Raw genomic sequence first — 114,135 nt, forward strand, 5'->3', positions numbered from 1 at the left:
GTGTATGTGTCAAATGTAGGACAAATTCAGGACCAAAGAGGATTCCCTCACCTAGATTTCATGTTTCACATGACCTTCATGTGTGATGTATTACTGCAGTTAAGGAATGCATCTGCATGGAGAAAACACTGATAATGAAAATTGGCTTATTATAAAGCTCTGATTATGTCAGGTTAAAATATTTACATTACACTGTTTATATAGTGTGGCTTGCTTGTATGATATCTTAATATTATGTGCTTCACTCAACAGACTCTCTTGCATTCCTACCCAGGCTTTGTTGCCATGGTGAACGCATGTGGTTTCCTGGCGTTGCCATAGGGATTTCCTCTCTGAAAACTCTTCAGCAATCATGCACTTGTCTGTTCATGATTTATTCTTATTCTCTCTCTCAATCACTCTGCCTTTTTCTTTTCCCTGTGATTGCTGGTCTCCCCGGTGAGGATAGTTGGCGTGATTGTGTAGGACAGCTGATGAGTCTTGATTCCCTTCAAATGAGGATGAAGGTTTTCTCAGAGTGACCTTGAGCAAGTGTGGCCTCATTGGCTTTAAGTCTCATCTCACATTTGGACACAGTTTTGCACAAATGAGAGTACACATTGATCAGAATTGGTCAGCTAATGGGCATATTATGGCACCCACTCTCCCTCCGCCCCCACATGCACATTATATGAGTTTCTTGTGCTTGTGTTTATCTGCTGTAGTGCTCTCATTATGACAGTGGCCTGATTTGATAGCAGCTACGTTAAACAACATGACATATGTCGTGATGTGTAATCTTTCTACCATTATTTCATATTAACTCTGAAGTTAAAAAAATATTCAGAAATTTCCTGTGGCTTTCACCTGAGTTTGGTGAATATTTGAATACCCTTAAAATAAGAAAATATGTATGTGTAATAATTTTTTTTTTTATTTTGTGTAAAATAAATTTGTATTTATTATCTTTAACCACAAATAATACAGATGTTTTATGTGGTTGTACAAATTATAAAAAATGTGGTGTGATTACTCATTTTATCAAATTTTTGCATTGGCAGATTGGCATTGGGATTCATGTTGTTGTTCAAGTTCTTGTTCTAAATAATAGTTTGTCCTTTTCTTGATTTTTCTGTGTTTATTTCTCAGAGTTTCGAAACTCCCTAGGGGGGGTGGGGGGTCTTTTTCAAAAAAAATTTTTTCAGTAAAATAATTCACATTCTAATAATAATAAAATCCTTATACTGCATTAACATTTTTTTCCCTCGTAAGCATTAATTAAACAAAAATGTTTTTTATTCTAATATGTTTAAATTTTTTAAAGCATTTCATACAAACAAATAAATCTTAAAGTACAGAAGTCAAAAGTCAAGAAAATGGTCAGAATATTATTCAGAACAAGTTTTTATACTTACAGTAATTTGTAATCATATTTTAATCCCAGTTGACATAATTGTGTTTATAAAAGACATTTGACAGCAAATTGCAATTTGGCTGTATCTGAAAATAACAAACAGTGTTGAAGTTGCTGAAAATCCTGTTTCAGGGCCATTGAAACATTTTAGATTTGATTGAGATATGTGTTAATTGGTAAATCTCAATTCCTGCAAATTAAAATAATTTGAAAGACACTATAGTGCACTGGTAATTTCCAGCCTTGTAGCGCCGTCCTTTAGCGTGTATGTTTATGTGTGTGATTTGTAAAGGCTCTTCACAGCAGGTGTTCTTACATAATAAACAAAAATAAACTTGTGTACCTCCCCCAGACACTCTGTATTTATACTGAGGAAACGCTGTCATGCCCGGAACTACAGTATTTCATTAGTCTCTAAATCAGTGTTATCTTTTTTTAGCTCAACTAGATTCTTCTTGCCAGACTGTTTCTGTCACAGGACAGTTCATGGTCTAAATGTGTTCACAAATACCTCTGAACATTGAACAGCCTTTGTGGTTGGTGTATATTTGTGTATTGAGTATGTTGATTGGAGTATATGTGAAGGCGCTGGCAATGCCAGATCAGCCGAAGTCCTTTCAACACCTCTATCAACACATACTTTCTCTCCTCCTCACTTTCTGTTTGTCCATTTGACCTCTGATAAAGGTCACTTCCTCTTCAGTAATCCCACAGTATGCAGTTTATGTGGGCTCAGGTTTTGTTTGCATGGTGAGTGTTTCCCTGCTGTGTCTGTTTAAATATGCATTTGGAAACAATGAATGTGCGAGTCAACAGTGAGGACAGATTTAAAAGTAAAAAGTCAGGATGATTTCAAGATCAGTGTTTTCTGACTGACTTACTACAGTCTATACTGTATTATTTACCAAATGGATTGCTCTGGTTGCCTACTGTTGCTGATAGGTCAATACAGTGTTTATAGTAAAAAAAAAAAAAAGTTATTTTATTATGTTATTTCTCACTTAAAATTTTGATTAGATGTGCCACATGACTCATTCATAGAAAAATGTAAATACACAATGTATTTATAATGACCAGTTGTAAAGTTGCTTGGCAATGATTATTATTAAACTTTTCCAAGTGTCTAAGCATGCGTATTAGGTTGAGTTGTCCCCTATTTTTCTCTGATGTTTGTCTTCTGTTTTTCTTTCCTTTCCTCCTGCTAAATATTTGTCTTTGCATGTTGGTCTTAACCCTGCTCTTCTCTCTGACCTGACCAAACACATTTGGCTAGCACACATTAATCAGGCTTGCTTTAGCTGACTCTCTCTCTCTCTCCATCTCTCTCTCTGACAGAAAAGACCAATGGATTTTGTACTGTGTTCTGCTGTTGTCAGCCACAATGTTTAATTTACCTGGCCTTTGTCATGCACACTTACACAGTGCTTTAAGTTGTTCAGAGATGTGAGAGAGTTGTGTTACATTAGCTTTGGGTCAGCAGGTTGGAAAGGCTTTGTTAGGGTTCTCATACTGACTTTCCACAGCCGCTCTTGAAAACTTCCCTGCCCACAAAGAGTTGGCCAGCTTTATAATTTCTACTCTCATTTTTACACCTCGTGATTATGATGAATTATAGAGGGATTAATTATCCAGTTAAAGGAGAGCAGAATGGCTGAGGAAGCAGAAACCAGTGCATGGACATTGATTATGAGAAATGCTTGAGCTAATAACATGCTAAGTATGGTGAAAGATAGCATTGAAGCACAGAGGTCACTGCCACTGGATACATTGTTAGTTGCAACTTAACAAAATGGGCATTAAAATATAATGGACTACTCATCCCTTGTCTCATTTTAGAGTCAATACACCACAAAAAAATAATAATCTGACTACATTTATAAAAAAAAATTAATTAAGTGCTTTAGTCATATACATGCACTATATTGAAGGCCCTTTCAGATGACTCAGGGCCAATTATTTTACTGCTCATTCATTTGAAAATAATATTTAATGTGTAATACTATGATGATTATTTGGTCAACCTCATAAAATCAATTTGACTTTATGTGGAACATCTCAATGTATCTAGATGTGCATCAACACAATCTCATGCCAATGACAAATTGGTGGCTACTTTGTATGATTTGTATGATGTTATTTGTGCATTTCCTTCCTATCTAGGTTTAGGAGTGGATTGTCTTTTTTTTTTTCTCCAAAAAAAATAAAAATAAATAAATCTATACGCTTCACATTGTACATATTCATACAAAACCAGCGCTTTGTAAAATAGTTAAATTTTCTAATGAAATCGGGTTGTATGCACCAGATAAGTGTTTGATCTTTTCTTTGATTCCTGCATTGGTGCATGAATTGTCAGGGAATCATTGGCTGTGCTTCAACAGGTCTGTGGTGAATGGGATCAGAGTTGAAGTTGTTTGAAAGAATAAACTGCATGCAGTGGGATAGTATTGTGATGTAGCTTAACACTTAGCACTGATTTCAGTGCTTTTAGGAGTGTTTTTGTGAATCATAAGAAAGAGTCTTGATGGCTCCCACGGTAGTGAACGGTGTATATCATGGCATTTACACAAGTGTTGGTTAAGTATTATTTATATAGTATTTATTGATATTTTGAGTTAGCTTTTATACCATAGCTAAAATTCATGGTCATTGTTATTAGTGCTTTCAGGGGATCCTGAGGTTGTATTTTATATAAAATCCCACAAAGACATTTTATTATGCAGCAAAGCAGCATAGTACAGATCAGCATGTTGGTGTTCAAAGATGTACCAAGTCTGTATGAACAAAAATAGTGATCACAATAGTGCTGACTAAACCTTGTGACAGTGTGGAACGGTTAGCAGCGGCTCTGATGTGAGGCAGCCAGTGGAACTAAAAAGAGCTTCTCACCGCTGTCTATTAGTGATGCCTGTTGCCACGGTTACCCATGACATCTCTTTTCCTGGAAATGCGAAAGCACAGTCACTGTTTTTTTTTTTTCTTTTTTAGCTCTCTTTCTTGCAGCATCAGATGTTCCAAAGGAGGTAAGAGCCATCTCTTGTTTTTCCTGACACTCTTTATGTGAATCTCGCTCCCTCTCACGGCTTGATGGTGCTAAGGGAGAATCTCACATTATTCACAGGTTCCCAAAAGCATACAAGTGTGCTGGCAAGAGAGTGTAACCATGGTGATGAGGTAATGGAGTGTTCACCGTAGCAACATGGCTTGACGGAAGGACTAACAGGCTTGTGATTATGCCTCTCTCTCTCTTTCTTTCTCTCTCTCTGTCTGTAATTGGCCAATCCCTGTCTCCCACTTAATCAGAGACTGCTGTATTTTAGCAGCACAAAAGGAAATGAGCCTATCAGCACTGATCTGCTCAGTATGCCCTCAAGACACATGAACACCAAAGTACAAGTACACTGTAATTTTGAACCCACAGTCATCATAGTACCACTTTAATGGCTCCTTGTTCTTATGCTATTTAGTGGAATCCAACTTCACATACTTTACAGCTGTTATCACATAATAAAGATCTATAACTTAATATTTGCAGATGAGATAAACAGAGAAACAGCAAGATTTGTGAACATGTACTAAAAAGCGAGTTCATAAGTTAAAGTGATATGTTTATGTGTGTGTTTGAGAGAGTCTAAGTGAGTGTGTTTCAGAGCTGACAGGGCACTTGAGCACTGAGGCAGAGCCAGACGGTCACTTTGGAAAATAAGCTCTGGATGCCCACACTCCCAGAGAAGGGCTGACAAAAGCTGAATCACATCACAGACGTTCACCGGAAAAGAAGTGTGCAGCACATTCAGACCCGTGCCCAGTTGTGTGACACAAATCTTGGACCCCCCACATGGGAATATTGAGGCAAGGCATCATGAAATATTGCTCATGAATTAGGACAATTTGGTGATTTTGGACAAGTGAACCATCTTTTTATTACAAACTTTATTTTAGGAAAGTCGTGGCCTAGTGGTTAGAGGGTTGTGGGTTATGGGGCTGGCAATACCACGAGTGAGGTACCCTTGAGTGAGGTACCCTTGAGCAAGGCAACGAACCCCCAACTGGTCCCCAGGCACCTTCATTTTATAAAATGTGTTTATATTTTTTATTCATATTTCATTCATTTTTAATTATTTAGTTCATTTATTACTTTAGAATTTTTACATTGAAAAAGTAAAAATTTAAAAAATGTAAGCTGCTATAAGCCTGTCACATTTAAACGCTTCCTGTTTCCTTTTTTGGTCACCTTCCTCCTAGTTTTGGTTAATTGATTCTTCCCACCTGTTTCCAGTTCCCTCATCACCTCCTGATAGTTTAAATACCCGTTCTGTTGAGTTCTTCCTCGTCCGTGATTGTTTGTATGGTTCCCTGATAATGCAGTTGTTTGTACGTTTGGATGTTTGAATATAGATGTTTGCAACCTATCCTAAATGTGTAAATGCTGTATGTAATCTAGTCTATTGTCTTTTTTCTCCTTCGTTGTCAGTATACTTCTCATTTATTCCAGATCTTCCTCTTGCACTGTATTTTACGTTCAGCACTACCTTAGTTTGTAACAAAGCCACAACATAAAAATAATTATCGGCTTTTTGGTGACAACTAGAATTTTAATATCACATCCTTACTGCTCTTCAGCAGAAATGTCAATCATGTACACTGTTCAAAAGTTTGGGCTTTGAAAGTTCCTTTACTCACCAAGGCTGATTTTTTTTTTTTTTATAAAAAAAAAACAGTACAACAGTATTATCATTAAATATTATTACAATTAGAGTAACTGTAATTTTACTGTGTTGGCAGAGCAGAGTTTTCAGAAGCTATTATTTCAGGCTTTAGGGTTATGATCTTTAGCAATCATTCTGATATGCTCATTTGTTAATCAAGATACATTTATTATTATCATCACATTTGAAAACACTACTTAATGTGCTACTTTTTTTGTGGAAACCATGATACTTATTTGTAACACTTAGGTCAATTTAATGTGTCCTCATTAAATAAAAGTAATAATTTCTTCTTTAAAAATAAAAGATTGACTGACTGCCAATTCTCTGTAAACACATGATATATTTGCCACTTTAATGAAGCTTCAATGCAGTGAAAATCGTTCCATAATATAACTATAATGTAACTGACTCATAATGCCATGAGAGGGTCCCTAGAAAGGGTCAAGGATCCCCATTACTGTTGATCAAGAGGATCATTCCAGATCATGATGTAGAGAGATAAACTGAGAAACTCAGATACATTTAGATGTAGTCTAGTGTTCTGAAGAGCTACAGTCGTGTGCAGTTGTCAAGCACTATTACAGACTGGGCTTTGTGTTGTGGTGTTATGCTGCTAAAAGCAGCTAAGCTGATTAATATCTGATGTTTTGCTTTGACCTCATTTGTTCAAGACAGGACAGAGACTCACTCTAACCCTGACTTGCTATGGCACCAATTAATTTTTCCTTTTTGAGCAGGATAATGTCACAAAGTTCATTTAAAATAAAGTTATTTCCAACTATAATGAAAATGTAATTGGACCTTTTCAAGACAAATGAGCTTTTTATGGCTTTGTAGAATTGAATATGTACGACAGTGAAATTACAGAATCTGAAGTCAACTTCAGTCCTAGTTTTGAACATATTAGTCATATTTGTACTGGCTCTTAAGGCCAGTGAACAACAGAACAGAGTGCCATTTACTTCTCTGATTAGTCACGTTGTCACGGCAACTGTCGATTGGGATGCCCAGGTGGCTGCACTGAGTGGGCCGAAATTCATGAAGCATTAACATACGGCAAAGCTTCCTTATGTTGGTATGAAAAGATGTGAACAGGATTAGAGTTTCTAAATGAAGGTTTTATTTAACAGAGTTCAGGCAAACACAGCACAAGCTATGAGAAAACACACACTAAGTGTGCATAACTGGCTTTGCTGTGTCAACACTTACGAATGACAGACAGTATACATTTTAAACATCCCAAGTTCTAGCTTGAGAGTCTTTTGTGTGACTTTCACACGGTGAGAACCGCTCAGAGAGATATGAGTTTTGTCCTGGATCTAAACATGCTGGTCACGTAACTATATTTACTTCCACTGACCTCTTACAGCTCCTGTTCCTTCTATTTATTTACTCTGTCCCTCTGTCTCATTTTATTCTCTCTTTTCTGTCTTATTTGGTCCAGAAACTCTAGGAATTTTAGCTGTTAGTATCACTTTGCTTATTTGTGTTCAAGCTTTATAGACAGACTGCATTAGTGGTGGGGATTTTTCAGCAAGTCTTTCTGTAGTCTCCATCGTTATGCCGGTGGGGGCTTCAAGTGAATATCCTTATGAGTGAGTCATAGATTCAACCAATTCGATCATCAACACTGATTCGTTCGAGAATGAAACTAATCTTCAATCATTCCGTCAACTGATTCGTTCAAAAACACTCATTCATTCAGAAACAAAACAAGTATTGTCTTTATAACTGAGACATTTAAATATCTGTCATTCAGCCGATTTGTTGATTCATTTACAAAAAAAAAAGACTTTCATAATCAAGTCGCTGGATCATTTGCTCAACTGATTCATTCAGAAACATGGATTCATCCATTGATTCAAAAAATATAAAAAAATTTGTCTAAAATTCTAAGCTGGATCTCTTATTAACTTCTATATTAATTACTGACCTAGGGCTGGGCGATATATCGAACGATATGATCATGCACATCTAGTCAGTAAATCTGGTTCCACGATGACAAGCTATGCAATATTGTGTTCATTATCGCAGATGAATCGCCTTCCATAATGAACGCGATATTGCGTAACCTGTCAGTAATCTACGGCTCTGTCTATTAAATGCCGCTCCATTTGAAAGCAGGTGATGGAGATTTACCGGTAATCAGGGAACCGGCTTTACTGACGAAATGCACGTGACAATCGACAATGTGTCATGTGATATATCGCCCAGCCCTGCACTGACCTATTGTTTATTGTGTAAAAGCAATAGCACGCAAGCAGTCGTGTTGTTGATCTCAATATCAGCACAACTGTGATTATCTATGGTCAGTTTGCTTGTGTGATATTTCTTGATTACAGATTTATTTTATAGTGTATTTTGTAAAATCATTATGTTAAATCATTAATCACAGTAACCATTAGTTAAATTGTTATCTGGCTGGTCTAGAAGGTTCCTGAATATAAATAGTTTAATGGACTGCCAGAATGTTGCCACACCACGCATTTCAACAAAAGAAAAAATCAACTCACGTGATCATTAATTATACAGTGAAGTAGCTGTTTGGGAGCTACACCCTGTAATTTGTGGCATGCTCAATCAAAACCACACAGACACCTGAAGAGCAAATATTTACATCTGCACACAGCAATACATTCGGTCATGTATTGTCACGTTTCCCCTGCCCCGATGTTATGTCAGAAACCGTTTGTTTGTAAGGGAATGCATCACACTCTGATGCTGGTCAGTGGTCACCAAGATTTTGCGTGGTAAGTCTTCAGGTCCTAAAACAGCATTCCTGTCAAACAAACCAATAACGATTTTTTGCCCTAAACCTAAACCCCAGAACTTAAACTAAACCTGACCCTTTAAACATCCCTAAAATCTGATGTTTTTCATGTTCAGTTTCTCATTGTCAGGTATGGCTTAGTTGGGATTTTAAAAACATACCGAGATGATGAAGTCGTATTATATTTTTGTTTATATTTTACAGTTACAATCCACAGATGGGATGCTTCACACTAAAGTGTTAATTGTACGTTAATTGTAGACTGCAGATCAGTACATGGAATGAAAGTCTCTGAGGCCGTTACAAGCTACTCTACAGCTCACAGGAAGCTGGTCACACTGTAGGACAAGTCGTTCTCAAAGAACACTTATTATTTATGGTGCTAACCACCAGAGGGCAGAACAAAGAGGCACCGAATTTGTGGGTGCTGAGTTTGTACGTGCGTCTGAGAGCAGAATCGATCTCTGCCGACTAGAGGTAGTTCCTCACGTCCCAGCAATAAGCTGTGTACATCACACACACACAGACACAAAGACTTGGAGACACACAGATAAACACATTATGAATTATTCATGAGAGAAGTGTAAGTCAGTCACAGTGCCACACAAAATCACTCACTTAAGCTCAGCGTCTTACAGAAAAACAGAGCTTGTTTTTTTTTTTTGGATGGTGGCGGTCAATGATGTGTGTGTGAAAGTGTGGGTGGAGTGTCTGTGTGTGTGAGTGTGTGTTGTCAGTGATGTACTGTATATGCTAGAAGCTTTAGCTTGGCCAAGCCCAGCAGTCTGTGACCAGATTACTGTCTCTCTCCTCATCCCCTCCATCCCTCCCTCTTTTTTTCACACTCGCTTACTCTCTCTTTCAATTTCCCTCCTCCCGCTCCCTCTCTCTTCTCTTTCCCTGTATTCATCGCTCTGTGTTGGTGATTCTGTTATTCAAATTGAGAGGAACAGAAAGAGAGCTGGCTGTGGGCCGCCATGTCTGTGCAAAAAACCCCACTATAATGAAACAGATAATAGTCACTACCTTTACTATGCAAAAGGCTGTTTTTAGTGTTGCCAATACATAATTGCACACTTTATAGTGAAATGAAAAATAATAATATTCTGTTAAATAATAAAAATAGAAACGAAAACATTTAAAAGTGATCTCATGTTTTTGGACCCCAATATAAATAAATGTATGCACATACACTACCGTTCAAAAGTTTGCTGTTTTTTTGTTTTTGTTTTGAAAATTGATAACAACAGCACCAAATCTACATATTATGATTTGAAAATATATAAAAAATAAGTTATTTGAAAATGTAATAATATTTCAAAACATTACAGTTTTATCCACATTTGTAATAAAATAAAATGCAGCTTTGATGACTTTAAACAATATTTTAAACCCTGAACTAGTAGTATACATATCTAGTACATACCTACATTGAAATATAGAACATATCTACAATGAAATAAAAAGGTAATTCTATTAATAAATGAAAAGTAAAAATAAAACTGTTTATCTTTCACTAGACAAATGTTTCCAATCTCTCTCTCTCTGTCTCTCTCCCTGTTAGTAAGCTGATCTCTTGGCACCGTGCTGTAAGAGTCTTCCTTTTCTGGAAGGACCTGATGCATGCTGGTCCAGCCCTGCACATACACACACACATGTACACACACACCACAGATGTGTCACCTTTAATATTTCACCCTGTGCACACATGGAAGTGCACACATATTCTCAGAGAGCATGTGAGAAAAGTATTGGCAGCCATCTAAAAAAATATGTTTACTGTGCGAGAATAAGAGTTTCTTTGACATTTTACACTTATTATTCGTCCTTTCATATCATTTAATTGCTCATCTACACCTCCTTGTTTTGTTTCACTCGTTTAATGTCTTCTCTCCCACATCTCTCTCTCTTTCTTTCGTTATGAATATTTGGAGCGTCTGTGTGGGTGTGCTTAACAGATCAAAGCAGGTAGGCTTTTCAACAGGATGACGCTCCTCTGCTTTTCTCCTTTTTCTGTTATAAACGAATCTGTCCATCAACATCTTGTTTCTCTATCCCTGTCTCTCTGTGTCCCCTCCTTCTCTCCCTCTCCCTCTCCCTCTCTCTCTCACTACACTATCTCTCCACACCCTTGCTGGGGAACACCAGACAGAAGAAGGCGAGTCTTCTGGAACACAGAGGGAGAGAGTTCACACAAGACAGCGTGTGCGCGTCTCTCAGCATCTCTCCCATAAACAAACGCCATCAGTGGAGCTTTAATGGACTTCTCTGCCTGGTCCATGTTGATCCTAGTGGATGTTGGAATAAGGAGGATCACTCAGGGAGTCTGACTGGATCAACTTTCCCAAAATGAGTGAAGAAGCCAAAGAAAAAAGTAGTTCCAAACCAGCGCACCGTAAAAAGAAAGGAAAGAAGGTAAGGTAGAAGGTACAATATGTTGTGTTATTGTGGTTTTGGCTGTTTTTTGTTCAATGGCTCATTTGCTCAGGATCGATGAAGATGCTTGAAACCCACTGAGAGCTAGAAAAGCTGATAAGGGAGGTGTATGTCAGGCTTTTGATTGGGAACTGTTTTTTTTAATGGTTCTTTTGTAAAAAATGTTTACTTGTTTTATATTGATCTGATGGATGCTATTCCAAAGCATTGATGCTGATGTCATTTGTGTAGGCTTTCAATAACAGCGTTTTTCTTTAAAATCATTTAATAAAATATATGTTTGATTTTATATATCTATATATAAATTATATTGTTATATATATCTAAACATACATTGTTGAGACTATTTTGCTTTGTAAAACCAAAACATAATATTTCAGTATTTTGTGTGCATGTGTGTGTGCATACGTGTGCATGTTCAACCACGAGGCATATTTTGCTAAATGATTTCTTGGTATGTCAGAAGATGGTTATTAGAGGGTGTGGTTTAGGTCAATAGGTCGATGGGCCTTTTCTTGCAGTTAAATAATTTGAACCATTTTTTTTGGACTTAATTTAAATGACTTTTTGGAGGTGTCTGTGTTAGTGAGATGAAAAGAGGACGTGCAAACGATCATGCATTCATGACAGCATGTCCATCTTACGAAGCTGTGTATGTTCTAAACTGGATGTCATGTGTTTGTATATATCTGATGTTATCAGGCTCTTTTATATGTGATGTTATCAGACTCCTAGAACACTTTTGTTGTGTGTACGACTGTTGTTCTTTTCAGGGGCGTATGTTTAGGATTTTGCGCCTGTGTGTAGAAGCACAAGTTTGTGCATGTTTGTTTGTGCATCTATGCAGTCGTGTTTCTCTATATCTGAAGTTGAATGTTGTGGAATGCTGAGTGATTGACAGGACATGTCATGCAGTTAGTCGCCTTTGTCAGAAGTTATGTACACCACAAACACACACAATGAAATGCAGCGAACATTTTAATATAATATACAAATCTGATTTTCAGCAGTGCCTGCCTGTTAATGTCAAACAAGTCTGACATCTAACATAAATACTTTAAAGCAGTTTGCCCTCAAGGGACAAACTACCCCCTCCAACACACACCTAAACAATTAAAGGATTTTCACTTATTGCCACTGGCCCCTCCATTTAAGGTTGTGTTCTGTGTGTGTGTGTGTATGAGTGTGTACTTGTTCTCTATGAGTCATGTCATGTGGTATGTGGAGATTCTTCTGTTGAACTAACATCTTTTAAAAATATACACAGCAGCTAAAACACACACACACACACACACATATATATATATAGATTTTAACAATTAACAAAATGATTTTTTTGTAGTGTAATACGGGTTCCAAGGATATTTTATTACCCCTTAGACAGGCATCATTTACCTCAGCCATTAGTGAAAGGTTTTGGCAAGGAAGGCATTTTGTCAGCATTTAAATGGTTTGCGCCTGTGTGTGCATGTGTCTTGGCCTGCTTTGTTACTACGCTGTGAGATAACCATGTGTTAATGATTGTAGTCATGGAAACAAGAGAAAGGAGGAGAGATCTAGACAGACTGACACAAAGAAGTATAAAAGCTGTCATCGAAACCGTATCTTTAAATAACATACCCTGACGTCATATGAAATACTTTGTATTGGAACATTCGAGATTGATCTCTGATGGATTTTCTTCTTCATCGGCCCAATCCACAGACAGTATCACACGCGTGACAGCTCTCACGTCACTTGTCGCTATTGTGCTATCCAAGATAGAGTGTCTAAAAGGGAGTGAGAGAGATGTTATCTGCTGTCACATCAAAATAAATGTCATATACTTGAAACTGTATTAAAAAACAGCATATATACAAAACTAACTAAACTGTCTTTGTGTGAAATGGATGGTTTCTGATTTCCTCATTTGCTCTGACTCCATGCATCCCCTTTGGCCACACACTACTACTACTATTTTCTTACATGGTGCATTTGTATGAGTTTGTATGTATGCTTTGACGTTTATGCAGCGATAGATGTGTCTGTGTGTGTGATTCTGACATGGGGCATGGTGCTCCAATATAGCCCTGCAGCCATCATCATGTCTTCAAGAGCTCGAGCTCAAGAGCATCGCAACAGAAATATCAGCAAGTAAGAGAGATCCGACCGCTTCGGCCAGCGAGATCAGATCTGTCAGGCGAGGGAAAGAAAGTTTGTTTGAAGGATGGGAGGAAAAATTTATTGTTGGTATGCTGTAATTAAGAAGAATGGAAAGGAGGAAGGGAAAAAAACATTGTTAGTATACTGGAAGTAATGAAAGAGAAATAGTGCTGCTATGGAAGAAAGGAAAGAAAAGGATTGTTGATATATTGGTTAAAAGAAAGACAAAGGAAGAAGGAAAGAAAAAGAAAGATAGGATACGGGACTTACATTTGGAAAGAAAGGAAAGATTGTTGTTATAGAAGTTTGGAAGGAAGGATAGAAGAAAGGAAAGAGGAAAGATTTATGGTATAATGGAAGGAAGTAGGGAAGAGAAGGAAGAATTTTAATATGGAAGGAAGAAATTAAGGAAAGAAGAATGGATTGTTGCTATGCTGGAAGGAAGAAAGATAAAGGAAGAAGGAAGGAAAGGATGGTTGGTATTGGAAGGAAGGAAGGAAAATGGATCGTTGTATGCTTGATGGAAGAAAGGAAGAGAAAAACTGGTAGAAATGAAGGAAGGAAGTAAGGAAAACGTTTAGAAAGAAATGAGCAAAAGATTGTTGGTATGCAAGCAGGAATAAATGAAAGTAGGAAGGGTGGAAGAAAAAAAAACATTTTAGAGGGAAGGATAGTAAAGAAGGAAAGATGAGCCCAGTGTGAGAGCAGAATGAGCGTGAGATGGCAAGCAGTGGTTCCTGAAAGAGTGGGATCAAGAGAACAAGCTGCTTTTCTTTTGATAAGGGTAGAAAGAATCCGATAGATCTCGACTTAAAGTGCTGACAGAAGACATGGGAACATAAACGTGTGAGATCAGGATATCGAGCAAGGGAGGCTTAGTCTAAATGGAGAGACGGTGTATTTAAAGGGGCTGAGGGCACTAAATCCTAACAGAGCTAGAGAAACTGTTGCCATGGAGCTTTTGGCAGAGGGGCAATCCATCAGTCTGCTCAACTACACATGCGCAGACACATATGTTCACATGTAAACATGAAAACTTAGATTTGTGCACTCAAATACACATGCACAAATAAATATTCATTAGAGCTTCCTAATAAAACACAACTGACCCAAATGCCACTGCATGTAATTTTTCTACAACCTGAAATTAATTTACATGATTTCAGAGAGGCTTTCAATTGGCTGGTTCATTTTCCAATCTAAATATTAGCATAATATATCAAAATATATCAAATACATATTTCATGATTAAAATTCAGGAAGGAAGAATTTTTCCCTTTATGATCTTTAAAGGGATAGTCTTCTAAAATTGAAAATCAGTTGTCATTCCAAACCTGTATGACTTTCTGTGGAACACAAAAGAAAATAAAAACACTGACTTTCACTGTATAGTCAAAACATTTTTTTTATATATATCTTGTTATATGTGTACAGGTTTGGAATTACACGAGGCTGAGTAAATGATTGCAGAATATTTGAGTGGACTGTCCCTTTAAGCTTCTCAACCTTATAATATTTTAAGATTTGGAATGAAGGAATGCATATTTAAAGCTTAAATTATCAATAATACATTTCTAAATACGTGCTGATGTTCCTCAGCCAGGCCAGCAGAAAATGTAGGTTAGAAAGGGAAGTGTGATTGATACTCGAGCAAATCTTTCTGTTGCTCTCTCTGTAACCTTAATCCCACTCCTGAGCAAACAGACAAATTTTCCCAGCCTCTCCGGTTTCTACAGGAGAATCCAACACACACGCAGTTCCAAAATATTTAGCACATGGAAGGGCACCCCAAGACAGATCCCTGTACACCTGTCAGGGAGAGAGACAGAAGGAGAGCAGTTCGACCTCATGCTGACTAGAGTAGCATATGCAAGACAAATCTTAGTCCTACTGGGGTAATTTATCTACAGGCTTTCAGGATACATTTTGACCCGACTTCCATTAATATTTATCACCATGACTGATTAGCAAATCCATATGGATAACCTTTGTCATCAGTCCTGTGGTGTTAAAAGTGTTTGCAGGATTATTGACATTAGATCTAGATATAGACGTCTGGTGCATTGTCGTAGTGATGTGCCGAGTATGTGTGCAAGTGTAAATCCATGTGTTAGGAGTGTGTAGTAGGTAACTGGTATAAATCTATCAGGAAAGAATCTGCAGCATTAGTGAACTTTAATAGAAGTGCTGATGAGCATTTGGCTCTGTGGTGATTAAACTCTTTGGCCCATATCACACATTCTGGACCTCCGATTGCACTGTATGTCCCTTTCACTTCTGAGAACATATTAAAACATGTGTGGTCATATGATGTGATTTCTAGTTTGCCTTTCTCTTTGGAGTGTTACAAGCTCTTTGTGAATAGATTAGATCCCTAAAGATTCAAAGACTAAAGTCTCAAACCCAAAGAGAAATTATCGATAAAAGTTAACACTCGTCCACGCCCTCCTAAAACGCTTGGTTTAAACACGCCCCCCATGTCACTGTGTGGGAAGATTTGCATAACGCCGCCCAAATGTTCATGCAAAGAAAGTGTACATTTTATTGTTGCTGCCGCCGCTGCCATGTCATCAAGACGCTGTGTGTTTCATTGTGAAAGCAAAGCTACTTTGTGTGGCTTTCCAAAAGAGGACACAACTAGAAATCAGTGGTTAAGTTGTATGTACAACACTGTTCTAGCTAAATATTCAGATGTGTGCTGTTGTCTGAGGTTTCAATACTTTTCGTTCAATGCGGTTACAATAACAGTAGTTAAACACTAGAGTATAATAGAGGAGTAATAATTTTACCTGGTTTTCCATTACACGCCCAGTTTACTGAAACTAACACTAATAATTACTGGGATAGTTGTTTGTGCCATATAATGAGTTGTTTTGATGGGCATTTGCTCCACCAGTTTGAAGACTAACTCATGCCTCACTTCAAATCAACTATGGGGCAAATGTATGTATTTGCTCATAAAACTTCTGTAAACATTTTTTTTTTCAGGAATCATGATACATGAATATTTTGTGCCTGAAGCCACATATGCAAACATTTAGAAACGTGTTAAGCCAAAATGTTTCTATTCAATGTCTTATGCAGTTATTCTCATTCAAGAATGAATCAGGCAAAATGTGAAAATTCGTGAGTGTGATTGTGGATGTTTAGGGTGTTATTCTTCATTTATATCTTCTATGAACTTGTAAATGAAACCACTTAAGATATGGCCTATTCATAATGCATACCTTAGTGTGCAGATTATGTGAAACTGAGTATGGCAGAGGCTGTCAGCCAAGACAGTTGGTAAATCTTGGGCTTTAAAAGACTGTAAAAGTGTGTTTTTTTTACTACATTTTTTGTGACTTTTGCACACAGTTGCAGCTATTGTAGTGGGTATGATGACATCTTATAAATATATCATCTTAATATAGTCTTTTCAAAAATTGTTTATTAATAGTAGTTAACAGTCTTGATAATAAGAGATGAAGTAAAGAAAATGTAGGAGAACATAATGAATTCAAAATGAGATGGATGCTAAACGTCCTCCTATGACAGTCAAAGATCTAATGAGATTAATAAAAGAACTGGAGCAGAAAAAAGACAGTGTCGTTTGAAGATGTAGAAGGGATTGAAGAGTTTCTGCTGATTGTGTGTTTAGAGAGCTCTGTTTCAGAAACATCACCAGAGAGATCTGCCTACATTTGCCTGTTCCGCCCTCTCTCTGTTTCGCTCCCTTCATCCATGGCTATATTCCAGCGCTCAGAATCACAGTTCAGAAATGCATCTGAGACCAGCGATCACCCTCACAAAGAGAGCGGAAGTTCAAGAGAAAGATATGGCAGTGCTAATGGTGTATTATGTTGGATTAAACGAGGAACTCCCACATGATTGAGAAGAGTTATATAAACATCGCTTGTAGATGGGATTGTGTGTATTCACACACAAATACACACGGTTTTACTGTGTGGCTGTGCCGACAGAACTGGAATAAAAGTGCAGTAATGTCAACTCGCAATGTCTTGTAATAGAAGTTTTAGGTGTGAAGTGCAAAAATCTGACAACTTATATCGAAGTTTGTTGGCGTTTTTATGAACTTGTCAGTTTGCATTTGCATTTCAATAGCCATGTTTAATATGTTGGAAATGTCGGTGTTTGTTACTTAAAAAATTAGCACCTTTTTCCTGATTCGTATACTGATTCCGATTTTTACAGAATCAGGTAGAATGGGATCTGTAGTGAATTCTGCATCTTTCATGGGATTTTGTTGTGCAGTGGTGCCATAAGCTTATTACAAGGGCAGTCTGCTTGTAGCAATTTAGGGTTAAGTGCCTTACTCAAGGTCACAATGGTGATGGCTAATGCAGATTGAACCAACAACCTTACAGTTCGTGTCACTGAACCTTAGCCTCTACACCACACTATTCATTTCTTTTTGACAACCTTTACTTCTAAGTCACACACTTACTGTACGATCTTTCTCACACACAAATGGAATATGGTGAAAACAACACATTATTTCCTCCCACTTTCACTTCATGAGCTGAATGTAAGTCGGATCAACTTTGGCCTTGAGCTTTGATAGAGACTTACTTGAGATCAGCGATTATAGGCTAAATTAACGCACAGAGAGAAGGATCTGCAATTAATTATCAAATCACCAAATGAAGCATAGCTAAGAGATTATCAGGCCTGTGTGAGAGTATATGGTTGTGTGTACAGAGTGTTTTGACAGAGCAGAGAGCTTGGAGCAGAAATGAGAACTGATGAAGAATTGCAGTGATGGGACACTAGCAGTAGATTTGCTCTGATGGGTGAGCATGTGTCTGATTTGATCTAGAATTGATTGTATTGTGAAAAGTCTCTAGGGGTCTTCAAGCAGCCAAGTAAAGACTGCTTTGAGCAGCATGTGCCAGGTCCAAAATCTGTGAAAAGTGGCAATATTTTTTGTTTATAATTCCATATTTGTATCCATAATTTCATGTTTCTGTTTTTTATTTTTGATTACAAAATTGTGCATAGAAAAGTATATATATATATTTGAATTAATTATTGTATTTATGTGTGTGTGTGTGTGTGTGTGTGTATGTATATATATATATATATATATATATATATATATAGAGAGAGAGAGAGAGAGAGAGAGAGAGAGATTATGTATACATTATTATTTTATGATCTGGGATATTGGGTAGATAGATAGATAGATAGACAAACAGACAGACAGACAGACTGACAGCGAACAGACAGACAGATAGATAGATAGATAGATAGATAGATAGATAGATAGATAGATAGATAGATAGATAGATAGATAGATAGATAGAGTAATAGATAGATAGATAGATAGATAGATAGATAAAAGAGAGATAGATAGATAGATAGATAGATAGATAGATAGATAGATAGATAGATAGATAGATAGATAGATAGATAGATCAATAATCCCCATATTACATCATGCTCCTTTATCTTGACAATCTGTCACTCATATTGTCACCTCAAACCACAGACTTGTGTTAAAAATGAATGACTTTTGGTAGCTTTGTCACTGACAATCACTGTCACTGTGAAAGATCCATTAATATTCATAGATCAAGCCACTGCAAGGGTCTCGATTCCTTCTTTACACAGTGCTATCTGACCCCGAGTACAGCCGTTCCAGGAATACACACTCATGCACACACAGATGTGCAAACTCGCATAGCTCACTCTAGGCTTCAGATTCATCTTCTTGGCAGGTGGAAGGAACGGGATGCTTTGAAGTCTGGGCGCACACATACACGAAGAAGCACAGACACAGATGCTGAAACAAGCAGTCTGTCATACATGAATAGACGGCTGCACGCTGGCAGCCATATTAAAGGATTAAGAATGTGTATGAGATGAGAATAAAAGGGCAAGTGTGTGAAGCGGAGACAGTCATGACCTGTTTTCCAGTTTGTAGCCTGTGTGTGTGTGTTTGCATCTACACGATCTTGAGATGTCTGGGTTGTGTAATGTTGTTATAGAAGGAGTGGGAAAAAGGGTCGGCAAGTGCATTATGATCTCTGCTTTTAAGCTGTTAATGAGTGTGTGAAATGTGCTTAGCTTATGGAAGGAGGGTGTGTATGTGTTGTGCTCTTTGCTCAGAGCGAGGGTGTCTTTCATGGTGCTCTATTTGTGTCGCTATTGGTTACTCTCCTGTGTCCGTTGCCTTGACGACCCCTGGGCGGGGTTTCAGACTGAATATCAGCCTTCGCCTCTTTCCTTTGCTCTTTCTCTACCCCCATCTCTCTCTCTCATATTTGAACATACTCACATGCAAATTACATACAGATTTTAGTACTGATGAATTGGTTTGTACACATGCATGTTTATGTGCGCTCGTATCACCCACATAAATGTGTGATACAATATATATATATATATATATATATATATATATATATATATATATATATTTATATATATAAAGGGGTAAGTTTAGGGTAGGGGTAGGTATGGACATTAAAAAAAGACTCAAACCACAAATAAGATGCTAGTAGCACAGTCTGATATTTAGTAGTTTTCGCTATCGATTTGTGCTGCCTATATTTTTAATGGGAGGTAGCACAATCTGAACAGGTAACACAGATGGTTGGCTCCATCCAATCAGGCGCCTTATTCTCTTCAATGGTCTTTTTGTTTATGATTTACATCATAATATGGAAGAAAATATCTTTCAATACTTTTATTTAATCTTGACATTACAATGTTCACAGACATCTGGAAATTTAGAGTATTACATTATTTTTTTTATTTTAAATTTTTTGACCACAAATATAAAAAAATTTAGTGGCTTTATCATAAAAGTATCTTAAACATTTGACAGTATCACTGAATACATAGATTTCCTATTGATATTCTTTCTACAGATAGATCTTCGTGTGCTTTTCTATCTCTGCCCTGATTACAGCAAGTGAAATTAATCCTCTGATCTCTTAAACTGATTAGCGATTAGCATGCTAACTGTGTCTGATCTCGCTCTGATAGCTGTTAGCGAGTATGCTAGCTCAGACTTCAGCTGTCAGTGAGTCATTGCCAGTGTGCTTATTTAAGCAAACTACATTGATCTGTGACACGGCAGAACACAAGATGACAAGTCTGACTCGTGAACTTGTTTAGTTATTCTCACACTTACAGCCAGAAGATACATTTGTGTGTGTTGAAATGTTTTTGAGGATGAGTGGCCATCATAATAAAATTTTACTTTAAAGTTGGGACCATTAGGAAACGTCAAAGTGATGTTCACGAGAAAATACCTAGCTGGACAAGCAAATGGAAAAAGTACTAATTTAAACCTGAAATACAAAGAATTAAAAGCCAAGAAATGGTGATACAGTCAGTTGTGTAAGCAGACATTTGTGTGTGTGTAAATTTCCGCTCATTTTGGTCAGTTTTTAAGATTATGCATCTGTATCACATAACAGTTTTGAATTGCATAACGTGTAGTTGGTGTTCATATTTTGCAATTCAGAATAAACATGACATATTTAATTATTAACTTGAGTAACTTTTAAGAAATATGAACTTTTAAGGCTTCATGAATATAGAGTTGTAAAAGTTATATAAATTAATAAATATATAGTATATAGATCGGTGTAAAAAGCCCACACGTTGCATTTAAATAAACGTGCGTTTTGATTGGTAATGAAGTTATATGTCATTTCATGGCGACAGACGCAACGCGGTACTGTCATTATTTTTAAGCCCTCTAGAGGGCACTTAACTTTAAAACGTAAATATAGGTCGTAATAAGCAGGGGGGTAGGGTTTCATATTTTTTTGAAGCACCCCTGGCACCGCCATTGGCTAGCGGACCCCCACGAGCTGTTAGCATTCCATTAATTGAAAAATTACCGTATGGAAAGGAGGAGAAGCTCGCAGGTAATCTTTTACTGTCTATGAGGTTATCGGGGGGATGTGGGGGCATGAAGTCAAGGGAGATAATTAATCAGAGTTCTTACCAAAATGATTCGGTGGGTGATTCAGATTTCTCTTGGCACAGCGGTTAGAAGAATTACCGGTTGCTCAAGTGACATTTACGTCGTCAAGCTCAGTTTGAGTCTGCGCAGTACGCCCGACCCCCAAGAAGTGCGTGCTTCTAATTGACTTCACTTGTCTCCGTTAAATCCAATGGGGTCGCTGTGTCCATTTCTTTTACTGTCTATGGTAATAAGGTGCTTGCACAAATTCACCTATCTGTATACCGCTGTTTTCACTGTCATAAAAACAGGCTGATGACTTCCTTGTTCTATGAAGTCCCTCCTTCAGAAATACGTAACAAGTTCTGATTGGGCCAGCGGTTCCTGTGCTGTGATTCGACAGCAGCTTAGAGCACGCGGCCCTCCTGTAAACGCGATTGGACTAGTTTTGGAGTAGTTTTGAGAAACAAGTGGGCAGGAGCATGTGCTGGAGATGTACTTATAATCACAGGAGCGTTTTTACTAACGAGATGTGCATTCGTTTTTTTCACAGCCCTAGTTAAAAAAGCTAAACAGCGTTGCCCTTTGTGTAATAAGTTACAGAAAATGTTAAACACACCAACTTAAATAATAAAATACACTTACCGGTTGTGGTCCATAAACAACACCTTCTCCAGACAAAGAGGGAATTGCTCCATCTTTCAAGAATAATCTTTGTGCGAATCCGGCATTAAACTGATTGAGAATGAGGAAGTTGTCCTCAGCAAGCTGTCCTCAGCTAAATGTGCTGCTTACATGTGGATTATAATTTTCGGGAACGGAGTTAAATATAAATTGTAATCATTAATCTCCAAGTACAGCATCCCTGGGAAGCCCAAACAAAGATGATTGGACTCTGAGATGAAAATAACAGCGTTTCAACGACATTGCGACAAACACGAACGCAGCTCTTCCTTCTTCTCCAGCGGAGCGCAACAAGGCCACGCCCCCTGTTTGTGAATTCATGTGGGCGGAGGTTAGTCAAAAAACTGTTTTAGTGAAGTCATTACTGCAGGAACTAGAGGGATGTAGTCCAAACGGGTCGTTTTTTTTGTAGGTGAATTCTGTTAAATCAAATATCTCGCTTGGCATTGAACTTTGAGCTTTAGAAATTTACAGATATTATTTATACTCTAACAACATCATTACACACTTACTAAAGTTTAAAACATGGGATCACGAATAAGGGGACCTTTAATCCTTTAAGTTTTTGCACATTTGTAATCCACCACTCTCCCTGATCAGATCTGTGTATGACGTGTCTAAATTCAGAAAATTGACTGTAGACATTAACTGCCAGAGGTATATCACTGTCACACAGATTTGTCTTTGAAGTGAAGATGATTGACAGTACTTAGCTTTCAGACAAGCACACAAGTGTGAGTGTGTGTGTGTGCATGTGTGTGTGTGTAATGTGATACTAGTTTTGACCCCCTATGACATATAGAACATAAGTTTGAAGCGAACTCACTCAAAACGTGCTGAACACACACACATACACGCATGTACAATGAACTGGAGAAGAGATCATACTTAATGTCAAACTACTCAGTGAGATTTCTTAAAGTTTCTGAAATTTGCTTGTAAAGCTTAAGCTTAGTCTGTGAAATAGCACCCGTGCAAGTGTGCAGATCAAGGCTGTAAAGTTGACAGCTTAGAGAAACTCTGTGCCAGCACAGGCAAGCAGATGGCATACAGACCCACTGATGGGCACACACATATGGTCACACACACACAAACACACACACACACACACACACACACACACACACACACACACACAGAGAACAACTGCAGAACTACATTCACAAATTCATTCTTATATTTATTATGTACTACATATATTTATATTGAACATACTAGGAGTGGAGCTTGGTTACATAATTTTTCGATCATCATCAACGACACAACCATGTTAAAAATGTTATGTCGTTCAAGTACCTCAGGTTTTTGTATTTCTGTATGCCCTCGCTTACTGGATCTTTTCACAGACACACACCCCTCTGAGTTGATCATTATGCACTGAAATAACCAGCTCCACTGAAGTGTAAATTTGTTACTTTTTAAAACTTTTTTCATCAGAATAATCAGGATGGAAAATTTCGACAGAATCACTTTTACATGCCCAGCTGTGTGTGTGTTTGTGTGTGTGTGTGTGTGAGTAAAGAGAGCCCGAGAGTTAATGTCACCTGTCATCTTTCCAGAGAGGACAGGAAGCAATACAGTGTGACCTGGATTCATTATAGAGAAAGAAACATAAAGAGAGAGAGGAGAATATAAGACATCTCAGGAGATGCAGATTTCATGTATTTTTGGATCTATATTTGAGATGGCTATCAAGTTTACATTGGGTTGATTTAAATCAGAAAATGATATAAAATCAGGATTTCAACAAGGGTTCCCTTTAGATGTTAAATGACTGTGCAACTACATTAACACCAGTTGACCATTCACCTCTGACTGGATGAGACCTTCACAGTATAAAATCATGTCCTAGCAGGTTTTCAGATTACTGCCTGTGGGCTTAAGACAAATGCTGTGATTGGCTGGGGAGATTCAGAGGCACGTCCACAACATTACATTACATGCTTTGAAAGCATTAGTTCTTTCTTGTTTAATGATTTTATGCATTGGACATTATCATGGATTACCTGGATTTATCATCTGTATGAAAGGTGAACATTTTAAAAATGTTTTTAAATGTGTATATTAGTGTTTCATTCTTTAGTAAGAGGACCAAAGTGCAATATTTCAAATAATCTAAAAAAGAGGCTGTTGTACATGTGTACATACTTGTGCAACTATGTATTGCTTTTGACTGCCTAAAGCAACACACATTCTTGGCTTTGTGTATATATATTTTTTGTTTAGCTTCAGTTTCTCTGTCAAACCACAAGAGGACAGTAGAGAACCACTGTTAGTGCAAGGATCAGCCTCATATTTGAATATTGCAGAATGCCCAACAGGTTATGGGATTGACTTGCATGCATATGCTGTATGTGTTGTGCATCATATTATTGTTCTCAGTGTCCAGATGTTAAAAATTGAAAGGAATCCAATCGTATCCTGGAGGTCCGCTGTCCTGCAGAGTTTTGCTCCAACCCTGATCAAACACACCAGAGCAAGCTAATCATGGTCTTATGGCTCACTTGATCAGGGTTGGAGCTGAACTCTGCAGGACAGTTGCCCTTCAGGACTGGATATGAGGAACCATGCTTGATTGTGTCTAAATGTGGACTGAGGACAGGATCGTAACTCAAATTCAGAGCAGCCAGGACAGAATTTTATAGGAGGGTCATTTGTTTTTCTCTGGGCCCAGCAATGCCATAAAGAGTGCTAAAAAACGCTAAAAATGGGCTTCACTTGTCTCAATTGAGTTCCAATGGGGTCGCTGTGTCCATTTCTTTTACTGTCTATGGCTGATATGCAGGAGAAACCAACATGGCTGCCGTCACTCCATACTCAGAATGTCAATGACATGAGAGAGAAGCCAAGAGCTGTTGCATGTGTGATTCACAATCATTTTTTACTCATATTCATTCATCTCTCATTTCATGGGAAACACATTGTTTTTTTTTTTTTTGTCCTTAAACATGAACTCACCCCAAATCCCCAAAAAATTGTGTTGTAATGTTACATTACCAATACACAAAATAGTGTGTTCATATCTAAATTTGTATTCCCTAAAATATGCATAAATATACCACCTCCTCTATTTAGAGTGGGTCAGCTCTTAACATAATGGGATTAGAGTAGCCTAGTAGTTGTACCCTCCCTCACATCAAATTATGTGTGTGTGTGTGAGAGAGAGAGCAAGCGAGAGATTGCACATGCATGAGGTAAATTGTTCGACATCCCTCCCCTACTTCCACCATGCATCCACACACACACACACACACACCCACAGTGCTGATGGGGGGGCAACACATATGCGCATATATTCACACTCACACACACTGATGCTGGTTGTCGCGGCGACTCATACACGGTTCAGGTCGGACCATTTGGGGATGGCTGAGGAGAGATCGTGGTTTCCGTAGTAACTACCCCAGCTGCCCTCCTCCACCCCTTTTCTTTCTTTCTTTCTTTCTTTCTCTCCTTTAGTCGTTCACTTGTGCCTGGTGATGATGGTGTCACCATCCCTCTCTCTTTCTCTCACCCACCCTCTTTTTTTCTTTCTTTCTCTGTATCTTCTTCTATCTGGATATGGTTCCTTGAGCAGCCAATGACAAAGGCTGGAGGAAAGCAAACGGAGTAGTCGTTTTTTTTTTTTTCAGGACAGAATCCCTCTCTTCCACTCTTTTTTTGGTGGAATTCTTTGGAATCTTTGGAGGAATTGGAATTCTTGTTACATTTTCTGGACGTTTGTCTCAGTGTGTTTGTTTGTGAGAGAGAGAGTGTGTGTGTGTGTGTGTGTGTGTGTGTGTGTGTATGGTTGCTGTGGGGACGTGGCTGATGCTTGATAATGGCTCATGCAGCGTCTCAGATTAAGAAGAATAAAGATGTGGATGTAAACGCACTGGAGGATGAAAAGGAAAGGAAGAAGAAGAGCAGGAAACACTCAAAGGAGCAAAAGAAAAAGGTACATGGGAATACACACGCACACATACATGTTATTAGAGGGAGAGTGATCAGGTTTGTGGGATGGAAACATCTCGCCTGTTACTGCTAGTGAGTTCAGCGTGTGTGTGTATGTGTGTGTTAAACCTGTGCTGCAGTGCCAAGGTTACACTTTACATTTACCGCTCTGCATCCTTCTCACATAATCACACACACATGTCCCATAAAACAACCAGCCATGACGTGTGTGCCTCTTGTTCTGCGTTCAGGTTAAAAATGAGAGCATCACACTGCAGCATGTTCTGAGAGATTTTACTGTCCTCTGAAACGTGTGTGTATGTGCGCAGACACTCGTGTATTATACATCACATACTGATTTATTGATGTTGGTTCTGTAGAGAGTGATGGAATGAAGCATGCAGATGCTGAACTGTCTATCATTTCTTATCATAGAGACACAACACACACATACACACAGCCTATGTCCACCACACCCAGACAGATCTTCTTCAGCGGTACCTCTGCAGTTCCCATTTGTTCTTATGTTGCTAATGTGTGATATTTTAAACCGGAATGTGTTGTGTGATGTGGTTTAAGATATGAGGAATCCCTGTTGAAGCAATGGCTGGCTGGCTGCCTCCTGCCTCTCATAACATGTGTCTTACCTGTGATCAACACACGAGCTATGATCACGTCTCTTGACCTTTACTGTTTCGTGATGTGTGTGTGAGAGCATGACAGAGAGAGTGAGTTTCACCCTCTGCTAATGTACTGTAATTTGTCAAACAATTAGAGACACTTAAAAAAAAACAAGGTTTGAGAGAGAAAGCTGGCATAATATTAATAAATTAGAGGCATTCATATATTAATAAATATGAATAAATTATTTTATTATAAATATTTAATTTGTATTATTGTTAGACATCTTTTAGTATACTAAATCATATCCTCATACAATGGGGAGTTTGGTTATTCAGAATTATCTTGGATTATTTTGCTCTATAATGTTATGGTTTTAAAGCTGTATCACACAATGTAGATTTCTGCACCCCAGGTTATACTGAAGGCCATCTGAGTGTCACTGTCCTGATCTCAGATCAGTCTCTGGGGTGTTTAGTCTGTTACACTAAAGAGAAAGACAGAGAGGACATTAGACAGAAAGAAAATTAAAAAATCACGAAGTCTGAAACTGTGTCTTTTTGATCTTAGAAATTCATCCTCCACTTTCATGGCTGGTATAATATCTGCTTCTTATATTACACAAATGGATTGAGCAAAGAAGAAAGTAAGAGAACAGAGAGAGGTGGAGGCAGAGAGACCAGCTGATTGCCATTGGCAGAGGTCAAATGAAGGTTAGCTGGTTTCACTCTTGTGCCCCAGGACAGTGTATCCTGATACAGAACTCAGTCATGGAGAAGTGGAGCTACTGGAACCTCCAGGACATCTGAATCAACTCGCTGACCATTTGTTGATATTCACAGTTGCCTTAGAGCAGATGAGAAAAATCCAGTTTTAAGAGAAAATCTATTCCATTTAGATATTAGGGAACAATGAATAAGAGATGAGAAAGAGAAAATTTAGTTTTTTTTTTCTGTCTGGTTTTGTGCGTTTCAGCCTTTTATATAAGCAGAACAATTTCAGCTCACAGTAATAAAAATATAGTTAATATTTATTCATGTTTTGGGAAAGATTAATAAAGATATGGTTTGCTATTTCTTTTATAATGCATTACAGTATAGTCTCATATATATATAATACTATTTTAACATTGTGAATACAGTCACATTTAATTAACTTAGCATTTGAAATATGTTTCATGCAATAATTTTAACACACAAACCAAACTTGATATTTTTACTGTTTCGCTTTTTCGCTTTTTCGCTTTCTAAAGGTGGCTGCATATCATGAGATTTTCACAATTATTTTATTCCTTAAATATGCAAAATATTATAATATTGTAAACATATCATAAATGTGTGAAAACTATAGTAAAATAATGTAAAATAAAGTGAATTTTCTTTTTTTTTAAATGTACATTTAGTGAACGATTATCAAAACTTTTGTCTATGTGCATATTTTATTAACAGCTGTTAACTGTTTTCATAGATTTTTTCATGGCTGAAACAGGCTGGGTTTTCTGGGTAGTGAATAGTAAAAAATAATCCCTGGTTTACCAGGGTTGTCCCTGGTACTCATGATCTGGTGAGCCCCTGTAGCAGAATTCACAGCCGCACAATGTGATGAACGAGCTTCGCTCCACACCATTAATGAGAGAAGCCATGTAATACTGTGTGTCTCTCTATTGCTCACACACACAAACATGAAGGAGTGATGTGGGGGAGGGGAAGGGGGTGATAGAGAGAATGAGAGAGAGACTCACACATCGAGGGGGAGATGAAGAGGGTGATTTTGTTGGAGCGGTGGAGAAAAGCCCATTATCCATCTGTTCAGATGCTTTGTTCTATATATATATATATATATATATATATATATATATATATATATATATATATATATATATATATATATATATATATATATATATATATATATATATATATATATATATATATATATATATATATATGTGATCATGTGATCATCAGTTATGAGATCGATCATCTCAGTCGTTCTCTCTCTCTCTCTCTCTCTCTCTCTCTCTCTCTCTTTCTTCTCTGTCTTGTGTAACCATATTTGATTGCCTGTAAAGGCAGGTTTGTCTTTTAATATTCAGCTGTTTCAGAAAGTTCTGCATCTGTCTCATTTGTGGGATTGTTTTTCATTCATTCAAAGCAGAAACACTTCAGCAGCTGACTGTTTTGGTGATTTTAATTGAGTAATGGATGATTCCAGGGCGTTTGGTTATTATTCAGTGATATATTAGCAGATGTTTAAGGTGTTCATGATACAGAACAGGTGTAAACAAGTACATTTATAGTAATAATTGTGTGTGTGTGTGTGTGTGTGTGTGTGTGTGGATCAGGGTTTGCTTGTACATCCTGGGTACCGAATGTCTCCACAAGCATATAGTAAAAACTCTCCCAATAATAAATATACCGGTAATGAAACATATAATGCAATATAATAAATAATACATTTTTGTATATGGGAAACTAGTTCTAATATTTTTCAATAGACTGCAATATGTGCATGGACCACGTATGGCTATATATTGATACATATAAAATACATAAAGCCATACTACATTTTTACATGTAATAGCTCTGTTTTACATTTTCTTTGTTTAAGGGTTATATTTGGGGATAAAAAGAAACCGAAATCCATGTCTGAGTGGGGTTCAATGAAAATGATAGCTTTTTATTTATTTTTAAAGCTATAGATAAATATCTTATTTATTATTTGACATTTCCTTGAGTGTGTTTGTGTTGGTTTGTGAGCTGTATCGGTTGTCTGTTAAAGGTTGATACATGCTTGAGGCTCCATACAGAGCTTCAGTTCCCTGCTGAGAACACTGTGTGTCAGAGGACAGATCACACACTCACACACACACCCAAACCTCCTCACTTACAGCCATATTTCCACAAGTGTAAAATAAGAATGAGAGTTTGAACAAAATGGCACAGTGTTGATGCTGAACTATTGAATTATCAGTTTATACACTGTTATTTATTTATTTAAAGAAATTCTTAAAACTTTTATTAAACCGACATACACTAATCAAAAGTGAAAAGGAAATACTTTCACATTACATCAGAGAATCCTAAAAGTATCACATGATAAACACTGATAATAATGGACCGACGTCATAGTTGGGTTAACTTGAAGAGCAGTAAATGGGAGACTACCAAAATATATAATATATATTTTTTGCATTCTCATTTGCTCAAATAGCAAAAGTAAATCTCCTCAAATGACTTTTAATATAGTGTTATAAATGTGCATACATTTAAAAGAGATTTATGATGCTGATGACCGTTAAACGTGCCATCACAGTCTTGTGAAAGGGGTCCATAAGTGCTTGTTGAGCTCCATATTTTTAGAAGTATTTCTAAAGGATCAAGTGACACTGAAGACATGGAGTAATGATGCTTAAAATTCAGCTTTGCCCTCACAGAAATAAATTCCATTTGAACATAAATTAAAGTCAAAACTTTATATTTCACAATATTATTAAACTGTGCTGAAAAATTATTAAAATGATGTACATATAAGACAAGACTCATATCAGTAAAAGTTTTTTGGTAACACTTTACAATAAGGTTCATTAGGTAACATTAGTCAACTACTTTAGTTACAGTGAACTAAGCATAAACAACATTTCTACAGCATTTATTAATCATAGTTAATATTATAAACTCAATATATTATATAAAAATAGTTAATAAACTTGTTGACATTATTTAATGCACTGTGAATTAACATGAACGGACAGTGAACAACCGTATTTTCATTAACATTAACAAAGGTGTGTGTCTCTGCAAGTGGGTGTTTTCTTGGAAGATGAGTATGTGTGAGAGAGTCGCCCTTCTCACAGTATTTTTGTTTCTGCTTAGTCAGCAACACCATGAAAGTCTCCCTTTGAGTGTGTGTGTATCTTTGAATAGACCATTACACAACTTGTTTGTCAATGAGTTCATCGCTATCCTTGGAAATATGTTCTTCAGTACGTTTGTCTGTAGGGGTGAATTACCTTTGTACACACTATTTACACTACATATTATGTTTATAATCTGCCTGCTTTTATTCAGTATACCATTCAAAAGTTTGGGGTCAGGAAGACTTTTTTAGTTTGATATAAGTCTCTTATTCTCACCAAGGCTGCATTTATTTGATCAAAAATACAGTAACATTTTTAATTTTATGAAATTTCATAATTTAAAATGATTGTTTTTAATTTTTATGTTTCAAAATATAAACACGACCCTAATATGATAATTTGGTGCTCAAGAAACATTTATCCATGTTAAAACCAATTGTCCTGCTTATATTTCCTATAAGCCATAATATATATATATATTTTTTTCAGAATAGAAAATTCAAAAGAATAGCATTTCGTTAATAAAAAATTAACTAATAAAAATCCTACTGACCCCGACCATTTGAATTTGAGTGTTTCTGTGTAAATGATTGACCTGGCCAAATCAACTTTTACCACATATTCATGGTCTCTTTATAGACTTTTTATATTTAGAACAGTTTATATTTTACCAGTCTTATTGGTTTTTAATATAGCTCTGTTATAATTCAGGAACCCGTTTATGATCAAATAATGACAAAGTGTTTCTATATATTTATCTCACGCTTTCTGTCCTTTTTATTATGTTTATTCTTTCTGCACTGTAATTCTTTTTAGATCACATTTGCATCTGTCGTGTAAATGCCAGTCAAAGGTACTCTTTCTGATAATGGTCTATTACCCAGCAGCTCTCTATTGATCTTGTTCAGAGTGTTGTTGTATCTCTGGTACATTCTCAGGGTAGCAGCCAGACTGTCTGCCCTTATAAAACTCCTTTACTGTAAACTCAACAGAGATGTGTGTGTTTGTGTGTATATCTTTGAAAGGCTACAAAAAGTTTCTGTTTAAAGTTTTATGATGTGCTGCCAGGTCCTCATAGTGCTATCAATTGGAATGACAATATTGTATAATAGGTTCTGGTTTGAAATGAAACCGTTTGAAAACTGTTTTTATAAATAAATATATTATATCATATTAATAATCTGCATCATCTCTTGTAGTAACTTTGATTTGTTATTCAATTCTTTAATCCAAAGGAAAAACGTAAATTGTGTAAATTTAGATTTTAAATATCAACTGTTAGCTTAAGGATAAAAGCGGATGACTGATGCAATATCTTGGTTTGTGGTCTGCAAACAGCATGTGTGTACATTTGAGATATTTTGAGGTGTGTATAATGTGTGTGTTTTTGGAGGGTGTTTGAGGGCAAGGGGGGGGGGGGGGGAGTTATGCAGGCAGATGGCCTTTCCTTCCTCGCTCATCTGCTACAGTCTGAGTGCCAGATAATATCTCACACACACTTTTAAATGGAAGAGCATGTGACAGTTACTCATCGAGCATGTGCACTGATTTGATCCTGCATTCTGCATTAGAATATATTAAAAACCGATCATATGGTTAGTAACCTTTAAGTACAGGGCATGAGACAATCTATAAACCATATCTCATGGTTTTCAGGGATTTTTGTAATAGCATTTGGCTTAATCTTACACACAAAAAGTAACTTTTTTTCTGTTTTAGATTCAGCAGCTAATGCTGATTTACTGCTCCAGAAACTTTTCTTATTATTATCACGTTCAAAATGATTGTGCTGAATATTTTTGTGCAAACCATTTTTCGACAAATATAATTTTTTTTATTTATTTCAATTATCAATCATCAATCATCATTATAACAAATGAAAATTGCAAAAAGCTAAAAGATGAGTAAACAATGCAATTTTTTTTGAGTGACCAGCTGCAGTATAGCTGTACTATACATACAGTATAAATGAACCACCACCTAATAATTTCTTAAATTTGTTTGTATAGGCAGTTCTTCCTGTGGAACTGGCGCTCAATTAAAATTAATATTACAGTAAGCATTAAATCATGTGTGTTTCTGGACATTTTCTGACCCTTTGAGCACAGTTTATTGGTATTATCTTTCTGCAGACTTGTATCATATAGGACACTGAGCACATGGTAAACTAAATGCAGAAATTTTACATGGCTATCTCTCACTCTCATTCTCACTTGCCTCCTCCATCTCTTACTGTCTCACTAATTCTTAAATGATTAAACACACCCACATTACATTACTGCCATGCTCTTGTCATTATTTAGTTCCATTATTATCTTCCTTAATCCAGATATACAATTCTAAGTAAGCCTGAAAAGCCCCTTTACCTCTTTTTGTCCTTGCTGTTCACTCAGACTCTCTCTTTTCTCTCTGACCTAAAGAAGGGGTTGGGATTATTCTTCAAACTTCACATCTGATTTTAAATCCAGGCATCCTAATCTCAATCCCACAGCTGGATGGAGATGGTGCTGAAAGTGACAATCTGTATGACTTGTTAAGAGATCTATTACATACCCTCTGTATACCATTAAACCAATTATAATTAATTCCAGATGAAGTATGAAAGAAGAATTAGACATTATAACAAAATGACAACATGTGAGATTTAAATATATGCATGTGTATGATATTGCATTCAACATCCACAGATGGTCTGCACCTGGGTGCTGAGGCCACACACACATTTCAGAAAATTAGTTTGAACTTTTTTTTCTCACTGTGTGTGTCAGGTGGGCTCTGTAATGATAAACGCCTAAAAGCATGATTCTGGGTCGCACACGACTGTTCTACCCCCAGAGACCCAAAGACACACACACACACACACACACACACACACACACACACACACACTCTCAAGTTCATGCATGCCGGCACACATTAACTGCTGCCCCTCAGAGAGAACATGAGAGAGTTTAAAGTGCTTCCAGCTGCCTGAACTCACATGAACTATTCACAACTTCTTTGATCTCCTCTTTATTGGACTGATCTGTTGATTGGCTGATTGTAGACCAGGTAAATAATTTAATTACTATTATTATTAATAATAATAATAATAATAATAATAATAATAATAATAATAATAATAATAATAATAATAATAATAATAATGTTATATTTCATTCATAATAATAATAATAATAATAATTATTATTATTATTATTATTATTATTATTATTGTTGTTGTTACTTTTATTTAAATAGTATTAAAAATAATAATAATTATTATTATTATAAAAGTATTATTATTATTGTTGTTACTTTTAAATAGTATTCATAATAATATTTATTATTATTATAACATATATACTAGATATTATTTTTATATATTAAATATTAATATTAATTAAGTAGTAGTAGTAGTTGTATTATTCTTATAAACTGACTAAGTGTTGGTGGTGGTTATATTATTTATTATTATACGTAATTTGAGCATAGACAGGCTTGAAGTCATCCTGAACCCATTTTACTACTGTTATATGACATATTTGTAATAATAATAAAAAAATGTTGGGGCAGACTTGATATTATCTGTTGTTCTTGCTGCTTAATCATTCACAAAATAACCAGTAACATTAAAGTAAATAGGGTCGGTTTTGTTTTCATGCTTACTTTAGCATTTTGCCATTTCATATGTAACAAAAAAGGAGAGTGTATGGATGTGTTTGTTTATCTGTTTCTGTGAACTAAGCAGTAGTGTTGAATCTCTCCACTAGGGTCCAGTGTGAGTCTGGATATCAGTCATATTCTGATGATGTCATCGTTGCTGTGTTTTTCTTTGCAGTCACTCTGTGTTTGTAATGCTGTCATTACAAACCTCATTTCCTGTGTCCATCATAGACCTTTTCCTGCCATGACTCTGCGTTACATGTTAAAAGACTTGCCGACGGGCATTAAATTTCACATTTTCAGCAAACACAGTTAACACATACAAACATAACATCAACACAAATAACAAACATACATCCAGATACAGTACTGACAACCTGTCAACCACACTAAGTTAAAAGTCTAATTTAAACACTATTCATTGCTACACCCAGAATCTGTGTTGGTATTTCGTCATGTAGGAGCGAAGCTCATTTGTCCTTCGAGAATGTAAAATTCTGCCCTATTTCTGAAAGCCTGGAAATCCTTCAGTGCCCATGGGTTTAAAGCAGGTGTAGCTCTTGTGAATACCTCTGTGTGTCTGACTGTATTTGAGAGAGAGAGAGAATGATGGTTCTCATTCAATCTCCATAAGTGGCTGATGAGGTGGAGGTCATTGAGGGAAATGATCATCACGGTTACCGAACATCTTGAGCTCCTTCAGATCACATTCTCTCTCCCCTCCTACTCTGTTGCCATAGCAACGCCACCATCCCAGAACGAGGAGACCTGTGATGCACCCCAAAGCATCATGGGATTCCTCTCTGCATAATCAGTCTGTGTATGTGTGAATGCCTGCATGAAGTGCATGTCTATATTTCTACATCTATGTTAGATAGAGTAACGGAAACCAGTTTGAAACTGGAACAACCACAAACATAAATTATTTTAGAAAAAAAAGAAGCTCTTGCAGATGTGTTATGTATCAATAAATATTTTTAAACAACAGTATTTTAGTGGTTTGAAGAAGAAGCTTCATTTGATTTATTACTATATAGATTTTTAGTTTTGAGATTATTAATCTAATTTTCGTTACTGAAATGCAAGAATGTACAAAAAATACAGTTTGGGGACGGTAAGATTAAAAAAAATTTTTTTTTGAAAGAAGTCTCTTGTTCTCAACAAAGCTGCATTTATTTGATTGCATTTATTTGATGCAGTAAAAACAATAGTAATTAGAAATATTCTTTATAATATAATTTTAAATAACAGTTTCCTATTTTAATATATTTTAAAATCTAATTTATTCAATTGATGGCACAGCTGAATTTTCATCCATTACAGTTTACATTACATTACTGTACAGTACAGTGTCACACGATCTTTCATAAATCATTCTCATATGCCGATTCCGATGATCAAGAAACTTTTATTATTTTATAATATATAAATATAATAAACTTTTATTATTTTATTTTATTATTATCTATGTCTGTGCTGTCACTTTTGATCAATTTAATGCATTCATGCTGAATAAAATAATATATTTTTTAATTACCAACCCTAAATTTTTTAAAGTTAGTAGCCTATATATTTGAATTAAATGCATTTTTTTTAATTAATATTCAATTATTAATCATTATTAATTATTTTGTAATTGATCCACACACTATGGTAGTACATTATATTTATGCTGATTTTAAATAAATAATTTTCTTTCTTAAATAACTTTTTACATGTTCTTTGAGAATGTTCTTTATGATAGTGACCTGTGTTAATAGTAAAAAGTTTGTTAGTATCTGTTGAAATAATTTACAAATGTTTTTTATGTTTTTTATATTTAAAATCTTTTGATGTGTGCTTTAAAATGTATAATGTTAAACACAGTCGTGTTAAAAAGCAAGAGAAAAAAAATAAAAAATAAATAATTTGTTGTAAAATCAATGGCAATTAGCTGTCCATATGTTCACACAATATGTGGCTGTCTGACACATGGCTCTAGGCCACTCCCCCTTTCCGCAAACAAATGGGCACAATACTGACGAAACACACAATGGAAAAAAAACAAACACCCGACAGTATATTCAGAAGAATAATATATTCAAACAGACACTAGGATACACAGAGCAAGCACAGTATGTAAACAGCCTGTGTCACTGTATAACGGGTGACACACTTGATCCCATTGTCAGAGCTACAGCTGGAGTGTGTATTTACATGATGGTGCGGTGGCCCTAATACTGGGGGAAATGCTCCTAATCCTTTTTTGAGCAGCACTATGAACTCTGCATTCAGCCTAATAAAGCAACCCCCAGCAGTGCCAAACACACACACACACACACACACACACACACACACACTCTCTCTTTTTATCCGGAAAGGGAGCAGATAAGCACTCTGACAATACAAACCATGCACATGAGGGTTTGCAGGGAGGGGGAGACTTCAGAACGGAGGGAAAGGGAGACCTATTAACAAATGCATTGGATTCAGCTGCTATATTTGGATCTCCCTTAGCACCTCATATCACTATTCAAAAGACCCCCACCCTCTGTGTTCACTGTGTATGACAAAAAAGAGAGAGAAAATCAGAGAGCAAAGCTCGTAAAAACATGGCAGCGGTTTAATTGATCCACATTCTTAAATGAAGATCGGATCTGTTTCCCTCTGGATACATAGAAAGAGAAAGGGACATTGTATAGAGAAAGAGAGAGATCGTTTTGACAGAAGTTATAAACTTCTCTTATAAATAGAACTGTGAACAGAGAAAGAAAACTGAAAAGTCGATTTAGTCTGACACAGAAGGAGAGGTCAAGTTGTAAAACAGAATAGATGAACAGAGAAGGAAGGATTCAAAGTGACTTTGTTTACTGTGGTACTGGGGATCATCGTATCCTTGTATCCGTACTCGTGCACACGTCATGTGGAAGTGTGTCTTTGAGCATCCTGCTGCCTGGGCATTTTTTCACACGTCACATGACTGAATGGCACCTTGCTGGCCGCAGAGCTAGAGAAGTAAGTGATCGGGTTTCTGTGGGACTGCAGGAAAAATGGCGGTGGAAGAGGCTGCTGACTATTTGTCACCCGTAAGTACTTTACAAACATGACTGGGAAGTGTGTGTTGTTTTAAATAGGCATTTTAGGAATGGTTGGGAAATGAAGGTTGTTGGTTGAGGATGCTTTGGGTCATTGTATGATCTTGCTCTTTATCTGCTTCAACCCCAGTCAGATTTTGTCCTTCAAAACTTTTATTAACATATTTCTTGAATTCTTGATATATTTGACACTCCTGGTAATTTTAAAATCATCTGCGGTCTAAAGGGCGCAAAGACTGATCTGTTGGTCTCGCTGGGCTCAGATTTATAGATTATGTTGCAGAATCCTACAGAGCTTACTGTCTATGTGAGGACCAGCGCAGTTGTCAAGGTTGTATCACATGCAACATTAGACCTGCTTCATGTGTGCTGGTGTTATTACCACCATTTTGACATTTATACTGGTCAGGCACTTCAACTCTACCTTTGCTCTAGTGCTTTTTTACTGACCTTGGTGTGTGTGTGCATGCATGGTAACACAAGCACACAGTGTCCTGGTGCTTTAAGGCTCTTTGCCATGTTCAATAATGTTCTAGACTACTTTATCTAATTTACCTAACAATGCACTATACCTTCATGACTGTATGAATCTACCTTTTTAAGCTGTTGTGACTATGGGGCTTCGATTTTATTGTGATGCTGAGGCTGGAGAGACGTTGCAGTTTTGGATCTATACTTATAGAGTGTTTAATTTTGCAATAATGTCTAGTTTAAAAAAAAAAAAAACTAGGGAAAGTAATAGATTATGACAAAAATGTAACCCTTTAGTAACACTCTCTCTTGAAGAGCACTTCTTCTTTAAAAAATTGCTGTGCTCATGCAATGATAGTGTTTAGTTTCTTTTCTTTTTAAAAACAAAGTAGTATAGATCAGTTATCAGGCTCAGCCATGACAATAAAATAAATTATGGACTTGGTATCAGCCAAAATTTCAACATGGGTGCATTTGTAATATTTTAAGCCTATAGAACATGGTAAATAATTTGGCTTACTTTAAATTAGGAACAATGGATATGAATCGGTTCGAGCAGGTCTATGTTGGGATGTTATGTTATAAATATGGTTGAAGTGAGAGTGAAAACAGACATGCTGAAAAGTGGAGGAGGGATTTTAAAACTAAACAATACCAAGCAGCTTCACTTTCGGAAACATTCTGTTGTGTGACGCCCATTATGTCTAACCCAGACAGTCTGAACTGACCAACTCCTCTGCAAAAACCAACCAGAAATGGTTCGATCTGGCTGTAAATTGCAACATTTTATTTTATTTTTTTATATTATTTTCAAGACTGTCGCATGTAGTGGTGCTGATGTTGTCTGTTCAGACTGAGTACAGGAATGTGCGTGTGTGTGTGTGTGTGTGTGCGCGTGCAGTCATTCTGTCTGCAGCCAGGGTAGCTTTGTTTTTTGCCGATCATGCAGTATTTGACCTCTCTGCTTATCTAGGACCTGAAGAGACACTGAGACAAAGAGGCAGAGAACAGGGTATTATTGGGTCAGCTGTTTAAATACTCTTATTCTTTTATGAACAACAGCTGTACAGACATTAACATTTAGTTTTCAGATGTAGTGTCATATCATTTGTATCAACTATGACCTTTTCTCTTCCCTTTCCTCGTGTCTTTCTTTCAGTCCAGTATCTCTGATATTTTAATAACAGCTGTACCCTAGATAATGTCTTATGTAACTCAACTGGGTGTGTGTTTGTGTGTGTGAGGTAGCACAGAGTGTTTCCACTATACTGTGCGTACTGTACATGCGGTGTTCACAGAATTTCCCACACTGAAATATTGATGCTTGCGATTTTAAAACAGAGAGGGCTTTCAGATCTCCATGCTTGAGATGAATTATACAGTGTGAGCATTTATAAAGATTCAGAGCTTGACACTGTACGCACAGGTTGTCACCACTAGGGTTTTTGTAGATGAAGAAAATTGTAGGAAAACAAAATCTTACAGACAGATGAGGCAGTGGGTAAAAACTGTTTGATTTGAGTAAAGAAGTAACCACCTAAAAACCACCCAGAACATCTTGGCAAGTGCAAAGCAAGATACAAACAGTTGTTCTAACTACATTGGCAATGTCCTGGCGGTGTAACAAAACTTGTGTTTAGTAAGTGATCCACTGTGCACATCTAAAACAAATACCTCTAAAAACTGTCAAAAAACTAATATAAACTGTTTTCCGAAATGTTTTCCAAAAATAACACTTAGCAGCAGTTTTGGTGCAAACTTAACTACACAATGGCAATTCAAGGCCTGTGTGTGTATCCACAGTGGGACTTCTTAGAGTTAGCATTCAGTAAAAATGAAGACGTTTTTGCCTAGCTTCTTTCTAATCTCCCATGAAAACCACCTTTATATTTTACTTAGTGAGAAAATGTTTAATTTCTGTGGTGATAAAAGCATGTGTGGTTTTTGTGTAATACTAAGGAGATACAAAAGATAAAGTAGGATCTGTTCGGATGAAGATAAACTTTTGAAATCGAGGTAAAGTGAAGACTGTGTTGACGTTATACTGTAAAGTTTAGAATTAAATATTCAGATGTTTTATTAAATTTTGTTTGCGTCCTGTGATACTGTTTTGTAGGTTGTATATGAATGTTTACATGTCATGGTTATTATGTCTGTGCATTGCCAATGCTTTAATATAGCAATTGTTTAGCATGTTTAGCATTAGTTTATACTACTGTGCAAAAATTTGAGGTCAGTATGTTTTTTTTAAAGAAATTATTATTTTTATTCAGCAAGGGTAAGGGAAAAACCAAGCAGACTTTTCATTTAGAGCTTTCGTTGTACTTATCGTACTGACAATTCCATTGGAGCAATGAGAGTCTTGCTCAAGGGCACAATGATAACAGGACAGGAGGTCATTCCTATTCACTGGCAACCCATGCTTTGGATAAACCTACAACATTTATGTTAGAAATTCAGATCTTATCCATTAGGACACAAGCACTCACATTATTGAATACAGATTTTCTTTGTGATGATATATATGTTAGTGGGTGTGAGTGGGTGTTATTTTTCCAGCTAGAATCCTTCAGGGAAGGAAAAACTCATTAACTCAGAGATAAGAGGGGGAGATGAATCACGAAAAAGACCACCATACACATACAACGTCCTTTCTCTCTCAGTCTTTTTATTGTGTGTGTGTGAGGGGCAGAATTTGTTTACCATAACCACTACCCCCTGAGAAAGGCATCTTTTGCATGTGCTTTTAATCCCTCATTTCATACCAAAGACTGTAGGAGTCTGATGATACAAGAACACTCTCACACACACAAGAAATGGGGGTTTTCCCAGTGGAATAGGTTGAGTAAATGACTAGTTAATAAGCTTTGAGTTCATTATGAGCTGTAAATCGTATGCTAGAATACAGAAACATACACACACCATTGCAAAAACACACATATGTGTGATATGTTCTTGAATGTTTTGGTCACTAGATGAATTTGCATGCCATTTATCTCCATAAATCTTCTTGTCAAACTTTTGGAAAGTGAATATTTCTTTCCAGGTTGTCTTGCCAGCGCACACACACACACACACATTGATGGTAGATATGGGAAGGAATTTGTCCTGGGTTTAGTGAGAACTAAATATAGCTTCTCATTTGGAGGAATTCCCCATGTGAGCGTGTCTCCAAGATAACCCTCTCCTATTCTTTATTAAAGTATGTGTGTTTATGTGTGAGTGAGGTAAAATGTATTGAAATTTTGCGCTGTGTCCTCTTATGTCAAGAGCAGCGTCCCAGAATCAAACTGAGGCTGACGAAAGAAGACACATAGGCACACACTCACACACACACACGTTGTGTATTCTCCCAAATCCTGCTCTCTTTCTTATATACGCATGAGAAGAGAAAACTTATTCTGAGAGAGAGACTAAAAAGATCTGGACGGAAAGTGAGTGGAAACCTGTGTCAGAATAATAACCATTATTTAGTGTTCTGTTCTGTATCCGTTGATGAGAGATGGGCTGTTTTTAGCTGGATCTTCAGCTGGAACGCTGGGATATCTGCTGAGAGATGGACTGCCAGTGTTTTTAGGTGCTCTGTGCAACTTTGATTCTCTGTCACACGGCGATCGTGGTTTCCCTGTAGGACATTGAGTGGTAGACTAAAGCTGATGTTTTCCTGGATATGTGTGTGTGTTTGTGGAGACAAATGGCACTGAGTAAATATGGATTTGGTATGATTTTTTTTTTTTTTTTTTTTGCATTTCAATGATTTTATGAGCTGAAATCTGTTTGGTTTGTTCGTATTTGATCTGGTTTTGACCTAAATTGTCCTGGATTTGACCTTTGACCTTGTCATTGGAATAATCAACTCCTGCATTTTCACTCATTACTTGCAGCCGGACAGCAATGGCAGTTACCTGCGGGCAGCGAGGGCAGGGAACCTTGAGAAGGTCCTCGACTACCTGAAGACTGGTGTCGACATCAACATCTGTAACCAGGTACAGATCATTTCTATTACCATGTAACAGGCTGTAACAATATCATTATCATTACTGAGAATGCTGGAAGTAAATTGTCAAATTTTTAGTGTGACAGCATGTTATTTCCATCAGTAGCTGTACTGTTAAACTGCTATTTTTACTTTCAGAATATGAATATGAATAGTTGATCTTTCATATATCTACATGATATCTATATACTGTATATACTTTTATTCAAGGATGGATTAAACTGATCAATAAAGACATTGTACAAAATATGTATATTTTAAATAAATGCTGATTTTTAACATTATATTCAAATAACTTTCTATTCAAATATTCCTGAAGATAATTTGTGAAGCAGCACAATAATTTTCATCATTAATAATAATAAGAAATTACTCAAATGACTCAAAAAGGAAATCGAACAAAAAATTTTTTTCAAGGATATCTAATTTTGTGTTAAAAACAATATTTGATAAAAGTATTTTAAGCAGTGATTTGCGAAAGTGCCTACATATGATATGCGTGTATATATTTCTATTCTGGTCCAGGCTAGTTGATACTGGACTGCCCCTGTCTGGCAGACAACCACATCCATACTGTTCACTAGCAGAACTTGCATTTTGTTTCAGAATGGGTTGAATGCATTGCATCTGGCGTCCAAAGAGGGGCATGTGGCCGTGGTGGCTGAGCTGCTCAAACTAGGTGCCAACGTAGATGCAGCAACCAAGGTCAGTTTGATGCACACAGACACACACAAACACAGGCACACACACACACACACACACTCTGAGCCTCCAGCTCAGTTTGTATTTCTGTTTGATATCACATGGTGTTCTCTGCTCCTGTGAGCATGTTCACACTGGGTATAAAAAGCCTCTAGTGCTGCATTCACTCAACAGGAATGGAGTGTGTGTGTGGAGGTAAATTACAGGCCAGCGGAAACAACACGTCTTTGGCTGAGGGGAAAGAATGGTGGTTGGGGGGACGCCAGTGGGACAAAAGCATCCATTAGATGGGGGTGATACAAACAGGTGGTGGAGTGATTAATCCAGAGATGCCAATCATTCTCTCTCACTGTTGTTTCTCCATCTACTCTAATCCAGAAAGGAAACACGGCGCTGCACATTGCCTCACTGGCAGGACAGGCGGAAGTGGTGAGAGAGCTAGTGACCAATGGGGCCAACGTCAATGCACAGAGCCAGGTACACACTTCAGACTCCACAAACTTGTATATACACACACACACACAATCATTGGGCTGGATCATCCAGCTTTACTGCAAGGCAGCTCACGTACACTCTTTAATCTGTTTCTATTTTAGATGACCAGCCAATGAACACCCAAATACACACACACACACACACACACACACACACACACACACACTGCTTTAAACCTGAGCTCAGTGAGTTATGAAGGCCAACTAAATTACTAGAGTGCCAGTAATAATACTATTTCCTGCACTGAGCTCAACACAGTGCATACAGATGTAAACACTGGTAAAAAGAGACACATTCTATACCTTTACAGCCATTTATTGTGTCAATTTTGTGGCAGATCAGATTATTTTGTGCCAAATAAGTCATAATTTGATTTTCCATTATTGTTTTTATCCTCTGTATGACCTTTAAAAATATATAGTTGATTTTTGCACATTGGATTGTTGATCAGTATCATTACCGGATTGATTTTTGTCCATGTGAGCAGTCATGTGTTAATGTTATTATGGCAATATGTCTGAATGATGCATTTTTACAGGTTTTTTTTCAGTAAATGAAATAAGAGTTTTATTTATTGCATGGGAGTTTGTCTACATGGCTTCAAAGGAGCAAGGAAGTTACTGTTCCCCATCACAAAACTAACAGCATTTGAATTGGACTTTTACACATTAAATGAAAAGAACCAGATTTTGAACTCAAAGATAAAAAGACATAGCATAGATAAAGGTGATGATGAAGGGAGTCTGTGTCTCTGCTTGATGCTCCATCATCACAAAGTATTGTCCTCTCCTACCTGCACTGTCAGCATCTCTGTGTTGCCATGGGAGCAGGGTCACTGAGGTTATGGTAGGGGGTGTAATGGGGGTCTGTCCTCTCTGGAGAAATCTCAGATGATTAAAAAAAATATTAAGAATGACAGATTTGCCATGACAACCTAGCTGTAGGGTTACCGCAGCAATGGTTCATGTTTCATGCCTACGAAGTAAGTCAAATAAAACTTCTGATTGATTTTTCTTTGCTGAGAGGAGGGGGTGGGTAGCTCAGCAGTGTAGCTCTGTCTAGTATAACATATGTGACTCTGAATTTTGTGAATTTAAAAATTGGTTAGATGGCTTCTAAAATATTTATGTTTATATATAATATAACATTTTTCAGAATTAAAATGGGGGATGAAAAGGTGGGGGGGATACCACCTCATTAGCTAGATATGCAGTTGTTGTTTTTTTTAATGTATTTAATATATGCTAGAGAATTGTGATAAGATTTTGTAGGTCTCACTGTACTATTTCTGTATCTGTTCCATAGCTAAATTAAAGAAATCATTCAAATGTATATATATTTTTAATGTATATATAACATTAATGTAATCTTTGTTTCAGAATGGTTTTACCCCACTGTACATGGCTGCACAGGAAAACCATCTGGATGTGGTGCGCTTCCTCCTGGAGAACAATTCCAGCCAGAGCATTGCAACAGAGGTTTGTGTGTGTGTGTGTGTGTGTGGGTGTGTGGGTGGGTATTTTATTGATTACTGAGGATAAAGTCGGAATGACCTTGAGCAGTTCACAGATAAGTGCTTCCTACTCCTCACCTCTCTTTTTCTCACAATATATACAATATACATAACTGTAAAAGTTTTGGGGTTAGATTTTTTTTTATTTAGGCTTATTTTTGAACAAAGATGCAGTAAAAACAGTAATATTGCGAATTATTGCATAATATGATTTAATATTATTGAAATGTGATTTATTCCTGTGACCGCAAAGCTGAATTTTCAGCAGCCATTACAGTGTTGCATGATCTTTCAGAAATCAATCTAATAGGCCTATACTATTTTGGTAATCACTTTAATATTATCAATGTTGAAAAAAGTTGTTCTGTTTCTTTTTTTGTATAAACCAATATAGGTTTATCAGTATAATAAAAAAGTATATGTCTTTACTTTTGATCAATTTAATTCATAGCTGCTGAATAAAAGTAGGCCTATACTTTCAGAAAAGTCTTACTGACCCCAAACCTTTAGTTTAGAGTAGTGTCGACAAATGGTATTGTTCATACTGTGAAACAAAATACAGTAATAAATGTAAAATGAGGCCTGATTCTCTTTCTCTCTTTAGGATGGCTTTACGCCGTTAGCCGTAGCCCTGCAGCAGGGTCATGATCAGGTGGTTTCTCTGTTGTTAGAGAACGACACGAAAGGTAAAGTCCGTCTGCCTGCACTCCACATCGCAGCCCGCAAGGATGACACCAAATCTGCAGCTCTGCTCCTTCAGAATGACCACAACGCGGATGTCGAGTCCAAGGTCTGTTTGAAAGACGCTTGCAAACATGCTCAGCCATTACTCACAAGTATCAATTATTTCAGTCCCAAGGTTCCTACTGAAACAGAATCATGCTGGTTAAATAAATGTATTTCTTATGCACACACCTTTTATAATGTAATCAAGAGCAGATTATCATATACTGTATATGTTTTGCTTTTAACTGTGATATATGTGTTATTTTCCCCCCCTCTAACTCACTCACCCACACTTAGTCCTGTTTTTAGATATGTGTCTTTTGTTTCTTTGCTTTCGTCTACCTGTCAGTGTTCACTAACTGCCCATTCTCTCCTTTACCGCACGTCTCAACATAGATGATGGTGAATAGAACGACAGAGGTATACCCACGATAAACATTAAGCTGTTGACCCCCACCTCCACCCTGCTTTGCCTAGAACACCCCCAGTGTTGCTCCCACCCATCTCTATATTTTTTTGTATAATTTCCTGTTTCATCCTCTCTGGGGATGGAGGAATGAGACCATGCTTTGGGTGGAGGGCTGAAGCATGCTTTGATTTCTGCAGCTACAGGCTGGGGTTCCACATCTCAGCATGCAGCTTTCTGATTGGTTATAAGAGTTTTGTGTCAGTGTTTTGTGTGGTTGCTGGTAATGATGCGGATATTGGTGAATATAAACTGTTAATTCAAATGTTTCAGTTTTTAAAGCCCATTGATGAGATACTGTTGTTTGTAGAGAGGTTTTCACAAAAGGTTACCTCAACAAATTAAGTAATATAACACTAGATCTAGGTTACTTTTTCCGGACAGTAGATCAAACATGATCACTGCTATAGCTCACGTTTATGTGGACATCATGATATCTGAATAGGAGTTTTAACTTTAGGCAACTACAACTACCTTTTTTTTTATTGATCTCGTCCTCCAAAATATATTTGTCCCTTTAGATTATAATTGCCACCACCTTCATTGTTTAATCATCAACTGACTGTGGAAGAAATACCTAGAATTTAAAGAGTCTATATTGCAGGAATTAAAACTTCATGAGTCTTTATAACATAATAAAATATTCATTTTTGCAGCAAAACTATTTTCTATTATAAAAATATACAGATTTTCTTATGCCAAACCAGAATAACTGCAGTACAGTATTTTGACTTTGTGAAAAGGTTTAAAAAGTTTGTGAAAGTCAATCTGGAATTTTAAAGATTCAAATTCATTGCAATTAGAGTATTAGAGCAAAGGTCTTCACTGGCACATCCTGCTACTGTAGAAGTGAGAAACTGGTACATTTTAATTTTGACCTATTAAAAAGCTTTTATTACTAACTGGAAGTAGGATGTTGTTCCTTTGAGCATTATTTTTGAGCATTAAAAATACTCAAAAAATTTGTATTCATTTGGCTTGGCTGTGAAAGCGGAACCCGGCTGGCCAGCTACAGAGATAAGATGGTCTGGTTGTTTAGTCCTCTCTCCCTGGGGCATGTGCATGGACCTTTAGAGAAACATCTACCCCGTTTTCAATTAAACAGCTAGAAATCTTGCAGTTTAGAACCGTTACAATGTTGCAAAAAGAATGCATGGTCAGGTTTGCTCACATGGCAAGCAACAGCACTTTGGCTGGATAGAATTTTAGTTCACAGTTTTGCATGAGAGAGAAAACTGCCAAATTGCTAACTAAGAATAACAGCCACATGTTAACAGCTAAGCACCATGTTCCAAGTCCATGAACTCATCCGAGGAAATAATTCTCTGCATAAACATTTAAAGGGTTTTCTGAGTGAATAGAAATGTGAATGTGTTGATCATGAAGACTGTATCGCGATAATCTATGAGAATGTTTATTCAGTTCTCCCCATAGGCAACATGTGTTGTCTGTAGTCAGTTCTGTGGAAGTGGAAATGTTTAAAGCCCTGCTGTTTTTCCATTTGCGCCTGCGGCTAATAATTGCAATAATTTCCCTAAAAATGGGTGGAGCCCCGTTCCCTTCAAGATAAAAGAGCAAACAGAGGTGGAGAAGGGTTATACTGAGCACCACTTGCTTTGTGTCAGATTATTGGCTAATTGAGATGAAAATCTCCATGACTGGAAGGCCTTTACTGCAATGTAGCCTGCAGGACACTACCATCTTGCTTTAACAGCTGCGTCTCATACATATTCAAAATGAGAGGATCATATTTTTTAGTAAGAGAACACTCACTGTCTAAGGATGCACAGGTAACTAAATGGACTCATAAATAATTGTTTCAACCATTCTGTTCTTTGTCTCTCTTTTCATCAGAGCGGTTTCACTCCTCTCCACATTGCTGCCCACTATGGAAACATCAACGTAGCAACACTACTATTAAATAGAGGAGCAGCAGTAGACTTCATGGCAAGGGTAAGATCACAGCACCATCTACTGCTTCGAAGGACCAATTTTAATAGATTATAGGGCAAACAAACTGTCCCCCATAATCTGTTAAAATTTTCCCTTTGACCCCATGCTAAATGCGTTAGAGTCCAGGTGCACTGATTCCCAATCAAAATGCAGCTAAACTTGGTTTCATTATGTCTGTGGTCATGTAGTTACTCTGAGCATCACATGGCGGCAGTATTGCATTAATGTTGTACAGTATTGTCACCAGACTGAAGCCTAAAATGCTCCATAAGTGTTTTAAAGAATGAGCTAAATGACCTGCCATAGGCTCTTTGTGAGCAAACATGCTCCCATCATGTATGTGTGTGTGTACATGTGCCAAATGCTCTCCCGGCTGAGCTCTCTAAACTGCCATTTGGCCGGCACAGTCCAAACAAACTCATGTATGAATCTGCTTCAGCCTGAGGGACACATGCATATGGTCGCAATGCGAATTTCATATGCCATTCAGAATATTTTGTATTTTGTCACAGAAATATATATTATTGTTTTTTCATAATTAGTTATTTTGATTTAATCTCTGTGAGGTGTGATTGTAACTTGTGATTATGTCACTATTATACCTGCTGTGTGTCTGTTGCTGTTTGGGTGGGTATCATACAGAATGACATCACTCCACTGCATGTGGCAGCTAAGAGAGGGAATGGAAACATGGTTAAGTTGCTGCTGGACCGAGGAGCAAAAATTGAAACCAAGACCAAGGTAACACAAACATACAACAAACATACTAACCGTAACAGACATAAACATATGCTGTACTACACATTAAATTACACTATCATTCAAAAGGTTTGGGGAAGAATCTTTTATTTTGAAAGAAGGCCGTATTTCTTTGATCAGAAATATTTTAAAAACAGTAATATTGTGATAACTGTTGTTCTATTTTAATATATAATTTATATGTATATTATTCCTGTAATGGCAAAGCTAAATTTTCAGCAGCCTCAAATCCTCTGTGTCACATGATCCTTTAGATATTATTCAAATATGCTGATTTGGTGCTCAAGAAACTATTTGTGTAGAAATAACAAGAAGAGAGTTGCTAAAATGAATCTGTGCTTCAGTGTGCTTCAATTTAAGGTAATTGTCAGGTGGCATTTTAGGATGTTCCTATATATATAGTTGTTCACTCTTAGTTTAATATAAGGGCACACAATGGCCTAATGTCTAGACAGTCTGACTTGCAACCCAAAGGTTGTGGGTTTGAGTCTAGGTACCGGCAGGAATTGTAGGTTGGGGGAGTGAATGTACATCTATCTGTCTTCCACCTTCAATACTACAACTGAGGTGAGACCCTTGAGCAAGGGACTGAACCCCCAACTGTGTGTGTGTGTGTGTGTGTGTGTGTGTGCATAAATAAATAAGTCTTCAGCATAGGCACATTGATAAAGGTAACTTTCAGTAAAGATCCAAAGAAGTATAAACTGCAATATATAATACTGCATAAAGTGAATAGCTTTGCAGGAAATATCAAACAGGTCAGCATGCAGTGTCATTGGAGCATCTGGAGGTGCTGAGGTTTGTCTGTGGTATCAGCTGTTCTGAAGTGTATGATCTCAGAGCATACTTTTTAATATTATATAACATTTTATCTTTGTGTTTGCTTGTCTGTGTGTGTGTATAGGATGGTTTAACCCCTCTGCACTGCGGCGCACGCAGTGGACATGAGCAGGTTGTTGAGATGCTGCTGGACAGGGGAGCACCCATCTTGTCTAAGACCAAAGTAAGACCACTGCTTTTCTGACCCCAAGAATAATTCTGCCCCTTTCATGTGTGTGTGTGAGTACCTGTATGTTTGATCATCAAATTTCCCATCATATCTGTGCATGCCTAAGACTGCCCCCATGTGGCCATTATTTCTACAGAAGCGACATGTTCATCAGGCACTTTTCTCCTGACTGCAGGAAACTGATATTTCACTGATTTTAGATTGTGGCTTAAGGTGCCAAAGCAATTTTATTATTTAGGGATTACAATTTTTTTATTAATGTGTGGTCACATTTACTATTGTTTGATGAATTTTCACAAGCAAATCCAGTAATTTCAATAGAACTGAATTTCATGTGAGAATGAAAGATTTCCCCAAGTAGTTGGTCAGGTGAATTTGCAGCATGAGCAACAAACAGTTGTTTGGTTTGAAAGTGACTTCTGTGTGAGCTGTGCTTTATTCATCACTACACTATTGATAAAAGACAATGGATCATTTATGCTCACCAAAATTCATTAATGTGACTGCACTTTTATTTTAATCGATTCCAATTATTCAACTCATGTATTGCCAAGGCTCATATTGATCGATATTTGTCATTTTCTAAATATCTTCATGTGTGATCATTATTTTCTCTTCGGCCGATGTGTTGGAAGCTTTATTTGAGATAGTGATTTTTCAGATAAGCTAAGAGAAGGTGCTAAAGCAATCTATTTTATATTTCAACTTTTTTTTTTTTTAAATAATTTGTTTAAAATTTTGTAATTATGTAAAACAAATTTACATTTAGTTGCAGCAGGGGACATTTTTATTTACCTATTTATTTTGTTTTCTATTTTAAAAACCCATTTTGATTAACCACTACCTGTTACCATTAATCTTATTAAATGTCCAATGCTATTTTTTGGTTTGGTATAGAACGGTCTGTCTCCACTGCACATGGCGACCCAAGGGGATCACCTGAACTGTGTCCAGCTGCTCCTTCAGCACAATGCTCCCGTGGATGATGTCACCAATGACTACCTGACGGCACTGCACGTGGCTGCTCACTGCGGACATTTCAAAGTGGCCAAAGTCATCGTAGATAAGAAGGCCAACCCTAACGCTAAAGCCCTGGTGAGAGCAGAGAGAAAAAGAGAGCAATGCACATTCAAACTCAGAAAATACCCTCACGCTGTTTCCTTTCTCTCTGCATTTCTTTTGTGGGGTGATTAGGTTCATTTTCCTCTTTTAACAGATGCAGCTGTATGAATGTTAATCTCTCGCTTTACAAAGACAAAAGCACAGTTGTGGCAGGGAGGATGACAAAATGCAAACATGTTGCCATAGTAATACTTAGACGTTCTCAGGACAGTTTAAAAATAATCCTGAACCTCAGAAATAACTTGATGTAAAGTTTAAAACAGTTCATTTGAACAGTGGCATGCACATGGTTTTTTACTGAATACCGTGGGTTTATTCAACCAGAGGAAGGTTTTTGTGGTTACTCACCTCTGGTAAAGGTGGATGTGGTCGCATCTCAGTCAAGAAGAACATGTTTGTGTCTACATCAACAGAACGGTTTCACTCCTCTTCATATTGCCTGTAAGAAGAACCGAATGAAGGTGATGGAACTGCTGCTGAAACATGGGGCATCACTGCAGGCAGTCACAGAGGTACAAGAGAAATATGAAATATGATATTGTACCACAAAAGTTTTGAATGGAGTTTAATGTTTACAGATTTAGTGTATATGCTTCAGAAATGTAATAGCAAAAGCGGTTTTCTGTTTGTTTCAGAGTATGTTTGTGTTTTGTTCGGATGTTTTAGTCGGGGTTGACACCCATCCATGTTGCTGCATTTATGGGTCATGAGAACATAGTGAAACAGCTCACGCATCACGGAGCCTCACCCAACACCACCAACGTGGTACGTTTCCTGTTCAAAGAGACATTATTTGTATTGTGAGACATTCTGTGAGACTTTATAAAATGCATTTCTGTCATTTTAAACATTCTGTCAGACATGGAATATATTCATTTGTTAATTTATGGCATTGTGCAACTTCAAGCGAAATGAACGCAAATGATATTATGTAAATAAATAATATGATGTATTATAGAAAACATAGAAAAAACACAAAATGAAAAAAATTATGTGACTGGGTGGACATATTTTGTTAGATTCATTTTATCAAGCATGAAAAAACACAACAAATGATGAATGTTACATTGATGAATGTTTTTTTTTTTTACATTTAATGTAACGTTTTGGTTAATTTTAGGTTTTTTTATCCATAATAAATTCATAGACTTCTTTGATTATTAATATTTTTTATAAAAAATACTCCATCACCCAATTATTACAATAAATTTTTGTATTAATATATTAAAGCTTACAACTCACACGCACTTCACCAAATGTTGTGTTGTAGAGAGGTGAAACAGCATTGCACATGGCAGCAAGGGCCGGCCAGATTGATGTTGTCAGATACTTGCTACAGAATGGTGCTAAAGTGGACATCAAAGCAAAGGTGGGACACACTTTTGAATTAATCACTGTCCACATCCCACCACACACATAATTAGAACATGACAGATTATAAATGATCTTTTCAGATTGGCCTCTCATCACTGTCTGTCTCTTTCACTCTCTATTTCCATAATGACAATTTTTAGGATGACCAAACAGCGCTGCATATAGCTAGTCGTCTGGGAAAAGTGGACATTGTGCAGCAGTTGCTGCAGAAGGGGGCGTTACCCAATGCTGCTACCACTTCTGGCTACACCCCTCTCCACCTCGCCGCCCGTGAGGGTCATCAGGAGATAGCAGCTATCCTGCTGGAGCAGGGAACATCCCTCTCTGCAGCAACTAAGGTGTGTGTCAGTGTGTGTTTGTTCTGTGTGACCACATACAGAGGGGCTCATAAGTCTGAGACCACAGTAAGCATTTGGAATTTAAAATCAAATTTAAATGTGGATGCTATCAAAGTTTTAGGACTTTAGGAAAAATAAATTAAAAACTGTTAAAATGTAACAGTTTTCAGCACTGATAATAACACAAAATATTTTGGAGCACCAATTAAGCATATTATAATGGTTTCTGAAGGATCATGTGACACTGAAGACTGAAGTAATGACTGTTTTTTTATTAAGTAAATAAAAAGACAAACTGAACATTAGAGACTTCTGTCAAAAACATTTTCTGGACCCCATATGTGTTTTTTGTACTGTCGTAGTTCTTTATACTTTAAACTGACTCTGTCACAATGAAAATAGCAAAACTATTCATCTTTTTTTTACCCTTTTGTGTTCTCTCTCCTTTTGTTCCTGCATATGCATCCACAGAAAGGGTTCACTCCCCTGCATGTGGCTGCAAAGTATGGGCAGTTAAAAGTGGCCAATCTTCTGCTGCAGAAAAAAGCTGCGCCGGATGCAGCAGGAAAGGTTGGTGAACAAATGCATCATAAAACATTATGCGCTCAACAACATCTACAAATATACCCATATATGCATGGTAGTTTACATTTGTTTGCACAACACATCTTGGTCCTGTCCCAAATGGTGATCTGGACTTCACTCGTGCTTGTTCATGGCATGTCCCATTAGTGATTATGATGGGTGGGGAATCCCAAATAGGGAATTGGTAAAACATTTACTATAATGAAATTAAATATGCGTTAAACTACTTACAAAAAATGGTCAGAGAGCATGTTTATTTTTGAATAGCCTTCAATAAAGGAACCTGATTTTTGTAGCCAGATGGTGTAATTACAACATCGACCAGCAGGGGCTAACTGGCCCATGCTAACCAGCCAAACCATGAAACCATTGGGACATGACATTAAGTCAGTTGTGCTGCCATTAGGGGTTTGGTTTTCTTAACATATATTAAGCTTTTTAATAAGTACAACAATACAGATAAGAAAATATGACAGAGCTTCAATGAGTACAATTTCCAAAAAGGTTTTTTTTTTATTTTCTTTGCTAAAAATGTACTTACTCTCAGGCAATCCAAGATGTAGATGAGTTTGTTTTGTTGTAAAAGATTTGGAGAAATTTAGATTTACCTCACTTGCTCACCAATGGATCCTCTGCAGTGAATGGGTGCCATCAGAATGAGAGGCAAAACACCTGAAAAAATCATCATAGTAATTCACACACACACACACACACACACACACACACACACACACACACACACACACACACACACACACACACACACACAAACACACACACACACACACACACACACACACACATATATATATATATATATATATATATATATATATATATATATATATATATATATATATATATATCTTGTTTTTAGCATTTTTAGATATTTTTATGGTTAATACAGAAAAAAAAAAAAGATTATTTGTATGATTTCATGGCTTGCATTTTCCCAGAGTTGGGGTATCTAGAGTAATGTTAAAGTAGTCAACATGGTAACAGGTTTGGAATTTGGGGGCGAATTAATAGCTTGGTTACTTCTTACAGTCTCCTTTTTACCAAATTTGAGAAATCCTGATTGGTTTGTGTAATCAAGAAAATTACTAGGGGAAAAATAAAACAAGAATAGATGATTGCATGCCTCTATAGTCTTTCTACAGTATTTTAAAAATGTTTGCATCTTGTTTTTCTCATTCTCTTTAGAATGGCTACACACCTCTCCATATTGCAGCTAAGAAGAATCAATTGGAGATTGGGACAACGTTGTTGGAATATGGGGCGGACTGTAACACAATGACCCGTCAGGGCATCAGCCCCCTTCACCTCGCTGCACAGGAGGGCAGTGTAGACATTGTGTCCTTGCTTCTTTCCAAACAGGCTAATGTTAATATGGGCAATAAGGTACATATACTTACATATGGTTATTACACATGTACAAAGCACACGGTTGAGAATACGTATTAATTTGACTCGCTGTGTGTGTTTATAAACAGATCGGTCTCACGCCGCTGCACCTGGCTGCACAGGATGACAGGGCAGGTGTTGCTGAAGTGCTGTTGAACCACGCAGCAGAAATTGATGCTCAAACCAAGGTCAGGTTTTAGGTCTTGTGGTGTTTCCATTGATTACATAACCACCACAATCTGACTGATACATTGAGAGGCTCATTGTGGTCTGTACCAGAGTCTGATATTCTCGTCTTTCATATTCTTCTGATAGAGTGGTTACACGCCGTTGCATGTGGCATGTCACTATGGCAACATGAAGATAGCCAACTTCCTGTTAGAGAATCAGGCCAAGCCTAATGCCAAAACAAAGGTGATTCTTTTTGTCACTTGTAAAGACTTTTAGATATAGATATTACCTTGTTCTGCATGTAAACTGACTGTCATTCTGTGCATAGAACGGTTACACACCTCTTCATCAAGCAGCACAGCAAGGCCACACCCACATTATTAATATGCTGCTTCAGTATGGAGCTTCACCCAATGAGCTCACAGTGGTGAGTACTGGGGCATGCTGGGAATAACTGCTTCCCTCAGCAAGCTGTCAACCTTGGTCCACAGTGTACTGTAGCACACTCACATATACACTCATACATAACCATTCAAAAGTTTGGGATGAGTATGAGGTTTTTTTTTGTGATAGAAGTGATACCTTTGTGTACCTATGACATAAACACACATCTCACTCTTTTATACTTATAATACCTACATTTATGTATATTAGAATATTACATATGAAATGCCTCATATACAGACGTAAAGTCCTTTTATTTGTGTGTGGCAGAATGGGAACACAGCTCTCTCCATCGCTCGCCGACTGGGGTACATCTCCGTAGTGGACACGCTGAGAGGAGTTACAAATGAAAACCTCACTGCCACGGTAACATACTCAACCTGCCCCACCATCTGCGTCATGACCTACTTCCCTCGACATTCTCTACAAACAATGTCCACAATTACCAGAGAAATTAATACCAGGCGATTTGTTTTTTAGGCAATTTGCATTCTGAATCAAATGCACACCAACCAGCCACATCATGCTGATCACTTCTGGGCAAAGAATCTAATTCCTACATAATTTTATATTTACAGTTTAAAACTGTAAACCATGTCCTTTTTTTCTTTATTATTTTTGTATTACACTTTAAATAGACTATTGGATAAACTGTATTTAACCAATATTGGATATTTAATCATTCATGCTCATTTCTTTTATTTATTTTTCTATTTAGATTGCCTTTGCCATCTTGTAACACTCTCTTAAAGTTATCTTTAGTACATCTGTGTATTAATATTTCATACTTTACGTTATAATGTTTTGATATATATATATATATACAGGTACATACAGTATCTCTAACTCATATTTTGCATGTTTTCCGTTTTTTGACCAGCCTACAACCGAGAAACACAAGATTAATGTCCCTGAGACCATGAATGAATTCCTCGACATGTCTGATGATGAAGGTAAAGCTGATTAAGTGCTGATCTAAAATCACTCACTCACACACAGTCACACACACAGTTTCACTCTTTCCTTGTGAACTATATTGGTTTTTACTGTGAAGAACTCTTTACAGGACTCTCTGCTGTGACTCTTTGCACACTGAGTTCAAATGTAGTTATTTGGATAGATTCCCCACTAGCTTGCACCATGATCGCTAACAATATGTGCCTTCATTATTTTGTGTGTGTGTTTGTGTGTGTGTGAGAGAGAGAGACAGAGAGAGTGTATATTTAACCAATTGCTGTGTAATGTATGTTTGACAGCTGTGAAAGATCATGAAGCTCAGGCTGATGGGGAAGGAGGTACACACTTCTGCAGTTTTGTTTTTTTTCTCACTTTTTTTTAATCATCCCTTGTTTCACGCACACACTCACTCAGCTTAGATACATTCCTCTCGTCTGGCTTTGCAGTGCACTGTGTGTTTTGTCTGTATGCACGTAAACAGAGTGTAATTGCTGTGATTTCCTGTGTATGCCAACTAGACCCACAGTTTTTTTTTTTCAGTTTTTTCAGTTTCAGTTATAAACACATATTTACAAATGCTCACACATAGAAACACAATAACAGATGCCCAACTCATACAGTTGCCTGGGATACAGTGAAGTTGACGTGCAGTGTGTCAGGATGAAAAGAAAACACTCCATGTGTTGTCTCTGATGCCAAACTCTCTCTTGTCTCCTGGTGCAATGATGAAATATTTATGAGCTTAATGTCCCTCATTGCACCCCTCTCCATGGTAACGTGGAGAGATGAGGGTATACGGTAACCATGTGTGTCAGCAGATATGCTCACAATCCTGCAGGTGACACTGACTTGGCCCACAGGTGTCAACCCTCTACTGGAGAGTGAGAGAGAGATGCAGAATAAAGAGAGAGAAACAATTTCAAATATAATAAAGCAGTAAAATGCAGAAATAGGATTGTTGAAACTGCTGTCTTAGCAGTATGCTGAGAGGTAAAGTGTGCATTAGTGCATGTACTGTATGTGCTTGTAGCAGCAGACGATAGATCCATAGGTTATCCTGTAAGTTATCTTTGGAATCCCATTTAACTGTGCATGTAGGTCTTAAGTCAGTCAGAAGCAATGAACTCTGCACCTTAAATCCCCAATCTGATTTTTAACTCATATACATCTATTTGTTGTCAAATTATGTTGGAGAGTGACACTGACTACTAATGTCTATTTTATTTTTATATTATTATTTTTGCTATACCCTAAAACGTAGTCCTTTCTTACAGAAACATTTTGCATTTGTAGATTTTAATTAAGATGATTACATGTACAGGGTTCCAACATTTTCTAACTAGTTTTATTTAATTATTATTTATATATTGTAAATTTTATTAATATTTTGAATTAGCTTTTATTTTGTTTTAATTTTAGGTTTATTTTTGCTGGTTTATTAGCTTTAGTTGTTTTAAAATATTACTATTTATCTTTATTTCAGTTTTAGTCTTAGTTGAGTTTTATGAACTAATTAGTCATTTTTAGTACTTTACCATATACTTATTTCAGTTATTTTCCAAAGCAACATTTCTAATTCTATTTGAATCTTTCAAACAATGTATTTTCATGATTTAACCAGTTGCTTGTGATTACTGGATAGGGATCATTTAAAATAATTAAATATTTTAGATCTCATTCTCAAATTTTCTTTTTTTAATTACGAATTATTAAAAGCAGTTTTTGAATAACTTTTAAATAAAACCATTATTATTATTCAAAAGCTTAGCTTTTTAAATTGTCGATATAATTTTATTGCCATTCATATTGATTGACTATAGATAACCTATTATTTATTTTTGTTAAATGTGTGTGTGTGTTTTTTTTTTTTTTTACTTTGTTTTTACATGACTATTGCAGACCTGGAAATCACACTTTCGAGTCTGGGAACCCTTTATTTAATCTATTTATTAAGCGGTTTTCATTATTTTATCACAGTGTAGGTAAGTTTAGTATCAAAATATGGATATTTCATGTATTTAATAGCAAAGCCTGATGTGTCCCACATGTGCCCAAGAGCACAAGGCCTGGTTCAGCAAATTACACACATGGTTTAATGTGATGTTGCGTGCCTGTATAGGGACAGTAGGCTAATTGAGAGGAAAGGGTGAACTTTCTTGCTGTTATGTAATGTTCTTTAGCACTTTATAATGAGTTTCATGAATGTTCTACACACAGTGACACAGGAGACCTTGACATTAGCTGATAAAAAAACTTTTAAATACACAAACTTATGATGACGATATATTAGTGATGTGAACAGTGAGGACCACTTCAAAAAGTCAGTTTTAAAACAGGTTTCTTTACTTTTGTGAGGACAGACCCTCAGAAGTAAGCTACAGCCAAACCCACGCACACACGTTAGAGTGATGGCACTGTTTCCCTTAATTTTCTTGAGAGAACTATGTCGCCAGTACTTGGTGTCTTATTACCACCTTGCACTTGATGCTAGACCTGCAAAATCTTTAGCAACACGCACACACACTGGTCTGTTTCTGCGCGCGAGTGTGTTGAGTATTCGTGTGCGCGCGCACGCGCGATACTGCATAGAGAGCAGCAAAGCTCCTCTTACATATGAGAACGCAGCTTTGGTAGATCCTCCTCTTGACCCAGGTTGCTTTGTGATTTAACTTTTACCGGGCGAATGAACGGATGTAAATCTCGCACATTCAGTGCCTCGAGAGTTCTGGTCGACTCGGGACGATCGACTCTCACATGACCAACCCGAATTGAGTCCGTATCATCAGTCTTTTTCTCGAAGGATAACTACAGGCTTCATTGAGAACTTATCAGACAATCGGAGGAATACGCTAATAACGGATATATCTGTATCGGAGTGGGATATGGCAGCTCTTTTATTATGTGAGTCAACGTACTGTCAGTGTCAGAATACTGCGGTGTTTGGGGCTCTGCTGCATAACGTGTTCAATGTTCAACGGCTGGATGCTGCTTGGATATCATATTTAAATATACAGTTTTAAAACTCCGAATGACGTCAAATACAGCGTCATTTTTTTTACACATAGTCATATGTCATGACTGTTCTCTGTCATTAAGTCGTTGATTCGGTACCGGAGTAGGACGGTATTAGGGAGCCGGTTAGGGAAACTGAGGAGTTCAGTAGCGGGAGGGGAGGGGCTGCAGCACGGAGAGAGAGGACACGAGTCGCGTTAAAGATGTTGGCTGTGCTTCATATCCTCGAGAGTTGCCTACCTAACGTCATTTTGCCTTAAAAATATAACGACTGTCCAAAACCTTGAGAGCTATAACTTACCTAAACTGCGTTGAATGTCTAACGTTAGGTGGACAGCCAGACACAGCTATTGTTTTTTATAATGATTTAGCTAGCTGTAACTTAGAAGTGACGGTTTGTTTGTTTTGGGGTCGTAGTTTTGAATATAACATATTTGTACACTGTAAAAAATTTCTTGTTGTTTTTACAAAAACTTTTTGGCAGCTGTGGTTGCCAGAATAATTTTGTAAAAATACAGAAAACTGTAAACACATTTACGTCAAAAACTGTTAATTTTACAATATAAAGCTGTAATTTACAAACAAGAAAATGTGAATATAAACCAGTAAATTCAACAACACACAAAATTAAATCTGTTTTGTACCTTGAAAATACTGACAACCACCATAATAATAAAGATGGTACTGTATAAGAGAAAGCCACATGAAGTATCAAAGCTCATCACAAGTAGCTTCACCACAAGCAGAAGTATATATTAACATATAGAAGGTGCACATTTATGGAAACACAAAACACCATCATGGTAACACACGTGATACTTAAATAATGCAAAAAACTTTCATTAAGCAACAGAAGATGTAACATAAAGCTCAAATGTACATAACTGATAACAAGAACTATTTAAAAACATGATTATTTAAACAAAATACTTTCAAACGTGGAGTGTCACGCAGGGAATTCTGGGAATATCAGTTTACAGTTTTAGACTGTAAATTATACATTGATTTGTTCTTTTTTTACTTCTAAAAGCTGTATAATTAACAGAATTTTACTGTAAATTTACATTAAATGCTTTGTTAGATCTTTTACAGTTTTTCCCTGTATATAGTACGGGAACTTACTGTTAACCTATTATCAGTTTTTTTCCGTAGCGTTTTTACAAAATTTTACAGTTAAAATTACACTTATTTTTTACAGTGTAGAGTTCGACGGAAACGAACATCAAAACTGTTTTGTCAAGCTTATCTGACCATCTGAAAAGTGCCCAAACCCCACTTAAAACTAGTCAACGGACCAGCAAACCGTTTTAGATTGATTCAAACTGTTTTTTTTGTTCTCATTAAACAATACAATCAGATACAGGCTATCATATTTGTGAAAGTTTTATTTGAAAACGTAATTTCTTACAATTAAATTGATTTATATTATTGTATTTTAATATTTAATTTATTTCCTGCTTTTATAAACAGCTTAATGAATTCCAGCCTAAGATAATGTACTGGGGCTAGTTGCATAAACTTATCAACCATGTTAAGACTGTGACTTGTGAACTTGACCAGCTAGCAGTTGCCATGGGGTAATCAGTCTTACTTTTTGCCAGTACAAATAAGAACACTACCTTTACATAAATTAATTAAAAAAGTTATGGCCAGTCTCGAAGAGAAAAAAGTAGGTGACTTACTTTTTAAGACTAGTCTAAACAGTTTATGCAAGTGGTCTAACTTGGTTTTAGCTGGCAAACAGACCATGCTGAGAGACTAGTAAAACCAGCCTTTGCTGGTTGTTGCTGTTATTTTGTTTAAGAAACTCTTGGGGGTGTAATGGAAACTTGTTTCATAGCAGGGGACGCACTGGTGTCCTGATGCAGCAGAATGTTTCTTCTACGTGTCAGTGAAATATTGCCACCTAAGTATCTGTTATTCACGATGGGACAAAAAAAAAAAGCAGGTGTTATGTGACATCAATTAATAATCTAGAAGCTGCAAGCTGGATGTTTGCGTGACGCAGGAAGGCCGGTGTGGACTGGTAGGTTCATTCCACAAGAAATGAACTACAATTTATTACAATTGTGCATTTGAACAAGACCCTTAACTTCAGATTGCTCTAACGGGACTATCTTGGAAATAAGTGTACTGTAAGCCCCTTTGGATTTTATTAAATTAGAGCAACGTGGGGGGAGCTAATTGCTGCAGCTACTGATAGGTCACCATACCAGTTCACCTTCAAGTGAGCTAACCTTTGGCCTGTCTCATTCCTGCAGGTGAAGATGCGATGACCGGCGAGACTGAGAAGTATCTTCGGCCACAGGACCTGAGGGAGTTAGGGGATGACTCCTTGCCACAGGAGGGGTACATGGGTTTCAGTATTGGAGCCCGCTCTGCCAGGTATTTGCAGTCATTTACATTTTCTGTATGGATGCTTGCTTTTTTGTGAAGCTGTTTGTTCCTTATGCTTGTTCTCTATGAGTAGCAAATTTATATGAAGTTGATATGGCACAAGTCGATGGATTTTTGGAGGTGTTTAGATGGAATGTATTAGATTTAGAATGATTTAGAAAGATTTAGATTTAGAATGTTGTGTTCAGGTGGTCTTCACTAAAAGTGTTAGTACTGTCTTTGTGTATTGGCTTTTAGTCTGCATTAGTAATAATGTTTCAAGAAAAAAAATGGTTGGAAAGAGATCAGGAATGAGAGATTCAAATCTCGGTCAGATTTATTGTGCATTCAGTGCTGTCAAACTTCATATCTTTTTGTTTACTGCAAATAAAAACTGTTCCCACTGCACAGATTCAACTCACTGTGTGTCATTCAAGTTAAAGAGTGCTTGACACAAGTGTTTTAAGATGACAGGATAAAACTATGAAAAATTGTTATGCAAATAATAGCAGAAAAACACCTGTTATACTGTTAGCGCAGACATTAATATTGTATTCATTATACATGCATTCATTATGCAGTAATCCCACTTCACCCAAAACTTCCACAGCTGGACAACTTTTGCAAAATTTGTAACAGTAATTGGTCGTAACAAATAGGGATGCACGATATTGGATTTTGGCCGAAATTCGATATGCCGATATTTTCAAAATAATTTTGGCCGATACCGATATCGATATATATACAAATATATACTGATATATTTAAACTTAAATTTTACTGAAGAGAAATCCATGTATCTCTTCTGTACTGATTCTACCAAAAATGTATTATTTTACAAATGTAGACAGACATTCACATCTGAAAAACAGGTCAATTATTTCACTTGGAGAATATCGGTTTGGCTCATCGGCAGAAATATTCATATCGGCCGATACCGATGATGGTCATTTTAAGCTTTTATCGGCCGATACCGATGTTGTGCCGATATTATCATGCATCCCTAGTAACAAACTCTGGTTTTTATCAAATATAAAATCATTGAATTTTTTTTAAGTAACAAAAGAGTACTATGTTGTTGTTGAAACAGAAATATCAGTACAATGCACAACCTGAAAATTTATGAAATGTAATGTAGGATTTACTGAAGATATAACGTGTAAATAGACTTTGTAAAGAGTATTATGTCTGTAAGTTCTTTAGAAAGCATAAGTGATGCCTGGATGATTAATTACAGGCTTAATATATTGTTAATGAAACATGATCAAATGGATCTTCATCATAACAAACACGATGTCCTTGTAATCATCATCATATGCCAAATTGGATCAGATCACAAAATGTTTGTATGAAATTGTCAGAAAAATGTAAAATGCTGTTGTACTCCTAAAGGAACAGTGTTCTTTTAAAACAATTCCTTAATGGTATGATTGTAAGTTAGGGCAGAAGATGCACATCTGTGGTGTTTTGTGTTGAAGTACATCCCATTCTCTCATTTAAGAGGTCATTATCTGTTCATCGTGGCTGATGGATGATGAATATAGCAGGTGAGGGAGAGGTGGGACACAAAGATGGAAAGGTACCATTCCTGTCATTCAAGCATTATGTGGCACAATGGAGCCTGATTTGCTGTTGTTGTACGGGACAGTGAGTTCTGATTGGTTGGCTTTTGTGTGCCAGTGGTTAGAGAGTTCGATGACAGGGAATAAATGACTGAAAACAATTACGTCATTACCGGGAAGGGAACACTGAGTGACGAATTCTGGAAAGAGCGCGACTCTGTTTGTGTGAACGTGAAGGTGGGATCTGATGGATGCAGACCTTGAGTCGCCATTAGTTATGATGGATTGATCGTTTAAATTTTGTGCTCAGAACTCTAGTGTAGCTCAGAGGGAATAATCAGCTTTATGTTTGCTGCATTTGGATATTGACACTGCGACTTGCTTGCACAAGAGCCATTAAATAGTCAAATGTAAGTCAAATTAGCTGTATAGATTATTGGTATAATTACATCATTTGCAAAATACCCAGTACCTCAGCTGCTTAGCCAAGGTAAGACACACCGTTTCATGTCTGAAAATGAGTTTTTATTTCTTGTTTAGAAATGTTAATTGTTATTATTGGAGTTTAGATGATGTTTGTATATCTAATGGATGATTTTCTTCCGAACAGAGCTTCATATTTTCTGCCTCTTTTGTTTTGTTAACATCAGCCTGGCATTGTTTGCTCTTACATAGTGCCACTAATGTTGGGTGTTTTTACCAAAAGCGCACCCAGTCCTGTCTAGGAGCACAACACATGCTGTGGCCGAGCCTCAGTGCCATGCTTAACTCTCACTGCTTCTCCGCGTCCAGTACATTTTACTGTCTTTTCTCTTTCTTGGCTTCTCTCACTCTCTCTAGCCCCAGGATAAGGTAAGAGAGATGTCTTTCTCTCTCCGTAGCTGTCGTTTCTGTCTCTGCCCCTTTCCATACGTACCCCGCTCCACTGTATCATCTGGTGCAGTGCGTTTCTGTGGAGTCTCATCCCTTTCATACACTGAGGCCTGAGCTCCTCGGCCTGATAGAACAAATTCATGCATCTGAACTGTTTTAGTCTATGAACTTCTCTTGCGTTGATGTTTTATTTGTTCTATCCAGCTCAGAAGCCGAGCAAGCTTCGTGTCGTTCACACTAAAGCCATCTAACCTTTTTGAAGGTGGTTTATAAATGCCAAAGATGTAAGGAGTGTTTAAGACAACAGGAGAAGTGGGCAGTAGTTGTGTGTTGTGAAAAATTGTGGTTTTAAATGTTATTAATTTCTAAAATATTAATGAATAGTTTGCTAACTATTATGTGTTGGTTCTTTATAAGATTTTGTTTAGTGTGGCATGGATTGTTTTCATATATGTTGTGTTTTGCTGTTGTTTCAGTTGTGTGATGCTTTATGTAACATCCAGGGACAAAAGCATTAAGCTGATCATTCAGCAGTTGAAGCCAATTACTCTGTCACATCGCTGACGGTAAATTTAATTCGCCATTACTCCCCACATTGATAACTTAGCCTGTAAGGGTGAGAGAACAAATATTCCTCTTAATTTTAGTTTTATGCTGTTTCACATGCCTGCAAATGCACACAACCATAGTATAGCCTTTTTATACAATGCTTGCTCTGTTTAGAGTGAGATCACATGAAAGAAGTGCATAGCAAAGAAAGAGAGTGCTGAAGAAGGAAAGGCAAAAGAGATGAGAGAAAATGAAAGAAGAAATAAAAGAGTGTGTGCTGCAGAGAAGGGTTAGCCTGCTGCTGTAATGTTACAGAACAATAAAAACAATGAAGATCCAGACAAATTAAGCTGAAGTGCTAGAATATGACAAAAAGGAATGGAAAGAGAGTTGTAAATCCATTCATACAAAAACTAGCTCACAAACCGACACTGTTTCTTTCGTAAACACACCCTCATGTGCACTGTGCAGTTCTGCTGTGTGCGCTACAGTGCTGTACCTTTAAATCCTGCTGATTGCTGCAGAATTTTCAATCTCTCATTCACACCGTGCAACCAACCCAAGACTGCTGTCCTGCAGAGATCCTGGCATTTCTAAGAGTACTGCAGAAGGGACACACTCACACAGTCGTAAATTTGAAATGAGCTGAAAAGTACTTGTTCAAAGTGTTAGTTTATTGGAGGTGCTTGCTAGAACTGTTCCTCATGGATTAGGGTTATTTCAAAACTTTTTGTGTGAAATGTTAAAGGGATAGTTCACCCAAAAATGAAAATTCTGTCTTTCATTACTCACCCATTATTGTTGTCGTTTCAAACCTGTAAGACTTTAGTTCTTAGGAACACAAATTAAGATATTTTTGATGAAATCAAAAATACAGCAGACAGCAATGCAACTGAAACATTTTATAGCCCAGAAACATAGTAAAGACTTCTTTGAAATACTCCGTGTGACATCAGTTGTTCAAAAATAACTACTCTAGTTAATGATATCTGCTCTTCCTGGTCATTCTCCATGGCTATTCACAAGAGTACAACGACACATGCGTGTGATCCTGCTGATGCAAACTGTGGAATGCATGTGTTGTGGTACTGTTGTGAATGGCCGTGGAGAATGACCAGGAAGAGAAGAAATCTTTAAAAAAAGTTGTTATTCTTTGTGCACAAAGTATTTTGGTAACTTCATATCATTATGGTTGAATCACTAATGTCACATGGACTATTTTACAGATTTCCTTACTGTGTTTCTGGGCCTTGAATGTGGTAGTTCCCTTGCTGTCTATGCAGGATCAGAAAGCTCTCAGATTTAACCAAAAATATCTTAATTTGTGTTTCAAAGATAAATGAAGGACTTCTAGGTTTTGAACGAAATGAGGGTGAGTAATTAATGACAGGATTTGGTTACACTTTATTTTAAGGTGCCCTTTTTACAGTGTAATTATACATATAAGTACTGAGTAATATTAATTATACTTATAAGTGGTAGGACAGTTTGCTGAAAAAAATCAAACCATTCGGGTCTCCACACACGGTTATGGCATGCGTTGAGACTGCGGTTCAGTTTAAGTCTGAAAAACATCTTTAATATGGTTTGCTGTAAATAACACGTAAAACAAACAGGGTTCAGCTAATATATATTTCTGTTGATGGATGCCCATTCTGGCTTCCCAGACAGTGATAAAAAAAAAAAAAACATGGACAAACCATTCACTCTTGTTCAATGCAAATGCCGTGTGGTGGATTATGAACAGTCAATTAATCCGTCATCACCCAGGTGCTGATAGCGCGTGAGACCTGAACAGCACACGTTGATATCTGTGTTTAAACTAAACTCATTTAAGCTTTGCCAGTTTAAACATTTAAGAGCCAAAGCATTTAAACACAACTTTTTAATAGTATGGTATCTGATCAAATCATTTAAATGTCACAGTTACAGTAATGTTGCCCATACAGCATCTGTTTCCTCTCTACAGTATCTATCAGATATCCCCTTCTCTCTTCTCTCCTCAGAAGGGTTGGATTTTGTTCTCCCTGGATGTTGCATGTTGTAACCTTTTTTTTTGTTTTGTTTGTTCGTCTGTCCCTGTTTGTGTGTCTTTCGCTTTATGTTTATGTGTATCTGCTTGTGCGTGTGCACATGTATGAACTTCTTACACACTCCAGTCTGCGCTCCTTCAGCTCAGACAGGTCCAACACTCTGAACAGAAGCTCCTTTGCTCGAGACAGCATGATGATTGAAGAGATGCTGGTGCCCACCAAAGACACGGTAAGAACCTCCACACTCTTTATCGCTTTCATCTGTGGCTTTCACTGTCTTGTTCTAATTCACTTCTGTAGCTGCTTTTCCACTGTCAGGCCAAACTGTTCTCGTTGCTTAACCCTTCTGTTTCGGGCCCAGCTAGTACAGATATGGTTTCATTTTCCACTGTGGGGCTGATAACAGAGCCTGTAATACAAATGCATCAGTCGTTGCCTTGGTAACACAAGTGTTTACAGATGGTATGAGATGTAAATGGCGACCACATTATGATCAAATAGTGCACTTGGTCAGCTACAGAGAAAAACTGGTAGCCAGGCAACACCAAATCTTGAGTTGCAACGTCACTATACACATCCTACCAGCAATTTTCAGCATTGTTAGCCAACCGTGCTGATAATTACGGACCAAGAATGGTTTGTAATCATGTTGTGTTGAACCAAGCTCAAGTGGAAATGTATTTATTCCATACTGTTTTTAGAATGGTTCACCCTGATGGTGGAAAAGCTGCTGTTACACACACTACAGCACTGTTACATACCCTAGAGAGTTACCTTCATAGGCAGCATTTTAAGGCATCATAGGTTTCAGAACCAAGGGAAATTATGCTGCTATTTAAATTTTAAATTTGAAGGTTTTTTCTTTATCCTTAGTAATTACGTCAACCCCAGAATGCATGAATACATCAAAGATGGATGAAGTAAAAAAAAAAAAAGTGGATAAAGTAAAGAAATTGTTTATAATAAGTCTTGTATTATTATTTTGTTTTATAGCATTTATATATATATTGAATTAGATTTTATTTTTAGGTTTTCATTTTAATTTAAATAAAATGTTTAGTTTTAATTGTGTTATTTTTTGTGCTTATTAGTTTTAAATATATATATATATATATATATATATATATATATATATATATATATATATATATATTTAAATATCTTTAAATATTTCTATTATATTTTCAACCTAGTTGTTTTATTTCATTTCTAATTTTCATTAAATTTCAGATTTCAAATAACAAAAATTATTTTAATAGTTATTGTTTATGTTAACAACATCTGTTTATAATTGATTATAAAGATACTTATTTGTGACCCTGGACCACAAAACCAGTCTTAAGTGTCAATTTTTCAGAAATTGAGATTTATACATCAACTGAAAGCTGAGTAAATAAGCTTTCCATTGATGTGTGGTTTAGTAGGATCGGACAATATTTGGCCGAGATACAACTATTTGAATATCTGGAATCTGAGGGTGCAAAAAAAATCAAAATACTGGAAAAAATCGCCTTTGAAGTTGTCCAAATTAATTCTTAGCAGTGCAAAATGCTAATCAAAAATAAAGTTTTGATATATTTACGGTAGGAAATATAAAATAATATCTTCATGAAACATGATCTTTATGGACATTAATTTGATGGTGTCCCCTGTTTGTAATATAGAAATATGCATTTCCTGTAAAGCTGTTTCAAATAAACGTACATTTGCACAGAGCCTGCTCAGGACTTTCCACAACAGAGCAAAATGTCTTGGAATATTTGTTTTGGGTCCCATGGGGTTTACGAAAGCCTGGTCCCCATCCACACAGACACAAACACACTATTCTGTTCTTTCCAGTTTCACATTCTCATTCTCAAATGTGCCTTTAAATAAAATCTTATACTTAAAACTCTCAGTCTAATAAGAATTTATTTAAAGGCACATTTAGATATCAAAATGCTTGACCTCGATCTATCCTTAAACAGTTGAATAGACACTGGGAAGAAGGACAAAGAGAGAGAGAACGATGGAAAGTCAGACTTGGACTCGGTCACTCTTTTCCATTGTGTTTTCCTGTTCAGAGTTCTGTTGCTCTTTCCATTTTCAGGAGCAAATATTCAGGCTAGAATCCTGGAATTACTCAATTCTTAAAGAAAACAGAGATGTAGTTACTAGTCCACTTATTTTATTTTATTAAAATTTTAATTGTATTGATTTAACATGCATATCAAGCATAACAGCCATTAGCCTTAACTAAAGATAACTGTTATGAAGTCAGTATTGTGTCTAGAGTGAAGTATAGGACTGTGTTTCTTGTTTATGGGAACGTAGAAAGAGATAGAGTGCAGTACAGCATACTAATATGTTTTTATTTTTGCTTCAGTTTCAGATGTTGTGTTCTAAAAGCAACTGAGCTGTCTGTCTTTCAAGTGTTCAGCTCAGATGCATTTAGGTAGTTTTGAAGAATATCAGAGAAACACTTTACATTATACATATTTTGTCTCTCTTTGTTTGGCTTCAGAGTGTATTTAAAGATATTTCCTACATGGTGGACCCTCAGAATAAGGTACAGGTCCTTGATCTTGACCATGTTAGATCATCTCTTTCCATCTTTTCCAGCCTTTCATTAGACAAAAATCCAAACATGCTTGTTTTTTTATTTTATTTTTTTGCTCTTCTGTATCTGTGTAATTGTTTGCAAATGCAAGCTCCACCTCCATCCACAGTGTTTATTCTGTTGTCTTTTCACTCATTGTTTTTTCTGCTTTTTATTTTTCTTGTTGAGTGTCCTGTTTGAGGCCATGTTTCATCCAGATGTATCAGTGGGATGTTTCCAAAGACATTGTGTTTCTTAGCTTTTTATTTGGCAGTGGTTTTGCAAGGCATCTCAAGAATCTTTAGATAACCGAGTCACTGAATTAAAAATACACACACACACACACAAACTCAGTCTGGTCAGCTATCCTTGTGGGGACTCTCCATAGTCGTAATGGTTTTTATACTGTACAAACTGTATATTCTATCGCCCTACACCAACCCTACACCTAAACCTAACCCTCACAGGAAACTTTCTGCATTTTTAGATTTTCTAGAAACTTCATTCTGTGTAATTTATTAGCTTGTTTACCCTTGGGGACCTCAATTTAGGTCCCCACCGTGACACGAGTCCCCATGAGTCTGTGTATTCAGGTTTAAGTCCCCACCAGAATAAACAAGCACACACACACACACACACACACACACATATGATCATTTCTGAATTGAATTACAACATGTTTCTGTTTCTAACAACCTTCACACACATTTTAAAGGTTACCCAGCTGCTGCTGACCCCGAAGTGTGTGTTTTTATATATGGATGTGTTTACAGCACCTTGCAGTGACTCGTGAATACAACAGTGAGTGTATGCGGCGGTACAGTTGGACCCCTGATACTGTGGACCACTCACATAACACTGTCTGCAGTCCTGTGCATTCTGGGTAAGAATATGTTTTTGTGTTTATGGTTGTTTAACTTTGAGTATGTAAACACATTAGTTACCACAACATCAATAGATTTTGATTCCGATTTATGATATATATATATTTATATGATGTATATATGCTATAGTTCAAAAGTTTGGGGTCGGCTAGATTTTGTTATGTTTTGTAATATGATAATATGTTGCTCAAGAAGCATTTCTTATTATTATACATTTTGGAAACTGTTATGCTGCTTAATATTCTTGTAGAAACAGTGATACATTTATTTCACATAATTGATGAATATAACTTCCAAAACATTCATTTGAAATATAAATAATATAAATCTTTTGTAACATTATTCATGTCTTTAATAACACTTTTAATGCATCCTTGCTAAAATGAAAGTATTGATTGCTTTAAAAAAATCCTACTGATCCTAACTGTTTAATGGTCTTCAGTCCTCCTTATTCTGCATATCTGTATTTCGTTAAAAAATTTATATCTAAGAAATAAAATGTGTAATTCTATGTATTAGTGGACCCAAATGAAGTGCAATTCAGTTAAAGTACCCATTTATCTAAATGCTAAAACGTACTGCTTTTGACCACCTGTATCTCCTAAGGGGGATTGAGCATCTCATTTGCACATTATAATGATACCATTTATGATTGGTGGGAGATGATTCAATCTAACTGTAAACATGATGCTGTTTTGGGCAAGCATGTGAAAAGCTTTTCTTTGGCTTCGTTGAGTTGTTTGCATAAAGCACATGTTTTCCTGTTGTTTTCCTTTAGGTTACCCCCCACACTTTCTGCTACATTGCACATAAGATCAGATTTTTGACATCAGCTTCATGTCTATCTTACATATATGTCAGCATTTTTACCATGACAACAACTTTAATAATGAATGTTGTTTATTTTTTTACCTCCTGCTTTCTGTTCTTTTTTTCTTTTCGTTAATTTTTCCTTTTGCAGCCCTTCCTCCCCGCTTCCTCAGTATGACTCCAGGTGAAAACTGAGTCCGGTGACGTCACTCTTTCTATAGCTTTCTGTCACGTATTTTCATCTGTCCTCTCCTGTTTACTTTCACTCTTTGTCTGTTTCCTGCTCTCTGGCTCTCTGTTTTATTCCCTGTTTTATCTCCTCATCTGTGTGAGCACTCCTCCACACTGTGTGTGTTTAGCCGGTTTTTGGGAAATGGATCTCATCTCATTCAGAAATCTGCAACTTCAGCATAGTCATAAAATAAACTGCAGACCACTCATTACACATACTAATTCCACCATCAGCACATTACACATTTTGTGATGAAAGTTTTTTTTTTATGTTCTTCATTTCACAGTTAGAAATTACTTGTTGAAGCAGCATCATTTCCTCAGTAGGCAATATTAAAATTAACAGTATGTTTATAATAATTTAAAATAGGCATTGTGAATTTGCAGTGATGTTTTGAATTGATTGAGTACTCTGATTCAAGAAATAGATAATTGTTTGCACCATCCCTCAATAATGTTACTTTATTCTTGTGGGTGGCATATCTTGTACAAAAAAATATATGTTTTTAAAGAAAATTAAATAATGCAGTGTGTTACTATTTATTGTTATACTAACTCATATAAAAGAAAATTATAAAATATTATTTGAGATTTAAATTTATTTATTCCTTGTAAATAGTGAGGAAAAACATGCCTTTATTATTTTTAAGATTTTTATTGTTTTAGTTCTTGCATAAAACATTTTAAATGGATATTTTGGTAAAATGGTTACTCTGTCAAGAAAAAAAAGCAAATGCATCGGGACAAATATAAAAAAAAATAATAATTTGGGTTAGTATTTGAAAAAAATTAATTGACTGAATGACAGTAAAAACGTCTGCATTTTTACAAAGCATTCTATTCAAAATAAAATGTTATTTTGAACTTTCTAGTCATCAAAGAATCCTGAATAAATATCAATCTTAAAATATCAAGCTTTGCTGTCACAGGGCTGAATGACATTTGAAAATATATTAAAATTGAAAGCAGGTTTTTAAATTATAATATTAAATATTACTGTTTTCATTTTATTGTGACCAAATGCAGCCTTGATAAGAATAAGAGACTTCTTTCAAAGTTAGTTTTTATAAATAGAATATCACCAACATGTTTTTTGGTTTATTGCCTAGCCCTGGTAATCAGTGTTAGGATCTCATGTATATAACAAACACACGGTGGCAATGCACATGCAAATATATATTGCATTCAGCTCACGTTAACAGATAAGGATGTTTTGGGTTTTCTATCCACCTGTGGATGTGCTTTTGGTCACACTGTTGACCACTGCTTCGAAACAATTGATCTTGGCAGTAAACGGGATATTATTTTCAGCTTTGGACACCGAGTCATGAGTACAGTGACTATGGTGATATTTTGGCAAGTCAGTATTGAAGGAATCGCTTGTGTTTCCTGTTCAGTTGTCTCTGCTGCTGTTGTATGAGGGACAAAATGCTGCCAGGTTTAACAGCTCGAAGCACTGTCACTCTTTTTAAATGTTTATCCTCTGTCTTGACTAAACTTTTCTCTGTCTTTCTCGCTTTAATGGTCTGTTCTCGCTTAATGTTTCTCCTCCTTTTCGTTTCTGTTTAGACCTTTCCCTCCCTCCCTCCCTCCCTCCCTCTCTCTCACCACGTGTGTTGGGTGTACAGTGATCCAAGCATGGGAATCGTCTCTCACTCGTTCGTGTCTGTGTAGTGGGTTAGCGTGGTGTCCCTCTTTCTTTCTTCATGTCCTTCCCTCTTTCTCTTCCATTAATCCTGTATTCTCTTGCAGGTTCCTAGTGAGTTTCATGGTGGATGCTCGGGGCGGGTCAATGAGAGGAAGTCGTCATGATGGGATGCGTATAATAATTCCACCCAGGAAGTGTCCAGCACCAACAAGAATAACTTGTCGCCTAGCAAAACGACACCGCCTGGCATACCTACCCCCTATGGTGGAGGGAGAGGGACTTGTGAGCAGACTGGTGGAAATGGGGCCAGCTGGGGCACAGTTTTTAGGGTAAGAATTCCTCCATGGTGGCTTAAATGATCTGTAGTTTCACAGTTAAAGCAGACAATTCATGAACAACATAATCTTGGCCTATATGCAATCGTTTTTAACTTTTTTGACAAAAATGTCAATGGGGAATGAGTTCAGATTGAGTAATGTCAGGATTTGCTTCTTTAAATTCTCATTAAATTAAGGCTCAACACAGTTTGCATTGTGCATTTCCCCATCTGCTTATTGAATTCTTCCCTTTTTGTCTTCACTTAATTTCAGGCCTGTGATAGTTGAAGTTCCACATTTTGGCTCCATGCGGGGAAAGGAGAGGGAGCTGATCATCCTACGCAGCGATAATGGAGAAACCTGGAAAGAACAGCATTATGACTGTAAAGTGACAGAGCTCACCTCGATTCTTAATGGCATGGATGAGGGTAATGTACTAATGACATAACTAAAACGTCAGACTAAAATGGTTCTCATTAAATACCTCACAGGTAGTTTTCAATAGATCTTTAAAATTTAGTTTATTTGTGTTATATGCAATTACAGAGATGGATAGTACAGCAGAGCTGGAGAAAAAACGTATCTGCCGCATCATCACAAAAGATTTCCCACAGTACTTTGCGGTGGTGTCACGCATCAAACAAGAAAGTGATTACATGGGACCAGAGGGCGGAGTCCTGAGCAGTGAGGCGGTTCCCATGGTGAAGGCTGCCTTTCCCCAGGGAGCACTTACGAAGAAGATTCGTGTTGGACTACAGGTATAAGTACTTATCAAGATGGTTTTCATCAAATTATGTTTGGTCAAGCTTTTGTATTTAATTATTTAATTCATTCATTTATTTATTTATTTTTGATTGCAAATAGTTTTGATTTGTGGTTTGAGGGTACTTTTTTCAGATTTTTTTCAATAAATAACTTTAACTGCTTAAAATATTTTGAATGATTTGTAAGCTAAATTAGTTTAAGTAATTTACATAAAACAGGCCTGACATGTCATCTCAAGGGACTCTGGGATCATTCATATTCACACACACACACACACACACACACACACACACACACACACACACATACACACACACACACACTATAGTAGAATATTTTCCCACAGAACACAGACATAATAGCAGATTAGCATCTGTTCTTATGAATGTGACTCTGTCTGTTAAAACAGTGGTCAGGATGTATTTCCTGGTAAACACCTCATGAACATAGCATAGAAACTGAGAGAATATGCATGTTACAAAAGAAACAAGTCAGAAGACTACAGCAATAAAAAGTTATATGCATAAATGGATGATTAATTTGTTTTATATGCCTAAGTTGGTTAAGCAAAATGGACATCGGACATGATAAAAAAAAACTGCATTAGTTCAGAAACAGTTTTTTTTTTCACTCCTGTATATCATACTATTTTTTTCTGTTTCTTTCTCAGGCACAGCCTGTGCCAGAGGATATTGTGCGGACTATCACTGGTCACCGTGCATCCTTCAGCCCAATTGTTACCGTGGAGCCCAGAAGGAGGAAGTTTCACAAGCCCATCACCATGACAATCCCAGTGCCACCCAGATCCAAAGAGGCTGTTGCTAATGGGCGCAAAGGAGAACATGCCCCCTGCCTAAGACTGCTCTGTAGCATTACAGGCACGTGAATAGTTTTGAGTGTGTGTATTTTAAATGAAATGTGGAAAATGTCAGGCTGTCATGCTCAAATGGTGCAACAACAACTGCACATTATTTGAGATGTCAAAATTTCATACTGCTATCGAATAAAAAGGACCAAAAAATTATTAAGCACCCAACAGAATGTTGTGATAAAAGTGATTCCCAACACCAATATTTACAACTGTTTTGTTTTTAGGTGGAACATCCCCTGCACAGTGGGAAGACATCACTGGGACCACTCCACTCTCCTTCGTCACAGACTGTGTTTCCTTCACCACAAATGTGTCTGCCAGGTGAGTCTCAGCTGATGTTGAGCTGAGTATATCCGATGCATACTGTAAATCATGTGCTTTAGAGTGGGGGAGAGTGGAGGATCTCTGCCCTAGATTAAATTATATTATTATAATAATTTTCATCTGCACATCCACAATGTCAAATGCTAATTGAACTCAAATATGATTGCAGACCGTGGACTGGAATAAAGAGTTAGTGAGGAAAGGAAGGTCCACCTAAGATCATTTGCTAAATGAAATATGCTAAATTAAACCATGTTTATTCTTGTTGCAAGTAAAGCTGTATTTATTTTAGACTTGATTGCATCTTATTTTATGTGTTACCTGCTTCATTTTGATAAGCATTTATTTTTCTAAATATGCATGCATCTGTAGTCATATTTTGGTTTTGAATTTAACTTATTTATTTAAAAAAAAAAATTGTCTATGAATATATCAGAAATGATTTGCAGACCATTTTTTGGTTCCAAGCAACCCACTGAGCTCCATTCATATAAACATTCATTGTTTTTGTAAGATTTCTATTTTTCTATTAGATTTTGTTTCCAAAACTTCTATCATGTAAACAAGGTTTTCTGTCCCATGGAGCTGTAACAGAGAAAGTAAATATTTGTGAAAATTTGAGAATTGTACAGGATTTTCCTTATTCTAGGTCAATTCTTTCCACTTTTTGTAGATTTTGGTTGGCAGACTGTCAGCAGATCAGTGAGACGGTGGGTTTAGCATCTCAGTTGTACAGAGAGCTGATATGCGTTCCATACCTGGCCAAGTTTGTGGTGTTTGCTAAAACGATCGACCCCATAGAGTCCCGCTTGCGTTGCTTCTGCATGACTGACGACAAAGTTGACAAAACTCTGGAGCAGCAGGAGAACTTTGAGGAGGTGGCAAGGAGCAAAGACATTGAGGTGTGCCACTGTAACTCACACGCTAGCTTACACACATGCATGCACTATACACACATTCACATAAATAATTAACGTTGAACATGCTCTCAGTGTCTGGAAACAGTGAGTCACGAGTCTGTGAATATTCTTGTATATACACACACATAAGAAAACTCACAGGCCATCCACATTTTCATATTCTCCCATATTCAAACACAATAACCATTATGATCATTTATTGACACCTTAGAGACATAAATGGAGAAATGCTTATGACTTACTTTGTTATGATTTCCTTTGTCAGATTCTCGAGGGTAAGCCCATTCATGTAGAATGCTACGGCAACGTCACTCCTCTGGCAAAGAGTGGTCAGCAACTCGTCTTCAACTTCTATGCCTTCAAAGAGAACCGACTCCCATTCAATGTCAAGGTTTGAGGGACAGTGGCCTATTTCTTTCAGCTGTATGCACTTACAGAATTTCAGTAAACAAGTATCCAGTAAATCGGCTATACAGTTAAATCTGAATATTGAAATGAATTGCAAAAAGTTATATTTACTCTACTGATCAAAGATATAAAGTAAGTTAAAGTTTTTGTCTGTGTTCCATGAGCAGATGTAGCAAAATGTCTTGGACATTATATTGTTACTTAGCAATGTGGATGCAGCATCCCACAACTGAATGTTCAAAAATACTCTACTCGCAGTCAGCCATAAATTATTTATTTCATGAGAGTGAAGTGTCCTATAACAGGTATAGCAAATGTATAGCATATTATTTGTATTTGGCTGGTCATGTGACCGCAATATAGCAGACCCCATGAGGCAGCTCAGCTCAATGTAAAATAAAGCAGCTTTTATTAGGATACTAGTATGAATGAAATTATATTTTAACACTTTTTTTGTCATTCTCTGTTGTGTACATGGATGTGCTTTGTAGGTCAGAGATATGGGCCAAGATCCATGTGGGAGAATCTCATTCCTCGGAGAGCCTAAAATTGCACAGAGTGCAATCTGCAACCTTAACTTTACACTGCCAACACACAGGAAGGTAAGAACAGACAAAAACATTTTGTGTGACATTTTCTGTAGTGTTATCTGGAGTTTATTAAACAATTTCACAGAGCTACTTATGCTGTAACTTTAATTTGCCTTTCTTTTTGTCTTGCTCTCTTTTAATCTCTCTGCATTTATTATCTTTTCTATTCCTTTACTGTCCTCTTTTCACTCCTTTTCTCTTATCTCCTCTTTCCAATACGATCTTCACTTACTCACCATCCTCGGCTGCTGCTGCTCCATTTTGTATTGCTGCAATGCACCATGGGAAATTTTAGGAAATTGAGTCGGATCCTGATGATGAGGTACTTATTTCATAATTTGTCCACCTTTGCCTTTAATGTGGTGCTTATGTGATCATACGCTTATTTATGTAAATAGTGAAAAGCTTTTGTATCAGCTCCCGTCACAAGTGCATGACTTCTTTTTGAGTTTATCAGTATATTTAAAGCATTGTGTTATTTTGTGGCTTGGTGGAAACATTTTTTACATATCTCTTTTGCAGATTTAAGTTTTATTTAATTTTATTTCAAAGTGAAGCAATTAGGCAGTCTGACTGGAAAATACTAAGCTTTCACACTGTTAGCAAATGGGCTGTGCTTATCTGATTGATTCTCTCTCAGGAGACCGCATTTCAAAGTGAAATAAAGCACACGATCCTTACAGAAACTGAAGCAGTTTTTATATTTGACAGATATCATAAATTAAATTCACCATTTCAATTAATTCCTTCAAAAGGTTCGCTCAAAAAATCTATACCAATGTAGATACAGTGCTTTCAATATAATGAAAATTAAATTGTAGTAGTTAACCACTAAAAAGATCATTGCACTACGATTTTTGTCACTTTGTTCTTACATAGGATTTTTACTTTTGTGTTATTGCAGAATGACAAAGATCGACGACATACCTTTGCCTCATTAGCATTGCGAAAGCGCTACAGCTATCTGGCCGATCCAGCATCCAGTGAGTCCTACATTTTCTTTATTCTTGAAACATCAGCATGACATAATCAAAGTCGAAGCTCCACATGTACATAGGCATCTGATAAAGGCATATATGAAGTCACAATAATCTCATATCTCACCATTTTCAAAAACAGAACTGCCAATATATATTGTCTGTGTACATAAGTCATAAACAATTACATTTGTTTGCTTGCTTTTTTGCCTTCTCAGTTTTTTATTTTGTCATGCATGTTGTTTTTTGTTCTGTTGATCTACATTTCATATGGTTTGCTACTACATTGTCTACACAGGTTGTGTATTGCTTAATGTGTTTTTGAATAAACCCATCATGTCTTATTTGTTGTTATTTGTTGTTAAATTCAAAAGAATTTGCTTGTTTTGCAGACACTTTTTCTAATTGCTCATGATGAAAAACCACGGACTTAATACTTGCTTTCTTATTCAGTTAATAAAGGGGTCAATGAACTTAATTTTTAAAAAATATTTTATAATGTCCTCTGAGATTCTCTTATAATGTTGAATGGGGACACATTCAAGACTCACAAGTAAAGCCCACTGCTATAATTGGCTAAAGTTTTGCTCCTTAAAATAACATAGTGACATATTCTCAAAACAACATGGGTCATTTGTGATAAAACGTATAAATACTCAGTATATTTCAAACGGTCTGGAAAAGACAATGCAATAGTCTTAAAAACATGTTTACTCACGTTCATGTGTTGTGACAATACTTTTACAATTTTTTCACTTTAGTCAAACTCGGCACTGCATCATTATTTACTTTCAGTCTCTCTGAAAAGCTTAAAGTGTTTCACAGACGAGATCTGGAGTTCTTTGCTACTTTTATCCCATTTATAATCTGTGATTCTATCTACACTTGATGTGGTATGGATTGACGCAAAACAAATCCCCGACAGTACACTGGTGACATACAAGCATTCATGCCACTTCTAACTTGAAAGAGAAATTGAGAAATCGCAACATGACACAACAGCACTTGCGTTCCATCTAGATATGTTAGGATCACAAGGAAGATAATCCAAAGACTATTTTTCACAATTTACACTACACAGGGTCTTGTTATCTTGTAATGTCATATGTATAGGTCTGTTGATGGAGTAATCCCGTGTTTGCATCTCTCTAGTATTTCCTCTCTTCCTACTATAAGTGTGTATCAGTGGGCGGGGCTAAAGAGGCAGTGATGTAAAAGCAGTCATTGATCTTCTCCTGCGAAGGTAGTGCTTAGCCATATGATTATGTCATAAAGTGGCACATTCCAAAACAAGTCGTTTTTTGAGCTTGGTTTCAATAGTTTTTTTATACTAACCATAAACTTTTGAGTTTTTATAGTACATAGTTATATTTCAAAAGATCAAAGGAAATTGGATTTCTCAGTTCATGACCCCTTTAAAACTCTATGCCTTGTAACTGGTCCGATTTATCTGCTTTTTGCCATTTGAGGGTAAAGGAAAGTAGGTTTGTCACAATACCAAAATTTCAGTAGTCAACACCAGTATTACCGAAATTTTGTTATTTCAGATCCACAGCTAAAACTAATAGGCACTTGAACATGCTCCATTAATTAGAAAGTTAATTATTAAGGTTAATATTAACAATAAATTAAAACAATGGCATATAGCATTCAAGTTTATCAATAAAACATTACATATATATTCCGTAAATAATGATTGTAATTCATAAATTAACTGAACAATATCTTTTATTTTCTTTTAGGGTTAACTAAGTTTAATTGTAGATTGTTTATTAAATGTGCTAAAGTTGCCAAGATGTGATTGGTGAATGCTTTTTCTGTACAATTTGTGTTTGTTTAATATATATATAATAAACATTGGAAGGTCTGTTATTGTGAATTTACATTGCAAGGCCTAATGCAAAGATCTGTTTTGACTGAATTTTCATTGATGCAATATAAATTAACTCCGTACTCAGTACTACCAGTGCTGTAGGTTTTCATACCTAAACACCAGTACTTATGACATCACAAAGCAGAAGTAATTTTTTATCATTTCATATCTGATAATATTTTCAGAACATTTCGAGCTTCTTGGTTTATTTAGGTGGCAGATATTTTTCCATAATTTTTCATTTCCACCCATGTTCCACAGGCATGAGTATTTTTTTCTTCACTTTTCATTGTCAAAAGCCTCCACAGTTTCAGTATTTCCACTGCTGCTTATTTTTGGATTTATCCCCTGACTAAATCTTTCTTGTTTCTCTTTTCTCTCTTATTTAACTATTTCTGTTTACTTTGAATATTAATTTAATTATGCTAGAAACAGCTGAAAGAGGCCACAACACCACTCCAAAAGCCACGACGCAGCCTTCTGGCTACGCTTACAAGCCTGTCTTTACGACGCGCTCCTACCAGGCCTGGGCGACAAGTTCTCCCGTCAACGTCCCTACCCAGACCAAGTCTGGATTTGGCTCCCTCTCAAGCTCCTCATCAAACACCCCTTCAGCCTCTCCAATGAGGTCGGTGTGGTCTGTGAACTCTGCCTCTCCTATCAAATCCATTATTGGAGGTTCACCAGCATCTTCCATCAAATCTGCCAGTGACGTTGCATCACCGATTAGATCCTACAGAACAGTCTCCTCACCAATAAAAACTGTAGTTCAAGGTGCCCAGTATCCAGTCCAAGCCTCCCCCACCCTTCTGTCCTCTCCAGGCAAGAGTGCCCCTGATCCAATTTCACTTAAAGGCCTCACAGGGCTCTCAGCCAGGACATCTCCTGTATCATCTGGCGGAACCTTGCTGGAAAGATCCTCCATTGCTATGACTCCTCCAGCCTCACCTAAGTCTTCTCTAAACATGTACAGCTCAAGTTTGCCATATAAGTCTGTTGTAACCTCAAACCCTCCAGCAATCTGCTCCCCCATTAAAACTGTCCCAGGCTTTTCCTCTATCAGAACCAGCACTGATGCCAGAGGATATCTGTCAACCCTCTCCTCACCATTGAAATCCAGCTCGGCCACTACAGCAGCTGCGCTGATCAATGGTACAGTTTCCCCAACCAAATATCGCTCCTCGTCCCCAACAACCCATCTTACCAGCACCCTGCAGGAAAGGATCCAGGCCACAACAAATGCAGCAACAACAAGTGTGAACGCTGCCTTTGATGAAGTGGAAAAAACTTTTAATTCCTGCTCTGCTGGCTATGGCACACTAAAGTCAGTGTCCTCCACTCCCTCATCCTCTTTCCAGTCTATCCGTTCCTCTGTATCCAGCTCCCTTTATGCCTCCCTTAGATCCCCTCCAAATTCTACCACATCTGTAACTTCCAGCACTATTACAGTACCTGTATATTCAGTTATAAATGTCTTACCAGAACACCAATTTAAAAAGCTCCCTGAAGTCTCCATGTCAACAGCTGCTCTCCTGTCCCCGAGAAGGGCCATGCCCCAAGAAGTTAATGCCAAGACTCAGTCCTCTTTTGCCAGAACTCTATCTCCTGTCAAGACTCCCATGCACAAGTCCCCAGGAACAATAAAATCCGCTACCTCTTCATCCCCTCTTTCCAATAGCCAGGAGATTCTAAAAGATGTGGCTGAAATGAAGGAGGACCTAATCAGAATGTCTGCAATTTTGCAAACTGAAACAAATTCAAACTCCAAAGGTTATCATTCTGACTCTAAGGAACATAAAGTAGAAAATGAAAAGCCTTTCAAGATAGTAGAGAATGTCAATCAGGACCTGGTCAAAGTCAGTGAAATTCTTAGCAAGGATGTTTTGAGAGAGAGTAAGGCAAATATTAAAAACAGCAAAACAGAAGCTGTCCTAGAGGATGACATAGATAATCCACAAAATGAATGGAGATGCCCCCCTCGATATGAAACATTATCCCCTCAAGTAAAAAAAAAAACAGTATCTGACAGAGATTTTAAACTTTCTAAAGTTGTTGATTACCTAACCAATGACATTGGCACAAGTTCTATTTCTAAAATAACAGAGGCTAAACAAAGAACTGATGAAGCAAGGAAAGAAGGAGAGGAGAAACAAAAACGGGTCCTGAAACCTGCAATGGCATTACAGGAACACAAGCTCAAAATGCCTCCAACCAACATGCGCCCTTCACCTTCAGAAAAAGAACTTTCAAAGCTAGCCGATGCATTGTTTGGCCCCGAAATCACGCTAGACTCTTCTGATGATGTCTCCCATGACCAAGACAAGAGTCCACTTTCAGACAGTGGATTTGAAACTCGCAGTGAAAGAACTCCTTCTGCCCCCCAAAGTGCAGAAGGAATGGGGCCCAAAGGCCTCTTTCAGGAAATTCCTCCTGTTATCACTGAAACACGCACTGAGGTTGTACACGTCATAAGGAGCTATGAGCCTCCAGAAAATCCTAAGGAGCCAGCTTTGGAAGATTCTAGGATGACAAAGCCTCCACTGCGATGTTCAGACACTGAGCCTCGATCACCTGGTGGGTCCATCAAAGAAAGAGTTAAAGCTTATCAAGCCAGAGTGAATGCAGAGGATGATGTGATGAACAAAGGTATGCGGGTCAAAGAGGAAACTCACATAACAACAACTACAAGAATGGTGTACCACAAACCTCCCATTAAAGAGGCTGCATCTGAGAGGATGGAGGAGACCATGTCTGTAAGAGACATAATGAAGGCCTTCCAATCTGGGAAGGATCCATCTAGGGAGTTATCAGGCCTGTTTGAGCACAAAAGCAGCAGTGAAGGGGCAGATCCATCTGTCAGGCCTCTTGAACCAATACCCAAAGTCGAACGTATCATTGAGGTTCACATCGAGAAAGGCAACAAAGCTGAACCAACTGAAGTAATTATCAGAGAAACAAAAAATCACCCTGAGAAGGAAATGTACATATATCAGTGTAAAAGTGGCATAAAAGAACTGCAAAATAGGATAAGCAGTGAGCAACATGACATAGAACCTGAAGAAACTCTTCCTTGTTATCTGGACTCCAGAATACTCAAGCCTGTCTCTGCGGAGGATGATAAGACCTTGAAATTGCTCAGTCAGCAGTCAGTGGACTACCATGATGATGAATCATCTGAAACGAGGGGAGAATCATACAAATTTGCAGAGAAGATCCACCTGTCAGAAAAATTTGACTCTTCCCATTCAGACTCAGATGAATCTGTGATTGACAGGTCTCGATATTATGGTGATGGAACACAAGGTGGCTCAATTAGAGAATTCATGCTAAAGCCTGAGAGGTCAGGTAGATCATCAGAAGATGAAAATTATGACAAACTTACTTTGCTGCAGTATGTCTCTGATCCTGATAGTCCAAAAAAGTCTGTTTGGATGAGAGTTTCTGAGGATGGGCAGAGTAAAAGCAGAGGGAATCACAAATATGAGGACAGTGTAGACAGAACTGTCAAAGAGGCAGAGGAAAAGCTTAGTGAAGTCTCACAATTTTTTCGTGATAAAACTGAAAAACTGAATGACGAGCTTCAGTCCCCTGAAAAGAAGCATCGAAGACAAGATGCGAGGGAGACTCGTTCTGGGCCCAGCTCAACGTGTAGTAGCCCAGAGAGGTCAGTGTACAGGAATGGAGGTACCGGAGAGGACTGGAGTAGAGAGAGGTTTAGGGATAAGTATGATTCCCATGATAGAAAATGTGCCAGTCTACCAAGCAGTCCTGAAAGACGAGTCTTGCTTCGATACAATGATGACCCAAAAAAGGGAGACAGCTCATCCGCAAGCAGTGCAAGTGATTCGTCTAAATACTTCCAACCCTCAACATCTAAGGTTAGCTCTGTAAGAATGAAATTTGAATCAGAGGCCCAGAAACAAGAGAAAGGTCCGCAATGGGGACAAACTTCAGGATCCCCAGTGAGGAAGCTGCAGGAAAGTAAACTGCCTGTTTATCAAGTTTTTGCAGGGGGGAATATCCCAAGGTCAATAGAGTCTTCAGAAAGTGAGAGGAGCCCCAAAAAAGATAGTGAGGGTGGGCACAGTTACAATGTACGAAAGGCTCAAGCATCTGCCCAAAATCAGCAGAGTGACAGACAGAGAAATAGGTCAGATACCTCTTCACCAAAACATCATCAAAATGTTTACAGTAAGGAGCAAATTGCCAATGAAGATAGGAAAATATACAAAACTTGGGAAAACCATGGCAATGGGCAACTGAAAGGCCAAAAGACAAAGCTCACTCATACTTTAGTGCATGATAGGCAAAAGGATGACTCACAGAATGAGCAGCACTCATTGAGAGATGGAAACAACACGAAAGAAGAAACAACTAAAAAGATCATTTACACAGAGCTTGTAATTCGAGAAGACCCTAGTAATGCTGAAAAGTGCAATGGTGCTCTAAAAAAAAACTCGGAATCACAAATTCCTGTTAGGGTTTCATCTAGTTTTATAGACCATCATCAAAATAGTACTTTAAAGTTAGATTCCTCCCTTAAATCTGAAAAAATAGGATCTCACATAGCCAGAAATACACAGCACACTAATTCTAGGGCTAGTGATGTGTCATCTGAAGTGAACTCAGATTCTAGCAGGCAGATTTGTAGTATAGTCTGTAATGGTGTGGATGATAACCAAGTTGAGTATATTGAAAAAGTTACCCCAGGTGTCACTGTGGACATTAAACCTCTTCCTGTGTATGTCAGCATTCAAGTAGGTAAACAGTTTGAGAAAGAATCTGCTACTGGCCAGTTAAGCACTTACAAAAAAGTTGTAAGCCACGAGAGCAGGACAGTACATGAAACACGTGGAGCATTTTATTCTGTCAAACAGAAACAGCCATTATCTCCACAGGGAAGCCCTGAAGATGACACGTTAGAGCAGGTTACATTTATGGACAGTTCAGGGAAGAGTCCAGTAACTCCTGAGACGCCTACCTCTGAGGAGGTCAGCTACGACCTGAACTCCAGAGCTCCAGAGCCTGTCATTGGTTCCATGGAAGGCATGCCTAGCCCAATCCCAGAGGAGTCAGAGGAAGAGGAGCAGCCTAAGACATTCATTTTCAAGGAAGTATCAGCAGAAAAAGCCAAATCTGCCACTCAATCATCAGAGCCTTCAAAAAGAAAGCAAGACTCAAATGTAAAAAGATCAAAAGACAAACGCATAGCTTACTTCGAGTTCCCACCACCACCACCTTTAGAAGCTAAGCATGCTGACCCTGAAAAGAAGGGGTCATGTCCTTCCTCAGAAGCAGAAACAGAGATGATGGAGGTGAACCTTCAAGAGGAACATGACAGACATCTCCTTGCAGAGCCAGTAATCAGAGTCCAGCCTCCTTCCCCTCTTCCACCTGGAGCTGACAATAGTGACTCTAGTGATGATGAATCAATTTTTCAGCCTGCCCCCCTTAAGAAGTACACATTCAAAATGGCTGAGGAGTGTGAGAAACATGTTAAGCCTAGGAAACCAGAGAGAAACAGCTCAGACCAAAAGGAATTGGGTATCAATGGCATTGTCAAAGGAGAAGAGGTAGAATGTGAACAGAATGGAAATGATCAATCTATTACTGATTGCTCAATAGCAACAACTGCTGAATTTTCCCATGATACTGATGCCACTGAGATAGATTCTCTTGATGGGTATGACCTACAAGATGAGGACGATGGACTGAGTGATCCTAAAACATCCAGCCTGTCAAATGAGGGAAAAGCAGGAGATCGGTCTTTCAACCAGAGCAAACTTGAAGTGATTGAAGAGGAGAGCATGACAAATGAAGAAATAGGGGAAAAGGTAAAAACAAAGAGGCCATCTGGGAAAAAATCAGACAATGGGAAAGAAGATAAAATCTATTCTTTGGAGGGAAGACATCCAGATAGACAAGGTTTTACAGACAATTATTTTAAGTCCCAACTAGAGGAGGGCATAAACACTACCTTTAAAACTGTGGCTACTAAAGGCTTGGATTTTGATCCATGGTCTGGTAAAGTTGGAGAGGAGGAATCTTTTGATGCTAAAAACAAAGATGAAGATCCAAAGCCTTGTGCTTTGTCAGTGGAAGACAAATCACAAGCAACCACACCGGATACCACTCCAGCAAGAACCCCAACAGATGAGAGCACCCCAACTAGTGAGCCCAACCCTTTCCCCTTCCATGAGGGCAAGATGTTTGAGATGACCCGCAGTGGTGCTATTGACATGAGCAAGAGGGACTTTGTTGAAGAGAGACTTCAGTTTTTCCAGATTGGTGAGCATACATCAGATGGGCAGTCAGGGGACCAGGGGAAAGGGGACAGGAATGCGGGGGTAGTCGCCTCTCACTCAAAGGCAGGGGAAAGAGCTGTAGAGGGGAAGGTAGAGGCAACCCAAGATTTAACAGCATCCAGAGGCAGCACAGTGCAAGGCAGTGCTGACTGCCTGGACGCTCCTCCATTCGCTGACACCACCTCATGCACTGTCACAGCCTCCAAGGTCGACCCCAAATTACGCACCCCCATTAAGATGGGCATCGCAGCTTCCATTACTATAAAGAAAGACCCTGGCTCAGCTGAACTGACTGATGTTAAAACTGAGTCCTCAGACAGTCAGATGCCGGAATACATTAGTTTGGAGTCAAGACAATTAGCTGAAAGTCACTTTGATAGCAGGCACATTAATTCTTCTCAGACTAGCATAAAAGATTACCCATCAGAAAACTACAATAACAACAATAATTTAGAGTCCTCGAATGTGCAGGCCAACTACATCCAGTGTGGTAGTGTAGTGTTCAATTTGCAGTCATCTTCTGAACCCACCTTACAGAAAGCTAGTAGAACAGAAGCTCAGATTTGTAGGGAGTCTTTAGAGAGAGAGGAGATACCCATTACTGAGAGTCCTCAGACTAAAATACTGTCAGAAAACAGGCAGCACAAGTCTAGGCTCCCAGTCAAGGCAGTAGGGTTCAGTTTTAACACACTCAGTTCAGGGAAGCAGAAACCTCAACAGGTTGTAAAGCCAGAGGCAAGGAAAGTGGATCCTCCATCCATAACGCCTGAGCCCAAGTCTAGAATACCTGTCAAGGACATCAAAAGAAATGGTGCTGTTAACTCAGCTGTCACAGTTCAGCCAGTTCCAAAGTCAACTCATCTCACAGAGTCAGAGAGATCAGTCAGACCAGTAGTTCCCTCTAGGCTGCCTTTCAAAGAGAGGTCATCTGGTGCTTCCAATAGTTCAGTTAGCGAGGCAGGTAGAGGCAACTTTAGCGAGGTGTGTAGGCAGTCCGTTGAGTTCTTAAAAAATGTTAGTGGAGAAGCAATAAAGGTGGCCAAACGACTTTCAGACGAGGAGAAACAGACACAGGGAGAGCAGTCGCAATCGGAGGAGGACAGCAGCACATCACGAAGCACCTCACTATCGGACCCCTCTCAGTCCCAGCCCTCCCTCTCCGCTGGCTCCTCCCGAGGGGTCACACCCTCAAGGACAAAGGTCACAAGGGCGGCGGGCAGTGAGAGGAGGAGGAGTAAGCGGACTGGAGGAGGGAAGGAGGGCAGTAAGAACGAAGGGGCTCGCAGGTCGCCCCCCGTCGCGGAGATCAAGCCTAGTTTGTAAAACTTTATTGAAAACTTTACTTGATCTTTAGTTGCATGAGCCGTTGTGTCTGATTGGATTGCCTGTGGCGTGAACAATAGCTGTCATTCTTGTCATTCTCTCATCACTGTATACTGTACCGTATCTGTCCCTGTCAGAACTCCCCTTCTCTCTCCCCTACCTTCCACAGATAATTTATCATAATAATGAGGGGTGAGGCACTGGGTTGGTTAAAGGAGCATTATTGAGTAATTTATACCTGCTTCAGTGTTTGTGAACTTTGTTAGAAAAAATGTACATTGTTAGAAAAATGTTGTCTGCATGCCTCATTTCAACAAAGTCTCTGTTTTGTTAATGTTCTGTTTTCATTTTTTAAACCGTTGTATAAACTCATAGTTATTGCCTGCATAGATTCTGTGGAAAATTTGTCACACATACACGATCGGAGCACCAACTGTGTAGCTGAAACTTTCTAGTTCACTGTCTGTCCGTTCTTCCTTTTCTAGCCAGACACAGTACTATTCTAAAAACCTTTTATTTTCCTCTCCTGTTAATAGCTTCTGTTGGAGAAAGATCTTGTTCATTTTAACTTGTTTTGGCCAGAAAAGAAGGAATTCATCTGGGTATTTCTTTTGAAATTAATAAGTAACATGTTTGTAATGTTTTTGTTCTGTGTGTTATGACAGGTCCACAGAGTCCCTGTGAGAGAACAGACCTTCGCATGGCCATTGTTGCTGATCACCTGGGACTGAGCTGGACCGGTAAGACTCACTTTGCTCCATCTGCCTGACATATAAGAGGTCACATTTCACTTGCCAGGCACCAATTATTTACTACCAACCTTCTGAAACCTAACTTCTTTAAATAGGGAGTTAAATTATTATTTGATCGCTAATAATCAGTGGGAAACAATGCTGCCATCTTGTGCCTTTGCTTGGTATTGCAGTGCAGAACTGGATTGATTTTATTTGTTATATTAATTATAATTTTATTTTAATTGTAATTGTCTTTGCATCTATCTTATTACATCTGTCTTATGTTTACTTGCTGTCTGTGCAGAGACGATGCTAGTTATAATGTAATACATTTTACTGTTTTATAGAGCTGGCTCGAGAGATGAATTTTTCTGTGGATGAGATAAACCACATCCGCACAGAGAACCCAAACTCTCTCACAGCACAGAGCTTTATGCTCCTTAAGAAGTGGGTCAGTCGGGATGGGAAAAACGCCACCAGTGAGAATAATTTTCTAACCATCTCTATTTTTTTTTTTTATTAATTTCCTCCTATTGCTGTCTTATATATACAGAGAAGCTACAATATCTACCTAAAGAAAATAAATGTAAGTTACTGTTATTTACATTTTCTTAGCGGATGCACTGACGGCTGTCCTGACTAAAGTGAACCGGATGGATATTGTGACTCTGCTGGAAGGGCCCATTTTTGACTATGGTAACATTTCAGGCACCAGAAGTTTTGCAGATGATAGCGCTGTGTGCCAGGAAAAGGCGGATGGTAAAGTTTAGCCCCATCTAGATGAACTCACCCCCTCCTCCCCAACTCATTCCTTTTTTTGTCACCTTTGTTTTTTCCTCTTCAACCTCCCTGTGCAGTTTGCAAAAGTGTTAATCACAGATGGGCCACCAATAGTTTTAACATGATTTGAACAATTGAGAAACATTGAACAATATTTTGAACTTGAAGCCACAATGAGACTTTGCCTTTTACAAAAGATTAGGTCTCAAGTATCCTTTTAAGTCCCCAATCGCACACAGTGTGTTTAATCACCTTTATTTTGAAGACTTTCTATATTCATAGAGTCTTCATTTTTGTTACCGCTTTCCCTTCCTCCCAACACCATATGCATGGACCTTGTTTGTACATGCATGTATATGGTCATGTGACGTGAAGCAATCACAGCATGATGCTTTGCCTCAAAAAGTGTAGGAAGGGCCACTAAAAACAGTATTTTCCTGCTACACATGTACACTTCTTTTGGTTTTAATGAAGGCCCTACAGTATATTGGAATGTGGAACGTGAAACAAACTCTGTTCTCAACCATAAGATTAATTCTGTTATTGAGAGGTCAGGATAGAGTTATTACTAAGTAAAATGCATGTTATTATCAGCTGTAGGAGTGTTAAAAGAATCAGCTGTCCTCTGCCTCTAAAGCTGTCGATCTGCTTCCTCCTCCATCTGTCCTTCTCTCCTCTCCTCCCCTGCACTGGAGCAAGGGATAAAAAGAGAGAGGGGGAAAAAGAAGAGAAAGAAGGAAATCATCCTTCTCTCCATAGTCTCCTCCTCCTGACAGTCTCCTGTGCCTCCCTCTGTCAGATACAAAATGACTTGTCCTCTCCTCTCCTCCAGTACAATTCCTCATTTCCCCCTCCCAGACCCCAGTCATTCTTCTCATTAACACTGTCATTGTCATGTCTTTCTAACTTACAAGTTTTATTTTTTCCTTTTTTTTGTTGTTGTTGTGTTTAACTCTGCCTCCCCAAACTCCAAATGCTCTACCACCTCACCTCGTACAACTCTATCCTGATGTGGCCCAAGACTCATCATCCAGTCCACTATTGCTATCTGCTCCTCTTATGTCTTCCTTCCCTTTCTCCTCTCTCTCTCCTTCTCCTGCATTTAGCCTGTCATCTCCCATTTGTGCATGTAGAATTTCTATCTGTCCCTCACCCTACCCTTCTTCTCTTTCTTCTTTCTCTCCCTGTCTTGTTTCCTTTTCCCCGCCACCCATGCTGTTACCCCCTTGTGCATGCTGTCATTGCCTCTGCATGCCCCCAGGACCGCCCATCACTACTCCATCCCACTGTCTCAACTCTTCTTCTATTGAGCTCTTCATCTAAACAGACATCATTATCCTCATTTTTATTCAGATTTTGAGTCTCCCCATACTGAGACTATCTCCCTATTTTGACGATGAGTGTAAAATGTATTATTTTATTATTATTACTTATTTCCACTTATGCAACATTTGTAATGGTGTCTAACCAACTAAAGTAACACCCACCTTTGGTAACACTTTAGGGAACACTATTCACTATTAACCAGTTGCTTATTAGCATGCAAATTACTAGCATTTTGGCTGTTTATTAGTTTGTATAAAGCACATATCAATGGATTATTCTGCACGACCATATTCTAGATCCCTTAACAATTCCCCATACCTAAACATATCTACTACAGCAACTACCTTACGTACTATCAATAAGCAGTGACACCACTTTATTATAATGAGCTCAAACGTTAACCCTAATGCTGTACTTAAAAATAATTAGACAAACACACAGCTCTTACTATGGGGAGATCGCACATAGACATATACCACCGTTTGGGGTTTTTAATAGTTTTGAAAGAAGTCTCTTATGCTCACTAAGGCTTTATTTGATCATAAATAAAGTAAAGTTGTAATATCAGTTTCACAACATCATTCAGAAATCATTCTAGTATGCTGGTGATTAAGAAACATGGTTCTTTGATGAATAGAAAGGTCAAAATAGAAATCCTTTGTTTTTGTATAAATATCCTCACTGTCACTTTTAATCAATTTAATGCATCCTTGCTTAACAAAAGCATTAATTTCTTCAAAACATTTTACTGACTCTGACTTTTGAACTGTAGTGTACATGCAATCATAACCTCTCTGTTTTTAGAGATCCGAATCTGTTCCATTGTCATTGTGTATTAACTGTGTGTTTGTTGGTCTGTATGTCTGCTGAAGCTCTGGGAAATACTGTCAAAAACTGTGCTTTTGCTCTTTAGGGTGGGCTTAGGTGATTCTGTGTCTATGTTTAAAAACATAGTTCACCCAAAAATGAAATTGGCATTGTTTAATATTCACCCTTGTGTTGTTTCTTTTTGGGTAAACTGTTTCTTTAAGCATATATATGCGTGTGCTTGTTTGTGTTTGTGTGTGATTGTGTCCTGTCATGTCCATCCATCTGTGTGTGTATCATCTCACCCAGGTTTCCACAACATCCTGGTTCAACTGCAGTCAACTTCCAACCCCACTCCCACCACACCCCCTATATGCCCCTCTATATCTGATGACCTCGAACCCATCTTAGATCTGCCCCTTGATCCTCCACCTTATTGCCCCTCCTGGGGGCTAGAGAGGTATAATGAGGACGAGTCTGACAGAATTACCCCATCCAGACCATGTGACCTGCCCCTGTCCAAATCTGAAAACCCGCATCACACACTCTTTCAAACAACTGCTGAAATACACACACACATACTCTCTCCTGATCCTCCTGCACAATCTCAGCTACTTCCCAACAACCCCAAACTCATAACACAACTCTCAGCTATCACATGTGACCCTGACTCACACCTTACCCCTGAGCTTTCTCCCCTAGTCCATGATGCACCTTCTCTAAACCCCTCAGTTTGCTTTGTACCACTCCAGTCTGTCCCAAAAATAAACCCACCCATGACCAGGATCGAACAGGACCACCTTTTACAGGGGAGCCAAGGGTCTCAACACAAGGAACAGAGAGAAGAAAATGAGAAAAAAGAGTCTTTTCACTCCCAACAGAAGTTGTCCCCTACGGTGGAACAGACTGACCTAACACACAAGGGAAAAGAAGAGCGTAAGAGTCCCTCATCAACATTAGAAGAACCAAACATTAACATGAAGGCACAGGAAAGAGTGATTCTGAAAGAGGTCAAAGGTCATGATGTGTCCCGTTTGCGACCCTGGGCTGAAGTCCTGAGGGAATCTGGCTTAGGAGGAGAGGAGGAGGAGGAGGAGGAGAAGGAAGCCGTGAAAAGACAGGAGCAACTGGAGGTGTCTGGCGGCCATGTCGGAAAGAGGGATAGGGAAGTGAATGAGAAGATAACTAAGGAGAAAGTGAGAGAGGTAGAGAGAAGTGTTGAACATATTGAGTCTGAGTTGTGCTCACTCTCCACAGGCTGGCTCACTGAGACATCAAACACGGAGCCGCCCGCTTCAGGGCGGAGTCACGCATCAGACTACATGGACCGTCAGGACAACAGGTGCTGTACATAGTTACAATTATTATGCTTACATTAACTCACATTTAACCACTCAAATTTAAAATTTGTTTTAAGTAATAGAAGACATACTGTAAAATTACATGAAATTCTTTTGCATCACTTAAATAATAATAATATTAATAAATTACCATTCTGTTAAAATGTGTACTTTTATTAAGTAAGGATGCATTAAAATGACTTTAGCATTCTATTTATCAAAGAATCCAAAGAAACTGTTTTCAGTAATAATAAGAAATGTTTCTTGAGTACCAAATTTGCATATTAGTTTTCATATTTGTTTTCCAAAGGATCCTGTGACATTGAAGACTGGAGTAATAACTGCGAAAAAAAAAAAATTCACGTCTCAAAATATTATTCAAAATATTATATATTATTGTTCAAAATATGTTTTACTGTATTTTTGACCAAGTAAATGTTGGTGAGTATGAGAGACTTTCAGCAACATCAAAAAATCTAACGACCCCAACCTTTTGAATGATAGTGTATATAAAAGAACAACATTATGGTTTGCTAGAATGCATGGTTTTGTTTTAATCCATTCTTAACCAGTATCATATCAAGACAATTGTTTCATACTAGCTAAATTGTTAAATTTCAACCCCCTTGCAGTCAGGACAACTCCAGTGACTCTGTGACATCATCGTCCAGAGGGGATTCTGGAAAACCTCGACAAAATGGTGAGCACTCAGACACCATGGCCCGCAGCTTAGCGTCTCAGGAATCAGCCAATGGTGTGAAGGCAGGGGCGGGCAAGCAAGAAGGAGCTCTGATCGCTGAACATAAAGTCCAGGTGAGATAATCGCTCGAATACCAGCATACACAGTAATAACTGATTAGATAATTCTGCTACTTCTAGTTTAAAACTCTCTTATGCTGTCTTTGCCTCAAATCCATGTTATGTATTGACACTCTTAACTTTTTACAGTGAGCGATGATCATCAGAATCATTCACATCCTAATACAGTTTATTTATTCCAGATGAAAGAAAACACTGATGATCATTTAAACTAATTAAATGAGAGAACTGAAAACACATACACACACACACACACACACACACACACATATATTAAGATGTATTTTATATGCATCCATTAGCAGTGGTTATCAACAGAGACCGGCCTAGACGAAGAGCGTACTGTCACCACCAAAGTGTTTCGTAGACGTCTCATTCTCAAGGTACCTGCCTGCTAAACTGCAGGGCAGTTAGGTTAAGTTCCCATTTTGGTCTGTGTCTGATTTTGGTGTAGCTGTTGGACTGAATCTGATTGATACAATCAGAAACACAGTTTGATCTTTTTACACTTTTTTACTTCACTTGGTTCTTGCTGTGCAGTGTTTCATTTTTCCTTATACTTACAGGTGCTTGGTTTGGGTGTACATCTTATTCTGCATTTTACCATCTTATTTGCTTGTGTGATAGATACGCAAGCACATAGTGGAGTGTTTCTCCTAAAGTGTTGTCTGATTCTAAAGATGGTGATGATGGGTATGAAGGCTTGTTGGCTAATATTTAAAGTTTCAGATTTGCTTGCAGGTTCACATGACTGCTCTGGGTGTGTGGACATGTGCTTGTAGATGTGGTGTGTGCAGCTTTTGTTGGTGTCCTGGATATGTATGTCTGCATATTGAATGAAGGGCTATATTGCTTTAGGGAGAGGAGGCGCGGAACATTCCTGGAGAGTCAGTTTCAGAGGAACAATTTATTGATGAAGATGGAAACGTCATCAACAGAAAAGTAACTCCATTGTTCCCTTAATGTTTTCTTTTTCTTCTATTCTTTTATCCATTTTTGATTTTCTGATTTATTTTACTTTAGGTTGTTGCTTGTAGTTTTTTTTGCTTTGCCTGTTCAGAGCTGATTTAGAGACAGTGATACAAAGATTGAATGCAACACATTTTTCTTGCAGCTCACACCTCCATAACTTTAACTGATTCTCACCTGTCTTTCCTGACGATGTTTTGATTTCCCATGACGTGCATTCATGGTGACCTCTGACCTTCAATACCCATCTACAGGTCATTCGAAAGGTGATTTTCCAAGTGAACACTCCCACTCCTGAAAACCAGGGCTTGGGGAGTGGCATGGGGTCACAGGGAGACCCTACCACCCTGGGGATGAGCCACGTCCCCCTGGTCCCTGATATCCAAACCCATCTCGCTACACATGCTGAGGTTTGCACAGTATGTGGGGAGTGTTTCTCTTTCCACATATGTGTATTTGATTATGTATGGGAAAATTATTTTTGGCCAATAAAATCTCATTAGGATGAGAATGTCCCTCTCCCATGATGGTTTAAAAATATTGAAGTTAAATATTTGAAATACTGTTCAAATGTTTGGGCTCGATAAGATTTCTTTGAAAATGTTTTTGAAAGAATGATTTTATGCTTTACCAAGCCTGGATTTATTTAATCAAAAATACAGTAAACACATTAATATTATGAAATATTATAATTTTAAAGAACCGTTTTCTATTTTAATTCACACTTAATTTTATTCTATTTTAAGTCACAGACAGGGCTTAGATTAAGCCAGGATTATGTCATAGTTTAATTAGGACATTTAATTAGCTTTTATAAATGTGCCTTAAAAAACCACACTTCTGATGTGCATCTTAAGACAAAACAATGGCACTGACATATTTTAAGATATGTCAGTGCAGGTTTCTTTCAGTTAAAACATCCCACACAGGCATTTTAGTCTGGGACAGGTCTGAACCCTTGTCTGTTGACTTATTTAATGCTTCCTTGTTGAATAAAAGTATTCATTTCTAAAAAAAAAAAAAAAAAAAAAAAAGGTAGTATATGTAATCATAAAAGAATACTGTTGTAGACAGCAGTACAATTTTGTATCCCAGAAATCCTCATTATATCCACACAGACTGGAGACCAGAACTACCCAGTGATGATGTTGTTTTTTTCTGTCAATCTGTGTGTGGGTTTATTAAAGCTCTTAAGTTATTCATGAATTAAAAATGTGTATTAAAACATGTATCTCACCGATATCTTTTCCTCTAACCTTCAACTTGCCTTTTTTTTCCTCCCCTTTAATCCTTTTTTGTCTTTTTTTCCAGCTTTATACACTATGCCTCACCTACAGCAACAAATAACTTAAACTCCGCTGAAGTAATTGAACTGTTTACAATTATTAATATTTATATCTCTCTTTATGTGTAACAGGGAGAAGTTTCCAAGCTGAGGAAGAAGGAAGAAAAGCGTTCAGAGAGAAAACATCATTCATAAATGTGGCTATCTCTCCATTTATTATTGTTAATATTTATATTATTAATTATTTTCTAGTCATTATTCAAAGGTTTGGGTCAGTTACTACTTTTTATCAGCAAGGATGTGTTAAATTGAGACAGTAAAGACATTTTATAATGTTATTATAAAATAAAATATATAAATAAATGCAAATAAATTTACAAATAAATTATATTCTGTCTCATCAAAGAACATTTAATGGTTTCCACAAAAATATTGAGCAGCTGTTTTCAGTATTTATAGTAATAAGAAATGCGTTAGCACTAAATCAGCATATAAGAATATTTTTTGAAGTATAATGTGACACTGAAGACTGGAGTAATGAATTCTATGCTTCATAGGAACAAAGGACCTTTTAAAACGTATTAAAATAAAACAGGTATTTTACATTATAACAATATTTCACAATATTAGTGTTTTTAATGTTTTTCAAGTTTTAATCAAATAATACAGCCTTGCTGAACATAAAGCACCCAAACTTTTGAATGGGGATGTATGTGAAATCATTGTTCCCCATGTAACTTTTAAAATATAAATTAGACAATTTCACAATATATTTTAATACATTTTCAACAGTTACTTTCTTATATTGTCTGTTTTTGCAGGTATATGTTCGATCTGTTTCCTAAGAAGTGGGGTCACAAGAGCTGAAAAGAGAAATTTGGCCACTCTGAAACGCATGGTCTTCAAAGAGACAATACTTTGACCTATTCGCTTGCGCATGAGCATGCATCACACTGCTGACACACTTCCTGTTACAAGGGGGTCTAGATGAATTCTACATCCTGAGATGGGTCCCGGTGAATTCTACTTCCTCTCTGTGTTTGGTCCTATGTAATTCTGCTTACTCTTTCTGGGGGACCTAAGAGATTACACTTCATTCTTTTTGATGGTTAATACCTGCGCTGACCTGGACCATCAGGAAATCAGAAACTGTTCTGTGTGCCATGAATATCAGATGAATAAATGAGAAAGGTATATTCAAAAGACCTCTTAAACTCCAAACCGTATACTCAAACAAATTTCCCTTTGACCAAAGATGGCACAAAAGCTCTTTTTCGTGTTTTAGGGGGAAAAAAACAATAAATGCTGTTGAACCGCACCTTACATTCGCCTTACATGTTACCGTGGACCCATGACGTCAGGAGGAGGATCCCTGTGTTTTATTTATTATACTTTTTTTATATAAAAAACAAAAATAAAGTTTGTGGTGGAGTTTGTACATAAATCACAATATGTAAAAAAACAAAATAACATTTAGTAGTTAGATTTGGCGAGAGCGCCGCAAACATACACTTTACAAGTGCTTTCGACATTTTAAAGACAGTGAAAGTTCAAATGCTCTTGTATAATTAATTATTATAGCAGGTGTGTTTGTATATGAAAAAAAATTGGTTCGGTTTTCAGGGGACATTTCTTTAAAATCCTCTGCGAATTTCAACGATTCCCAAAATGGGAATTTATCGAATTCTGTGAAGAAGTCATACAGAGGACTAATATTTTGATGCATGCGGTTCACCTTATTTTAAGAAGCTTTTTTTCTAAGTTTGCAAAACACTGTATTTAAAAAGACAAATAAGAAAAGACTTTTCCTTGTGTGCACACACAACTCTAACATGTCACAAATTTTATATTCCAAAATGTCACCCTACAAGTGTACTTCGTGTAGAAACGGTTAAGTGTGAAAAGCTCTAACCAGACTGCTTCCTTAGGGGTTCAGTGTAGTGTCTGTTATTCTTTATATGGAAAACAGCGTCTGCTGATGTTAGCCTGAGCGCTGCAAGTAAGAGGTGTTCAGAATGTATTGCTAGTAATCAGCATTTCTGTTCAACTATCACCGTATCATGTGTATTGGCTGTAAAATGTAGAGTTCTCTCTGTCTTAAGTCTATTTGTAATCATTAGAGGAATGTCTTCATTTTTTTTTTTTTTTTGCTGAGGTTTAAAAATTTTGACATTTTGTTTCGAGTTAAGTAAATAACCTTGTCATCTGGAATCACACTTACTTGTATGGGATGTCTTTAGACCTTTATTACTTGTAGATTTAATAGCTTATGTATTACAAATGACACACACTGGATGGTCATTATAATTTTAAGTATTACAAGAAATCGTTTCCAATATTGAAATTGTGTGATATATTTTAAGACCAGCAGGTTAATGTGTTGCAGTGATCTGCATCGATTTTGATAATATAGATTTTTTTCTATAGCGACTACTTTTTATTTGTTCATTTGTTTCATTTTCCTCCAATAGAGTCTTTTTAGCTTGTGGTGTGTATGGTGTGAACAATCCTTTAGTGTTCTGAAATGTGCTATGGCAATGGGATCTGAAAGACCTAGGAAACTAGGTTGTGATGGGGTGTGGTTCTGCTTCCCTGTTACATGTCAATCAAACTGTGGGAGGGGCCTGACGGTCCAACCAGTTGATTTTGTTTAATATAATATGTTTTCACCTGAGCAACATTTTTGATGTACAATTCTTACAATGAGTGAAGCCATTTAAATGTAACTATAATAGCACTTTGGTTATTTGAGATCTTCTCTTTTAGAATCTAGCAGCTATGATGCCACCATAATGTTTCAAATGTCTTACAAAAATCTGATTTAAGAAATAAAATAAACGCATCGATTTTACAAACCTACAGTTTCTCTTTTTCCACAGTTTGTGCATTACATCATAGTTCAATGTATAATTCATGTATGTAATATGTATCTAGAGTAATGAGGCATGATTACATTATTTATTATCAAATTTAAATATGGCTGCAGAGGTGTTTTACACTCTTTATGTAACACTATAACAGCTCCATTCATAGCTGGTTTCCTATATATATAGTTTTGGCATTGAGAAAATGCACCGATTATTCAATTTTCTCTTAATGGACTATACAGGCTTCCTTTGTAGAATGAAGTATGGTTTCTCACTGTTCTTGGAAATTTGGTTTTGCATTTCTCTTATAGTGCCTCAGATAGATGCTAACTTGTCAATTAAACATGGCTAACAACATTACTGAAATAAGAGCCATGAATACTTGCTGTGCAAACCAGCCATGATTTATCAACTATAACATTTTGGCTATATCAAGTTAAACTAAACATGATTCATCTCTGTACAAAACACATTACAAGTGATAATGGTAACACCTTTTTACTCTTGAAATATTTGCCTCTGTCCATAAAGATGACCTTGTATGAGTTTATTGAAGACTGGCATATTGTTAAGTCAAAGTCATTTTATTGTCTCTCCAATGTGGTAGTAGAAAAGGTGCCACTCCACAACACAGTGACACTTAATAATGTATGAAGTTCACTTCAATGCAGCTGCTAAAATATCAAAATTAGTAGAATTTGCAAACAAATTAAACTAGACCACAGAAATTAATCCCATTAATTGAAACATGTCAGCTATGTTTGACAGCCGAAAAGTGTCAGAATAATATTAATTCTGAACAGTAGAGCTATTTTATAATCTAATATCTAACAAATGTATTTATGTGAAATTTTTTGCTTTACAAGTGTGTTGTAAATTTTTTTTTTTTTACATTAATTTACTTTAATATTATGCTAGAGCAATGACATTCATTTGTGACATCTTAAATGTCAGAATATTTTTCAGGATCACTGTATTACACAAACTTTAGCATATACAATTGAGACACTTTGTCTGAGGTGTTTTTTTTTTTTACAAATCCTACATTTTGGTGTAAAATGATTGAGGACCATGAAATTATTTAAGGATGTTATTGAACTCTTCAGTTATTTTGGTAGGATTTCTTAATTTTGAAAGTCATGAACATGAGTTGAAAAAAATTATAAAACGGAGAGAAATAGGCTACTCATGGAGAAGATAATTAAATAATCAATATAGAGTAAGTGTGACGCATGCACAGAAATGTTTTGGTCGAGCATGAATCGGTTAAGTGAATTTATTCAAAGATTTACTTACAACACAGGAAGACCATATATCTATTTACAGGTGCTGGTCATATAATTAGAATACCATCAAAAAGTTTATTTATTTCACTAATTCCATTAAAAAAGTGAAAGTGGTATATTCAATCATTACACACAGACTGATATTTCAAATGTTTATTTCTTTTAATTGTGATGTTTATAACTGACAACTAAGGAAAATCCCAAATTCAGTATCTCAGAAAAGTAGAATATTGTGAAAAGGTTCAATACTGAAGACACCTGGTGCCACACTCTAATCAGCGAATTAACTCAATACACCTGCAAGGGCGTTTAAATGGTCTCTCAGTCTAATTCTGTTGGCTACACAATCATGGGGAAGATTGCTGACTTGACAGTTGTCCAAAAGACGACCATTAGCACTTTTCACAAGGAGGGCAAGACACAAAAGGTCATTGCAAAAGAGGCTGGCTGTTCACAGAGCTCTGTGTCCAAGCACATTAATAGAGAGGCGAAGGCAAGGAAAAGATGTGGTAGAAAAAAGTGTACAAGCAATAGGGATAACCGCACCCTGGAGAGAATTGTGAACAAAACCCATTCAAAAATGTGGGGGAGATTCACAAAGAGTGGATTGCAGCTGGAGACATTGCTTCAAGAACCACAGACGTATGCAAGACACGGGTCTCAGCTGACGCATTCTTTGTGTCAAGCCACTCTTGAACAACAGACAATGTCAGAAGCGTCTCTTGGCACCAGCAGACAGTGCCAAAGCTACCTGGTTTAAAGACCATGGTATCCCTGTTCTTAATTGACCAGCAAACTCGCCTGACCTTAACCCCATAGAAAATCAATGGGGTATTGTGAAGAGGAAGATGCGATATGCCAGACCCAACAATGCAGAAGAGCTGAAGGCCACCATCAGAGCAACCTGGGCTCTCATAACACTTGAGCAGTGCCACAGACTGATTGAATCCATGCCACGCCGCATTGCTTCAGTAATTCAGGCAAAAGGAGCCCCATATAAGTATTGAGTGCTGTACATACTCATACTTTTAATTTTTATACTTTTTAGTTGGCCAAGATTTCAAAAAATCCTTTCTTTGTATTGGTCTTAAGTTATACTCTAATTTTCTGAGATACTGAATTTGGGATTTTCCTTAGTTGTCAGTTATAATTAACAAAATTAAAAGAAATAAACATTTGAAATATATCAGTCTGTGTGTAATGAATTAATATAATATACAAGTTTCACTTTTTGAATGGAATTAGTGAAATAAATCAACTTTTTGATGATATTCTAATTATATGACCAGCAACTGTATGTAACCCCAACTCCCAAAAAAGGGTAATCGAACGAATCCTTTTGCCGACTGCTCCAAAGATTCGAGTTACTTGGATGAATCAAAAAAACCGAACACAATGTCCTCTCCACCACACGATGGCGCCACCCTCCCTGTTCGCCTGCACTTTCAGCACGCCCAGTCATTTCTTGGACCGTTCCCTCTCCGGTCTAGCCACACTTGCGCTAACCCTCTTTTCTCCCTGGACCCTGAAATCCACTCCCACTCCACTCGAGGACGAGGACCGTCGCGAGCACAAGGAAAGAAGCGCACGACACCATGGCGGACAGCGCGAGCGAGAGCGACACGGACGGCGCGGGCAGCAGCAGCAGCTCCGCCACCCCTCAGTCCTCCTGCACCTCGGCGGCCGCCTCCAACACCACCACGACTACAACGAACGCCGCCACCAAAGCACAGGGCGTCGTGATCTCCCAGTCGCGACTTGAGGAGCTGACAAACCGACTCGCCTCGCTGCAGCAGGAGAACAAAGTGCTGAAGATCGAGCTGGAGACATTCAAGCTGAAGTGCAAAGCGCTGCAGGAGGAGAACCGCGACCTGCGCAAAGCTAGCGTCACCATCGTGAGTCAGCCCGTGTTTTTATTGCTGTAATCCCCGCAGCACACCTGACAACACTGCCAGGGCATGCGAATGCGTCCGAGAAACATTACAAACCACACTGGGGTGCAAAATTAACTTGTTTGGGGGCAAAACGAAGCGTTTGAGGCTGTTTAGCTTTGCTAGCATTCTAGCTAACTGTGAAAAGAGCCAACAATAAAAGCCAACTCTTTAATAATATTAGTGCTAATGTCTGTCACAGGCCACCTGCTTTGAAATAGTTGGAATTGGTATATGGACTATTAAAACCCACAATGAATGTGTCTTTATACATGTTTATGTTCGGGGCAGCCGTGGCCTAATGGATAGAGAGTCGCGGATTGTAGGTGGGGGGAGTGAATAACGGGCGCTCTCTCCGCCTTCAATACCTCGCCTGAGGTGAGACCCTTGAGCAAGGCACCGAATCCCCAATAACTCCCTGGGTGCCGCAGCATTAGCTGCCTACTGCTCCGTGTGTGTGTGTGTTCACTACTCACTGCTGTGTGTTTGCACATAATATAAATAAGTGTAAGGCACAAATTCCATGTATGGGACAGCATACCTGGCAACACGTCACGTCCTTTCCTTATTATCTTAACACCGGTAGTGTGTGTGATTTACCACATTACTTTATTATCATGGTCCAATACATTGTATTAAGTGAATGAGATTGTCATTAGTAGTTTATAGTCGAGGTCTGTGTCAGGGTGGGAAGTTGGCATTCTGAATATTTGGCTCTAATTCGTCAACATGCTGTATGTGAATCAGCCCTTCACTTGGGCCATCTGCATTTATACAAAGAGCCAGCACTCAAGTGTCACTGGAGAAACAACTGACACTGATATCAAGTGCGTTTGCATTACAACAATCTTTAATGGTGGAAATCGATAGTGGCAGTGTGTTGCTTGTTGGTGTGCAGTTGTTTACTGCGTAAAATGCATCTAATGCAGGATGTTGGCATGCGTCTTTTGAGGAGTTTTGGTGGATTTTGAATGCTTTTATATTGCATAATTGGCTTTGTGTGTCAATAACTAGGTCATTAATGCCTCTAATTTGTTTGTAATAGGAATTTGCTGTAAAACAATACATTTGGAATCATGTTTTAAGATCAAGCAATAATTTTTGTGTGATTTGTTTGTTTACTGAAATATATGGAAACATTATGCCTATTATTATTATTATTAGTATTATTATTAAATATATCTGTTAGAATAATTGAGTGTTCAAATTCAAGCATGCTTTGTTTTTTTTTGCAGCAAGCGCGAGCAGAACAAGAAGAGGAGTTCATCTCCAACACTTTATTTAAGAAGATTCAGGCTCTGCAAAAGGAGAAGGAGACCCTCGCCGTCAACTATGAGAAAGAAGAGGAGTTCCTCACCAATGACTTGTCCAGGAAGCTGATGCAGGTGAGAAACTCTAGAAGTAAAGAGCCCATCAGTGGCGTTTGAGGTCAGGGTTAGGAAACGTGATCAGTTGCCCTTAGTATCATCCCTAAAGGTACCGGTAACTGTCAAGTTGATGTACAGTATCTATGCAGTTACTAATTTATTGTTTAGCAGCTCTCTTATATAATGCTGATTTTGGTTGCCGCTAAAGATAAGCAAACAATGGTAGCCGATTAAATCATATGAGAGTTTTGTTTTGTTTTGTAGATGGTAACTGAATCTGGCTTCTCTGCTGAGACCAGATGACATTGTTTATGGTGCATGTGTTTAGTAGGTGTGCTGTATTGTGTGGAGGAGTAGCGAGAGATAGTGGGATTAATGTTATCGTTTGTAAGGACACCAGGAAAAGAATTGTGGCACCAAAATGTCACATTGAATCACGGCTCATTTGGAGTACCCATCGTGTTTAGATTTGGTTGTGTTGCATCTGTTTAACTTTTATTCTCTTAAGTGCTTGCTTTCTTTTTCAGCTTCAGCATGAAAAGGCAGAGCTGGAGCAGCATTTGGAGCAAGAGCAGGAATTCCAGGTCAATAAACTGATGAAGAAGATCAGAAAACTAGAGAACGACACCATCACCAAACAGCTCACTCTAGAGCAAGTACGTTCTTCAAACATCCTGCTGTAGAACAGGATCATTACTATCTTTATCATTTTTACGTACTCTCTACTATCTCTTACTATCTTTGCTGTCATTTTTGACTGATTTAATGCATTCTTTGCTAAATCAAAGTATTCATTTCTTTCTAAAAAAATCTTACTGATTTCAGACTTTTGAATGGTTGTGTGTAATGCCTTTTCAAGCTGTTTAGTAAATAAATGTCGACTTCAGCATGGATGTAATGTGTCACTTTATCAGTTTAATGTTAGCTAGCAGATAGATAAGTTAGCTATAAATGTACAGCAATGAAGTAACCGTTTTAACCGGTCTCAATTTCAGTTTATGTGTTTTTCCCAACACCCTCTGGATGTTGTCCAGTTTAGTAGAGGCCAACAATGTAAGACTAGCCTTGTTGCAGCAGCTATTAGTCCAACCTCACGTTTCTAAACAACTCTTAAATGGCCACCATTTATTGCGCAAATGTTCAAATCAGTAGCTGTCTCCAAGTACCTTATGTTTTGTTAGCTCGGGCTTCTGCTAGTATCTGGCTTTGGCGCACAGATTCAGCAAATTTCTTAGATTAAAACATACAATTTGTACTTTCGGAATGTCCCTCAGTTATTATTGTGGCCCAACATTTTTCCTTAAGAACATGCACTATTTTAAAACCATGGCATTGTTGTTAATTGCACATAATATATGCAGCTCCGGCGTGAGAAGATTGATCTGGAAAACACTCTGGAACAGGAGCAGGAGGCACTAGTCAACCGGCTTTGGAAGCGCATGGACAAACTCGAGGCAGAGAAAAGGTAATGTCCTTTTGAGGTGGTCTTTCTTCTTAATGCATTTTCATAACTTCTGAAAATTATTGCATGTGGCTGCAAATACTTGATCACATGCTGTTCTTCTCTTCATTCTGATTGGCAGGATTCTGCAGGAGAAGCTTGACCAGCCAGTGTCAGCCCCGCCCTCTCCACGTGAAGTTTCGATGGAGATTGACTCTCCGGAGAACATGATGCGGCATATCCGCTTCCTGAAGAGTGAAGTGGAGAGGCTCAAACGCAGCCTTCGCACTACAGAGCTCCAGCGTGAGTCCTTGTCTCATCACGCACGCATGCACTCCTGCACCAACATAGCATCTCTGCAATCATACTACAGCCAGAGGCAAATAAACTCTTCTGCGAATTGGAATACAGCCTTAATATTAATCTTAACAGTAGCTCATGGAATCCATACTATATACAGTTCCTGATTACAATTAGTACTTCCCAATTAGTAGTACATTGTAAATAGTAAACCAAAAGTTAACTTGGCTACCTAAATAGTGATGTAAATGATTTTATTTTGTAGGTATATGTATTGTTAACCAGCCATAGTTTGTAGCACAGTACAGTAGGTTACACACATTTATATCATTCTTAGCTTGATAACTTTAAATTGTGTTGGCCACTAGAGGGAGACATCTCCATTTGCATTATAGTAAGATGACCACATCTTATTTTAGCTCATGGTATCATTAAAGCTTTAAGCAGGGATTAACACAGCACAGCATTGAGTCAGCAATAAGATAGATATAAAAAGATTTTAAAACTTAAACTAATAAAAGATTTATATAACTTAAGTATATCTAAATAATTAACTATACAGTTTTAATAAATTAAAATTTAAGTCGTTTTTAATTCACTGTAAATATCAGCATTACAATTTGAGAAAGTTTAATTAATAATAAGCATGAATCAGTATGCGTCTTTTTTAAATTTTCAAATGGATCACTTCATCCAGAATTAAAATCATCCAAAGAGCATCTTGTGCTTCAGTTTTTTTTTTCAAAATCCTAAAACATTGTTTATTCACAGGTTTAAATAACAATTTATATGACTTTGTAACATTTTTCTGTGTTCGTTTTCTATTCTCTCTCATTCCCTTCAGACACAGAGAAGCGGGCTCAATATATTGAGGAGGAAAGGCAGATGAGGGAAGAGAATATTCGTCTTCAGAGGAAACTCCAGAGAGAAATGGAGAGAAGGGAGGCACTGTGTAGACAGCTGTCAGAGAGCGAGAGCAGCCTTGAGATGGACGATGAGAGGTGCATTAATTACACAAAAGACAGTGGACTCATAACCTTGTGTACATATCTGATAAACCAGGAAACAATCAGACACATTGGTCTTATCGTGACTTTGTAATACATTTCCAGATTCATTTTGTTTTGCAGTTTGTTACTCACATCTCTCTCTTTCTCTAGATATTTTAATGAGATGTCTGCTCAGGGACTGAGAGCTCGTACGGTGTCCAGCCCAATCCCATACACCCCCTCTCCCTCCTCCAGCCGCCCCATCTCCCCTGGTATGTGTTCTCATGGTTAGATTTGAAGATTTATCAATCTTTTGTCTTTTAACAATTTTAAATGGTAATAATATTTCAAATTTTTAGCACTTTACACAAAAGCTTTACTGAATTACTGTATGGTTTACTGTATTATAATCAAAGGTGAGCATATAAAACATAAAAAAAGCTATCAACTCTTGAACATAAAAGTACATGATTAAAAGATTTTATGTGCTTTGTCTTTGAATTCCATATCCATTTTAAAAATCAACACATGCTCTCGGCACGCAGACTTTGGATTAGTTCATAGGGTGATTAGACGTGATTTTATGGAGTGTTAATTATCATGCAAGTTGTACTGTACAGTGATGTGAATTTATATTAGGTCATAGTCTTGCTTTCTCATTTTGTGATTAAACCGATAAATGAGGGCTTACCTTTGAGGTCTACAAACAAGAATCTTTCAAATTGCTGGTGCTGTAGATGTTTTATGGGTTTGAATTTAGCTTCAGATATTGCAGTTATTTTTTTTAACGTTTATGTAATTGATAAGAGTTGACAGTTCTTAAATCATAAAACGTTCTTAAATCATCAACATTTTGTTTATTACTCGTTTATGATTACAGCATTAATGGGTTGCATCATGTAAAAACATGATTGCTTTATTTTTTAATTGACCTCATAGAATTTAGATGTGTGTAATGAAAAGTATGACACTGCTTATTTGATGGTGTGAAAGTCAATTCTTCTATTACATTGCTAAGGAAGGCTGATTTATAATTTGTCTGAGCCAGTCTAGTTCTTTCAGTTCTTTCATTAGGTTTCTCTTCTGAGTTGGGTTATTTATACATTTTTTGAAAATGATCGCAGAGGAGTGATATGCTTAGCTATTTATATTTGTTCTGCATACTGTCATTATGGTGGGACAGGTTTTATTGTTTGTTTGGAAATCTTGGCATGTTGCAAAATAAACGGCATGAAGGACCTCACTAAAACTGATTAGCAGATGCTCTTTCACCATTCCAGGTTTGTCGTACGCCAGTCACACGGTTGGTTTCACCCCTCCGGCGACGCTGAGCCGAGCTCCACTCCCCCACTACACGTCTCCCGGGCTACACATCCACCCAGGGCCGTCACACGGTGTACAGGTGCCTACACACACTATACACACATCCAGCATCTTCCAGCATATATAAACAAACTCGCTCTCTGCTCAAGCTCATGTTGATGTTGAGCAAGGTGTTTACATGCAGGAATCAGAGTGTCTCATAGACAGCCTGTTTTTATTTAAGATCCATTTTAATGCCATTCAGCTGAATTCAAAACAACATATATGATGACTCGTCTGTGAGTCACCTGTTACACTTGAGCTCAGAAGACTCTTTATCTTCCCCATTGTGTGTCTAAGTTAATATAGACCTAATTTATAAACGTTGCGTACACAAAATAGGCATAGAAATTGCCTACGCATTTTATTACGCACATATCGGGATTTATAAAAAAATAAACGTACCATAAATATGTACGCACCTTATAAACCTTAAAAAGACATTATTAAACCATGCGTACGAAACCTTTTTAATGGAGTGAGAAAATTAATGAGGAGATGAGGTTGAAATGCACATATGCACAATCTTCCCCTGACTGGGATTTATTAAGAGATTTTTGTGCAGGTTCTGGCGTGCGTGTGGTTTTATAAATCTGAAACTTTTGGGCGTACGCAAAATCTAGCTTTTGTGCCTACGTAAAATTTTTGGATGAAATCTACCAAGATTTTTATAAATGAGACCCCTGGACCATGAATCCTTAGCCATCCAAATAAGATAACGCACAACAACTGAATTCTGACTTTCTGTGTTCCTTGCAGTGTATTCTGATCTAAATTGAGAGATACTCCACCCAAACCTTGTCAGTCTTATCGATCACAAACACAAAGGTGCCTTGGTGTACTGTGTAACCGAGATATTATGTTATATTATAATACAGAAACCCTGATAGGATTCTTTTCTTAAGGAATGTTTCCAAAAAAAAAGAAGAGAGTACTGATACTGATGAATTCACATGGTTTATTCTTTAATCTTGCCACTGTTTTTAGTGGATTAAAGATTGACTATTTAGTGTAAATCACACTCAGTATTAGGTAAGAAAGTCAGATGGTAGGAATGGTTATGAATGCCAAACCAAGTGGTTTAAAAATTACTTGAAGGATGTTTTCTATTTGTGTGTCAGGAACAGGTTCATGCCAGCACAGACAAGACCTGGACATTCTTTCATCACACTTTCTGTCATTCATGGTAGCTCTAGAGTAATAGAGGTCATACTGTAGCTATTGATTTCCAAATGAAAGGTCAACTTCCTGAATTTAAACATTTCTCACTGTCAATGTTGAAAACCGCTATGGTGCTTAATATTTTAATTTTTTTGGAAAAAAAAAAATTCTTTGAGAAGAAAATTAAAAAGAACATTGTTATATAATATATTATTTTTTCTTGTAGCATTAAACATATTTACTTCACTTTTGAATGACATAAAGCATTTTTGCTGAATCATAGTATTAATTTATTTCTTAAAATCTTACAGACCCCAGAGTTTTGAATGGTTGTATATAATACCTTTTTAAGTCATTTAGTAACATTTGAGATGAATGTCAACTGCAACATGGATTTAGTTTGTTAATTAATGTTAGCTAGCAGATGAATAAGTTATAAATGTACAGCAATGAAGTGTGAAATGTGTGTTCCGCAACACCCTCTGGATATTGTCCAGTTGAGTGGAGGCCAACAATGTAAGACTAGCCTTGTTGCAGCAGAATTTAGTCCAGCCTCATGTTTATGTCTGTTGAACCAATATGACCACTCTATTTACCAGCAGAGACTTTGATGAAGGGACTGACTAGGTAAGCACGTTACATAACCTCACCCTTGCCATCCCTTAAAGGTTCATTGCAAGTTTACCATATAATCTAAATAACAAAAACATCAACAAGACTTTTACTGCAGCCCATTGCTCATCACATTTCACAAGACTCTTGAGTTCGTAAGCAATTGAATTATTCTATGCACACTGCTGAGGTAGTTTGTTCAGACAAAGAAATCCAAAAGTCTGAGTATTACAGTGTATGTTTTGCTAATTCATGACACTAATTCGCTAATTCATGACACTCATTATTTTCTATTTTTTTTTGCTTTCCTAATATCCATTTGAACATTGTTGATTATATTTTCCTGTTGGGGAGCTGTTGGCTATAGCAACAGTGATCTGTTTATTCTAGCGAAAAGCAGTTGGCTCACTTTCATGTCCTGCGGTGCCTTGAAAAAGTCAGCTTGTTTTGATGAACCAGGAGTGACAGCAGTGCCAGACCCTTCCAGCACACTCAGAGGGGTCACATATGCACTTTCACACTCTATTTGCACATGTAAATGCACACGTCAAATAAACTAGGCGAGATAATACCAATTACCATTTTATCTGTACATTTTAGTGTTGTTTTGTTCGGCAAAAGCATGACCGGAGTTGTCAGAAAATGTTCAATTGAATGATGACCATTCTTACTCTGTTCCCCAGTCATATCATTGTCTGCATTTTAAAATTGCCTAATTTCCGGGTTTTTACTTTGTTTTCCTTTTGACGTGCCCTCTTCAGTCCTCATAAATTATTTCTGAGATCAAAACCACATGCTAGCATGCTATTCTTACACAGTAAGTGTAAGAGTAATAAAAAGCATTATAGACTAGCATGTAGTTCCGAATCAAGCATATATGTACTTGTATTGCTTATTTGGTGCTTTAAAAATCCTTTGTCTTAAGCAGCACAACTGGTTTCAACATTAATAATAGTAATTTTTTGTTTAACCATTTATTGTTTATCACATCATGAGCTTGTCTTGTATTTCCTCCCCTCATACAGAGGCCATCCCCAAGGAGAAGCACCAGCCCAGATAAGTTCAAGCGTCCGACGCCACCTCCATCCCCAAACACACACTCTGGAGCACAGCACCATCATCCACCACCACCACCTGCACAGCCGATGATTCAGTCAGGCTCCTCCCACTCTGTGACATCACAGAACCTCCACTCTCAGCCTTAATGCAATGCACAGTGCGGTACCTTAATCTAGGCTGCTACAAGCTAGGCCACACTACTACCACAATGACAACAACTCAGTGATCCTCCACAGGGCAAAGGTTGGAAGGGATTGGAGTGAATATGAAATTAGAGTACAGATGAACTGGGAAGTGAAAGGAACGGGAATGTGAAAAGGGAGAACTGACAGGTCCATAACCAGCCCCATGCCGTTAAATTTTGTTATTCTTACCATCTTTTTTTTTTTTTCTCTGTAAAGTGATCAAGCTGTTTCGGGAAGGGTTAAGAAGATCGTTCAAGAGGGTTATCATATGTGTATGTCTGCATTTTTTGGGGTGGGGGGTCTTTTCCCAGCCCTCATTTAATCGAATTCGTTTTAACAGAGTTACCTTTAAATGTAATCTAAATGTTCCATTTAATAAACAACTTAACGCTCAATTGGATAAATCTGTCCTCATATAAGTGCATTTTCACAGAAGTTGAGAGAGCTCCCTGCACATTTGCCGTGGGTGCGGCAGTAAAACGTTTTTCTTTTGTTTTATTGTCTGTGTGTTTGTTTTAGGTTGTTCTCTTGTTTGTAAAACAGATGCGTGTGTGGCTTGTCGGCAGCGTGTAGATAGTAAAGACAGACAGACTGAAATGTACTGAAACAGCACTTGTTGCCTCTCTGTGTGTGTATTATAGTGGGATTCTAGTGTTTGTGTGTGTCTGCACAGCTGTAGAGGTTTCCCACGACTGCTGGTCAGAGACCAGTCTCTCCCTGCTAGAATCCATACATGACCCACTACAAAAACAAAGTCAATACTGGTTTCTGATCAGCAGCTCAACCTCTCTCGGAGCCCTCACTGTGAATTGAGTGCCCTGAACACTTATTCAGATGGGGAATTTTGCTTAATGCCAGTGTCATATAACACCTAAACATGAACCGACATGTTGATGCAACAAAACAAGGTACTGTTGAACAATTAACTCAACATGATTAAATGCTTGTACAAAAAAAAAAAAATTGTGTGTTTTATTTTACCTGAATGTGTGCAAGTTATTGAACTTTAGGTCATAAAGCTGTCTGTCTTTTCTTTTAAAGATATTGTGATTTCGAAGGTTCTTTCTTTTATTTTTCAGTCAGATCCTGCGGGGAGGATTCAGAAGTCTCAAGTGATAGTTCATGTTTCTTGCTATTTTGACAGCTTTTTGAGATGAACTACAGTGTTTCTGTGAGTCCAAATTTTTTAATATTAAAAATATTTAATATCTTTTTTTCTTTTTTTTTCACTCATCTTATTGTAGCCAGATCTTCTAAACAGGTCTGTTTCTGTAAAGAAATACTTTAATTGATGTATTGCTTATTGATTTGTAATGATTAAATGGTGATGGGTTTATATAAATCTAAAATTTGAGAGGAAACAATGTAAGAAGTCAAAGATAAAATCAAACAGTTTCATATACTAGTTCAGGTAGCATAGCAAAATAAATAGCAGTTCATATAGCATGCCCTCATCCTCAAAAACCATGAAGTTCAAAAACTGACACAGGATGTTAAGTACAGTTTCTACAAAGGGAAACTTAGCCCTAACAACTGAGAGCATAGTCTTATCAAGATTCAAGAAACTTTTATGAAAATGTTTTTCCTATTCTGGAATGTATCATAGTATAGGGCCTGTACTGTTCATAGTAATATTAATGCATTTCACTGCTTGATTTCATGTATGATACAAAACATACATTTTGGTACTTTGTTGGGGCGCTTTGTCAAATGTGGGGTCAGAAGTAAATCAAGGTGAGATACGTTAGGCTAGAAGACTTATGTCATCAGTGGAGTTCTGAAGAAAATCGAATTTCGAAACGTACCTCACGTGACTGTTCATGTGCTCCCTGGGCTTTAAAATGAGATAAACAAAACAAAAAAAAGACATTTCTGTGGGTATTCAATTTCAATTTAGGTGGTCTTAAAAATATGATGTCCTGCAGGCTTCTATCATTACCACGATGTCTTGATTTGTTTCACGTAGCACATGCATGTGTTGATTCAATGCAAGTTATCTGTGAGTTGGATTATGTAACGTTTAACCTCTGTTATCGGTTCACAGAACTACAGAGGTATGTGAACGGTAACCTGCAAATCACATTCTCTAGTTTTAATCACACCTCTGCTGAAGCCGTCTGACCTCTGATCTTCCATTGACATGTACAGACAGAGGTACATTATGCGACCCTTCATGACATCAGCCCACTGGTGTCCGGTTTAGTTCTGCACATCGATCCCCCAGCACAGTTTACCAAACATCTCTCTCATCTCTCTTAGTCTTAGCAAGCACTCTTTCTCACACACACACACACACATCCGTCGAATCGCGTAAGCTGTTCTGTTCTGCTTTCTCTCGGGCAAATACCTAGAAAGCAGAAATTATTACTTAATTGTACAGTAAAACCAATATAATGATAATATAATTACAAATTAGTATTAGTAATATATTAGTACTATAATATAATTTGTATTATATTTTTAATTTGTATTTTAATTAGTCTTATAGTATGATTAAGAAATAATAATCCATAGTACTAATAATTATTTATTCTTAATAATACATCTGTAACAATTATGGCAAACTTATTAAAGGTGAATACAATAAATAGTTTTCTAATAATATAATTATGAAGTATAATTATTCTAACAAAAGAATATAATAGAAATATTTCTGTTAGCCATCATGAAATGTCAGAGATGAGCGATAATTATATAATATTGTAATTAAAATTATATAAAATATGCTATTATTAAAATTATATAATTTTATAAAAAATTATATTTAAACAAAATTAAATAATTTTGGTTGCAATCATGAAGAACCTGTCATGTTTTGTTAAGGCAAAAAAAAAAAAAAATCATTTTGAATTTAACAATGAAATGGTAAATTTTGAACAAGTCCTGATATAAATTTTGTGTTGAGTAAGAGGACGATGTTCTACATCAGTGCTTAAAGTTTCACTGCCCTGGAGAGAGCATGTCTTTTCTTACCATTCCCCTAGCTGGCCTAAGCTTGATTTGCTGCTGACCTTTTTAAGGATATGAATGGAGTGGCAGAACAAGACGACATCAGGAGATGCCATATGTGTAAGCAAGTCAGTAACTGAATGAGAGGGAAAAGGGAAGGGAGTGTCAGGATATCACTGAGGTCGCTCGAGGTTTGTATTCTCCTGCCATCTTAAATCGGGTTGAGTCAGCACTCCTAAAATTGACTGATATTTCTCATGATTCATGTACTTTTGGAGACAAATAAAGATTGTGTATGAATTTATTTACAAAACAAATATTTTAAATGAAATTATTTATTTTTTTGAACCAGAGAGTGAAGGAAAATAACCAACATGGTACAGCATGCATGAGAAGGAACTACTTGAAGCACCTGAAGTGGCTCCTTGTGAAGCTTTGAGAGATCGCCAAGAGTGTGTAGCAGTGTTAGCAAATCAGACAGTGTGTTATATTGAAAAGTTAAAAACATAAAACAGTCTAACATTCTTTAATCATTTAACATTTATACCATTTCAATTATGAATTATTATTAAATGTGCAAAAATGTAAAGACTGAGTTGGTGTTAAATTCCTGACTTGAACTTGCTCTGTACATCATGACAAGCTCTATGTTTTCTTATTAAGCAGACTTTTTAATCCACATATAATCTAGAGCCAAGGGTATGTTCCTTCCAGAAATATCCCTTTGGTTTCCCAGATCCCTGCGGGCTGCATAAGAAGAGATGTTGTCCAAAAAGGTGATATGAGGCAAATGCAATTAACTGTTCTGTTCTTTCTGTCTTTCTTTTTGTGTACTCTCTTTTCATGTCAGAGGGGATTACAGTCAGGGTGGGGGAAGACCAAACCTCTTGTTTTTGTGTGTATTGGAACGAGTACAAGCAAAAGCCTGGAACAGGATCTCGGTGGGCTTAAAGCCCAAGCTGTCTGACCCTCATGCATTCACCGAGCACAAAAGTTCAGCCGACCACACAGACAGAGAGGAGAGATGTAGAAGGGTGGGAAGAAGCTGAAGTCTAGTCCTATATGAAGTTTGGTGTGATGCCAAGTCTAAACATGTTCTTCGGTATCTTCAACTCTGACATCAACCAGATATTTATTTTTATGCCTCAAAAAATTTGAATTATAGTAACACAGAGGTTGAAGCCTATTGTTATGCCAAAGTCGGATTCCCTTTATTAAAAAATTAATAAATAAAAAATGTATTACTTAAAAGATGCATGACCTGACTGTCCAAAGATTTACTCAGAAATGTATTTACAATGTTTCCTCTATTTTGTCATATGAAAACTTTCTTGCAGAATATGCATATAAAAATAGTGATATATGTCCATCAGAGTCTCAGTATTTAGGATTGGACAGCCCATGAACTATAAATTAATATATATCACCAAATAATTAACTTTTTTTTTATTAAATAAAAAAAAAATTCTCCAGCATTGTAAAGCAACAGTAAGATTTCTTGGAGGCAATATAAAATCCTTACATAATCCAAAAGCAACAGAGAATCGTTCTTTGCTTGGCCGGTTGAACTCCCCGTCGGTTCTTTATTTCACGGGATAGAAGAGCACTTGGTGAGAAAAGTACATGCCTGTGCACTGATTCAGAGATGTATAAAGTAC

The 114,135-nt window shown here is 37.3% G+C and overlaps 2 protein-coding genes across 2 annotated transcripts; both read left to right on the forward strand.

Moving 5' to 3' along the window:
- Nucleotides 1-25,363: 25,363 nt before the first annotated feature.
- Nucleotides 25,364-97,827, forward strand: LOC128031640 (ankyrin-3-like). Its single transcript, XM_052619943.1, has 49 exons — nucleotides 25,364-25,998; nucleotides 41,549-41,650; nucleotides 42,268-42,366; nucleotides 42,742-42,840; nucleotides 44,238-44,336; nucleotides 44,976-45,161; nucleotides 47,418-47,516; nucleotides 48,159-48,257; nucleotides 49,180-49,278; nucleotides 50,182-50,379; nucleotides 50,820-50,918; nucleotides 51,073-51,171; nucleotides 51,677-51,775; nucleotides 51,921-52,118; nucleotides 52,590-52,688; nucleotides 53,907-54,104; nucleotides 54,197-54,295; nucleotides 54,423-54,521; nucleotides 54,607-54,705; nucleotides 54,993-55,088; nucleotides 55,603-55,675; nucleotides 55,979-56,017; nucleotides 60,953-61,076; nucleotides 63,470-63,481; nucleotides 66,226-66,313; nucleotides 68,588-68,632; nucleotides 69,436-69,545; nucleotides 70,508-70,540; nucleotides 72,340-72,564; nucleotides 72,826-72,980; nucleotides 73,099-73,310; nucleotides 73,988-74,195; nucleotides 74,413-74,509; nucleotides 75,186-75,414; nucleotides 75,698-75,823; nucleotides 76,332-76,442; nucleotides 76,726-76,752; nucleotides 77,335-77,413; nucleotides 79,710-86,900; nucleotides 87,574-87,648; nucleotides 87,990-88,121; nucleotides 88,258-88,401; nucleotides 91,813-91,897; nucleotides 92,528-92,708; nucleotides 93,017-93,097; nucleotides 93,573-93,656; nucleotides 93,938-94,093; nucleotides 95,101-95,165; nucleotides 95,790-97,827. Exons 1-48 carry the CDS (start codon nucleotides 25,882-25,884, stop codon nucleotides 95,161-95,163), a joined length of 12,567 nt encoding a protein of 4,188 aa, XP_052475903.1. The 5' UTR covers nucleotides 25,364-25,881; the 3' UTR covers nucleotides 95,164-95,165; nucleotides 95,790-97,827.
- Nucleotides 97,828-100,568: 2,741 nt separating this feature from the next.
- Nucleotides 100,569-110,738, forward strand: LOC128031661 (coiled-coil domain-containing protein 6). The gene is made up of 9 exons (XM_052619990.1): nucleotides 100,569-101,016; nucleotides 102,288-102,437; nucleotides 102,947-103,075; nucleotides 103,781-103,884; nucleotides 104,003-104,163; nucleotides 105,005-105,161; nucleotides 105,321-105,421; nucleotides 106,430-106,551; nucleotides 109,310-110,738. Exons 1-9 carry the CDS (start codon nucleotides 100,717-100,719, stop codon nucleotides 109,487-109,489), a joined length of 1,404 nt encoding a protein of 467 aa, XP_052475950.1. The 5' UTR covers nucleotides 100,569-100,716; the 3' UTR covers nucleotides 109,490-110,738.
- Nucleotides 110,739-114,135: the final 3,397 nt, after the last annotated feature.

The sequence above is a fragment of the Carassius gibelio genome, chromosome A17 (assembly GCF_023724105.1).
Source record: "Carassius gibelio isolate Cgi1373 ecotype wild population from Czech Republic chromosome A17, carGib1.2-hapl.c, whole genome shotgun sequence".
Lineage (NCBI taxonomy): Eukaryota > Metazoa > Chordata > Actinopteri > Cypriniformes > Cyprinidae > Carassius > Carassius gibelio.

What these genes read in the sequence shown, in the direction of transcription:
- LOC128031640 (XM_052619943.1), top strand. Translation starts at nt 25,882, where the DNA reads ATGGCTCATGCAGCGTCTCAGATTAAGAAGAATAAAGATGTGGATGTA. An exon ending in CCATCTTGTCTAAGACCAAA is followed by an intron (nt 49,279 to 50,181) that starts GTAAGACCACTG and finishes GGTTTGGTATAG; the next exon opens with AACGGTCTGTCTCCACTGCA. An exon ending in CACCCAATGAGCTCACAGTG is followed by an intron (nt 54,706 to 54,992) that starts GTGAGTACTGGG and finishes TGTGTGTGGCAG; the next exon opens with AATGGGAACACAGCTCTCTC.
- LOC128031661 (XM_052619990.1), top strand. Translation starts at nt 100,717, where the DNA reads ATGGCGGACAGCGCGAGCGAGAGCGACACGGACGGCGCGGGCAGCAGC. An exon ending in GCAAAGCTAGCGTCACCATC is followed by an intron (nt 101,017 to 102,287) that starts GTGAGTCAGCCC and finishes TTTTTTTTGCAG; the next exon opens with CAAGCGCGAGCAGAACAAGA. An exon ending in CAGCCGCCCCATCTCCCCTG is followed by an intron (nt 105,422 to 106,429) that starts GTATGTGTTCTC and finishes TCACCATTCCAG; the next exon opens with GTTTGTCGTACGCCAGTCAC.